The sequence below is a fragment of the Phascolarctos cinereus genome, unplaced genomic scaffold (genome assembly GCF_003287225.1).
Source record: "Phascolarctos cinereus isolate Bilbo 61053 unplaced genomic scaffold, phaCin_HiC Scaffold_2;HRSCAF=192, whole genome shotgun sequence".
In the NCBI taxonomy this organism is placed as follows: domain Eukaryota; kingdom Metazoa; phylum Chordata; class Mammalia; order Diprotodontia; family Phascolarctidae; genus Phascolarctos; species Phascolarctos cinereus.
This window is the reverse complement of record NW_027555625.1, coordinates 240,115,146-240,259,324: the sequence shown is the minus strand read 5'-3', so window position 1 is coordinate 240,259,324 and position 144,179 is coordinate 240,115,146. Positions and strand designations below refer to the sequence as shown.

Below are 144,179 nucleotides of genomic sequence, written 5' to 3'. Positions count from 1 at the left end.
CATGCACTTACCAATTAGGACAGCACAAGTTCCAGAGTGGGACTGCTAAAGGCTGAGTGGGCCAGAAATCCCCTAGAGTATGGTGACATCCAGCTGGAAAGATTTTGGAGCCTCCAAAATGAATTCTCTCATCACTTTAAACAATTTAACATAACTGTCTACACAGAAAGAATGCCTATTATAAGGAAAAGCTGAGGAAGTAGGGGTGGATGGGTTGTCTTCTGAGGGTTTTAAGAAGAGAAAAAGAAGGGAGAATAAAAGGAAGACGTTAGTAAGGAAAGGAAGAAGAAGGGGTGAAACTAGCAGTTTCTTTTTTTCAAAAATTGAGTTTTTATTGATGTTTTCTGATTTTTACATTATCATAGTTATCCCCAGCATTCCTCCCATTTCCCCTCTCAGAGAGACATCTCATATAACAAATAGTATTTTTAAAGACAAAAGAGGAAAAAAAAAAGAAGAGAAAAAAATAAAGCATATTCGGTTAATACATTAAACAAGTTAGAAAACATGTACAATGTGTAACATCTATGGACTTCCCATCCTTGTTAAGGGATGAATTATGGGTGTCTTTTCTCATATATCTTCATTTGAATCAGACTTGTTTTTTAAAATTTTTAGCATCCATTTTTAATTTTTTTGGTGTGTGGTTTTTTTTATTTCCATTTACACTGTTATAGTTATTGTATATGTCATTTTCTTGGCTCCGTTTGCTTCGCTCTGCATCAGTTCATGTAAATCTTTCTATGCTTCTCTGTATTCATCACACACACCTCATTTTTTTGACTACAATAGTATTCCATTATATTCATGTACCACAATTTGTTTAACAATTCCCTGATCAATGGGCATCTACTGTGTTTCCAATGCTTTGCTACCAGAAAAAAAGTGCTGCTGTAAATATTTTGGTATGTGTGGGAACTTTCTTCTTGTTGATGGCTTCCTTGAGGTATAAGTCTAGTAATGAAGTCTCTGGTACAAAGGATATGGACATTTTAGTCACTTTATTTGCATAATTCCAAATTGGTTTCCAAACTGGTTGTACCATTTCAGAGCTCCAACAACATATTAATGTGCCTATCATTCAATAATTCTTCCAACATTGACCATTCCCATTTTTCTGCCATCTTTGCCAATTTCTAGGGTGTGAGGTAAAACCTCAGGATTATTTTCTTTTTCATTTCTTTTATTATCAATGATTTGTACCATATTTTCATTTGGCTGTGAATTCTTTGTAGTTCTTTTGAGAATTGTTCATACTCTCTGAGGGAGCTAGATAGTGCAATGTTAGAGTGTTGGACCTGTACTCAGGAAGATGAGTTCAAATCTGGCCTCAGACACTTCCTAGCTGTGTGACCCTGGGCAAGTCTCTTCACTCTACCTCAATTGCTCATCCGTAAAATGAACTCAGTAAGAAAATGGGAAACCGCTCCAACATCTTTGCCAAGAAAACTCTAAATGGGGTCAATTATGACTGAACAATAACAATTACTATTAGAAAATGGCTATTAGTCATGTATAATAGAAAAATAGATAGATAAGACTTATATTTCTACATGTAAATATAAAATGTGCATATTTTGGATACCAAACCCTCATCATAGAAATTTAATATAAATATTTTTCCCCCATTGCTTCTCTTTTTATCCTAGGTTCATTAATTTTGCTTGTACAGAAGCATTTCTATTTCATGTAATCAAAGTTATCTATTTTTTCTTTTATAATTGCCTCTATCTCTTGTTTGATTAAGAATATATCTGCTACCCATAACTGTGAGAGGTATATGATCTACTTCTCATCTAATTTTTTTATAGTATGTACTTTAATGTTAAGGTACCATTTAGAATGTGTTATGGAATATGATATAAGATGTTGGTCCAAGCCTAATTTCTGCTAGACTGATTTCCAGTTTTCCCAGCAGTTTTTAGCAAATAAGATTTTCCTAGGTAATATATGTTTTCCACTTTATCAAATACTGTATTACTGAGTTCCATTGTTTTTTATTTCCCCTTGTCTAATCTGTTCTGTTCTTCTATTTTTCAACTAATACCAGATGGTTTGAATGATTGCTGCTGTAATTATAATATAGTTTGAGGTCTAGAAGTGTTATTTCTTCTTCATCCTTACTTCTTTTAATATTTGTCCTTTGATATTCTAGATCTTTTTTTTCCCCCAAATTAATGTTATTATTTTATCAAGTTCTATAAAGTCTTCCCTTGGTAATTTGATTGGTATAATTTTAGAAGTGTAAATTAATTTTGGTATATTGTCATTTTTTATTCTCTCGACATGTCCTAGCCTTTAGTATTGAATATGCCTCAAGCTATTTAAGTTGTTCATTATTTCTTTAGGGATCGTTTTGTAATTAATCTATACAAGTCTTTTGTTTGCTTTGAGAGGTTGATTCTTAGATATTTTATTCATTTTGTAGTTATTTGGAATGGGATTTCCCTTTCTATGGGCAGCTAGGGCTTGCAGTGCAGTTCAGGCCTGGAGTCAGGAAGACCTGAGTTCAAATTTAGCCTTAGATACTTACTAGGTGTGTGACCCTGGGAAAGTCACTTCATCCTGTTTGCCTCAGTTTCCTCATCTGTAAAATGAGATGGAGAAGGAAATGGCAAACCACTCCAGTAGCTTCGCTAAGAAAACCCCAAATGGGGTCATGAAGAGTCAGACATGAGTGAAATAACTGAACAACAACAAAATTCCCTTTCTATCATTGCTTCTTTTGTTTTGTTATGACTATATAGAAATGCTGTTTATTTTGTAGCCTGCTGCTTTGTTGAAGAAATTCTTAACTAATTTGTTATTAGTCTAGACCTGAGAGATACTGTGGCATAGTGGATATTTTTTTTTCATTATTTCATCAAATGAAATAATAATTGTAAAAAACACTTAGGACAGTGCCTGGCACATATTAAGTGCTATGTAAATGCTTATTCCCTTCATCTTCCCTTCCTACTCACTCCTAGAGGATAAAGAGACAGTCTTGGAACACAGATTGGCTACAGGAATTGGGCAAGTCACTGAATCTCTCCGTGCCCCAGGCAACTCTGTAAAGTTATAAATTGCATAACAGTTGCTTTAGAAGGAGCTTCCTCACTGGGAATTCCCTGAACCACCAATGAAACCAGTTTGTTTTTATTAATGATTGTATTTTATACGTTCGTAGAACTTTATCATCACAGTGTTTTCACAGTCACTTTAATGATGTAATGGAAAGTATTGAACTTGGAGTCAGAATCCTTCCATTTGAGTACCGTTTCTAGTCTTTATTAGTTATGTGACTCTCAGCCGTCATTCGTTCATCTGAAAAATGTTAATGATAATACTGGCACCATCTATCTCACACAGGTGATGAAAGGTAAATAAATGCATGTTTAATTAGGAAAATACTTTGTGCATTTTAAAGCATTAAAAATGTAAGTTGTTATTGTGTTTGATAATCACAGCAGTACAAGTATTATCCTTATTTTAAAGATGAGATGTAAAACCTTTTTAAAACTCAGGTCTTTTAGTCCAATGCTCTTTCAACTGCTACCCAGTACCCTCCCCTCCTTTTTAACAATACATTTTATTGATACCTTTTGCTTTTATGTAAACAGTAATTTTTTTGTGTCTTGCTCCAGAGTCCAATGGTACAGTATTTCCTTGGTCAGTTATATCATCAAACACTTCTCTACTTCATGCGAGCAGGAAATTTTCCTTAAGTAATAACCAGTATAGACTTAAATAGGACCTTACACATCAAATTCCTCTGCCATCCAAGTTTCAATATGACTAAAAAGATTCCTAAGCTCTGGCCAAAATCTCAAAAGCAATATTTGTGTACCAAAAGATTTTGTTTCAAAAGGAGACTTGTGAAAGCCCCTTAGAGTTAATTGTCCTGGAATTTGACCTGCAGAGCAGTGGCTGCCAACCTTCTTGGAGCTGTTATAACTATTGTTTGTGACAAACTGAAATAAGTAAGCAAAAGCATCTGAGACAAAGATCACATCAGCACTGTAGACCTTGTTCTGTCTTGGTAGTCCCTTACCTGTCTTCCAATATGTTTCATTTTCTCTTCTCTGGGGCATTCATTAGTTTTTCTATTACTAAAATTTAGCTTGATTCTAGTGATCATTTCATTTACAGTTGTATAGTTATTATATAAATTATTCTCTTGGTTCTGCTGGTTTCACCTTCTACCATAAGTTCATACAAATCTTCCCATATTCATAATTTATTACTGAATAATAGTATTCCATTTTTTAAGCTATTCCCCAATCAATGGATACTTACTTTAGTTTGCAATTATTTTCTATGTTCTGTTATGAATCTTTTGGCATTGCTTAGACCTTTATTTCTATCTTTGACTTTCTTATTCAAACGCAGGAGTAGGTTAAAGGGTTTTGTGGCTTAAATTAGGATATGGACTAGTTAGTCCTATTTTTTGCATGCTTCCATGCGGCACAGTTAGACCACTTCAGAGCTCTGCCAACAGTTCATCAGTCTACTTGTCTTCCCATATCTGCCTCCTCCCCAACATTGGCTGTTCACATCTTTTTTCATACTTGCCAATTTGTTTTTGTTTGTTTGTTTTGGCTTTTGTTGTTTTAGGCAGTGGGATTAAGTGGCTTGCCCAGGGTCACACAGCTAGTAAGTGTTATGTGTCTGAGGTTGGATTTGAACTCAGGTCCCCCCCAGTCCAGAGTCGGTGCTCTATCCACTGCGGCACCTAGCTGCCCCCATATTGCCAATTTGAATGGAATAGAATGAAACCTTGGAGTTATTTTCATTTACATTTCTCTCAGCAATAGTTATTTGAGCATATTTTCATATGGTCATTTATAGCTTGCTAATCTTTTCTTGAAAACTATGTTCATATCCTTTTATCTATTGTGGAATGGCTTGGTATTATTTATTAGTCAGTTCCCTGTATATTTTGGATGTGAGGCTTTTATAAATAATATTTGATAGAAATATTTTTTCCTTCTCTACTGTTTTTCTTTTAATTTTATCTTCATTTATTTAATTTCTGCAAAAACTTTTTAATTTTATGTAGTCAGAATTGTCTATTTAATCTTTTCTGATTTCCTCTATTCCTTGATGGCTAATAATTCTTTTCTTCACTATAGTTTTAAAATATACCTGATCTCATCCTCTTCTAATTTTTAAAGAAGTGACATGAGCTTTTATATTCAGGTTGCATATTTTGGATTTATTGTAGCATGTAGTATCCCTGCCTTGGTCCCCTTCCCTTCTTAGCTAAATTATTTATTTAGCAAATCCTTTGCTACACATAGTAGAGAGATGAAGCAATTCATTACCTCGGTAAATGTTCAAAAATTTTAAACCAGTAGAGCTGGAAGGTGTGTGGGAGAAATTAGGGGATTAAGTCCTTGGACCACATTTCCAGAAGTTGTCTGTGCTTCTACATGCTGAAGTGGCCACATTCCAATGGTAAAGTACTCCTTTGTCAGTTAGATCATCAAACACCTCTCTAGTTTAGGTGAGTGGAGGATTTTCCTTAAGTAACCAGTATAGACTTAAGTAGGACCCTACATGTCAAATTCATCTACCACCCAAGTCTCTATATGATAAAAAAAAAAGGTTCCTAAACTCTGGCCAAAAACTCAAAAGTAATATTACATACAAGGAGATTTCATTTCAAAAGGAGACTTGTGAAATCCCCTAACAGTTAATTGTCCTGGAATTTGACCTGCAGAATAGTGACTGCCAACTTCTTGGAGCTGTTATATACTACTATTGTTTGTTTAATTTTAGGACCTTCCTCTTTCCCCTCTTACCCCCCCCCAAAAAAAAAACACAACAAAAAACTGTTACGTAGCATCTTTTTGGTTTTTAATCCGAGAGAACTAAATAGTATTTCAGGATTTTTTGAGAACCTCATAACAAACTTTGGGATAGCTAGAGATACCCTGGCTGTTGTAAAATGAGGGCATTTGGTGTTGCAATATCAACATATAGTTTAAAAATTCAGTTTTCAAAGTGCTTTTATAATATTATGTAACCTTGAAAAATCATTAAGAACTAGAATGGACCTTATAAGTAATCAATTCCCTTATTTTTACAGATGAGGAAATTGAGGCCAAGAGAGGTCAAATCACTTTATCCAAGGACACACAGATAATAAATAGCAAAGCCGGGGTTCAAATTCAAGTCCTCTCCTTCCAAATCTAGAGCTCTTCCCTTGTTATAATTCTTTCCTTGTTGCTATAATTCAGTAAAAATTAATGGTATGGAGAGAGTACTGAACTCAGAGTCAGCAGACTTAGATTCTAGTTCAGGTCTCCCACTAAATTGCCACATAACTTTAGACATATCACTTCTTTCTGGGTCTCAGTTTCTCCAGCTATAAAATGGAAGGGAGTGGACTTTCCTAGATATTCTCCAAAAGTCCCGTCTGTGATTCTCAGTTTCTGTTTCTCTACCTAACTAAAGTTCTGTCTTCTATGGGATCAATGAAGGAATCCTTTTTTTTATTTTTTCAGTTTAGCCTGTTGATTAAGTTACTTTTGCTTTGATTTTTTTTTTGGCTCATAAGTACCTCAGACTAAAATCTACAACATTGGCATTTAAGAGAGTGAGTAGATCTCAATGAAAAAGAAAAGCTTATGGAGTTATTTTTTTTAAATATGACTTAGCACTAAAATTTATTCACCAGCCCTGGGACATGCTGGAGCTAGCTCTTACGGGCTCAGGAGAACTGACTGTTAAATTTTCAGTGTGAGCATTTATGCCTCTGATATTGGCAAATGCTACAAATGAGGGCATGAATATTTTGTTGATTGTTTAGTCTTCAGAAAGCTGAATAATATGTTTTTTACCCAATTAATAGTATTTTTTTCCAATTACATGTAAAGACAGCTTTCAACATTCACTTTTACAAGATTTTGAGTTCCAAATTTTCCAAATTTTTTTTCTCCCTCTCTTCCTCCTCTCTTACCTCTCTCCTGTCTCCCCACCCCAAGACGGCAAACAATCTGATATAGGCTATATGTGTACAAACATATTAAATATATTTCCACATTAGTCATATTGTGAGAGAAGAACCAGAACAAAAGGGGAAAACCATGAAAAAGAAAAAAACAAACAAACAAACAAAAAAGAGAAAATAGTATGCTTTGATCTGCATTCAGATTCCATAGTTCTTCCTTTGGATATGGATAGCATTTTCCATCTTGAGTCTTTTGGGATTGTCTTAGATCATTGCATTGCTGAGAAGAGCTAAGTCAATCAAAGTTGATCATTGTACAATGTTGCTATTGCTGTATAAAATGCTCTCCTGGTTCTGTTCACTTCATTCAGCATCAGTTCATGCAAGTCTTTCCAGGTTTTTCTGAAATCTGCCGGCTCATCATTTCTTCTAGCACAACATTACATTCATATACCACAGCTTGTTCAGTCATTCCCCAACTGATGGGCATCCGCTCAATTTCCAATTGTTTGCCACCACAAAAAGAACTGTACATGTGGGTCCTTTTCCATTTTTTATGATCTCTTTGGGATACAGACCTAGTAGTGGTATTGCTGGATCAAAGGGTATGAAATTTTATAGCCCTTTGGACATAGTTCCAAATTGCTCTCCAGAGTGGTTGGATGAGTTCACAACTCCACCAGTAATGTATTAGTATTCCAATTTTTCCACATCTTCTCCAACATTTATCATTTTGCTTTTTTGTCATATTAGCCAATTGGATAGGTATAAGGTGGTGCCTCAGAGTTGTTTTAATTTTCATTTCTATAATCAATAGTGGTTTAGAGCATTTTTTATATGACTGTAAATAGCTTGGATTTCTTTGTCTGAAAACTGCCTGTTCATATTCTTTGACCATTTATCAACTGGAGGATGACTTGTATTCTTATACATTTGACTCAGTTCTCTGTATGTTTCAGAAATTAGGCCTTTATCAGAAATACTGGTGGAAAAATAGTTTCCCAGCTTTCTGCTTTTCTTCTAATCTTGGTTGCATTGGCTTTGTTTGTGCAAAATCTTTTTAATTTAATGTAATCAAAATTTTGTAAAATGGATAATTTTGATTACATTAAATTAAAAAAAGGTTTACACAAAGAGAATATATTAATAATGCAGATTTAAACTTAAAAGTATGTTTGTTTTTGAGAGCCGGTTGTTGAACATGTATCAGAACATCCTTGCACCAGCTCATTAAGAAGTGATAATGGCATGGAACAAGAAAAGAAGGGAATAGAGCTAGCGACAAAATTAGCCCCCTTTCAACTCTGTGTCTTTGATTTAATGAGAATTTTCCTCTGGTCTTTGTTCTGACTTCTTTACTTCCTCACTTCTTTCAAGGCTCAGCTCAGGTGGTACCTTTTCCAGCATTCCTTCTCAGATTCCCCAGCTACAATGCATTAAGGGTATTTGTGTCCTTGTCCTAGCTCCCCTGCTAGATTAAAACTGCTTTCTTGAAGGCAGGTTTGCATATTGTTAAATTTTTGTCTCCACAGCATCCACATCTTAAATACTTGATGAATGCTGAATTGTATCTTCTACAAGTCCTACTACTATGCCATATTGTGACATGTAGATGATCTTGGGTTCTTGAAGGCTTTGCCACTAGCGTATAATCTCCAGCAAGCTCTACCATGTTGAAAAACTTTAAGAATGATCCTGGCACTTACTAGCTGTGTGACCCTGGGCAAGTCACTTAACCCCAGTTGCCTAAAAAAAAAAAGAATGATCCTGGCAACACACTGAGTTCTGAAGATCATCCAAAGTATGGAGAGATCAAACTTTGGGAAGTTGGCCACTTGCTAATGAGTGGTTTGGCCACGGCAATCTAGGAAAGAAAGGAAAATGCAAAATAATCCTTAATTCTATGTTGCTTCTGCTTTCTGTACAATCAGACCACTGACTTTTTAGAACGAAGATGAAAATTTATTCAAAGCAAGAAGAAAGCATAAAAATGGGGAAAAGACCTGATAGCTAAAAAAAAAACCATTGTATTGATGATAAAATTGAAGAAAAATCTATATTTACAACACTAATCTTTCTCCTGGGTTTCAGTCTTATGTTGGCAGTTGTTTATTAGACATTTAAAACTGGATGTTTAAAAAAATCAGTCAGTCAACCAATCAATAAATATTTATTATGTGCCAGGCACAGTGCTAAATGCTGGGAATGGAAAGAGACAGGCAGTCCCTGCCCGCAAGAAGCTTCTTGTGTAATGGGGGAGACGACAAATAAACACACATATCCAAAGCAAGATATATACAGGATAAACAGGAAATAATTAATAGAGGGAAGGCACTAGAATTAAGAGGAGTTGGAAAAGACTCCCAGCAAAAATTGGGATTTTATTTGGGACTTAAAGGAAGCCAGGAAAATCAGTAAGTGGAGTTAAGGAGGAAGAGCATTCTAGGCATGGGGGACAGATAGAAAAAAAAATGCCAGTAGCTGAAAGATGGAGTATCTTGTTGGTGGAGTAGCCAGGAGGCCAGTGTTAATGGATTAAGAGCTCATGGAAGGGAGAAAGTTGCAAGAAATCTGGGTAGTTAGGGGACTGGAGGCTAGATTATGAAGAGCTTTGTATGCCAAGCAGTGCATTTTGTATTTGATCCTGGAGGCTATAGGGAGCCATTGAAGTTTATTGAGCAGGGAAGTGATGTGGTTAGACATGCGCTTTAGGAAAACCACTTTTGTGGCTGCATGGAGGATGTATTGGAGTGGGAAGAGACTTGAGGTGGGCAGACCCACCAGCAGGCATCTCAAACTGACCTCATCATCTTTCCTCCAAAACCCTTAGCTCTGTCAAACTTTCCTATTTCTGTCAAAGGCATGGCCAGTCCTCAGGTCTCCCAGGTACTTAACTTCAACATTGTCCTTAACTACTCATTCTTTCTCATCCCACATACCCAATCAGTTGCCAAAGTTTGCCATTTTTTTTTACCTCAATTACACCTCATATCCAGCTCCTCTGCAGTTGCACAAACACTGACTTAATTCAGGCTCTTTTTCACTTCTTCCATCTACTGCAATGGCTGCCTAATTGGTATCTTTGACTCAAGTCTCAAGATGTAAACTATTTGAGAACAAGGATTGTTTCTCTTTTTGTTTTTGAATTCCCAGAGCATAGCACAGTGTTTGGCACATAGTAGAAACTTGATTGAAGAAGACACAGACACAGACTAAAATAATTTCATAAGAAAGTTTAGTTAATATGAATCAATTGCCATAGCAAGGAGACCAAAAGAATCTAAAAATTATAAATTTAAGCAAACACTTGACTTACTTGTCAAGTGAAGAGAGATGATAGCCAAAAGCAACATTGTTTTAAAATATAAATTCATTTTAAAAATCTTATTATATTTATTATATGGGATGGCTGTTGGAGAGGGGAATGACGCATAATAATAATACATGGAATACTATGATAATATAAGAAACAGGAAAATCAATAAACATAATTTTTAAAAATTATGACAGATTATTGGTAGTGCTTCATACACAGAGAAGTAGTGGAGAGTAAAACAATTTTCAAGAAAGCTTAGTCATCCTTCATAGTCGTCATGAAGACGGTTAAGGATAAAAATGGAAGGTGATAACAAACAGAAGAAAAATGGAACAGATCTGCAAAGATTTTTAAAAGTAAACTGTTTTCACCATCAAGGATATTAGAACCAAGATACTTAGACTCTAATATCACAGTTCCAAGTGTGCTTATAGATGAGGAAAATGGCAGCAGAAAAGAACAGAGACAGAAAAAGCAGTTGGATTAGATTGATTTTACATAAAGAAGATGGGTAGAGATATTTGAAAGGATGTTACGGAATTGATTTATAAAATATCTGAAGGAGGAGAAGATATCAAAGGCATGGAAAAAGTCCTTGGACCTTATTAATCCTTTAAAAAAAAGTGACAGAGGGGATATCAACAACTACTGACTTATATGCATACTTTCCCTTCTGTATAAAATCTTAAGTAGAGTAATCTATTTATTCATCGAGGATTTGCTCAATAATGTTGTTAATAGGGAACAGAAAGCTTTCAAAAGCAATATTCCATATTGGGCTACAGCTTTACTATTACGTAATTGACAAATATAAGGAGGATAAAAGAACCCACTATATTTTTTGTTTGCTGATTACAAAAGAACATCTTTGTTTGGTAAAGCACAATGCCATCCTTGAAGACTCTCTTCTAACAGGGTGCCTCCTCTCATCCATAAATCAAAATTATTCAATATTTCACAATTGCACAGAATTTGAGAGTTGAAAGGAGCCTCAGCAGCCATGTAGTCTAATCCTTACACAAAAGAATCCTAACTATAACATACCTGAAAGTAGTTGCCTAGCCTTTGCTTAAAGCCTTCCAAGGATGGGGAATCCACCATCTTTCCAGGCAAGTCATTTCACTTTTGGATGGGTCTAATTGTTTGGAAGTTTTTCCTGACATTAAGCCTAAATTGGTTTCTTTATGATTTCTACCTATTGCTCTTGGTTCTACCCTCTGGGGCCAAACATACAAGTCTAATCCTTGCTCCCCATGACAGCCCTTCAAATATTGAAGACAGCTATCATGTCCTGCCTGACTTTTCTCTAGGCTAGACATGCCTACTTTCATTGACTGATTGTCATGTATCATAAACTCATGGTCCTTCTTCATTCTGGTTGCCCTCCTCTGGACACTCTCTGGTTTATTGAAGATATTTTTTCTTTCTTGAAAGATAAAACAACGATGACCTTGTCACATGACCTTCTTATAAACATAAGAAAGACATAAACAAGGGAGATGGCCAAAGTGTTTGCCACTGTCTTCGAGTAGATTGAGCAGAGTACGATCTGAAGAAGTATTTGCCATGTACCATAAGGATGAGGTCTTCTAGTTGCCCCTGTTTACCAATGTCTGCCAGCAACATTTTAGAGTCCTCTGGAAGTTTTGCTTGACTAGTCATAGATGAGATATCATGTAAATGAAGAGTATTTATTGTCTAGTTGGACTGGCAGTATATTGAGCTCATCTCTCTCTGTCTCTGTCTCTGTCTCTGTCTCTCTCTTCCCCCCCTACACATAGACAAACATATATGTATGTATGTATATATACATAAAAATAAACTGGTCACTCTGCAAAAGTGAGAGGTAACCAGTGGACCACCCTTGTGTTCCACTGGTATCCTTGGGATTTATGGGGAAAGCAAGGAAGGACCCTGACACATTGGGTGGACCCCCTGTGGCCAATGATGAGAGCAAGCCCCAGAGGATGGATAAACATGGATGGACTGATTATACTTTGCATATTTGGAAGGAACATTCAATCAATTAGTGCATAACCACTTGCATATTTGTTGAATTGAATTACATTAGCTTGAATTATTTGATTGGCAGGAAATTTTGCAAATAAGTTACTAGTTTGAGAGACCAGCTTTAGGTGTTAAGTATTTACACAAAGTGTCCTAGTAGAGGCAACACTCTCTCCAAGCAGTGAATAAGATTTAGAACTGAAAGTGGCCTTAGAGATTTTCTTTCTAATTCATTTCCCTAGTTGTAGCTATTAATAGGCAGAACTGGAATTTGAACCTATAGCCTTTGATTTTCCTGAGCCATGTGGGACACAGGGCCCCTTGAAAATGTGAGCAAGGATAGGTATGCTGTGTGCAGCTGTAAAGGACTAAATAGTGTAGGTTCCCCATATTTTGTTCCCTAGAAGACAAAGTGAGGATGGATTGGAATAAAGAATAGAGAGAAAGGACAGGGAAAGGCTCTCAAGTAAAAAATCCCACATTCCACTGTTTAGAGAGTACCATACCTCCCTTGGTGGACTGCAGTACCTCCCTGGGGGGATTAAAGGTATCAGGAATTCACAACTTAATGTCTGTTCCTTTAAGATACTGATAATAGTCTTAGCCTCTACTCCTGGGGCTACAGCAAACTGAAGCTTAGCCTGAACTTTGCCCTCAAGAGGTTTCCAATCTCACCAGAAGATAGATAACTGCATATAAAAACATAAATACTAGGTAATTCTAGTATTTGCTCAGTATCAATTGAGAGTAGAGAGAATAAGTGCTAAATACAGGGAAGGACGTAGTGATCAAACTGACTTCCAGAGAAGTTTAGGATTTAATGAGTTGGGGCAGGCAGAAAAAAAAAATTGAGTCAATGTTGTAGGGTAGGGGATTTATAGGGGCAACTAGGTGGTGAAGTGGATACAGTGCTGATCCTGGAGTCAGGAACACTCCTCTTCCCGAGTTCAAATCTGGCCTTTCTAGCTGTGTGACCCTGGACAAGTCACTTAACTGTTTGCCTCAGTTTCCTCATCTGTAAAATGAACTGAAGAAGGAAATGGCAAATCACTCCAGTCTCTGCCAAGAAAATCCAAATGAGGTCATGAAAAGTCAGACACAATTGAAAACAGTTGAACAACAACAGCAAAAGGGTATTTGCATGGAGAGTTTGGGAAGCTGGTTTGATTGGAGATGAGGGTTCTTATAGATAGAGGTTTAGTAGAAAATAAAAGTTGGATGGAGAGTGACTTTCTTAAAGGTAGATTTCAACTGTTATTACCCATAGTAACAGCATGGAGTAATGGATGTGGTGTTACACTTGGAGATGTGAAGACCTGGATTCAAATCATCCCTGTGATGCTGTATGACCATGAGCAGGTGTCTTACCCTCTCACATCCTGTCTCCCCATCTGCAAAATGGAGATAATGCTATTTCTCTCAGAGAATTGTTGTAAGGAAAATACTATTTACATTTGAATTATTATCAGATCTTTGTTCTCTTTTCTTAGTCTGTCAACAAACATTTAGTAAGTACCTGCTATGTGCCAGGCACTGTGCTAAACGCTGGGCATATAAATATGAGGAAAAAAAAGTCCCTGCCCTCAAAGGAGTTTAGCATCCACTGGGGGAAGACAACACACAAAAAGGAAGGTGAGTCTGCCCTTCCTCCTGAAATGGAAGCTGAGGAGCTCATGGCTCCACCCTCCAATCAGAGGGGCCCAGAGTAGTGAGTCCCAAGTCTGATTGGACCTTACAGGATGATATTTCCCAATGAGGAATTTCCTGGGAACAGAGGCAGCTTAAACATATCTATTTCCTTTAACTCTTCTTCCATTTCCTTATCTGGTCTGGTCTGGTCTGCAGTGCCGTCACCATCATGGCAGCCCTAGTCTTTGAACTCCTGTTTGTCAGTGTTTCTCCGTCCGTGCTTTCCCAGAACAGGATTTTCTGTATGTAGTGTGACCATATCAGAGTACAGTGGCACTGTCATCTTCTGTGGTCTGTCTGTGCCAACCTAGGGTTGTCAGTGCCTGAGTTAGGATGGCAGGCTTATTTTTGGGGGCCATAAACTTCATCGTGTTATAGTGTAGTCCATTCTTCACAATCCAGGCCCATATTTTCCAGTCTAGTTCATGTTTCTCCATCTAGGCCTGTCTTCCTTTTCCATCACTATATCCTAGGAACAAAAGGAGGAAGGGAAGAGAATTAGAAAGAGAAATAATAATTCTCATTTAGTTGTACAATTTATATAAAGTGAGATTTACTTCAAGATTCTCAAAGTACTTTCCTTTCTGTGAGGTAGGAAGTATTATCTCCATTTTACAGACAGAGAACTGAAGTATGGAAGGGAATAAGCATTTATATAGCACCTACTATGTGCCAGGCATTATGCTAAGCACTTTGCTAATATTATCTCATATGATTCTCACAACAACCCTGGGAGGTAGGTGCTGTTATTATCCCTATTTTACTAGTTGAGGAAACTGAGGCAGACAGAGGATAAATGACTTGCCCAGGGTCACACAGCTAGTACATCTGAAGCTGAATTTGAATTCAGGTCTTCTTGACTGCAGGTCCAGTGCTCTATCTACTAGGATTGCCTGGATGCCTCTGAAAGCACTGAACTGAATTGAACTGAACAGAACCGAAGCTCAGAGAAATCAATATGTGAAGTCACACAATTAGTAAGTGGACCCTGAATCCAAGTTTCTTGACTCCAAATCCAATTTATTTTCTCCTGTGTTGCATTTTATCTAATTCAGAAAGAATGCAGGAAGGAGATACAGCTACTTGCTTTTAGTTGATGGATCGGCAGTGGAGGGAAAGTAGGATGGGTCCTTATCTTCCTAATCCTCCTTCTCTTGAGTTCTCCCACTTTTTCTTTCTCAGTTTAATTATCAAACAATTCTAATTTAATTAGTGAATCATTCTTCCACTAGTAGGGACTTCTAGAACACATCCCTGGTGAATACTTAGGGCCTTTCAGTTAAGAAATACCACTGGCCTTAAAGAGTTAAGAGACAAGATTTACACAAATGAAGACATTAGAGAACAAGAGAGTATATAACAAAGTGCTAATTCATGTACTAGAGGCAATGAGGCAGAGTAAGTACATTGAACACTGGACTTGAGAGTCAGGAAGATCTGTGTGCAAATATCACAGAGATACGTCACTTAAGTTGTCTTAGCCTCAGTTTCTTCATCTGTAAAATGGAGATAATAACAACACAACTTCCTCAGTGGTGGTTGTGGGAATCAAATGAGATAACATGTAAATTGTTTCACAAACTTACAGCACTACGTAATTGTTAGTTATTATGTTATTATAAATAAATCCACAGAGAAATGAGAGCATATTGTAGACTGGAGCATCACGGACTTTTAGAGTTGGGAGGGATCTTAAAGGGCACCTCAGTTCAACTCCCTTCTTTGAAACATAAGGAAAGTGGAGCTGAAAGAGGTTAATTGGCTTGCACCATATCCCAAGTTGTGAGACTGACTCAAACCCGAATCTATTGAACCATATTTTAGAGCTCTTTATTTCCATCGCAACAGGCTGCATCCCAAGTAAAAAGAAAAAGGTCAAAGGACTTAATAATAATTAAGTCATTAGAAATGACTTAATCCAAAATTCCTCATTTACCGCATAAGGAAACTGAAGGCCACAGAAGTGAGTTGACTTGTCCAAGGTCATAGGATTAGGGGCAGAACCTGGATTTGAGAACAGATCTTTGGACTAGAAGTCTGGGAATCTTCATGGAAGATGTGGTGCTTCTGTCTGGCCTTGCTATGTGTAGGCAGAGAGGAAGGGTTGCTGCCAGTGTGTGCCCTGAAAATATAAATGGTGGCGAGAGCTAAAAAAGCAAGAAAACCTAACATCTCTCTGGCCCCTTCCCCCAAACCAAATTAGGGAGATGGCATTGACCTCCTCTAATGGAGAAGTAACTGTGTGATGAATAGGCCAAATGACTCCCACACCAGCCAGGACCAGCCCCCAGGTCAGCAGATGAACACTTTTTAAAGTAAACACATATTTTCTTCTTTGCTACGTTCAGACCTCCTTAGCAGAAGGTTAAACTCGACCTAATGACAGATTCCTAGAAGTGTTAATTTATCGAGACAGTAATAATCCACACATGATTTATGGTTTGGAGGGATTACTAGACTATTGTGGTGGGTCTGATAGGCATTTATTACCTACTTAACTATTTAAGTATAACAAAAAAAAATACTAGTGGCACAAAAGGTGATGAATGTTTCTGTTAAAACACTCCATTAAGATGATTCATTAACATGACAAAAAAGTGCATGGCCTTTGTCCCACTTAAGGTCTGGAACAGTCTGGGAGACTGAGAGATATTACCTTAGGAAATGCTGTTTTGTGCTAGATGGAGTTAGCATGGATGCTTCAAATCATTTTCTCTGTTCCTCCACGGGCTGCTTTCTCTTTCTCTCTTCCCAATCCCCTCCTTTCCCCACGTATCCAGATCTTTGCTCACTTGAGACATGAACTCATTATCAAGTTCAAATTACTATGATAATACTAGAGAACATATAACTGCTGTCTTTAAAAGAATGCACAAGACTTTTGAAATATTCTGCTTCTTAGAATCAAATTATTTCACTCTTTTTTCCTTGCTATGCCTCAGAACAAGACATCTATAGACTTTGGGCATTTTCGTTGGCCCTGCCCCATTCCTGGAATGGTCTGCTTCCTTATCTGCACCCCTTGGCTTCCCTGGCTTCCTTCAGGTCCCAGCTAAAATCCCACCTTCTGCAGGAAACCTTTCCTGATCTTCCTTAATTCTAGTGCCTTCCCTCTGTTGATTATTTCCAATTTATCCTGTATATAGTTTGTTTGGACATAATTGCTTACGTGTTGTCCTTCTCATTAGAATGGAGGCTTCTTTAGAGGAGGAACTGTCTTTTGCCTCTTTGTGTCTTTAAGCCTTAGCACAGTGCCTGATACACAGTAGGTACATAATAAATGTTTATCAACTGACATTTGTTCCTTTCAAATAGTGTTTTTATGGTCTCAAGGGACTGATTTTATTACAGCATACAAGGCATAGTAACTGGCTCGTAGAAGGTGCTTAGTAAATATTAATGTGTGATTTGAAGAACACAAGAAGCAGCTTCCTGGATGGAACAAGCCCTGGGTTTTCATTTTGGATCTATCACTGTCGATCTGGGTCACCCAGGCAGATTGCTTCATTTCTTTGGTTCGTCTATAGAATGAGGGTTTCAGACTAGGTGTTTTAGGTCCCGCCTAACTCCAGTCTGCCACCGTGTTTGTTGATGTAACCATCACTATGAAGAATCCATGGTTTTCTTCTCTGTCAAATGTAGGGACTGGATCAAACCTTGCTTCCTGCTCTAAATCCTACCATCCTTTCCTGTCTGTCCATCCTTAATTACTACGTACCTTGCCTCTAACTGGGAGTACAATGAATGCAAAATGGGACTAAGACTCAGGAAGACCTAAATTCAATCTTGCCTCAGATACTTACTAGTATATATGTATGACCCAGGTCAAGTCATTTAACCTATCTGTGCCTTGTTTTCCTCATCTATAATATAGGAAAATAATAGGACGAACTTCCCAAGGATTTTGTGAGAATCAAATGAAATAATATTTGTAAAGTGGTTTGCAAACCTTTAAAGTGGTATGTAAATGCTAGTTATTATGATAGTTTACAGTTGAAAAGATGGAGAGAATGGAGAGGTGGTGTAGCATAGAAAAAACACACAACATGGGAGTGAGAAGATCTGAGTTCAAATCTCTGCTCTACTTCGAAGAACTTGTATGCCCCTTGGCAAGTCACTTCATTCCCTCCTGGGAAAAATGAAGGGATTAGATTAGATCTCCTCTGAGGATCCTTCTAGCTCTAAATCCTATGATTCAACAATGCTCTTATTGCCCTTTGCTTAGGTGACCCAGTAGTTATTCTTTCTTCCTAATTTGCAGACAAAATTGTGGCCAACTCAAGAATGCTGTGGGGAAAAGAGGATTTTCTGTTAGTTCAAAAAGCCCATGCACATAACTGCAAAGACCTTGTTTCAGTAAAACAAACAAAGCAATGAAATATTAGTAAAGCTATGCTCCCCTTTTCAGCTTTCCACCTAAGCTCCTAGGCCCTCTTTGTTTTGACCAATCTATCCACATTGAGGGGCAGCCAGGTGGTACAGGGCCTGGAGTCAGAAAGATTCACCTTCTTGAGTTCCAATCTGGCTTCAGACTGTGGAAGCCTTGGCAAGTCACTTAATCTGGTTTGCCTCAGTTTCCTCATCTGTTAAATGAGCCGGAGAAGGAAATGGCAAACCAATCCAGTGTCTTTGCCAAGAAAACCCCAAAAAGGGTCATGAAGAGTCAGACATGAATGAAGATGACTAAACCAAAAATCCAATCCACATTGAGATCTTCTGATCTCTTTGTGGATGTAATGCTGTGATTAAGGAGCCTGGAGACCTCAGTTTCAAGTCACCAAATCAAAAGGCATTTATGAAGAACCTACTGGGCTTAAGCACTGGGAATACAAATGTAAGATGTGTGTGTGTACAGGTGGTGTGCTATATTTTGCCTAGGTAGGTTATGTGTGTCCACATGGGTCTGTCTAGTATAGCTCACAGGGAGGTACAAATGCCTAGTGTCTCCTCTAGTATAGCTCACAAGGAGGCACAAATGTCTAGAGTCTCCTTGCCTGACCCTTCTCCAAGAGAAACCGATTCCTGCCAAGAGGGGAAGCAGGAGAGTAGAGCCAGACACTGGCCACTCATCTATAAAATGTTCTTCTCAGAGAGAGGAGGTATGGGGCTAGAATTTATCTATCTGCTCCTTTAAATATGGTTAGTCTAGGGAGAGTGATTTTTAGGTTCAAGCTGTGCTACTGATCACTATCCCTTAGTGGAGAAGGTGTGCCCAAGTTAAATATCCAAGACTTGACCCCATTTCTACCAAACACCAGTACCAAAATGAACACCACGACAAATAGGGAATAAACTCGTTAATTCTATTATTTTAACCCATCCAAAATAATAGTAAACAGATCAGAGAAAGTATGCACATGAGTATACATATACTAGACAATACATAGAAGAATGACTTCTCCCATTAGGAGAGAGAGAACTCAGCTCAGCCAAATGAGAGAATCTCAGATCTTATCCAAAGGGGAATCCCCTAAAGTCTCTAGCATCATAAGCTGGGGATAGGAATGTGATTGAGCTCACCAGCTCCTGAAGAGAGTATGGAACCACGTGTCTTCTTTCTCAAAGCTGGAAGCCAGAAGACTAGCATTTCTCCTTTCTCAAGCTTTCACCAACTCCACCCCTCAGAGCACTGAGTAATCAATCCCTACCAATGAGGAGAGTCTTATGCATAGGCATTTTGAGTGAGGGGTTACACACAGAAAAAGCAAAAAATGGTCACTCTCAAGGTGTTCACAATGTAATGGAAGAGACAATGTGCAAATAAATATTTACTATATATGTATATGCATATATGTTCAGTCATTTTTCAGTTGTGTCTGACTCTTCATGACCCCATTTGGGGTTTTCTTGGCAAAGATACTGGAATGGTTTGCCCTTTCCTTCTCCAGCTCATTTTACAGATAAGGAAACTGAGGCAAACAGGGTTAAGAAAATAAACCCAGTTGGGAGATTAGAGTGCCTTAGTTGGTGTCACTGGATTACAGAGTTCATGGTGGAAGGTCAAATGTGAGAAGACTGGAAAGAACTAGATTATTATGAAGGGCTATAAAAGCCAAACAAGAGATTTTATATTTGACTCTGGAGGTGATAGGGAGCCACTGGAGTTTACTGAATGGGTGGAGAGAAGGGTGATATGATCAGACCTATGCTCCAGGAAGATCATTTTGTTAGCTGAGTGAAAGGTGGATTGGAGTGGGAGAGACAAGAGATGGGGAAGGTTTCACATGTGCAGGTCCAGAGCAGCCATTAATAATAAGTAACTCAATCTCTCTCACTCTCCTCTGCCCTAGGAAGATAATTAACATCTTGCCCTTCCCTACCACCTCCTGGAAGAGTGGAAAGGAATTATATACTGTACCTAACTCAGAATGATTCCTGCTTCTTGGGAAAAGGGGCTATTTGTTTATAATGGATAGAGTGCCCAACCTGGAGTCAGCAGGACTCATCTTCCTTAGTTCAAATCTGGCCTCAGATACTTACCAGGTGTGTGACCGTGGGCAAGTCACTTCACCCTTTTTGCCTTAGTTCCTCATCTATAAAATGAGCTGAAGAAGGAAATGGCAAACCATTCCAGTATCTTTACCAAGAAAACCTCAAAAGGGATAATGAAGAGTCAGACATGACTGAAAAATGACCCAACATCAATTCTATTAAATTCAGTGAACATCTAATAAGTGGCCTGGTGGGTCAGAACATTTATATATGTAGTTTCTCTCATTAGAATGTAAGTTCCTCTAGGGCAGGGACTAGTTTTGCTTTTTCTTTGTATTCCCAGAATTTATCACAGTGAAATGATTAATTATTCTAGGCTTGGACGATAAGGAGGTGATTAAGACTGAGTCCCTGACCTTGTGCAACCTACAGTCTAAATGAGAAGATACACCAAAGAATAACAGCTTATCCTTCAGGTTCGTTGCCACAGCACAATTGAGTGAGGCTGTGCAAGAATTATTAATCCCCATTTGACGGATGAGGAAACTGAGACTTAGAGCCATAGCTAGTAAACGGAAGAGTTAGGATGTGAGTCCAGACTTTTTACTCTAATAAAAGATAGAACAGAACTGCAAAGGAAAAAAGTCCAGGAACGGAAAGATGCTCTGGGGTCCTATAACTAGTTAGGTTAGTCCTCCTATTGGAAGGATTCCATGCACTTCTCTGCATGTACTAACTGTGATCTGTGGATCACTACCAATAGAAACTGTTCACAGCCTTGTGACCCTGATGACAGATACTTAAATTTACCTTAAACACCCTCTGACAACCCTGTTTTCTATGGTCATTTTATTTGAAAGTTAAATTCTTATTTCTACTTTCTATGTATAGGTGTATCCAGGAGCAACAAGGTGATTTAACTGTCTGGAATTCAAAACCAGAAAACCTTTGAACTTTGAAGCTGTAGCCATCCAGGGAATTGCAGTCAACTGTAGTCATTCATGTTATCAGAAGAGCCCCACTACAAAAATGCCTTTAGTGGGCAGACAGAAAATATGAGAGGTATTTGGTCAGACACTACATTTGCTATTGAACCTGATTCTGGGGCACTTAACCTCCTAGGCACCTTACCTAGTGGGGCCTGGTTCCTTCTAGAGGCCATGGAAATGATTAAGTTTAAAATAATTAAGGTTGCTAAGTGATTTCTCTCCTTGTGCAAATGATAGAAAGGAATGCTGTCATTATTAAAAAGAGAACCAGAATGCTTAGAAGTTTGCGAATCTCACTCCCAATGAATATTCATTCTCATTAAGTTAATTTATTAATTTCATGCTTGGCTGGAAACGCCTTGTCATCACATTCCCCCTGTTGCTACAACACTTGGGACTGGCACAACATCTGGTTCTGCCACATCTGTTTTGGCAGAAAACTCAATATAACTTCTCATGCTGGTAGAGAGTATAGTAGTCTTAGATTTTTTTTCTTGTGGTCAGATGCCAGTTCCTTCACAAAATCCTAAGATCTTAAAATATCACAGAAACTTAGAATACCCATGGGCAAGAGAAAAAAAAAAGAATAATAAACCCTGCTGACCTCACAGGGCTTATGTATAGATCAGGTGAAATGGATGGGAAAAAGCACTATGTAAACATAAAGCACTGTATAAATGTCAGCTGTGTTTGATTATTCATCATTTCCCATAAATGATTCGTTTCAATTCAAGAAAAATGCATTAAATACTTACTAGGTACAGTGGTCTGTGCTAGACATCTAGGGATACAGAGATGAAAATCCTCATCACAGCCATTTGAGGAGGAGGCAAGGCAGGATAAGTATTGTCCTCATTTTATAGATGAGGAAACTGAGGCTTAGAAAGGGGAAGTCACAAGGCCAGTATGATTATGGTAAAGATAGGACTAGAAACCACATATCCTCCCAATCTAGTATTCTTTCTGTTATTCCATGTTGCCTCCTGCCTTGAGCATCCTGGAATGGGAAATCAATCATGAAAGGGCAACACAATCTGAGTGGGTATATAGAAGAGAAAAGTGACAGGGGTATGAATGTATATGTGTTATATGTACACATATGTATTTATACATATAAATATATATACACATATGTACACATATGTATATATGTATATATATGTGTGTGTGTATATATATATATGTATATATATGTATATATATATATATATATATATATATATATATATATATAGCCCCTTAAGTCTTGTTGGGGGGAGGGCAATCCTTCCTATCCCCAGGAATTCTCCTCTTCCACCTTCTACCTAGAAAGGGGTTGGGAGATGAAGAAGGACAACGCTGATGAATTAACACATCTTCGATACACTAAAGATTACTCTGCTTGCTATTGCCATTTTAGTATACAAAAATACCCATATATAACAGGCTATTTCCTACTATTGTGCAGTGAGAGGCAAGAAAGCCAATAATACATTTAATCATAACCCTGTCCAAAGACCATTCCTCTCTGATGAAAGCAGTTGAAAGGAAATTTGATTCGGTGAGGAATTATCCAGATTATGGCTTGTATAACCTTTTCTTATGAATTCAAAACTTATGTCCAAAGAGCCATGATTTCATTCATGTGGGCACTCACTCTGATGACACGGAGTGCATCTCCTCCACCTCTTAGTCAATGGAGTTCATCAATTGCTGTGGCTAAAAACACCTTTGTGACCTGGTAACTGACTTGGGGGTGAGCCACTCTGAGCTTCCAGTCATCCTCAGATGACAGATACATAGTCAATCACAGGGCCTATCCTTAAAGGTGGGCTGGCAGAATCTTAAACAAACAAACAAACAAAAAACCAGTGCTACAAACAGAACATCTTCACACAATTGTAATTAAATCTCTTCTGATTATGAATCACTTTTTGATTGGGTTCAACACAATTTAGAAATTGTGATTGATCTGAACAATAGAGAAGGATTTGATAGTTTGAGAAAAGGGAAAGAAGGCCAGCATAGATAGGGTGTTGAATCTGCTGGAAGTTTCAGGATAAAGTACAGGGCAGGTTTTGCCAAAACAATCTTTTGGTAAAAACAAAACAAAACAATGACAACAAAACACACACACAAAATAGTATTCTAATACTTACTTAGTAATTCTCCCTTTAAAGTTTTTTTCTAGGGCCTCATAGTGGCATTGACTGATTTGGGTTATATCATTATGTCCTGTAGCCTTTTCATTAGCTTTACTCTGATTAAATCTATAGTGATTCTCCTGGGCAGTGGTGGTGGGGGGGGAGGTGGCATCTTTTTCATTTTGTATACTTGCTTCCCCTGCATCTCATTTCTTCCCACATTTAGGGGAACCCTTGTCACTTTGGTATGAAGTTTGATGTTATGCAGATTTCCCATTATTATTATTTAATTCATAACACTTTGTAGACACTAATTATGGAAATTTTAATGATATTTTCCTTTCCTCCCCTCCTTTTTCTTTTTTTAAACAAGAAACAAAATACAACTAATTCTCCATTGTAGTCGGACCACCAAAGCAGAGGAAAGTGTAGTCGGTCCCTTACTCCTGAGAGTTTTTACCCTGTGTGTTCTGCTCTGTTTGTCCTTTTCAAAGGCTTCTCAATGAGAAGCCTTGTGGAGACCTCCACTAGTGGCACTGTTTAGAGAGGGACTCATTAGGAACAGTTTGGTCTGAACAAAAGGGATGCTGTTCCTATTGTCCCAGTTGCAGTTTCAACTTAGTAGCTGGAAAAACTCTCTTAAACCCAACTAACAAACCGCTACTTGCTCAAGTTGTGTAGTCAATCGTAAAAGAGATTCTGGATGAAGATTCAGAACAGATAACTTACAGCTTGAAGGGGGCCTCAGTGAGGCCGTTTCATGTGTCACAAATGTTTCCTATTAAAGACCATAGGATGCTTCACAGTACATGGAACGCTAGCTCTCCCCCCACCAACAATCTAAAGGTGATTATTTTTATTCATCTATGTCCCTAGGGGAAAAACATCTTGCTTTGGGAAAATAATATAGAGATCAAGAGGAAAACATACAGAAATATAATAATAATAGTAATAATGATAATGATGATGGTGGTGGTGGTGGTGATGATGATGATGATAATACTTATCATTAATGTAGCACTTTTAGGTTTCCAAAGTGCTTTATAGTTATTATCCCAACAGGTCACAGGAGGTCATAATAACCTTGGGAGGTAGATGCTATTATTATTATTCCCATTTTATAGATGAGGAAGCTGAGGCAGAGAGGTTAAATGATTTGCCCAGTGTCACATAGCTGGCAAGTGTCTGAGGCAGGATTTGAACTCAGGTTTTCCTGACTCCAGGTCTAGTGCTCTATCCACTGTGCCACCTGGTTGCCAGAGTGGAGACTTTAGGAGTGATTAAAAATGCCTTCCATGTTAACACTTGTGGTTAGTGATTTTCTGCTGCTGAGATACAGGAATATTGCTTCCTGCAAGCAGTGGCATTGTGGTGAACCTCTGGAACCTTTTTTAAACCATGCAGAATTGGGCCAGAGTCTAGTTGTTTATAAATCATTGTGGAAGGGGACCTTTTGTGGCCAACTCTTTGGAATCTTAAATGAGTTTGGCTTCTCTGCTCTCTGGGATTGGGCCATTGACATCTGTATAAAACTCTGATATTTAGCAAAGATGCTATTTTTAGAAATGCTAACTTAAAAAAAATAAACAAACAAAAAACCGCCTATCACTTTTCCCCTTTACTTTTCATCAAGATTTCCATAGAATGAGTAGCTAACATTTTCTTTGGTTATACAGAATACATTACTACCTATGAATCATTTCATTTAAAGCATAATTTCTCTCTGAAACTGAACTAAAGGCTCAATTCTCATTGACTTTGATGGTCTCTATGTTTGGGAAAATGTGTTCTTCTGGGCACTTAAGTAAGAACTGGCCCTAATGCAAACAACTGAAAAATTAAACAGGAAATTCAATTTACTAAGAACAATTGGCTTCAAAGTATGTAGGATTTAAGTGCAAAGGAATTATTAGAATAATAGAATTTTAGAAATGGAAGGAAGTTCAGTGAATCCCCCTCCCTCCACATACCTGACAAATGGGTGTCCAGTTCTGCTTGAAGACCTCTAGTGAAGGAAGGCCCCAAGGGGGCCTAATACATTTTTGGATATCTCTAATTGTTAGGAAGTTTTTCCTGACAACAAGCCAACATTTGAATCTTTGCAAATTCCACTTTTTGCTTCTTTTTTTCTGTCCTCTTGGGCCAAACAGAATAAATCTAATCTCTTCTTCATATGACAGTCCTTTAAATAACTTGAACACAGCCATCATATTCCCTTTGAATTTTCTCCTTTCCAGGCTAAATATTCTCTGTTCCTTTAACCAGTTCTCCTATGACATTAACAATTCTCCTACAGACTCAAAGCCCTTTGCCATCCAGATTGCCCTTCTTTGTATGCTTTATAGCTTATGAATATCCTTTCTAAATCATGGTGCTAAGAACAAAACACAGTATTCCAAATGTGACCTGACCAGAGTAGAATACACATTATCATTTTCTTATTCCTGGAATAAGTTATGCCTTGCAATTAAGTTCAAATCACATTAATTTTTTTAATTCCCACATTATACTTCTGACATATTGAGATTATAATCCATTAAAATGTCCAATTTTTTTTTCATATAATTTTCTGTCTAACCATACCTTCCTTTTCTTGCACCTGTGACAGTGATTTTTTTGAACCCAAATGTAAGACACTAATCACTATTGGATCTTATTGTCTTGGATTTTGCCCAGTATTCTAGCCAGTCAAGGTCTTTTTTAGCTCAGAACTCTGTTAGAGAGAGCTTTGTGTCATCTGCAAATTTGATGAACATATTTTCTGTATCACTATGTAAGTCTTGACTAAAATGTTACATGACACAAGGAGAAACATAGATTCCTAGGAGAGTCCATTGGAGCCCTCCTTCCAACTTGATGTTGAACCATTAATGACTAGCCTTTGAGTCCAGTCATTCAGCAGGTTCTGAATCCATTTAATTGGGTTATTGTCTCATCAAAATCACTCCATCTTTTCTATTAGAATAGTATGAAATACTTTATTAAATGAAATCCATATGCATCATATATTATATATACTATATTATACATTTCCCTAACCTAGTAATCTAGTGATCCTATCAGAAAAGAAAATAGAATTTGTTAGTTTGGCATGAACTGTTCTTGATAGAGCTATTCTATCTTTTTATAATCAACACTTCCTTTTCTATATGTTAATTAGCAACCATTTCAATGATCCATAGTCTAAAAATTTCCCAGAAACCAAAATTAAGCTATTATTTACAAGCCTTATAGTTTATAGTATATGGTATAGTATGAACATAGAGAAACAAAAGCCTAGGGTTTGCAGAATTAGTTCTCTTCTCTTGCCTTCATTAAAAAATAATTGGAAAATTTGCTTTTCTCTAATCTTATGGTAACCTCTCCTGTTCTCTAAGGTCTTTCAAATATTGCTGAGAGTGGTTTAGCAATCCTGTCTGTCAATTCTTTCCATACTCAAGAATGTATTCCTTCCTCCCTCCCTCCTTCCTTCCTTCCTTCCTTCCTTCCTTCCTTCCTTCCTTCCTTCCTTCCTTCCTCTTCCTTCCTTCTTCCTTCTTTCTTTCTTTCTTTCTTTCTTCTTTCTTTCTTTCTTTCTTTCTTTCTTTCTTTCTTTCTTTCTTTCTTTCTTTCTTTCTTTCTTCCTTCCTTCTTCCTTCCTTCCTTCCTTCCTTCCTTCCTTCCTTCCTTCCTTTCTTCTTCTTCTTCTTCTTCTTCTTCTTCTTCTTCTTCTTCTTCTTCTTCTTCTTCTTCTTCTTCTTCTTCTTCTTCTTCTTCTTCTTCTTCTTCTTCTTCTTCTTCTTCCTCATTGTGAGCTATAGCTCTCCTGATACTGATACTTTTACTAAACTGTGCCATGCTCTTATATTCATCATGTGTTACTTGCCTTTACTTCCATCTTTTACTTTTAACAAAATCTAAATTGGTTTGTGAGATTCCTATGCATCTCCTTAGTCTCTCCAGATGGCTCCTTTTTCCTTCTTCATCAGAATTTTTTTCCTTTGTGACTTTAGAATTTTATTCTTGAGGATTTCCAGTCCTTTCAGAGTAGACTTCCTTAGTTGAATATTTGTCTGGGAGATTCTACCTATCCATCCTCTGAACTCTTTGAAATCTCTCCCCAAATCTAGGTTGCATGTTAGACCATGCCTAGTCTCTATCAGAAACTCATGAAGTGACAGGGCAGTTCCCTCAAAGTCCCCACAATTTCCACTTCAGCAATAACTTCCTCCTTGTTAGTGAGAATCAAATAAAAATAGAATTGCTCCTTGGTGTTTCCTTCACTATGTAAAAGATGGAATTATCATCAAGGCAAGTCAAAGAACTATTAACTACTCTGATTTTGGCTGAGAGTGATCTTCGGTAAATGTTTGGTTAATTGAGATCCTTCATCTCAGCTAACAGACATTTACAAAGGGCCTACTCTGTCCTAAGTACTGGAGATACAAAGGTAAAAATTGAACAGTTCTAAGAGGTAAAAGTGAGGAGAGAGGGTATTCCAGGTATGGAAGACAGATGGTGCAAAGACATGGAGAGGAGAAATGGGGTGTCTTGTGTAATCAATGATAAAATTGTCAGTTTGGTTGGACTCTAGAATACATGAAGGGGATGTATTCTAATGTATGATAAGACTGGAAAGGCAGGATAAGGCCAGGTTGTGAAGGCGTGGAAAGGACCATTTAGGTTAACATTTGCTTAGTATCATCATTTTGTTTTTTGTTTTGTTCTGAACTTAAACACCCCCAAAAAGAGCAATTCCATACATACAGCAGAGCACAAAAAGAGGTTTCTTTATGAAACTATGAAATCTCCATTTTGTCCAACTTGCAATAAACAAAATATGTATAATGAAGTCTACATATTGATTTCAATATTGCTTGTCTGTACTTCTTTGTGAACTTCCTCTGTTTTCTTCTGAACATTAAAAAAGTGTTTCAGTGAAAAAGGGAGCTGAGCTTATATTCTATCAGGGGAGACAACATGTGTATATATAAGTATATGTGAAAAAATGAGAGGCAAATTTTGGGGAGGATGAAGGATAGTGACAGCTGGGGGGAATCAAGAAAGGTCCCATTTAGAAAGTGGTGTCTGAGCTGAATTTTGAAGGAAATAAGGTATTCTGAGAAACAGAGGAAAGCATTTCAAGCCTGAGAAATGGCTAGTACCAAAGTATGTAATTTGGAGATAGTATCCTCTGTGAAACAGAAAAGAAGACCAGCATGGCTGAACCACAGAATGTGAGAAGGGGAGCAATGTATAGCAAGGTTGTAAGTGTAGGACAGGCAGGGTATGAAAGGCTTTAGAAGCCAAATAGAAATGTTTGTATTTGATCCTAAAGACAATAGGGAGCTATCAGAGCTTTCTCAGTGGAGGAGTGACATGGTTAGATATGTTGTGCTTTAGCAAAATCCCTGTGATGACTATTTGGAAGGTGGTTTGGAGAGGAGGAAGAATTGAGGCAGGGAAATCAATTAGGAGCTGTTGTAATAGTCTAGGTGAGATTGGACTAAGGTGATGGACATGTGAGTAGAGAGAAGAAAACTGATGGGAAAGATTTTGTCCAAGTAAAAATGACAAGATTTGGCAACTATGTAAAAGATGAGGCAGAGCAGAGTCAAGGATAATGCCAAGGTTGTAAACTTGGGAGATTTGGAGAGTGGTGATGCCTTGACAGAAATAGAGATTGTTGATCTGTTTCCTGAGCGCATCTATTTCCACTATTTTTTCCCCAGGTAGCCTCTAATATACTATTATCAATCAATCAATAAACATGAACTTAAGTTACTATGTGTCAGGCACTATGCTAGCACTGGGGAAAAGGCAAAAACAATCCTTTCCCTCAAGGAGGTTATATTCTAATGGAAGAGACAATATCCAAATAATTAGGTGTGTACAAGCACATATAAAGTAGGACAGTAATCTTGAGGGGAGGACTCAAATAAATGGAACCAGAAAGGCCTCCAGCAGAAGATGACATTTGAGATGAGTCTTGGGGAAGCCAGAGATGCCAAGAGGCAAAGGTGAGGAGAGAGATCATTCCAGGTATGGAGGACAGTCAGTGCAAAGAGATGGAGTGTCCTGTGTGATGTTTAGTCATTTCAACTCTTCATGACCCCATTTAGGGTTTCTTGGCAAAGATATTGGAGTGGTTTGCTGTTTCTTCTCCAGCTCATTTTACAGATGAGGAAACCAAGGCAAACACTGTTAAATGACTTGCCCAGGTTCACACAGCTAGTAAGTGTCTGAGGCCATACATATACATTCCTATTAAACATATTTTCACATTAGTCATGTTGTAAGAATTACAACCAATAGGAGGAACCACCCAAAAGAGGAAACAGAACTCAATAGAAGAAAAAAAAATAGCAAATAGTATGCTTTGATCTGCATTTACACTCCATAGTTCTTTCTTTGGATGTGAACAGCATTTTCCATCCTAAGGCCTCTGGAGATGTCTTAGATCCTTGTAATGCTGAGAAAGGGTCAGTTTAACAATATTAGTCATCACATAACGTGGCTGTTATTGTGTACAAAGTCATCTTGGTTCTGCTCACTTCACTCAGCATCAGACCATATAAGTCTTTCCAGGTTTTTCTGAAGTCAGCCTGTTCATCATTTCTCATAGCACAATAGTATTCCATTACATTCATGTACCACAACTTGCTCAGCCATTCCCCAATTGATGGGCATCCTCTCAATTTCCAATTCTTTGCCACCACAAAAAAAAGCTGCTATAAATATTTTTGTACATATGGGTCCTTTTTCCATTTCTATGATCTCTTTGGGAAATAGCCCTAGAAGTGCTATTGCTGGGTCAAAGGGTATGCACATTTTTATGGCCCTTTGGGCATAGTTCCAAATTGCTCTCCAAAATGGTTGAATCGTTTTGCAACTCCACCAACAATGCATTAGTGCTCCAATTTTCCCACATCTTCTCCAACATTTGTCATTTTCTTGTTTTGTCATCTTGGCCAATCTGGTAGGTGTGATGTGGTACCTCAGAGTTGTTTTGATTTGCATTTTTCTAATCAATAGTGATTTAGAGCATTTTTTCACATGACTATAGATGGCTTTAATTTCTTCACCTGAGAACTGCCTGTTCATATCCTTCCACCATTTATCAATTGGGGAATGACTTGTATTTTTATAAATTTGACTTAATTCTCTATATATTTTAGAAATGAGGCCCTTATCAGAGAGACTAGTTGTAAAAATTCTTTCCCAATTTTCTACCTTCCTTCTAAGCATTGGCTTTATTTGTGCAAAATCTTTTCTATTTAAGGTAATCAAAGTTAACCGTTTTGCTTTTCATAATGTTCTCTATCTCCTGTTTGGTCGTGAAATCTTCTGTTTTCCATAAATCTGATAAGTAAACTATTCCTTGCTCTCCCAGTTTGCTTACAGTATCAGCCTTTATATCTAAATCATTAACCCATTTTGACTTTATTTTGGTATATGGTATGAGATTTTGATCAATGCCTAGTTTCTGCCATATTCTTTTCCCAGCAGTTTTTTTTCAAAGAGTGGGTTCTTATCCCAGAAGCTGGGGTCTGTGTCTTGCATACTTAACCTATTCCACTGATGGACCACTCTATTTCTTAGCCAGTACCAAGCAGTTTTGATGATTGCTGCTTTGTAATACAATTTAAGAACTGGAATGTCTAGGCCACCTTCCCCTGCATTTCTTTTCATTAGTTCCCTTGATATTCTGGAACTTTTGTTCTTCCGAATGAATCTTGTTATTGTTTTTTTCTAACTCTATAAAATAATTTTTGGTAGTTTGATTGGTATGGCACTGAATAAGTAAGTTAGCTTAGGTAGAATTGTCATTTTTATTATATTAGCTCATGAGCAACTGATGTTTTTCCAATTATTTAGATCTGACTTTATTTGTGTGAAAAATGTTTTATAATTGTGTTTATGTGGTTCCTGGGTTTGTTTCTGGAGGTAGACTTCTAGATATTTTGTAATTAATCTGACCATAATCTTGATCATTCCATCTCTACCTATGCTTCACCCCTCCTAAACCCATTCTTCAGTTTCTTTACACTTCCTATTCTTTCACCTCTTAGTACTTTCTCAAGTTATTAACCTTGCTTTAACTGCACTTTCTTCCCTTCCCTTCCATATAAGTTAACCATTCCAACTCTACATTGTTATCTATTCTTGGATCCCTGGCCCCCTTGTCTTATAGGGGCATATGCCTTGCCAAACCCCAGACACCATCTACCTTTTTCACTCCTGCTCACATAATGCAGAATGGAACCAGAGGAAATCGCACAACTGTAATGACTAGATAAGCTATAAAGTTATGTTATCCAACTATAACTGGACTCTCATTGCAGCAACGCAGTTCATTTATTCTTCCCTGATTGATTCCCTATTTAACTCTCCACAGAAGCTATTCCAAAACTCTTCTTTCTTCCAGCCCCCCACATCTATCCCTATCTCCACTTTCTCAGCTGATGACCTCATTTTTACTGGAGAAATTGAAGCTATTTCCCCTGAGCTCCCTCTTCTCTCATTCTCCAAATTCCTTGATATCGTCCTCCTCTTTTTCCTATTTGATCATGAAGTGGCCTTCTTGCCAAGGTGAAACCTTTTACATGTGCCCTTAATCCCTCCATCTTCTCCAACAGATTTTCCACTAAATCACCCTCCCCCAACTCTAATTTTCAACCTTTTCCTATCTACTGATTCCTTCTCTACTGCCTTCAAACATGCCATACTCCATCTTTTAAAAAAAAATCTTCACTAGGCCTTTAAGTTATCTCTATATCTTGCCTTCCTTTTTCATCTGTGTTGTCACTGTTAAGTCATTTTTCAGTTGTGTCCAACTCTCTGTGACCATATTAGAGTTTTCTTGGAGTGGTTTGCCTTTTCCTTCTCAGCTTATTTTACAGATGAGGAATGGAGGCAAACAGGGTTAAGTGACTTGCCCAGGGTCACACCACTAGTAAGTGTCTGTGGCTGGATTTGAACTCAGGAATATGAGTCTTCCTGACTCCAGAAGAGGGCAGTGTGGTGAGAGTATTGGGGAGAGGGTGGCCAACAGTGTCAAATGAAGCAGTAGGACCAAGAAAGATGAGGACTGAGAAAAGACCATCAGATCTGACAATTAAGAAATCACTGGTAACTTTGGAGAGACTAGTTTCAATTGAGTGATGAAGTCAGGAACCAGATTGCAAAGGGTTGAAGTGTGGGTGACAGGAAAGGAAGTGCAGTCAAGTAGTGAAGACAACTTTTTCAAAGACTATGGATGAAAAGGGACAGCTAGGTGCTCAGTAGATAGAGCACCAGGGCCTGGAGTCAGGAAGACTTATCTTCCCTCAAATATTAGTTAGATGACTGGCACTGAACTTCTCTCAGCCTCGGTGAAATCCTATTCTGGCTCTGAATTTACAATCTTTGTAAGTCATCTTTGCTCCATATCATGCACCCTAACTGTAGATGTTCTCGCAGGCTCTGTCCTGGATCATCCTCTCTTGGTGACCTTCTAAGCTTTCCTGGGTTTAACTATTCTCTCCATCCAGAAACTTACAGATATGTTTATCCAACCACAGTCTCTCTTCTGAGCTCCATTCTCAAATCACCAACTGCCTTTTAGATATTTTTATTTGGATGTTTCAAATAAAACTCATTTTAAAATTTAAAATTTTATTTTTTTCCAATTACAATAACTTATTTTCTCTCTCACTTCTCTCCTTTAATTAAAAAAAAAAGATGAAACACTTATAAAGGTATGTATAGTCATATAAAACAAATTCCTGCCCTGGACATCTGTCTAAAAATATATGCTCCATTCTGAGGTGAATAGCATAGTTTATCACTGGTCCTCTGGGGAACTCATTATTGATCCTCCTCCTCAAACATACTCCTCTTCCAAACTTCCAAATTTCTGTCAAAAACAACACCATTCTTCCAGCTAGATGAATAGATAGATAGATAGACAGATAGATAGATAGATAGATAGATAGATAGATAGATAGATAGATAGATAGATAGATAGATAGATATATAGATGGATAGAGGAGGCATTAAGCACTGGGGATGCAAATATGAGCAAGCCAAACAGTCTGTGCTCTCAAAAGAGTTTACATTTTAGTGGGGGTGATGAGGTTTAGGGGTGCTAGGACCCCAATATCATAACACACAGATCCTGCCCAAAAGAATTTGACCCAAGCCTTCTTTCACCCAAAGACAAGGTTTCCGTTATATTGGACAAACTCTTAAGGAGTCTGAACATTAGTAAGCTATTGGCTAGATTATAAGAATCTGAGCAGTGGCTAGATTTTAAGAATTAAAGCATCTTAATGGAGACAAAGTGGACCTTATATACAGAAAGAATGTGGAAGGGGTCTAAGGAAGATCTGAATGGGAGTGGGCAGTAGACTGGAGTGAACAGAACTCCTGGGACCTGAATCTCTTGGCCAAGGGAGAATGGAGCCTAGCTAGGATTAAGGGTGGGAAATGGCCAGGGGCCATAGGGAGATTTGGCCATGTGGGAAAGTCCACGGTTTTTCCTTTCTGGGGTCCAAATCCCAACCCCATCAGGGGAAGACAATATATCAAAGGGTGTTGGAAAGAGAACTGGCAAAGATGGCCAGAAATGTAGGCCTAGACTCTAGCAAGATAATCAGTCCAGTCTCCCAGCTTCATGACCTTCATGCTATCCTCTTGATTCCTCATTCTCATCCCGCATATCCTATCGGTTGCCAAATCTTGTTTCTACCTCCACAGCATATTTAAAATCTATTGCTTTCTCTCTATCCACCTCTTTTCAGACCCTCCTCACCTCTCACTCAGATTATTGTAATGACTTCCTCTTCGGTCTCCTTATCTCAAGTATCTCTCCACTTCCCTCCTTTCTTCTTCACCCAGCTGCTACAGTGATTTTCTCTAAGGGCACAGATTTGATCAGGTCATTTCCCTACTCAATAAACTTCAATAGCTCCCCTGTGCCTCTAAGGTAAAGTATAAGCTTAATCTGTTTAGCTTTTAAAGACCTTTATAACCTGGTCCCAACCTGTCTTTTCAGATTCATTGTACATTACTTCCTCTGTCTCACTCTGTGATCCAATAAAACTGGCTTCTCTCCATTCCTTACTCCCTACACTCGGTTTCTTTGTCCGTGCCTTGGCACTAGCTGTCTCTCATCTATGCCTTAATGCACTCCCTCTTCTCCTTTACCTCACAGAATCCTTCTCTTCCTTCAAAACATAGCTCAAGTACTAACTTCTACAGGAAATCTGTCCTGATCCCTACAGCTACTAGTGCTCTCTGTCAATACCTACTTTGAATTTATCTGTTTTGCCTTTATTTCTTTACATTTACTTCTTATATACTTACACATGTACTTGTCTCTCCTCCATTAGATTAAAAACTCCATGAAAGTAGGGGTTGTTTCATTCTTTGTGATTATGTCTCAGTCACCTAACATAATGCCTAGCATATGGTAGATATTAAAAAAATTTTTTGATGACTGATTCTTGTAACTCTCTGGGACCAAATGAAAGAAATTCTGGTTAAATATTGGTAACGTACATCTTTCATGCTCATATTCTCCCTTTGAAGTCTTATGGCTGCAAATCTTGGAATGCCACACTTCAAGAAGAATTGTTTATTTTTATCCTTCCAAAGATCCATGATTTCATCAGTGTGGCTGCTCCCTCAACCAAAGTAGATAATGGCTCCTCCATGCTTTGGTAGGTAGGTGGTTTCAGAAGTTGCTGTCACCCCGAAGTTTATCACCTGGTTGCCAACCTTTTAGCCTCTCCGAACTTAGCTAGCCTAGTCCTCTAGTATTATCACAGAGATTGTCACAGGTTGTTTACAGCTTGGTAGACATTTTCAGAGTTTATGGACCATTGGTATCACCTTTAAGAAGCAGGGTAACCTATATGTCATCATAAAGCACCAGAGGAGGATTTAAAATTTTTTAACTTCATTTTGTTTACTAAGAAGAATAGCTATTAACTTACAAACAGAGCACTCAGGTGGTTCAAATTTTAATAGTGCTTTACATGTTTTGATTTGGGGAACAATTTCTATTATAATACTTCTGAAACAAACTTTAGATTATTATAGAAATGTTTTTTAAATTTGATGTGGCAAATATGTTGTGATGCTCTTGAATCTGAGGGGAAATATATATATATATATATATATATATATATATATATATAATATACATATTATCAAGGAAAGTAAACTCCTACTGGACATATAACGTGGAAAACATTTATTTTTATATTCTAAGACATTTAAGAGAAGATAAATAGATTGAACTGATTAACTGTTTTATTTGTTGCAGGGTTTTTTTTAATTTTATCTTTGCTGCAAGAAAATCCAGAATTAATCATGTCTATTGAATTTCTCAATTTATATTCATTTCAAAATATAGAATTTAAACCAGAAAGCTGGAAGAAAGGCAGTCAATTGGTTAACCTAAGTATTATTTCAGAGTGGGGTTTTTCCTTGGTTATTATTAACTGGCTCCTGGAGAAATCTGCCCCAGTGGCAAGAATGACTTTCTAGAAAAAAGCCCTCAGAAGAAGACTTCGGTGGAAGCTCAGAAGAAATAAAGCTATAAAAGTCAATGTAAAGATGCATGGTGGGTGTTACACACAAACAGCGTATAGTATTACCAAGGATAAAATGCATGCAAGAAATGTTATGTGAGACATTATTGATAATATTTATGACTGGAAAATGGGCCTGGCATATCTTGGAACAAGAAGGAAAGATAACAGATAGCCTAAAAAGTACATTGATACCCCTAAAACACTAAATAAATTCATATCCTCCAGAGAGTTGGGTAGATCTGTAGTGGAGACATATGGGAAAATATGGAAAGAGTTGTCCAAAGCGCAGAGGGATTGTAGAGTGGGATGCTGTTCATTTGAAAAAGATCAGGGGGTTTTGGTGGCCGGTAAGTTCAGTAGGAGCCAGGAGTTGGTCAAAGCAGCCAAGGAAGCTGATAAAATCTTAGGCTATATTAAGAAAGACATAGGGATATGGAGGGGATAGTTCTAATGTATTATGTCCTGGTCAGATTATAACCATCTTCAGTTCTGGGCATTGCATTTTAGGAAAGGCATTGTTAAGCAGAAAAGTGTCCAGAAGAGGCAAACAGGAAGGAATGTCTATGATGTCTAGGACAGTAAAGAAAAGACTAGAGGGGATGTAATAGCTGTATTCAGATATTTGAATGGCTGTTACCAGAGGGATGGGTAGTATGCTTCTGCTTGGCCTCACAGTACAGAATCTAACATAGGAGGTTGGATAGAAGAGCTTGGATAGGATATCTCATCCCATTCCTGCTGCTTCCCCTAAATGAACAATCTCTAGCTGAATTAATAGAAGCAGAGCGTCCAATAACCAGTGACCAGTGAGGTGATAATCCCATTGTCTTCTGCCCCCATCAGAACCCATTCTTAGTATTGTTTTTATTTCTGGCCACATCATTTTAGGAAGGGCACTGAAAAACTGGCACATGTGCAGAGAAAGGCAGCCAGGATTGCCAGGGGACCCCAAAACTATACCATCCAAAGATCAGTTGGAGGAACTAGATAAGACTTGGGGGCAGGGATTGAAAAGATGGGGAGAGAGACACGATAACTATCTTCAGATCTCTGAAGGGCTGTCACGTGAACAAGAAGTGATCCTTGCTCTATTTGTCCCAGGAGGGAAGAATTAGGACAAAGAATTAAGGCAGAATAGGTAGTATTTACAGAAAAGTCAGAAGTTGGCTAAATGTAACAGCAACAACAAAACAGCTTCCTAATAATTCCTTCCGTCCAATGGTGTCGTGGGCTGCCTCTCTGCGAGGCTGAGTTTCCCATCCATGGAGAGTTTTCAGGCAGAGACTGGGAGTGCGGATGCCTCATTCCATTCCTGACTTTGCCGCTTATTGGGTCATCTTGGGGTTCTGGTGGGCTACAAGGTCAAAGGAGCCAGCAGTATGATATGCAGCCTAGAAAACCCATGTGATCTTTGGCTGAATGGAGAAAGGCAAAAGGAGGCTGCGGTGTATTGGGGTCAGCCCATTTCTGCAGTACGGTACTTGCCCACTGAAGGACGGACACCTTTTAGGGAAGGCACTGATAAGCTAGAGAGTGTTTTGGGAAGCGGCAGAAGGGATTCCTGCTTCAGGCATGGGTTGGGCTGGATGACCTCGGAGGTCTCCAACAGCTTTGTGATTCTGAGCAAGCTATAAGATCTCCAAATTCCCAAAGCCCAAAGCTGTGTATTAATAGGCTTCTGGATGAAAAGGATTGAATCTGCACTGGGTCAACAGCATGACTTCCATGAGTAATGTTCTGTTGTTCTATAAAAATGCTGTCTCAGAGATAGTAATGCTTTTTAAAACCAGTGTGGGATTTGTTCTGTTTGCTGTTTAATGCCAAAAAAAAGAGTTTCCGAAGTGAGAGATGACTGGGAACTGGTAAGCCAAGGGGGAACCGAATATGGCTAAACTCATTGCTTTTTTTTTCCTTCATGAATATCAAAGAACCAAATGTCCGTAAATTACATTTTCTGGTTGTAAATGAGTCTTTTGAACCCACCATAAATCATCCTTTCAGTTCTCAAGACCCACCCCTTTCCCAAAACACCCACAAATCATCCAAATGAACATTTCCTTATAAGAACTATCACTGACCATGTGTGGGTAGGAGAAATGATCAATGAAATCTTTGATTACAGTAGCATTATTTTGGGCCTGCTTTACATGTTGCCCTCAGAGAAAAAAGCACCAGGGTGCATACAACCTACAAAACAATCAAGGAGAAAGTGTAGGTTGATTGCATCCCTAGAATGGCATTTTGCACACTTGGGAAGGTTCATTGGTGCTCTTAGTGACCATTTCAGTTTTTCCTTAGTGTTGTAACCACTGGCATCTTGCTGGTGAACCTTAGACTGAAAATGTGCTAGAAAAGGTTTCAGGCTGACCCAAAATTATTTGTTTGAGATAATCAGAATCAGAGAAGTTTTATTTAAAAAAAAAAGGCAACTCTTTATAATTGTATAACATTTTATTTTCTAGTTTGGTGCCCACAGTATCATTCCATACTGGCTATCCTGGGTTTTCCAAGGCTATGCCAACCTCTGGTAAAAACTACAAAGATTGAAATGCTTTGAGGATGACCCGAGGATCACTCTGGCTCAGTTTGGAGAGTCTCATCCCTCTGAGTTGGCTGGTCACTTACAGGTCAGTCAGTGTTTTGGCTATAGTCGTTCTCCTAAGTTATTGAGAGGTTGCTGTCTGTGTTGGTGGAAGGAGAGCCTGCACGAATGAAATCCTCGAACCTTTAAGAGGAGGTCAGGATAATCCCCAGAGGTATTGGAGAGGTGGAGTGGTCTGGCTATGACCAAGAAGCAAGTTAAAGCTCCAGGCAGTGAAATGATGGTCATCAACCCAGGTCCCCAGATTACTGGTCCACTGCTCTTTCCATGATACAATGGTGTTGCCTGAGTCCATTTGCGGAAAATGTTTGGGCCCCTCTATACTGCCACTTGACTTCCTCATTCCCTGGTTTAAAGATCAGAACATTCCAGGTCATAAGCACTTGGAATGACTAGAATGGTTCTAGGTCCTATTGTGTAAAATATGAAAGAGTATGAACAACATAGGGGAGTTTTCATGTTTCATAGATGTAGCTCACCAATGGTGTGCATATGTACTCATTCATTCAACAGATGTGTTTGTGGGCCTTAAGGTACACAGCATCCTGTGTGAGGTGCTGGTTGAGGCATAGGGGAAAGAGCACAGAGATATGTAAAGTTATGAGGTTGTACCAAATGATCTCCAAGGTCCTTTCCAGCTCTCCAACCTGTGACTAGCCCAGTCCCTACCTTCAAGGAACTGGGAGTACAAGAAGGAGGAATAATAATAATAATAATAATAATAATAATAATATAATAAATATTATTATTATTATTAATAATAATAATAATAGATTGCATTTACATGGTGCCTTAAGGTTTGCAAAGCTTCCAACTAAAATCTCTCCTTTTTACTAGGAGCTTTCCCTCTGTTAGTTATTTCCTACTTATCCTGTATATAACTTGCTTTCTATATATTTATTTGCATGTTGTCTCCCCATTAGACTGTAAACTCCTTGAGGGCAGACCCTGTCTTTTGCCCCTTTTTGTACTTGCTGCACTTAGTGCAGCGGCTTGACACATAGTAATCATTGTTGTTTAATCATTTCTATAGTGTCCAACTCTTCATGACGCCATTTGGGATTTTCTTGGCAAAGATACTAGAGTGGTTTGCCATTTCCTTCTCTAGCTCATTTTACAGAAAAGGAACTGGGCAAACAGGCTTAAGTGACTTGCCCAGGGTCACAAAGCTAGAAAGCGTGTGAGGGTAGATTGCCACTCAGGGAGATGAGTTTTTCTGACTCCAGGCCTGACACTCTTATCCACTGCGCCATCTAGCTGCTGGTCTGACACATAGTAGGAATTTAAATGTTATCGATTGAATCATGCCATTTTATCTTCACAGCAACCCCGAGGAGATAGGTGCTATTATTATCCCCCTTTTACACATGAGGAAATTGAGGTAGACAGAGGTTAAGTGACTTGTCCAGGTTCATACAGCCAGGAGGTGTCTGAGGCTGGATTTGAACTCTGGTCTTCCTGAATCCAGGTGCAGCACTATCTCCTGCACCACCCCAGCTGCCTCTGGATAAGATAGAGAACACATATAATTATCATACAAGGCAGAGAGGTGGTCAGTGCCTCAATAGCATACTTCACTTTCGATTGCTCCATACATGCAGCTAATGACGTGAAATGCTCAAAACCCCAATCAAAAGTTAATGTAAATAACACACAAGGAAAATGGTGATGATGATAACAAACAACACAGTGGCCCCGGGCTGCATTTGTGAGGCCAGAACTTGAAATTGTGGCTTTGTCATCGAATTTCTTTGGAAAAATGTGTGTGTTTTATTTCCATTTGGAATTGTGGTCTGTTCCACGTGTGCGTTAACCTGACAAAAAAACATTTATACTCAACCCCCCCAACTTCCACCCCTAGTATTAAAAAAAAAAACACAACAAAGAAACAATTGGTTTTGGGCTAAGAAAACACCAGGGTGAAGTAGCTCATGTAGGTTGTACTTCAATGAAAGGAAAGATTTCCATGGAAAATAATATTGAATTTCATATATGCTAAAATAATTTGACTTTCCAGAGCAGATCTTCTTTCATTCACAGGTCTCCAGGTCCCACACAAATGCAGAGCCTCATCCCCTGTTTTACATGTGGGGATACTGAGGTACACGCAGGCTAAGTGATCCGTAGGAAGTGCCTCTCACTTTGGAGACAGCCTTTCCTGTGCCGAGGATGAACACTCCATTTCTACTTCTATATGATTTTCTATCATTACAGATGAAAATGAAGCCCCATACCTAGCCTGAGTAATGCACACATCAGCAGCATTCTTTTCTTCTTTTTATTGCCTTAGAGACATATGCTGACTTAGTCAAGATCCCTCCAGTAAGCTGTGACAGATGATGTATGAAATGAAAAATCCTTGTCCAGCACTTGGAGAACAGCAAGAGGGCTGTGAAGCCTCTCTGCTTTGTGGGGGACTGAGGAGACACAACCTAACAGTACCTTACATTACAATCTGTCTTTCATCCAGGAGAACCTAACCCCCAGGTGCAGAGTAGACTAATATGCATATCAGATTGCACCCCTTGGGGATGAAGCATAGGGTGCTTTCACCATCCAGGTTCCATAAGTAGCCACCAAGAGAGAAAGCTTGAGGGGAAACTGAATAGGCCCCAGGAAAGTGACTGGGGTTGCTGCCTAGAATGGGGGTTGGTGGAAGTGTGGAGTACAGAGGAGAGACTGAAATGGACTCTAAGAAAATGTTCCCCAGCCTCATGCCCTGAAGATTTTTTTTTCTTTTCATGAGAAAGGCAGTAAGTTTCATGTAGTGAAAAGAGCACTGGTTTGGGAGTCAGAAGACCTGAGTTTGGGTTTATTTCTAACATTTAAGCTCTGTGACCTTGGGCCAGTAAATTAACCTCTACGTACCTCAAATTTGCCTCCTCTCAGAAGCCTTGCATCCCAAGGTTTGTTTGGTTTTTTAATTTTTGTGAAGGAAATGTTTCTCTAGAAATGTGTTATGGTTTACTGCAGTCAGTTACTAATAAATTATTCTTTGGCATGGCATAAAAAGAAGGAGTTAGAGAAATCAACGATTCTTTTTCTTTAAAGGAGTTTACCAAACTACATCGACAATAATTTAAGAATACGCTGAAGGACCAGGCACTTTTTTTTTCTTTTTGCATCTATTGACATGCCTGATCCTTCTAGTGTTTAAGACCTGCCTCTTCCCTGCATAGAGGTGACTTCCAGCTCTGCGGTTGGTCCCCTCTTTCAAGACCCAACTCAGATGCTGCCTCCTCTGTGCAGCCTTCTTTTACTACTCCTTTCCCCAAGTAAAGTGACCTCTCCCTCCTCAAATGTCTCATAGAACTTTTCTGGGTTCTCTTCTTTATACTCATCTCATTTTCTCCTGTTATCCTTTTTTGCATACTTGTCTCCTTCCCCCTCCCTACCCAGTTATATTGGAAGCTCCTTGAGAACAGAGTCTGTGTAACATGTATATATATTAAACTGTACACATTTAAGTAGATAATCAATTCATGTTTGTTGAATTGATACTCAGTTCACTTTTTAGGACCTCAGTTTCCTTATCTGTAAAGTAAGGGAGCTAGATTATATGACGCCCCCTTCCAATTCTAATTTCTATAACTCTATGATCCTTCCAAGTTGTAAAGTCTTCTGGTAGCAGACTGTGTTTGAAGGATCTAAGTACAGAGAAGCTCATTAGCAGAAATATGGTCATTAGATGATGATTTTCTCCCCTTGATCCCTACCATAGTAATTTAATCTGCATTGAGGTCCCTATTAGTGTAAATAATGAATCTAGGGAAGTGTGTCATTATTTGAACTCACATTGCATGTTTCCATTGGGCTGGAATCCATTACCATATTTTACTTAATTATTAACTATGAATTCAAATTTAAATACATTTATTTCAATAGGATTCATTTGTTATTCACACCGATTAGGGCCTAGCTTCATTTTAAGAACGGAGAGTTTGTGCTCTGTATCAGAGGAGGGATTACCCACAAAGATGAAATCACAGATCTTTTGAAGTACATTTTAGCACATGTTTGTTTTCTTTTCACCCAGATGCTCTGCACTTGTAGGAACTCCTGGGACTCTTTTAAGCTCTTCAAACTCTGACATTCTATGATTCACTGCACTCAGCTCAGTCTTGTCAGCCTATTCCTTTCTATTGAATTGGGAGTCAAGGGACCTGGATTCCAGTCCATCTCTGACAGTCACTGGTTTTGTGACCTTGGGCAAGTCACTTAACTTCTCTGAGCCTCAATTTCCTCATTTGTAAACTGAGGACAATAGTACCCATAATACCTTAGAGTTATTGTGAGGAAAACTCTAGTGCTACATAAACACGAGCTATTATTAGATTTGCTACCTTAAGCAATGCAACCATAATCATTCATCCAAAAAGCATTTATTGAGGGCCTACTGTAATTGCTATGAAATGTTTGGAGAATGATGCACAGAAGACAACTACCACCTGAGTCCTGATGGACCTGAGAGATAAGTCAAATTGAGGGTTGTGGTGTTTAGGAAGGGGACCTTATCTATACAAAGGTCTTAGATAATAACCATGAGTTCATTGACTCTGAAGCTTGCATTAGAAAGGATGGTATGCCTAAGAAAAGAGCTAGTTGACCAGCTGCTTTTCTGGGAAACAGTTGGAAGAGACAAAGTGTATTGGTCACAAACATATTAGAACTAGTTTGCTTATAGTGGAAAGTACACTTTTTGGAGGCTGGGGTTTTATTTCTTGTTCTGCCACTCTGAGCAAGTTACTCAACTTCTCAGTTTTCCTTCTGTTAGATGGGACCCTTCCTACCTCACTGGATTGGTGTGAGAATCATGTGACACAATTAATGCATGTGAAAGTACTTTGAAAGGCACCAAGGTCTATACAAGTGTGGGGGTCCTATTGCTTCGGGGATCTTTTCCTCTATGTTTAGCATTTTAGGCCACTCAGAAAAAGTACTATGTGAATACATAAAAGGCAGTAGAGTTTAAAATTATGCCATAGGTGACTCTTTACCCTACCTTTAAAGCCTTATTTAAATGCCAATTAATTGCTCTCAATTGACAATGACCTTCCTTCCCTTATACTTTACATAGCTTTTGGTCTGTCTAATGTACTTAAGCAATATTATGTATTTAGCTATCTGTATTGATGCTTTATTCTCCCCAATTAGATTCCTTTTGCAGGGACCCTATATTCTCTCAACTTCCATATGGCTACCAATGGCCAGTGTATATCGAATACACTGTAGGTATTCAGTATATCTTGTATTGTATTGTTCCTATTGTCCAGGCCCCTGCTTCAGCTGGAGGTCAGTCATAGTAGTCATATTTGGCCTTCCCAAAGAGAGGCCTACAGGGTGGAGCTACCTCCCCAGGAAAGGAAAGCCCAGAGAAATGTCAGCTTCAACCTGCTCTTCCCCCTCTTCTGCTTCCCACATGTGCATCTACCCATGGCTAGAGTACTAACTAGAAAGAAGTCTCATCTGGGTTCTCCCTGCTCCAGAAGTGGGGGGCAGGGAACCACAAAGGGAAATCACCTCAACTCCCAGACCACCTGTTGAACCTTTGAAGCTCCCATGCCCTTGCAGGAAGGAGAAGTGGTAATTAATTTGCTTTGTTAGGTCCTTTATCCTCTGGCTCTCCTGACCTTGGGCTAACTATCTATGTAGGTCAGGGCAGACTATAAGCAAAAAAAACCCCCAAAATCAAAAACAAAACCAAAACCCAAAAAACAAAAGGCAGCTACTCTTCTTGAAGTGCTTCCCTGGGATCCTCCCCTGGCACTAATGGCAGCAGCTGGTGGGTGGGTGGGGCAGAAGGGTGTCGTTGCTGGCAGCTTTCCGGCCCAGAATGTTTCTTCCCTTGGGCGGGAGTGGAAAGTGTGTGTGGTGGTGGTGGTAGTAGTGGTGCTAGTGGTGGTGGGAGGCGAATGGGAGCTCCTTCTGTGGACAGCAGTTTGAAAGGGGAGGGTGGTTAGAGGAAGACAGTAGGCTCAGGTGGGAGGGTGATGGGGGCATGGTCATATTTCTGCCCCCTTTCCTTTCTTTACAACTGTTGTTACAGAGTTCTGAAAGGCTCCAGGCACAGTTTGAAACCAGCTTCTAAACCACTTAGGTTAATTTAACTGCTTGTGAAGAGCCCACCCTGCTTAGAGCCCGAAGCCTCCAAAACATCTTGAAAAGAAACCCGGTGAGCTCTGGGTCATAACATGGTTTTCTTCTCTAAGCACTTTAGAGTCTGTTTCTCTGTGCGAGTGAGTGAGTGAGTGAGTGTGTGTGTGTGTGTGTGTGTGTGTGTGTGTGTGTGAGAGTGAGAGAGAGAGAGAGAGAGAGAGAGAGAGAGAGAGAGAGAGAGAGAGAGAGAGAGAGAGAGAGCTCTGAGTTTTACTGGCTGCTCCTCCCACTAGATACAACCTCCCGCTGCCTCTGTCTGCAAAGCAACATTCAAACACCACTTTGAGACTTGGTGTGTGTGAGAAGTGAAGAGAGGAGAGCAGAGCTGAGGACATCCCCCCCCCAAGAGTTGAGAGCAAAAAGCAGTGCGCTGGGGAGATTCATGTCTGTCGTCTGTCTTCTTTATGAGGATTTTACAATCTGAGGGGGAACAAAAGCAATATTGAAAAAGTTAGCCATGAGAAATGCTTTGCAGTGGCTATCTGGGGAAGTTGTATAGCAAGTGACCAGGGCTCTAAAGCAGCCTCTCTTTCCCTCTTCCCTCCAAACTTTAGCTGTATTTAATGGTCAAGTATTTATTTGGATCCCCAGGCTAGCCCAGTTGCTCTTTTTCTCCCTGCCTGGAGAGTCCTGTGAAGCAGGAGAGATGCATGTGGTGTGGCTCAAGCCGGGACCCCCCAGCTTCCTGGTCCTCTGGACTCCACTCTTCCTACTGCTGCACTCCATCCTGGCCGACTTCACCCTGGATAATGAGGTGCACTCCAGCTTCATCCACAGGAGGCTCCGCAGCCAAGAGCGTCGGGAGATGCAACGAGAAATCCTCTCCATCCTGGGTTTGCCCCACCGGCCCAGGCCCCACCTCCATGGCAAACAGAACTCAGCCCCCATGTTCATGCTGGATCTCTACAATGCCATGTCAGTGGAAGAGGAGGTCGGCGGAGAGGAGGGCCAGGGTTTCTCTTACCCTTACAAGCCCATCTTCAGCACCCAGGGTCCTCCGCTTGCCAGTTTGCAGGACAGTAACTTTCTCACTGATGCGGATATGGTCATGAGCTTCGTCAATCTGGGTGAGTGGGGTCAATGCTTTTTCCCACAAGGTGGGACAGAGGGTATGGGTGTTCGTTCCAAAGGTGCCCCTATGGGAAAATGATGAGGAGGCTATTTAATGGGCAAAGGAGATCCCCAGTTCTTTGTGGAATCGAGAGGGTGAACTGAAAAGGGGATTTGGGTTTTTGATGGAAATAGCAAGGATTGGCAATAAGAAAGGGCATATAATTTTATTCTATCAGATCGGAGGAAAGAAGACTTTTTTTCCTGAGACCGCTTTGAAATGGCTCAATTTCTCTTTGCTATAAGGAGGACTCATACCCCTTTAATTGTCTTGAGCTCCCCCTCTTCCTCACACACCCTCTTACCAGACACCTTTCTTCCCACCTGAATTCCTCCTCCCCAAAACAGAAAGCGGATGTTTTTCTTTGCCGGGTCTAAGGCGAACGTGGACTGGGAACGTTCCCAGGTAGGGAAACCCAGCGTGTGTGTGCGCGCGCGCGCGCGCGTGTGTGTGTGTGTGTGTGTGTGTGTGTGTGTGTGTGTGTGTGTGTATACACACGTACAGGGAAAGTCTTCTGAAGTCTTTCTCTCTTTCCTGGCTGCTGCACCTCTTGGGGAAGATGTAAAACCGGGAGAGGCAAAGAGCAAGTGAGATTCGGCACAGTTCAAAGCATCAGGCTTTGAGTCATGTGAATGCTCCCAGCTAAGGCAACTGCAAATGGACAGATCCCAGTGGATTGGGGGAAGCTGCCTTAGCCAGATTTAAAGGGCTAAGCTTCTGTTAACCTGCTTTCCTAGTGGCTCGCTCGTTGTCTCTCCCTCTCTCCTTTCCTCTCTCCCCCTCTCCCTCTCCTCTCTGTCCTCTTCTCTCTCCCCCTCTCCCCCCCCCATCTCCTCCGTGATCGAATTGTGGCCATTTCACATACCTTCCTGGCCAAGCTTCTATCGGGGAAGTTCTCTCTACTACCTTATAAAGTTATACCTGCCCTTTCGTTTGGCTTCCTTGCACCCCTTTAACTGGGCTCTCTACAACAGATGGATTTTGTTTGCTTTCTGACAGCAATGCCCCTTCTTGAGTCAGCCAAGTTTGAGTGAAAACATTGCCATTGCAAGCATTCTATTTAAAATATATAATGATAGGTCCCTGGCTTACTGAATCCATTTTAAGCATTTATCACGTGTGGCTCACAAACCACCAAACATAGAGATTGGGTGTCTCCAAATCTCGGAACTGAATCTGGAGGGTAGTTTAGGGAATGGGCCCCACGCTCAGACTCCACCAGGCGTCCACAATGGCAGGAAGGTTTGGGGGCTTGGAGAGATGCCATGGCGTGTGTGTGTGTGTGTGTGTGTGTGTGTGTGTGTGTGTGTGTGTGTGTGTGTGTGTGTGTGTGAAAGAGAGAGAGACAGAGACAGAGAGAGACAGAAAGACCGAGAGCGCAAGCTATGCAGATGGTTGTCCATCCTCTTTCTTTGGCCTCAGGGGTGGAGGCCACCTGCTGGGAGGACCTTGGAAAGGTGGGATCTGCAGTCTACTTAGAATCTCTTTCTCTCAAAACTCATAGCTCTGAGCTTCTTATCTTTGGCAGAAATAATAATACTTATAGTTCAAATGAACATAATACTTGAAATATTAAAGTTAAATGTAAGGTTTACAAACGTGCTTTCCTCGCTTCCTCTCACAGTTCACAGAATCCTATGAAGTAGGAAATATAAAGTTACTTGTCCAGGGTCACACAGTGGGATCAGAGCTGGAGTGTGAATCCAGAGTCTCCTGATGCCCAAGTTCAGGGCTCTTGTCTCTGTACTTTCCCATTGGGTTCTTTTTTTCCTGCTCCTCCACCTGTGGCTCTTTCTCCCCTCCCCCTCCCATTTCATCATATTCAGCCAGACTGTTCTCTCAAACCAGACATTTAAGATGCAAAGTGTAGAGCTGGTGTTCAAATATTTGGTTTCTGAGATAACATTATTATCAGAGTTTCTGTTTTCTGTAACTTTCATTTTACATGTGTAAGCTACTACCATGGCACAGAGAAAACTGGAACAGGCGACTTAAACTAACAGATTTGTGTGTATGTTCAAACATCGAAATAATAATACTAAATCAATACAAACCTTACTAAACCAAAAGTAGAGGCAGAGCATCCTACTCCAGATGAGTTCTGAGGTTTTAGGGAGGCAGCCAGGTTTAATGGAAAGAGCTTGTGATTCACATCCCCATCTCTGACGTTTACTAACTATGCTATCCTGGGTGAGTTATTTAACCACTCTTAGCCTCAGTTTACTCATCTATAAAATGGGAAAGTAATATTTAACTCACAGGGTTGTGAGAAAACATTTTGTAAGCTGTGTGGACTTTCTATGTGAGCTTTTGTTAAAAGCTTAGTTCCCAGGGAACAATTTGTCTTGAAAAATTCATTCTCATTCTTCCCCTCCTCCCATCTTCCCCCCCTCCCCCAACTCCCCTCCAAATCAACTGACCTTCTTAAATTAGACTACCAGCATACATTTTTTTTCTCTAAACTTTCTCTGGGAATATGAATGCCTGGCTATACTCCTTCATCATATGTATAATACTCTGTAACTAGTGCCTTTGGTGGGATGGGGTGGGGAGGGGGAGTAGAAAAAGGAGACAGGAGTACAGTGTGGAAGTCTCTTCAAAGAGTGAGCCAAGTAAATCAGGGAAGTCGAAGCTCTATATTAAAATCCTCACTTGGTCCATTAAGGAGACATTTGTTCAACCCTGACTGGCTTTTGTAGTCAACTCTGAAAGCATGAAAGTGTCCTCCCTGGAGAAGGCTCCATTATATTGAATTACTGTCAGCGTGGTCAGTCATTAGTTACTGGGCAGGCCAACTCCAATCGTCTCTCATAGACAGGTGGAATGATTGCTAACAAGGCACTTTTGAGAGGTTTATCTGTGCTGTTTTGTTCCCTTGTCATGGGTGCATGCCGGGACAAGCTTAAAAAGGACAGAGATCCCAGTGGCTTTCCTCATCACTGTGTGCACACCTTTCAACCCGTTATACTCATGCTGCTTTCATCTTTAAAGGACAAAGACTGACTTGTTTGTGGATGTCCTAATGAATTAGACCAGCTACAAGCTAGAATACACATTCAAACGCTCCTGGCTCCAGTGTGTGTAGTTTTCTGGTACTTCAAGGGCAAATTAGAAGAGATATTGTGGGGGTGGAGTTTTTTTGTTTTTTGTTTTTTCTTTAAAGATGAATGAATGGTTAGATGTATTAAACCTTATCCCACTTTGCTAAGAGGGACAATTCCCACAGATTACTATATTTCAAAGGCAAGATTTTGTTTCTTCTCAGAATCAGAAAAGATGCAAATATCATAAGCCTAAAGAAAATGCTCATCTCTCTGTAGTGTGTGTGTATGGGGGGGGGCAGTGAGTGTATCCTTGTCCTGTTTCGTGCTGGTGGCATCTTAACCTTTTCTATAAGCTGCTACTCTTGGAATTAAGAAACTTGTGTACTTGTGAGGGACAGAATATGGTATATAATGGAAGGGGCAAATTTACCAGAAAGCCAGCAGTGATGGGAATGAAAGTTTCAGAAGTAACCTTCCAACAAAGAGCAGCCTCTACAATAAAGCAGAATGTAATGTTAGACAGTTAATTCACATTCAGATTTTAATGGGCCTGGATATTTGAGTTCAATAGCAAGATTTGTAAACTGGTTTGGATTAACAAGCCCCTGACTTCTCTGTGTAGATTAATTTTGGAATTCAAAACAGGCTACTCACTAGAAAACAGTCCCAGGGCAATGCATGGTTTCTTAACTGAATCCAATTGGAAATCCATCCCACTTCTCATATGGAAAGTCAGGCCACTTCATAATTCTTCTGAAGAACCCCAGGCGTCAGGGATGTGCGATTAGTGTTTATTCCCGGGTGCAGATTATAAAGGAAGTAAATAGTTTCATCTTTGAAGTGAAAGGAGAAAGTTGAAAATTAGTCCTCCTTGGAATCTACACATAAGAGTGGCTTTTGTTAATATAAATCAAGAAACCTGAAGAGCCTCTAAGTTTTTTTTTATTATTATTATTTTATTTTATACCATCTGGCTATCCTTTTTGTTGACAAGTGTTTGGCATAAGGAACTATCCTTTTGCCCTTTAATAACAGGCCCTACCACTGTAGGGTATTAGAAAAAGATTCTGTAACAGTTTAAAAATTTCCTTCAGGGAATACTTTATAAAGTGAGCATGGTCTACAGGCATCTGCAGCTGTAACCTGGCTTGTGTTAAAATTTGGAAGGGGCTGCTCTGCATTCCAGCACACTACAGGCCTTCACTGGTGTGTAGCCAAAGGTTAATATAGATGTCACACAGTTTTTCTGTGGAGAGCCTTAGATATAAGAGTGCACATACAGCTGTGTTTTTAGTAACCCTTTCATAATCACTTCTTTTAAACCTCATTTTCCTCTTCTATAAATCAAAGATTTTTTTTTTTGGAGAATATTTGACCTGGATTTGAACTTATTTGATCTTCCCTGTACTTCCCACTTGAAACAAAGCAGATTAAATCTTGGCCCTCAGTGCCAGTTTAGGATCCCATGATTCATTCAGTCCATACTTTAGGCCCACTGGTCAGATTTTTTTTTTTTTAGTAAAAATGGGACAAGGAACAACAACAAATACAAACAAGGGAAGAGTCAAAAAATATGAAGAAAAACAGTTTTTAAAGATAAAGTGTATTCTTTGCACATAGGCACCCAAATTAATCTTGATAGATGTAGTTCATATAACATTTGCATACAGTTTATAGCCCTATCAGAATTCCTCTTGTCTGCAAGAAAACAATCCCATAACCAAGAAACCAGATTGCCAGAGAGACACTTGAGGGTTGAATTCTGTCTCAGCTGATTTCCCGCTTTGTGTGAATATCATTCTTTAAGGCTATGTTTGTTCCCCTGTGTGATGTGTCTTGGACCTTTCTTATCTCAGCCTGGCTAAACAGTCAACTAGGGTTATTCTCTCTCTCTAGAAAGAGGGAGCCGTTACCACAAGAAACTGGACTCATTAATTTCTTAAAGATAACTAGTAAGGCCTAGTCAGAACTTTTGACAGGCTTCTTTTTGGCAGGACACTGCTGTGTTTTACCTTAATACATTCTGGCAGTGTCACTGGGGTTAAGGCTGACACAAAGATGCGTGGACCCTGTCATGTTATTGTCAGAAGGAATGCAGGGATTAGGCTTAAAAGTGGTGGTGGGTGAGTGGTGCAGCTGTGTACACTTATTATAAAAGATTTAAGTCCCACTGGTAAAATCAATATATTAAATTGCAAGACTCTGTTTTTAATTAGTTTAAATCAAATATGTTGTTAGTACCATTATGCCTTCCTCTTCTCCCAGTGAGTGAGGAAATGCCAATATTTACATAGAAACTGTTAATTTGTGGTGAAAATGATAACACATTTAGCTTTACACATCCAAATTGCTCTAACTTGATAAATACCAGAGCAATGCTGAGTTGACATATGAAGTCATTTGAGCAAAGGCACAATGAGAAGACATATATTAATGATGGTAATCTAGAAGGAAGATTAGATGATGCCCAGCACCCAGAGGAAGAAGGTATATTTGATTCTTGAGGCTGTGCTGCCTTCACAGGTCAAATCACCTATTTTAGGAGTAGTAGAGTGACCCTTAACCTCTGTGCACTGATCCAGTATCAAAATATTAATTGAGATTCACAATTCATTGTTCTGCCTTTCATTTAAAAAAAATCATTTCTTTTAAGAATCACTAAAAAATTAGTGTGCAGCTGTTTTGAGTTGGAACATGGGTTTCAGCTCCAACAGTAGACTGGATCCTTGCACTGAGTAAATCAAGGGCACAGTATTTTATTACTAGGCTTCAAATAGTTTTCTTTCCTAATCTTGGGACTGTTTATAGAGGAAGAGGTTTTCTTTTGCTGCAAATGATCCCCCAATGCAAAACCACTGCCATCACTGTACTGGCTGCTGATTATTAGCAGTTGAATCGATGGTGTTCAGCTGCAGTTGAATTCTGGTTCTTGGAGCAAATAGTATTTGACAAATAATATTTGACAAAAATGTGACTTGATATTTCTTAATACAAAACAGATATTTGGTATCGTTAACCTTCACTGATGAAAAATTGCCAGCATCAAGAGCGGACTAGCAATGCAAATAAACATTGGGTTCCCTTTCTCCCAATAGAAAAAAAAATAGGAGTGTTTATGATTTTGAGGAATATTCCAAGTACATGAAGTTTGACACATACTTATGTAAAATTCAGACTAGCCTAGTAGATTCTGTTCTTTCAGCATTTGTGTCAAGCTACATGTTGAATGCAGTGGAAAGCCTTCCCTGATCCAGATTGAGTGGATTGAATTAATGGCAACTCAGAGAGTACAAGTTTTAGCGTAATTGCTTTATTGTTTTGGAACCAAGATGCTTATAATCTGGTTCCTGTGCAAACATGTTTAACGTGTGTTAATGTGTTTCCAAACCAGACCCTCTCAGCAAAATTCTGCTTTTCATTAATTGACATCGGTAGCACGGTACAGTATTTCAAAGAGCTGGCCAAATATAAACTGTGTTTCCAATTTCCTTACTTTCCTGTGTTTGGAATGCCAATGTTAATTTGTTCCCGTGGAAGAGTGAGGGCTGCCAACCACAGTTTTATATAAATGGCTTTACAGTGCACAGCTCCCAGTGTTCAATGATGCTTAGGAATGTCCTAGACTTCTCATGACACTTTTGGACCTAATGCTCTGTGTGGAAGAGGGATGCTGCTGGTGCTGTTTCACCATAGAGAAAAATATTCATCTTTAGCCGAGTGGGAGAGTGGAAAGAACACGGGAGTTCTCATTCTGGAGGACCTAGGTTTCAAGCCCCATTATAGCTGGTATGACCATGGGCCAAGTCACTTTACTTCCCAGGGCCTCAATTTCTTGATTTGTAAAATAGGGATCATAATAATTGCAATGCCTACTTCCTAGGATGGCTACGAAGAGAGTGCTTTGTAAACCTGGACTAGAAACACTAGAGAAATGCAAATTGCTTGTCGTTGTTTTTTTTAGTTTTCCATTGTTAAGCTGTGAATTTTTATCAGTTTCCTTAGATGTCCTGTGCCGCACATCTGTTTTTTTCTTCCTGTCACACATGATGTGTTCTGTAGGCTCTGAGTGTCATTTGGTAGCTGCAGTTATTTCTAATTTTCTGCTTTGTTGGTAATTCAAAAGTTAACAGTTTTTTATTACTTGAGCTGATAATACTGTGATAAAGTCAAGTTAGGATTTCTGTTTGTCTTTGAGAGCTAAAATAATGCCTGAAGGATAACTGATGAGAAGTGAATTAAGTGCCCTGTCCGAGATATATTGTCATCCTGACCTTTTAAAAGCCGTCAGTCTTATTATATTTTAATTTAACCGTAGTGGGGGGTGGAGGGGGGAGAAAAGTTTTCCTTTCTGGAAGACAATCAAAGTACAAATTGTCCTATCTTCAAATGAAGTTCTGTTAATGAATGCTTCTAGTTTGCCTCTCACAACTTTGCCACTTTATTGCAACAGGTGTGGGATCTACCCTCTGTACCGGTGTGATGCTATAACAACAAACAAAGTGTTGTTTTGGTTCACTGAATTTAGAAGTCTTCTGAGAGTGGAGAGGGAAGGTAAAAAGCGCCTAGCCAAGGAAAGGCACTTCAAATCATGGCTTTGTCACTCAAGTCTTCCCATAAATTACCTTCAGCTATTTCTAAACTGTTTGAAAAATTCAACCCACTGAGTATTAAGTTTCCATCCATCTCTGGGCTCACGTGGTAGTCTTTAACATCTTTATCTTCCTGGAGTGGCTTTCAAGTTAGAACCTTTTGTTGTCTGGTTTAATTAAATTTGGCTGGGAATGAGAACTTTCACTGTTTCCAGAACCTGGGGCCTACATATTCTCATTTTCACAATTTGATTTGGATTGTGATGGCACTTTAAATTCAATATTGGCTTGATAAAAGGAGTTCAGAATCTTGTAAGGTGGGGCTTAGCACGGTGATTCTCAGATTTAGAGAGCCAAAGGCCTTTTGTCATTATACTCCTTACACTTAGGAGAGAAAGGTCTTTTGATACAGTCAGTCATTCTGTACTTGACTCATAGGTACTTGACTTATGGCTGAGGGGGGAAAAATAAAGCCCTTGTTGGTCCATGGGTCTGAATTACAATTACAGACGTTTGGGAACATGACACACATTGCAATGGGATCCTCTTGGTTCAGGAAAACATTGGTCACTCTAATAAGGGGGAATGCTACAGCAAAAGGTTTCATAAGCAAAATTTACTCACCTCCATTCTGTTTTGTACAACTCATATGTCTTTATTTAGGATTTTTTTTCTGTGGGTAAGCAGAATCCTATTTTCACCAATTAAAGTGATCATCTCATTCTTGATATTTAGAAAGCAGCAGTTATTCCATCCAGTTTTAATTTGTACCCAGTGAAAGAAACAGACATGTTAGAATTGGCCTTGGTTTTGAAGGTATAGAATAAGGGAAAAACCCATACTTTTCTAATAGGACCCTAGGTGGCCTTTTTAGTTTTGTGTTGTTTGTACCGACTGAAGTTTTTGGATTTCAGTTGTTTCTTATGCCAGATACATGCTACCTAGCACACTTCATCCTTCTCAAGCACTTTTGGCACCAGAAGTTTTGGGCTATGTTAACTGTTTCTTTTTTTTTTTTTTAAGTTCATGATACATTTGGGCATTTGCCAGCACAAACCCAAGAAGGTTGTCTTTTTTTCTTTTCTGGATATTGACATCCCCCATCACATATGTCCTTCATGTGGGATATGGAGATATTATTAATTTAGCATCATTTGAACATGAGCTCTGGGTTTTGCTGGTAGTAGGCATGGATTTGTATTAATCCATCTACATTTTCTCAGTCAGCACCCTTTATGACAGAGGGCACATATTTGGAAGAACGTTGCCTGGTATTAGGGGACTTTCTGGTCATTGGACAGATCAAGGCTTTCTAATTTGCTGCTTTGTTGGTAATTTATTATTTGATCTGATAATATTGTGTTCAGTTCCTGTAGGGATTGAACTGTGACCTAGGTCCTCATGTGCTAATCAACTGAGCTAATATGTAGTTGTACAAAAGTCCCTTATTTCTATACAATTTTTCCTCACAATCTCCCCATTTTGTCATCTTATTCAACGTTGGTTTTCAGGTCCTTCCACCTTAATTTGTGTCTAGCGCATCAAGCTCAAAGTCAGTGAAGAGATGACTAGGAGATTGTTTGAGCAAACCTCTTCGAGTGTGATCTACATATTTAAAAAGACTGAAAGAGATGCCCTAATAAAACAACCTGTAAAAATGATTTTTTAAAAATAATGATTAACTTTTGCATTGTGTATTAAGGTTAACAAAAAACTTTTCACACATTATCTCATTTGAGTTCCATAACTACACCGTGAGGTAGTTGCTATTGGTATCATATTCTACTATACAGATCAGGAAACTGAAGCTGAGTGGTCAGAAGACTTGCCCATGGTCACACAGGAAGGTTAGAAGATGGGAATTTCCCTTTGGAAGAAGGGAGAGAAATAGTGAGTTTGCACAAGGTCCTTATTTTGGAATCCTCAAAATTACTAGCATTGCAATTTAAAAAGACAAATATGCTAATTGTTTGTTCTGGCTCCTTAAAGACTATGGATTAGTTAGACTGAGTAAATACTGGAATGATCTGAAAGCTATAGAACTCCTCCACACCCCTACTCCAGACTTTATCTCGGTAGTTAAGGTGGCCACTGGGTCCAAGAAATCAACATGGAAAGACCGAAAGACCCTCATTTTTCTAATACGATTATAGGTAGCCTTTGTGTTCCCACTTAACAGAAATCTTGCCAAAGCAACAATTTGGAAATTTTTGAATGCCAGCAGCTACAGTTTGAAAGGAACACACACACACACACACACACACACACACACACACACACACACACACACACACTTAGGAAAAGTAGCATTGTTTAGTATAAAATACTATATTTGAAGTCAGGAGACTAGGATCAAATTCTGGCTTGTGACACTTACTAGCTAAGTGTCCATGAGGATCCTCTCTCAAGCAGAAGTTAATCTCTCTGAACCTCATCTTCCTTATCTGTAAAATGGGAATTATACAATGAGGTAGGTAGTGTTATGTGGAAATAATGTTTTGTAAACCTTAAAGCGCTACTTTTATTGGAGGGAAAGTCCATTTATTAAGCAACTGCTGTGTGCAAAGTGTTGAATTCAGTCTCAGAGAGGTTACAGCTAGATAAGGCATCCTGCACAGAGCTTCCTCTAGCAGAGAGATAAAGCAAATAATAGGTACCAACACTGTTCAATGATAACTACACCTTCAGGCAATCAGTAAGGATTTTTTAACCATTTTTTTTGCCTGAACCTTATGAGGTCACTCTGTTCCTCACTCCTTCCCACAAAAATTCTTTTTTTTTTCTTACTTGAAATTGAACATTCATTGAGAAAAAGACTTTTAAATGGCTGTGGGTCTCATAATCTACATTGAGTAATAAATGTTTATATGATATAGGTTGCTGGTTGACTGTTTCCTTTTGGAGGAAACAATAAAGGCACCTACCTGCATTTTAACTACTTTACCACTGGGCTCTTAATTGCCTTATATCCACTTAATAAATTGAAGGGGAGAAGAACCAAAAATCATCTCTGTTTTCTTGCTGTGGCTCTGGCTGTTTTGTGTCTTGGAAATTCCTTCCAGTTGGGTGCTGGGTTATTTCTCAAATGGGACACTGGGAAATTGAGGTGAAGGCTTTAATATGAACCACACACTCCCTCTTCTTTCTCTCCACCCCTCCCCTTCACATGGGAGTCAGAGGAAAAAGTGGCATTTCAAGGCTGATGGTCTCTGCTTTATTTTCCGGTTGAAGAGAACACAGATTGTAATCAAAATGTGAGCCGTCTCTTGGGAACTTAGTGTTGCTTGGGACTGAGACATTTTGGTGACTAAGAAATGGAGACAGGAATAAATATGAGCCTGCCTTGATGGCAGACCTATTAGCACATCAGAATCTCTGCACTTAACCAAAATTGTTTTTACAGGGTTTTCACCTGAAAATGAGGTAGCAGTGAACAGTGGAGAAATATTTGGATCTGGACCTAGAAGACCTTGGTTTAAATTATAGCTTGCCGCTTATCATCTGTGTGACCTCGGGCAGTTCACTTAAATTTTCTGAGACTCAGTTTCCTTATTTGTCAAATCAAAGTGTTGGGTTAGACGACTTCTAAGATCCTCTGTCTCTAAATCTGTGTTGTCGTTTGGTCATTTCAGTTATGTAAAACTCTTCATGATCCCATTTGGGATTTTCTTGGCAAAGATACTGGAGTAGTTTGCCATTTTCTTCTCCAGCTCATTTTACAGATGAGAAAATTGAGGCAAATTGAGTTAAGTGACTTGCTCAGGTTCATAGAGCTAGTAAGTGTGTGAGGCCAAATTTGAACTCATAAAGATCAGTCTTTCTCACTTTATCAACAGATGCTGTTATTTCCAGTGTGTTCTGTAACCTGGGTGGTCATACAACCTTTGTTCCTCCTAACTGACCTCTGCAAATGTCATAGTATGTCAGGGGTAACCTGGTATAGCAAGTTCCTATGTTAGAGAGAGAAGGAAGCTCTGAGTTTCCAGGTGTGGAAAGGGGCTATTCAATTCGAAGGTAGCCAGGACCAAGCCCGACCTCTTCCTTGGCAAGCAAAATAGAGCAGAAATACACATATCTTTATACATATTAGAAAACCCCAATGCCTCCATCCCACCCCCAGTCATTTAAATTGTGTAATAGGCAATGCTTATGAGGTTTTGCCAAGCAAACATTTTGGTCAATTCTAAGGCTAGCCTATCTGCACGGCTGGTTTCCTTAACTTTTCCACCAGGAAACCTCTGAAGTGCCTCCAGACTTCCTGGCCCAATAAGAAAGTTTGCAGGGGGTAATGACAAGCCCATTTGTGCCAAACTTCATTGGGTTGACCTAGCTGCACCAGAAAAAAATGTTTTGTTTCATGGAAATGACGGCAATTTTTCAGTCCTTGAAACATTTGCGGGCAAAAACAAGTTCCTGGCTGGAGTATTTGCATGGTTAATATTGAAGCAAAGTATCAGTGTTTGGGGCTGAGACAGTTGCCAACAAGTGGTTGTTTGCCAACAGCATTGTCTAAAGTGTAGCAAGATGGAGAGACTGTGTATTTGGAGTCAGAGGACTCAGATGCATGTTCTAACTTTCTCACTTACTGTGTGACTTTGAACAAATCACTTACCTTTTCTGAGCTTCAGTTTCTTCATCTGTAAAATGAGTTTTGGACTAGAGAATTCTCTGAGGTCCCTTCCATGTTAAAAATCAGTGTAGTGTATAGAAAGCTAAGCCTGTAATCAGGAAGATCTGAGTTGAAATCCAGCCTCAGATACCAGCTGTTGATTCTGGGCAAGTCACTTAATCTTGTTAGCCTCAGTTTCCTCATCTGTAAAATGAACTGGAGAAGGAAATGGCCAACCACTCCAGTATCTTTGCCGAGAAAATCCCAACTGAGATCATGAAAAATTGGATTGACTGAACTGAATGAACAACAATAAATGATCAAAGTGCGTGATGCAGTGGATAAAGTGCTGTAGTTGGAGTTGGGAAGACGTGAGTTCAAATTTGGCCTTAGACATTTCCCATGTGACTCTCCACAAGTCATTTTACCTCTCTTAGCCTCAGTTTCTTCACCTGTAAAATGGATATAATAGTACTTTCTTCACAGAGTTATTTTAAAGAACAAATATATAAAATAGTTTTCAAGCATCAAAGCACTATGTAAGTGCCAGTTATTGACATCATCATCATCACCATCATCATCATCATCCTTATAGGGCCCACTGAAAGACCCAGAAGCCCAGTCTCTTGTTATAGCCACTAGAGTCCCCACCTTCAGCTGCCTACTTTTTAAGGCTTTATCAGGAAACCCAAATGGGAAGTATTCTATAACTCCCAGGGTATAGGTCATAAGTATATTTATTGAATTATGGTATCTAACAATAACTCATATTCAAGTATTTTATCCACAAGTACCCTGAAAGGTAATGTGGTACAGATATTATCCCTATTTTACAGACAGGGAAATTGAGGCTCAAAGAGGTGAGGTATCTCAGAACTAGTATGTCTAAATTCCATTGTATCAGAGCTGGGGATTGAACCCAGGTCTTCTGACTCTAAGATGACTTCTCTTCGCATTCCACCATGCTACCTTCCAGTGTATTTTTATATTGAGATAACCTCCTTCAATATGATTACCCCAGATAAAAGGCAAAGGTTACATGTGTTGGAAGTTAGACACAAGGCAAACTAGGTTCATTCTGCAAGATCTTGTTCTACTAGAAAGTTGGCTGTTGTGATTCAAAACTGTCTTTTCTCTGTATTAGCCGAAAGAATGTAAGGCAGCCTAAATGAGGTTGTGTCTACACAAGCAAACTGTTTAAAAAAAAATAGGGGGTGGGGAGGTCATAAACATGTTGATGGTTAGCTGGGATGATAATCAGCTTTTTGGCTGAATTTTATGAGTATTTTTCCTAAATTATTTTGCATATAGATTATGAGTAAAACTATATTAAGACTTAGGTAAGAGAAACTTGATTTCAGTGTCCATTTTTAGGGATTTACCAAAGAGGAATTTCTTCTCTTGGCCATAGGTATAGTCTCTGACCAAATCTGTGTGACTGAACAAGAACAAGAACAAGAACATTTACTAATCAGTAAAGAAAGGGGAAATAACAAATGTTGAAAGGGCTATGGAAAAACTGGCCCATTAATTAATACATTCTTGATGGCATTGTGAATTGGTTAGGCATTCTGGAAAACCATTTGGAACAATGCCCCAGAAGACTGTAACCTATACCTAACCTTTGACTCAGTGATATTAATATCCCTATAGAATACTATTGTGATATTACAAATGATGAAATGTATGGTTTCAGAGAAATTTGGAAGACTGGTATAAACTGATACAATGTGAAGTGAACAGAACCAGGAAAACAATTAAGGTAGTGACAATAACACTGAAGTGACAAATCATGTTTAAATATTTAAAAACTCTGATCAATGATTCTGAATGATGATCAACCAGTATTGATGATGAAGCTTGCTACTCACCTCCTGATAGACAGGTAGGTGATAGACTGGAGATGCAGAATGAGATATGCATTTGTGGACATAGCCAATGTGGGAATTTATTTTGCTTAACTATGAATATTTATTATAAGAGTTTTGTTTTTATTTTTATTTTCCAGTGGAAAGGGGAAGAGGTAAGAGGGAGAGAAAATAGCTTGTTAATTGAAAAAATAAATCAAAGTTCTAAAAAGAGAGCATTCACTCATTCAGTATATCAACAAATATTTAAGTTACTACTATGTGTAAAGAAGTTTTTTAGGTACTATTTTTTTTTTTAGGAACAGATAAAAGAGATTTAGATAAGAGATTTAGGAAGAGATAAAAAAAATTAGATAAGACAATAGTCACTGCCTGGTGGGAAGATTAGAGTCTGGTTGGGGGTGGTAGTGAGGAATGGTAAGACAGCAGCACATCTCACTATAATACATAATATTATGTGATGGTTGAAGCAGCATTATGGGGTGGGTAGAGGTGGCAAGAAGACCCATGTCTATGTCCTTGACATAGACTATCTCTGTGACCTTGGACAAATCACTTAATCTCTCAGTTTCTTTGACAACTCTTCCCCAATAGAATAACTGTTCCTTGAAGTTAGGGTAATTCATTTTTGTCTTTGTATTCCTGGGGCCTAGCACAGTGCCTGACACATAGTGGAGATTTAATCAAGCTTGTTGCTTGATAAGTTACAGGGCAGTTCCCAGCCTGAGGTACCCCATGAAAAGTGTAAAACAAAATGTTACTAGAGGTCCAAAAAAGAGAACATTATTACCAAGTAGGGAATTGAGGAAGGCTTCATCAAAAGAGTGGCATTTGAGCTGGGTTTTAAAACATGGGAAGGAATTAAAGAGGGAGAGGAAAGTCTTTCAGGGGCTGGGGAATACAACTTAAATAAAGGTATAAAGGAAAGGCTGGAAGATCCAAGTTCAAATCTGGCCTCAGATACTTACTTTGTGACCCTGGGTAAGTCTGTTTACCTCAGTTTTCTCATCTGTAAAATGAGCACAATAATAGCACCTATCTCCCAGGGTTTTGTGGGAATCAAATGAGATAATATTTGTAAAGTATTTTACAAACTTAAAAGCCATATATAAATTTGAGCTGTTATTGTTAAATGAGGCAGTTTGCTTAGGCTTGAATGAGATACAGTCATAAGATAATCATCAGCTTGCAGTCTAGTAGGAAAGATATATCTTTGTTGTTGTTGTTATTGTTGTTCAGTTGTTTCAGTCATGTCTGACTCTTCATCACCCCATTTGGGGTTTTCTTGGCAAAGATACTGGAGTGGTCTGCCATTTCCTTCTCCAGCTCATTTTACAGGTGAGGAAACTGAAGCAAACACTGATAAGTGACTTGCCCAGAGTCACACAACTAGTGTCCGAGGCCAGATTTGAACTCACTAAGATGAGTCTTTCTGACTCTAGGCCCAGCACTCCATCTATTGCCCATCTAGCAGCCTAAGACACATATACAAATAATAAAATGAAGAGAACTCATGGTTACATCATGAAGGGAGACTAACCACGTATGCTGATGGAATGAGTTGATGAGTCACCTGCCCCAGATGAACTGCTTCCTTGGATACTGAAAGAACTAGTGGATTTGATTGTTGAGTTATTCTTGATGGTATTTGAAGATTCTGGCAAATAATAGAGGAACCGTAAGGACTGGAGAAGGGCAAAGGTCTCAGTTTTCAATTAAAGGGAAGAGACTAGTCTACAGCCTCCAACAATTCTGATAAAATCTAGGATGGATTATTAAAGAGATGGTAAACATTTAGATAAGTAAGTAATGATGGGGAGTTCAGGAGGACTAGCACTTCTGGTATGAGTCCTTTTCAGGGCTCCTCATCCACCTTTGATGTCCACCTGTCACCCAACTCTCACCTGTGGCTCCAATAAGCTGTAGAATGTGCATATGGAGCAGCCACACCCCAGTAAAACCATCTTGGCATATGGATTAAACCAGGTTGAGGGTAACCAACAGCCTCAAACCTGTTAGTGAGTTAGGGGCGTGTCTACCCCAAGCATGTGAAGACTTTCCTTGGCAGAATGGGTGTATGAGAACAATTTGTTCCAATGGCCATGAAGGTGGCTGAAGTAGTTGCTGTGGAGTTCATAAAGCTTGGTCAGACATTGAAGACACCATGGTCATCTAACCATTGCATCTCAGGCCATTGGACTTAGATTACTCTGGAAGAAGGAGGGAGGCTAACAACTTTGTGCAACTCTGCACAGGGCCTGTGACTGGGAGCTCCTTGAGAACAGAGACTGTTTTTTGCCTCTTTCTACATCCCCTCTTTTGCCTCTTTTGTATCCCCAGAGCTTAGCACAGTATCTGGCACATAGTAGGCACTTATGTTTATTGACCAACTGACTGTATTATTTAATATTTTTACCAATGGCTTGGATAAATACATAGATAGCATGTTTATCAAATTTAGATGATATAACACTTGGATGGATGGCTAACATACTAGATAAGAGTGAAGCTTCAAAAATAATAGAATTAGTTTTAGCCAGGTACAAAAGGTGAATTGCTGAAGGACAAAAAAAAAATTAGGCTTGAAACCCCTAACAATTAGAGTTATACAAAAATTGAGCTGCCTCAGGATGTAGTAGGTACATCATCACTGGAAGTCTTCCCAGTAGAAGCTGGAGGACCAATTATTGGGTATCTTGTATTGGGAATTCTTTTTTCAGGTATGGGTTGGGCTAGATGACTGTGATTCTGTAAAAGTTGTATATCCACTGCAATATTCTAGAATCTGTGAGGGATACTGTACAGAGAAGTTGAAGACATAATATCTGCCTTTATGGATCTCCCAGTATTGTGGAGAAAGAACACAGTAGAAAAATAGGGAGATCCATGAAGGAAGGAATCACATCTTTAATTTTTCGCAAGATGTGTTGTTGTTCAGTTATTTCCAACTCTTCATGACCCCATTGAGGATTTTCTTGGCAAAGATACTGGAGTGGTTTGCCATTTTCTTCTCCAGTTCATTTTACAGATGAGAAACTGAGGCAAGCAGGTTTAAGTGACTTGCCCAGAGTCACACAGCTAGTTAATGTCTGAGACTGGATTTGAACCCTCAAAGATGAGTCTTCCTGACTCCAGGCCTGGCACTGTATTTATTGTGCCACATAAAGTCCCCTGTGTGTGTGTGTGTGTGTGTGTGTGTGTATACATATGTATGTGTGTGTATTTTTTTTCTTCTTTCCTAATGTTGTCCCAAAAAACCAGAGTGGTACAGAGGGAAGAATTTGCAAAATCTTGTAAGTAAGAGTAGTTGGGGTCAAATATCACCTCTGATGATTGCTATCAGTTTGAGTTTGAGCAAGAAATCACTTAATTTCACTGGGCCTCAGTGTCTTTATCTGTAAAATAAGTGGTTTGTGGATTAGGTGGCTTCTGAAGTCCCTTCTAGTTCTAAATTGATGATTCTATCACTTTTCACATTTTAGTCAAAAGCATATTGAAAACGTGAAGATCTGGGTGAAAGGAAATGTTGAGACTTTGAGCTCTGGGCATCCATGGGGGCATATTCTAAATACCACTGAGTAAAAAGATGAGCCAGCTGTGGGTCCCCTGTCCCCGGCCACCAAAGCTACTCTTTGGAGCTTAATCAGCTCTGGATGAAACATCTGGTTTGCAGTCACTGTGCTCATGCTATCCCTAGGAAGTGCAAGACCCAGGGCAAATCACACTGGGTGGCCCCTCTTTTCCAACACGCATCTCCTCATGAAATTAGGTTAAGAGGACCATCACGATAACCTTTAAGGGGGAAAATCACAAAACATGTAATCTGAGGGCAGTTTGTAGAAAGAGCAGTCCCTATCTGCTTCATTATTATGTTCATGAGCACAGATCATGTTATGTGACTCTGTTCTTTCACAGAAATAAAGTCTAGTTTATTTATATATATATATATATATATATATAGTTATTTTATAGATGAGGAACCAGAGGCGTAGAAGGGGAGAGTGACTTTCCCAAAGTCACACAGCTAGTAGTTAAGAGTTGGGACTCAATGCAGGTCATCTGACTGCAAATCCATCATTCTTTTCACTATACAAGTTTTCTCTATTTTTTCCCCTTTTTTTTTTAGCACCCATTGGGAGACTCCTCATTTCTACTCCTCACCAAATGCTTCCCTGAGTCATTACTCAACAGCTTAGTTGAGACATGGCAAGACTCCCCAATGACCATTATTTGAATTATCCTGTTGAGGGCTGATTGTCAAGCCCAGGTGGAGGTTATTGGATATTGTGCTGGATTTGTCCTGACAGCTCAACTATTAATAGGATGCTAGCATGTAGAATGGGGCAGGAGAACCCTTTGCTAAAGAGAATATAGAGAAAGACCCTTTGATTCTTGGTCTTTTCCTTTTTGAACTGTTGAGACTGAAGATATTATGAAGCATCTGTTACAATATGGGGAAACTCAAATAAAAAACAGAATTCACCTCGCCTGTGATAAAATTGTGAAATAAGTTTGTGTTGGGAGGCTTTACTTCGACTTTGATATTTTCTTGTGACCTCCTGACTAATTAAGGTCTTTCATTATGTCTCCTCAGTTTCCTGGTTCAGACCTCTGGTATTCTTCTCTGCCTTCCCATACCATCACCCCCCCCCAAAAAAAAGCCCCAAACTACCCCCCCCACTTTTGCCTAATCAGATTCTGATTTTCAATAATATAGTAATGGGTTATTATAACACATTGACATTTACACCACCCCTCCCAATGCATTTTAATGGGTCCTCTGATAATATTATCTTAAGGGTTGCTATTAATTTTGAGAATTTCATTCCAGTGGGAGGTAGGGTGAAGGAGAGAGATTGGGGACATTTAGGGCCTTGTATCACCTTTCCAAAGCCTTTCTCAAAAGTAGGGTTGATGCTGATGAATTGATTCTAAATCTTTTTTTTGGAGGGGAGGGGTAATATCCTTTGCTGTTGTTCAGTCAGGTCTGAGTCTTCATGACCCCATTTTCTTGGCAAAGATACTTCAGTGGTTGGCCATTTCCTTCTCCAGCTCATTTGACAGATGAGAAAACTGAGGCAAACAGGGTTAAGTGACTTGCCTGGGATCACACAGCTAGTAAGTGTCTAAGGCCGGATTTGAACTCAAGAAGATGAATTATTCTGACTCCAGGCCCAGCACTCCATCCACTGTGCCACCTAACTGCCCAGGCAATATCCTACTATGATAAAAAATTAACAATAACCAACAAATGTGTATAGCAAGATTTGCTAAGCAGTTTCCATTTGTTTATAAGAGAAATAGCATGGTACAGCAGAATGGAGGTGAGTAAATTTTGCTTGCAAAACCTTGAGTAAGTCACTTAACTTCCCTGGCCTTTAGTTTCCTTCTCTGTAAAATGAAAGAGAAGGATTAGATGGCCTTTGAGGTCCCTTCCAGTTCTCTCTGTATGATTCTTTGTTCTTATTGGAACCTCACAACAACCTTGTGAAGTAGGTGCTACTGTTGTCCCTATTTTACAGATGCTGAAATTGAGAGAAGTTAAGTGACTTCACACAACTAGTCAATATGTGAGGCAGGGTTCAAACTCCAAGTCCAGTACTCTAACCATTACACTATCTAGAATGCCAGTTCCTTGAGAGCTGTGATAATTTCATTTTTTTTCTGTGATTCCCAACACCAAGCACAGTACCTGGCACATGTTAGGTGCCTGATAAATACCCATTTATGAAAAATTGGGAGGGAGCGTAGTTGTGAAATTCTCACAATAACATTAATTTTAACTCACCCTAATTTAAATATATGGCATACAACATTCAAAGACTGGATAGTTGGTTTCTTGAAAGCAAATAGATAAGGTGTTAACCAATTGGGGAAAAAATGAGCACCTGCTCTTTAAATGCCATAGGATCATAGATTTGCAGTGAGAAGGAACCTTAGAATTCATTTAGTCAACCCTCTCATTTTACATACAAGAAAACTGATGTTCCTAAGGTCACAACTTAGGTTGTTAAGTATCAGGGCTGGAATTTAAATCCAGGTCCTGGTTAAGGATCCAGTGTCCATTCCTTTGTATGAAGCAGGAAACCTGGTCTCCTTTTCTGGTTTCACTGTGTCCTCACAAGCAAGGCGATGAGTATTTCCTTATTTATTGGTCTATCAATTCTGAGTATAATACAGGGATATTTAAAAAAAGTCATTATAGTTGTAAAAAGGTTTGAGTTTTTTGGTTTTTTGTTGTTTTTGGAGAAAAGAGGCCTTGTAAATTCAAAATATCTTGACTGAGGGAAGGAATTGTTTCATTTCTGTTTTTCCTGTCTATATTTCATTGGTAGAAAGTTGTTTTTATGTTATGTCCATCATTAGACCCCTGAGCTCCTTGAAAGCAAATGTCTTTTGCTATTTTGGGAGGTATCTCCAATGCTAAGCATAGTACCTGGCACTTAGTAGGTGCTTAATAAATGCTTCTAGACTTGACAGCACTAAAGACCTTAAGCCAGAGGTGTCAAACTCTCAGCAAAACTCCCAGTATGGCCTGAAGATTGGGATGTAATTGTGGAACGTTTAGCAAAAGAAATAAAAAGATGGTATAATATAGATACAATAATACAAGAGATACAAAAATACAATAAAACATAGATAACATAGGGGGTGTTCTCAGTCGATATGTGGCCCACAGCAATCCATTTCTATTTGAGTTTCACACTACTGCCTTAAGCAATTAAACTCCCAGAAGCAGGAGGGTCATCAGAGGTTATTTAGCCCAGTTTATAGCTGAATAGAAATTAGAATCTCCCTCCACCCACCCTTTTATCATCTTCAATAAGTGGTCATCCTGTTTCTCCTTGGAGTTTGGTGAGTAAAAGTTCTAAGCCTAGGTCTTTTAATATGCTAAAATTAGGGTTTGTGGCTGAAAAACCAGTAAGAGGTGGTATTATTCATTCCAATTTTCTGATTTATGAATTGGAGATTCATCTTCTATGAACCTACCCCTTCCCCTACAAACAGAAGTGCCTAGCATAATATTGTACATAGTAGGTGTTTGGTAAAGATCTGTTAGATTAATTAATGGTGAACTTTCTCTCCTGTATAAATTGAAAGGGTTAATTGTTATGAAAATTAGACAGGGGGCTATTTTGTATAAGTTAAGTGACTTGCCCAATTAAAATTAATTTACTATTACATTCAATTCAACAGGGGCCCTTCTTGCGCTAACGATTTCTTTAATGAAGTGCCCATGTTCAGTGCACCCGTAATAGATAGAGATAGATGTACAAGGATCTCAAAGACATGATTTTCTCCTAACAATCCTAGTAATAATGACTTGTGCCCCCTCATCTAATAGATGGAGATTGAAAATAATTACCTGAGTAGGATCAATGTCAAATTAACTTCATTTTTTAACAAAATTGAGAAGCTTAGTTTATGTCTCAGAAGTGAAGCTTGTGAGATCATGCACCTATTTAAAAAAAAACTCCACTTTATGGCTTATAAATTTAGGGCAGCTTTTTTGTTTGTTTGTTTTTCTTAACTGAAATTTCCTTAACAACAACAACAATAAAATACAAAAGAAGCAATCCAAGTTTAGGGTAGATATGATAGTCTGGAAAAATTTGAAAACAGAATGAATTCAAGACTTCTCAACAAAGATACCGTTTCAGCCAAACCTACCTACCCCTGAAGTGTCTATTCTACATTAGTGCAAATGTGTGCACATTCCATTTACAGAAACAAAGCATTTAGAGATTCTATCAAGTGATCTCTCCTGTTTTAAGTGCTGCCAATAGATGAACAATGTCCTCATATGCTTTTAAAAGACTTTTATTTTGAATGAGAGATGCAAATCTGTGGCATTAAGGAAAAGCAGAACAATCCTTTATTTAACTGCACCTGTACCCTCCTGCCTAATGAGTTTAGGCTGATGGAATCCAGACCTCAGGAAGGATTATAAATTCTCATTTACTTCTAAAATGCCTTAAACCAGCTGTGCCACTCTAGAATCCAGTTCTCCCTGGCCGATTTGGTAAATGATTTTAAATCTCCTCTTGCAGTGGCCCAAGTCCTTGGGCCTTAGCTCTTCAGAGAGGCCAGAACCGAACCTCAATTTCATGCCACTTCCTGGAATGCTGTTCCCTTGCTAGTATACAGCAAACTGACCTTCACCCTAGCATGAGGACAAGAAGAAAAGTCAGAAGAAGCTTCTGTGATAAGGAGTCAAGTTTTCCAGGGTCTCTCAAAATATTAGGAGCTTACAAAGGCCTTTGGATGGTGTGTCCCTCTCAGAGCAATAGCTATGGTATGAAATCTGTGAGAAAAGTTATTTTTATATTTATGCAAGAGTTCTATTTCAGCAGGTTCACAGTTTGGGACTCATGGGTAAGCATTCAAACATTTGTTGATCTTGGACTGTCTCCTAAAAGGTACAACCAATGAGATGCCAAAAGTTCTTTATTATTATATAGGAAGGCTGCCTCTCCTATGAGGAAGCCTCAAACATTGACCTTAATAAAAGGCTACAACTTCACACATATGAGTGTATTGCTTGCCTTCTTTTTTTATTTTGTCTGGGGGGTGGGAGAGAAGGCAAGTGACTTGCCCAGGGTCACACAGCTAGTTAAGTGTCAAGTGTTTGAGGTCAGATTTGAACTCAGGTCCTCCTGACTCCAGGGCCAGTGCTCTATCCATTGCACCACCTAGCTGCCCCTATTGCTTGCATTCTCAATGGGTTGGAGAGGAATTAGAGGGAGGGAGAGAATTTGGAACTGAAAATTAAAAAAAAAAGGATAGTGCTATAGCAAAGTTTCTTCCTAAGTGTCAAAAAAAAAAAGTTAAAGGCAAAAACAAAAGAAAAACCCTAGGAAGCAGAAAGTGATTGGCATGACAGAGTGAGAAAAAGTAACTGTTACAGTGGGTTCTTTCACAATTCACATGTAGACTTAAAGCAAAAAGGTAACTCCTGTGGGGTGGGGGTGAGAAGAAGGTATTTTAGTCTATATTTATCATGTGGGCAGGGAATCTTAATATCTGGTTATACAAACTGCAATTCCATTTCATGTTATTTGTATAAGGAATGCAGGACTGGGAGTTAGGGGATCTGGGTTCAGGTTCTGATTGCCATTTGCTAGCTGGGTGGTGTGTAGCAAGTTGTTTAACATTTCTGAGCCTCGGGAGTCAAGATGGCAGAGTAAAAGCAGTGACTTGCTTGAGCTCTCCCCTAAACTCCTCCAAATACCTGTAAAAAATGGTTCTAAACAAATTCTAGAGCAGCAGAACCCACAATAAGACAGAGTGAAACAAATGTCCAGCCCAAGACAACCTGGATGGTTGATTGGAAAGGTCTATTGCACCAGGCTGAGAGAGGAGTACAGTTCAGCATGGATGTGCAGGCAAAGACCAGGCCTCAGTGAACCTGGAACAGGCCTCAGGGGACTGCATCATGGGCAGCTGTGGTGGTTTCCAGACTTCTCAACCCACAAATGTGAAAGACAACTTAGAAGGTCAGTAGGAAAGGTCTTTGACCTCAGTGAGAGAGAAGCTTGGTCCCAGCCCCAGTCCTAGTGCAGCCCTGGGACAGCGGCTGCTTCCAGAGCTCTGGGCCCACAGACTGAAAGGGAATCGAGTGGCTGGTCAGAGGGAGATTGCAGTGATCTCTTTGCTGGTGCTGAAACAGGAATCTCTTGCTTTGTCACTGCTTGGATCTGGGTCACAGTTCTAGGTGGTAGTCCTGGGGCAAGTAGGAGTGCTGGCATGGTGGAGCTTGTAGTGGCAGTCAAGAGAGAATCCTCTTCACAGTTCCAAGGCAGAAAAGAGTGCTTGTGGTCACTCATAGACAAGAGCACAGGCCAGCAGAGGAGTAAACACCTTGATCACACCACCTTGGAAGAATGGAAAATTTACAGGTCCCTAGAAAATAGCTGCACAAAACCCTTGAAACTTGGCACAGTACATTCTCCACGCTGGAAGCATATCCCCTACCTTAACAAAGAGTTTATAACTCAAGTAATTGGCTGGCATCATGAGAAAATTGAGCAAAAAAAAAAAAAAGTCAGACCATAGAATCTTAGTTTGGTGACAAAGAAGATCAAAACATACAAGAGAAGAAAACAACAAAGTCAAAGCTCCTACATCTAAAGCCTCCAAGAAAAATATGAATTCGTCCCAGGCCATGGAAGAGCTCAGAAAGGATTTTGAGAAGCAAGTAAGAGAAGTAGAGGAAAAATTGGGAAGAGAAATGAGAGTGATGCAAGAAAATCATGAAAAACAAGTCAACAGCTTGCTAAAGGAGACCCAAAAAAATACTGAAGAAAACACCTTAAAAAATAGCCTAACCCAAATGGCAAAAGAGGTTCAAAAAGACAATGAGGAGAAGAATGCCTTAAAAAGCAGAATTGGCCACATGGGAAAAGAAGTTCAAAAGCTCACTGAAGAAATACTTCCTTAAAAATTAGAATGGAGCAAATGGCAGCTAGTGACTTTATGAAAAATCAAGACATTGTAAAACAAAAAAGAGTGAAAAAATAGAAGACAGTGTGAAATATCTCATTAGAAAAACAGCTGACCTGGAAAATAGATCCAGGAGAGAGAATTTAAAAATTATTAGACTATCAAAAAAAAAAAAAAAGCCTAGACATCATCTTTCAAGAAATTATCAAGGAAAACTGCCCTGATATTCTAGAACCAGAGGGTGAAATAGAAATGGAAAGAATCCACTGATCACCTCCTGAAAGAGATCCCCAAAAGAAAACTCCTAGGAATATTGTAGCCAAATTCCAGAGTTCCCAGGTCAAGGAGAAAATATTGCAAGCAGCCAGATAGAAATAATTCAAGTATTGTAGAAATACAATCGGGATAACACAAGATTTAGCAACTTCTACATTAAGGGACTGGAGGGTTTGGAATATAATATTCTGGAAGTCAAAAGAGATAGGATTACAGCCAAGAATCACCTATCCAGTAAAACTGAGTACAGTCCTTCAGGGGAAAAATGGTCATTCAGTGAAATGGAGGACTTTCAAGCATTCTTGATGAAAGGACCAGAGCTGAATAGAAAATTTGACTTTCAAATACAAGACTCAAGAGAAGCATGAAGAGGTAAATAGGAAAGAGAAATCATAAGGGACTTATTAAGGTTGAACTATTTACATTCCTACATGGAAAGATGATATTTGTAACTCTTGAGACCTTTGTCAGTATTAGGGTAGTTGGAGGGAAAAAAATTATGTGTATGAGTATGTATATGTATGTGTGTGTGTGTGTGTGTGTGTGTGTGTGTGTAGACAGATAGAGAGAGATAGATAGATGGCACAGGGTGAGTTGAAGATGAATGGGTAATATTTGGAAAATAAAATTAAAGGGTGAGAGAGGATTATACTTGGAGAAGGAGAAAGGGAGAGGTAAAATGGGATAAATTATCTCACTTAAAACAGACAAGAAAAGGCTTTTACAGTGGAGGGAAAGTGGGGGAAGGTGAGAGGGAATGAGTGAATCTTATTCTCATTGGATTTGGCTTAAGGAGGGAATACCATACACATTCAATTGGGTATGGAAATCTATTTTACCCTACAGGAAAACAGGGGGGAAAGGGATAAGAAAAGGGGGATGATAAAGGGGAAGGCAGATTGGGGGAGGGGGTAATCAGAATCAAACACTTCTGAGGAGGAACAGGGTCAAAATAGAGAATAGAGTAAACGGGATGGGATAGGATGAAGGGAAATATAATTAGTTTTCCACAACATGACTACTATGGAAGTGTTTTGCATGACTACACATGTATAACCTGTATTGAGTTGCTTTGCCTTCTCAGTGAGGATGGGTGGGGAGGGAGGAAGGGAGAAAATTTGGAACACAAAGTTTTAAAAAGAAATGTTAAAAATTGTTTTCACATGCAACTGGGAAATAAGATATATAGGCAATGGGGTATAGAAATCTATCCTGTCCTATAGGAAAATAGAAGAAGTGAGTAAGAGAAGTGGGGGAGGTAGAAGGGAGGGCAGATAGGGGAAGGGGTATTTAGAATGCACATTGTCTTGGGGTGGGGGGAGGGACGAGATGGAGAGAAAATTTGAAACTCAAGATCTTGTGGAAGTGAAAGTTGAAAACTAAAAATAGATAAATTAAGACCTAAAAAAAATTTCTGTGCCTCAATTTCCTCCTTCATATAATTGAGAAGATAATATTCACATGGCCTGTCTCAAAGAGTTGTTTGTTAATTGCTATAGAAGTGTGAGCTATGGTCTACCCACAACCTTCTTGAATTATAAAGACACAGCATAGGAGAGGGAGGTTGGTCAAAAGATGGTTTTGGCAGAGCAAAGGGACGTTATAGTAGGATGATGCCAAGGTGTTAGTCTGTGTTCTACCTATGCGTATGGGAGAAGAGTTTTGGAACATGGATTTAGGGCATTCCTCTAAAAGTCTGGTAAGCATGGCTTCTTGTCATTAGAGAAAAATACTGTGCTGTTCTTAATGACTGTATCTGGCCTGTGACATTATGTTTTGAAAAATGAATTCTCTTTTGCAAGCCTTATGATGGCCAGGTGTGAACAAGTTTTTATTAATGTTGGAAAGGGACAGTAGAGAAGTTTAAATATTACATATTTAAAAGGAATAGCAAGTTGTACAAACTAGATTTGCAGTTTCATGTACAATCATCTTTTTTTAATTATACTATGCTGTGGAAATTCTTGTTTTATTTATTCTATAAATTAAAAATAAAATGAATAAAACTAAAAAAAAGAGGTAGTAGGGAACTTCCATTTATTTGCTGAAAAAGACTCAATTCTTAAAATAAACATAGTGATAGGGAGGAGACCTGTGATTTTACTGATCATGAGAAACTCCTCCATGAGGAAACTCCCTTCACTAATTCAAATTGCTTCCTTCTCTGTAACTTACAATCTTAGAGAGTTGCCTGGAACATTGAGAGGTTAAGTGACTTGTCCATGGTCACACAGACTTTATATGCCAGGAGCAGGACTTGAATTCAGGTCTTCCTGGCTATGAAGCTGGCTCTGTATCCACTATACCATGATGGCTCCATAAGCATGCTATTAAAAAAAAAGTTATATCACTGGTAGGACTCTGTAGGCTGAATAATCTAAAACCACAGATAATCCAAAAGTCATTTCTGTATTTAAAATATTATAACTAGGGTAGGTTTGCATTTCTAATGATCATAAGATGTTGGCTTTGAAGGGGGCCCTTTATGGCATGTGATGCAATCTTTCCATTTTACAGGCAAGGACCCTAAGGGTAAGAGAAGTGAAATGACTTGACCAAGGCAATGCAGAGCCAGGACTAAAATGGAGTTTCTTGTTCCTAGACTAGTGTCCTTCCCACCAAATGACAACTGTGCTATGTGACGTATACTAGTCAGTTTGTATCATTTAAATAAATTCACCTAGAGCTGGGTCAGGAGGTCCCCTAGAAGCATACAAGGTGGCAGAAGAAGCTAGCTTGAGATGAAAACTCTACCAGGGGATAACAGGGTTGGGTTAGATGATCTCTCACTTCTCTTCTAGTTCTGACATTCTATGGTCCAATGAGTCTATAATCACAAGAACTCCCCCAATACACCCTTCCCCCCCAATCACCATGTCTTGCACATATATATTCCAGCATCTTTTTGAGACTAGGAACCTTCATTTGCCAGCATTTGAATTTCTCCTACAAACAATTTGCCTGAGCACTAGAGATAATTAAACCCATCTTTCCAACTACTCCTCCCACCCTCACCACTACACACACATTTTCCCCATCCCTTTGGTTCATTCGGCTCACAATGATAACATTGTTCAGAACAGGGGAGCACGCGTGTTGACACTGAAATGTTTTAATCTTGTGGTACAGTATTCCATTCCTTCTTCTCCCCCTTTTCCCCCTTCCATCTGTTCAGAAGAAAGAATAGGGGTGACAAAGGAATGGCCAACTCTGATGGCTGACGAGCTGGACCAGTAGAGCTCTCCAGGCTCCATTGAGGCGGCCTCTCCCATTCCTGGAGCATGGCACAGATGTGCTATGCACCATTGCTATTAGCACAGTGGAATGCCTAACAAGGAATCAGTGTTTCAGAAGACTCACCAGAGAGCCCTCAGTTTGGTGGTGCTCCAGGTGGTCCTGTTGGCAGCTGAGACATTTGGTAGAAAGATGAAAAGCTGAAGCAATAATTAAGGAGAAAATATTATCAGTGGAAGGGTTTGTCTTGTTCCCTCTCCTCTTCCCCCAGTTGCCAAAGTTCTATGCCCAGTTTCCCATTAGGAGATAGGCATGGCCAGATTGGATAGAAGTAGGGTTAGATTAAAATAACCTAAAGTTATTGGCCTTTTTTTTTTCTTAAGGGGATGATTCTGATGCCTGTAGAGGCCAGTCAGCAACTGAGGCCTTCTTTCTTGGCCACTTGGGGAATTTGCCAAGTCTCTACAGATATAACATGATAGTTGGGGAGTATTTCTGGTGGGAGTTCTTGAACCCCAAAGTCTTCCAGCCAGTGTAGACTTTCTCCTAGCTCTGTTTTGGGGCGGGACAAAGGGTCAAGGGCTTCTCTAAACAACTTGAACAGCCATTTTTCAGAATAACTGGATAATAAAAGTCAATCAGAAACCGTAGTTTTGTCCAAGTTCTGTATTAGTGGTGTTATTAAAAGACCATTTTCATGTCCGTTACTCCCCTAAAGTAGTACATTTGCTGTGTTTCCAGAACTTCCAATTTATTGCATGCCTTCGGCTGCTTTTTTCCAAGATCCCTAATCTCACCATGTAAATCTTTTGGTCGAGGGGGTTGAATGAATGAAAACCAATCATTGAATTTCACATTCCCAAAGTCCTGCAGCAATAAATTCACCCCAATAGTAGTCCCAGTAACTCTTTCTGTCAAATCCAACAAGGAAGTATATGCCTGAGAACACCCTATTCCCAGATGAGTGCATCCATGTGAAATGGGAGCCCTGGGGGAAATAGAACAGGGGAAGGGGGGTGGGGCAAGGGACTAGGGTATCTGTGTCCTAAGAATTTTCACAGTTAAACAGTCAAAGTTCTGTGAAGACACTATGTGCAGTCTTCCAGATAGATGGCCCAAGGAACTTTATGGCCCACTGGGCTGAATTTCCAGTTCACACAGCCTCATCAATACCAAGAGGAAATGGAAATGTTTGTTCAATTTCTGCAACAAGTAGTGAGAAGGACAAAGGGAGATGGCAGGGGTATAGCTGAGTTTGAGAGCAAAGTGACCTGACTTCTTAATGCTGGCATTCCTAATTTGTGGCTATCATCTTGGGGAAAATCACTTTCCTTGTGTACAGTAGTTTCTCTTTCTACAAAATGAGGTTTAAAACAACACTTGCCCCCCAGCACAAGGAGATGCTATTGAAAAAAGTGAGGAGGCTGTATCTCAAGTATCTTACAGTGTTGGAAGAAAGAAGTTTAAGAACCCACAAGTCTGAAAGGAGTACATTTAGGGAAATAAAATTGCTTATTTTTCATCTATCAGCTTTTCAGAATCCTAGCCAGCAGGGCACTTTCAAATAGCAAATGAAGGCCATGGGGAAGAATTTTGTCTTCACAATCAATCCATCCCTTAAGGCACGTTCACTTCTCTTTCTATTTCATGGAAGTTGTGAACCAAGGGATTCATTCCATTAGTGGAATTCTTGTTAGTTCTGTCTTTACATATGTTTGTGATATTGAGGGGAAATAAATGTAAGCACCTTCATAGATGAGAACACTACATATTCTCCAAAAGTAACATATGTACTCAGTCATTTTTCCAGTCATTTTCCAGGGGACAGACAATGGGGACAGTCTGAGGTGAGCCATTGAACTTTCTCATTTTTCCCCTTCTCATAGCAAACAGCAACATTTGATAATTGAATGAATGAATAAAATGTGAATTAAGTACTATTATGTGTAAAGCACTATACTTTGGGAGTAGCCACACTCTCTAAGACACCAGACCAGCTTCCAACCCAGCCCCCACTGCCATCATTAAGGGGAGAAATTATTGTGGAGGGAGAGCCCTCCTTTCTCATCACCACCAGAAACAACTGCTGACCAGCTGCCCCTAACAGGCATAGAGGAAGGAGCCTGCTAGAAGTAGAAGAAAGGAAATAGATGGGGATCATACCTGGGACCTAGTCCCTGCTTCTGTCACTAACTTACATGTTCAGTTTGGACCAGTCACTTAAATTTCCTAGGTTATAAGCTGATATACTAGCCCTAACTACCCCCAATGGATATCATAAAGATCAGAGAAGATACAAATCAGCTGTCATTTAAAGTGAAAATGTCACCATGCATGTGGTTCAGTTCCTTAAAAGAGCGCACGCACACACACACACACACGCACACGCACACACACACACACACACACACACACACACACACACGCCACCAGCATTTAACTCAGTGTTTGCAGCTGGTATAAAAGTTGAGTAATTCTCGATACTTTTACACCCTTTATCCCCTTTTTGGACTCTGCAACTATTGCTTTAGAAAAAGAGGAGGACAAGGTCTGCATGGGCCCGAGGGCCATTTTGTATTTTTAGCTGTTTTGTGAGTGGTGAGGGCCAAGATACTCAGTACCTAGCAGCTGTCTTCCTGTGTAAGCCTCTCTGTACTTGCATAAGCTAGCTAGTCCTCAATCTCTGGGAGTATTGGAAGCCTCTTCAGCTTGATGGATCCTGCTAAAGTCTATGATGTGCTACTTTGATAACTCAAAGTCACCTGGAGGACTTTACATGACCTCTTCTGGAAGAATATGTGGAAAAATTCTTTGCAAAGAGTGCTATTATGCTAATGACAGCATAGGTGATGTTTGAAATTATTCAATATGATTAGTCCAATTAATAGTGATTTTTTTTTAAAGATCAGAAATAATCTCCAGAACAGGAATTCTTAAACTGGGATCTGGATTTCAGGACTTCTATGAATTTGGATGGGAAAACAATTTTATCTTTATTTAAACTAACCTCTAATTGAAATTTAATGTTTCTTTCAAATATGAAACAACAACAAACCAGTATTGTGAGAAGGGGGCCATAGTTTTCACCCGATAACCAAAGGGCTCCGCAACAGACACACACACACACACACACACATACACATGGTTAAGAACCTCTGCCAGAAGCCAAGCATCCCATTTAAAGACTGATTATTATTGACCTCTATCCATCAGCTCTTCTGCCCCAAGTCCACTGGTGGTCATAATAATGGAACAAGTACGATTTGGGCTCTGTTCGTGATGGAGACTATAGTCCATTCCTAACAATGATTGATGTGGACTTAGGTACCATGGTAACTCATCTACCATAGGTATATAATGACAGTAACAATGAGGTAGAAAGACTTTGATGTGTAATTATTGTAATCCACTTTATACTCACTACAGAGAAATCCGAGTTGATGGGTTATATTTCTAGATGTTCAAAAATCCTCTAGAAAAACGTATATAGTGAAAATAGAAGATACTATAGGAAGGATCCCCTTCATCAGTGCTCCTAGAAAAGTTTTGCCTAAAAAATATTACTATTGGCCTACATCAGTTTTTAAAACACAGTTGTGGTCATGGAGGGAAAAACTTAAAAATATTTTTGCCTGTTCCCACTTTACTGTTCACTTTATGAGGGAAGGTGGGGGGAAGACCAGTCAGAGTCAGTGATGTATGTGTAGTGGTTAGGGCATTGAACTTAGAATCAGCATAATCTGATTCATATCCCACTTCAGTTGCTTACTAGCTGTTTGATCCTGGGCAAGTTGTTTAATTGCTCTGTGCCTCAGTTTCTCCATTTATAAAATGATAGGTGTTGGAATTACTTGGAGTCATAGAACATAGAATCTGCATTTTTGTTTTCACCTGACCAATACTGGGATTGTTGAGTTTGATATGGTTTTGTGTGCCTAGAATTGACCTCGGTGACAGTCAGTCACAGGGCCACAGACCCTGTCAGAACAGGGTTGTCTTATGGAATGCATTATCCTTTGACTTATCTTTTGGTCTCAGGAATCTGGGTCCTTAAAAAGATTAAAGATTAAAGTCCTTTGCAAATCCCTGCCAGCCCTTCTAGGGGGTTGGGGCTGGAATGTTGGGAGAGAAACAAAGCTTATAGAATTCCGACCCCATATCCTCCATCAGTGAACTTTCATTTATTTATGTGTTCCTTTATCAGGTGGGGTGGAATACAAAAATGTCTCATGAACTTGTGCATAACATAAAAATTATGGGAAGAAGAACGTTTTTGGAGTCAAGAAACAAAAGTTAAGGAAAATAAGAAGAGGTTTTGTCCTAAAACTTTATGGATAGACAGTTTGGGCAGTGATGATCAAATTATCTTCTTGATATGGAAATAACCCTCAGCATGGAATTTATGCACAGTCTGTAATATTTAAACAATATTTAAATAAGTAAACAAAATAACCCTCAGCATGGAATTTATGCACAGTCTGTAATATTTAAACAATATTTAAATAAGTAAACAAAATAACCCTCAGCATGGAATTTATGCATATTCTAGGGGAACATCAAAGTGGAAACCTTTTCCGAGGTAACTTTTGGTCTTTAAATCATGTATTTGAAATGCATAGCTATTTCATTAAAAATCAGCAGTTGGCGCGCTTTTCTCGTCCTCTTATTTCCCCAAAGCCCTTTATGCAGTTCTCGGGACCTCAGCTCTAGAGTTCTGTGAAATGACAGAATGCTGGTGACTGCTTTGGATTAAATGATGAAAGCTGACTTTTATGTTAAAGACCCAAGGCTATCCATTTTGTTGTCAGTGTTGTTTTTTAAGAGCATGAGGATGAAGAGGGTTGAGTTGGTGCATGGGATGGAGTGCCAGAATTGGAATCAGGAAGACCTGAGTTCATTATGAGCTTGTATAGTTACTAGTTGTATGTGATCATAGGCAAGTGACTTAACCTCTCTTAGCCTCGGTTTCCACATCTGTAAAATGGGAATAATAATAGCATCTGCCTCACAGATTTTATGAGTATCAAGTGAACTAAAGTACGTAAAGCATGTTGCACGCCTTTTAAAATCACTGAATGGGGGTGACTTATGAATTAATTAAAAATCTAGTGTTTGGAATGTATTTATTTAGCCCTTGGGGCTAAAACATCTTCCCACACATTACAGATGAAAAGGACATATGGGTCATCTACTCTACCCCCTAATTTTATAGCAGAGGAAACCAAGACCCAGAACAAAGAAATAAGTTACCCAAGGTCACATAGGAAGTAAACAGCAGAGCTGGGATTTGAACCCAGGTCTTCTAACTGAAATGTCCTTTCTAACCCTTCTTGACTTGCCTTAATAATAATTTGATCCTTCAAAAGGTGGAGGAATCAACAAGGGGAAATTCTGTTCTGGATCTGATTCTTCTTGATGGACAGGAACTTGTTACTGGGATGAAAATAATGGAAAGCCTGTGGGCCAAGAGACCACTCCTTATTAGAGTTTAAGACCAAGAAGAAAAAGGTACTGGGCATAGTCTGGCATGTAGCCTGAATTTGGGAAGAACAGTTTTCAGAGGGTTCAAAGGAAGAATAAGGATGCTCCCATGGACTAAAATTCTACAGAGGAACTCAATCAAGGACAGAAGGGAAACCCTCAATAATGGAATTCCAAAGATGAATGGAAACAATTGCAAAGAGAAGGGAAAATAGAAATTTGTTTGAAGAGATCCCAGATGATAGAAGAGGCAGGTACCCACGGATAAAAAACAACTATGACATGGCCCTAGGAAAGTCATAATAAAGCTCAGAAGGAATTGAAGCTGGAGAGGGAACCTCAAGATAACAGGATGTATTTTTTTTTAAAACTATATTGAGATGGAGCACCGGCACTGGAGTCAGGAGGACCTGAGTTCAAATCTGGCCTCAGACACATAACACTTACTAGCTGAGTGACTCTGGGCAAGTCACTTAACCCCTATTGCCTTGCAAAAACAAAACAAAACAAAACAAAAAAACTATACTGAGAAAGAGAAAATGAAAAAAGGGATGGGATATTTATTTCAGATGAATGGACAATGATAACTGACAACTGAAAGCGGGTAGTGCTACTCTTTTCTCATTTTGTTTCTGTTTTCTCTTTCAAGTAGAATACATACCTCCTATATGCCAGACACTGTACCCTTGAGGGGCTTGAATTCAATCAGGGAGACAACATATACATGTATGGAATCAATAACTTAAGTCAACAGACATTTATTAAATACCTACTATATGCTAGGACCTGTGCTAAACACAAGGGAAACAAAAAAGGCAAAAGCAGTTCCTGCCCTCAAGGAGCTCATAATCAAATGGAAGAGATGACTCGTACAAACAAGATACATACAGAATCATAGACAATCCTGTATACAGGATGAATATAATTATGTACAAACAAGATAAATTGGAGTTAATATTGGAGGGAAGTCACTAGCATTAAGGAAGACTGAGAGAGACTTGAAAGATTCCAGGGAATCCAGGAGGTAGAAGGACAGCATTCCAGGCATGAGAGATGGCAAGTCAAGATGCACCATGGTGGGAGCTAGAGGGTCGTGTCTGATGACCAGCCAGGAGGCCAGTATCATTGGATCGCAGAGTATGTGGAAAGGAGTAAGATGTAGTAAAAAAGGGACAGATTATGAAGGGCCTAGAAGCAACAGAGGATTTTATATTTGATTTTGGAGGTAAATGGAGTTTATTGAATGGGGGGAGGGGAGTTGTGCCATTGTCAGACCTATACTTTAGGAAGATGGCTTTGATAGCTGGGTGGAGGGTGGACTAGAGAGAGGAGAGACTTAAGGCAGAGAGACCAATGGAATACCTCAATAATGGAGGCTTGCATCAAAGTAATGGCAGTGTTAAAGAAGGGAGGGAAACGTATGGGAGAGATGTGGCAAAGGTAGAATTGACAAGCCTTGACAACAGATTGGATATGGGCATGTGCAGAATAAATACAAAATAAATATAAGGTAGGTTTGGGAGGGAGAGCACAAGCAGTTTGCGCTCACGCACAAAACAAACAAAAGCCAAACAGGAACCCAAGATAAGTATGGAGACAATGAGAGAAAACCAAGTTGCCTTTGATAAATTTGAGTCATCAGACCCATCTGAACATCCTCAGCTACTGAAAAAGATCCTCAAATATGGTTGATGAGCCACTATCAGTGATGTTTGAGGGACAATGGAAAATGGGAGAAATACCACAAAACTAGAGAAGGAAAATGTCTTAATTTTCACAAAAGGGAAGGGAATATGGTATGTGAACTATAGACCAGTGAGCTTGACTCCACTTCCTGGGAAAATTCTGAAATGGATCATTAAATTAATGGCAGCTGAAGAAGCTCTAGAAAGGGAAGCAAGGATTATGAGGAGCCAGCCTGGTTTCCTTAAGACTAGGTCATGCTAGACTATCTTTTTTTTTTTTTGGCATGGTTACTTAGCTCTCAGAACAGTTAAGTGCTGTAGTTATTTATTATTTAGATTTTAGAAAAACTTTTAACAAAGCTTATACCATTCTTGTGGAAAAGATAGAGGGTAGTGGGTTTGATGATAAAAAGAATTGGGTTATCAGTGAATTCAGACCTGGTTGGATGGCTAGATTGCATACAGTAGTCCTTATGGTTCATTGAAGACTTGGCAGGAGGGCTCCAGTGTAGTACCCCACTTGACTCTGTGCTGTTGAATATACTTATTGATGACTTGAATGAAGGCATAGATGGCATGTTCATGAAAGTTAAAAATGATTCCATGTTGGAAGGGGTAGTTAATATGTTGGATAACAGAGTTAGAATCCAAGAGGATCTTCTTGGTACAGGGGTGGGAAACCCGTGGCCTCAAGGCCACCGGTCTCCCTTCTTGCCCTGGGGTTAGAATATCAGGCTGATTCATGCAGTAAGATGAAATTCAAGAGGCGTAAATATAAAGTATTACTAAGGTTCCAAAAATCAACTTCCTAAGTATAGGATAGACAGTACTATAGTTTGCCTGAAAAAGAGCTAAAGGGTTTAATGAACTGTATGCTCAATATGCATGAAGAGTGTGATGGGGTAACCAGAGAAGCTACTATGATCTTGGGCTGCATTGATTGCTTGTTGTTTGTCCTTCCTTCTCAAAGAGGACCAATGACATCCTGGGGTGATGTCTTGACTTGCACATGAATTAGATTTAAATGAGGCAGAGCCTTACTCTCTCCTCCAGAATCATGGACATCCAGTGGTAAGACAAATGTCAGGATGACTGGTTATGGCCCAGGATGCAGTGGGTATAGCTTCCACCATAAGAAGGTGTTAATCCCTTGATAATAATCCCTGGTCAGAACATATCTGTGGTACTGTGTTCACTTAAAGATAACACAGTTGAATAAAGCTACTGTTAAACTATAGAGCATTTAGAATAGAGAGCAACCAGGTTGGTGAGGGACACTGAAGCTGTACTTTATAAGGATTAAAGGAAAAGGGGATGTAAAGAGAAGACTTTGGCAAGGGGGCGTGGGTGGGGCATAACAGCGTAATCATATGTAGTGGGAGTTGATTGGGCACCTCAGATCAGTTGATTTTCTAACTCTTCCCACCCCACCTCACCTTTAGTTGATGCAATCACAGAAAGAACAGACAACAGAGACAACAAGGTATTACTGTCTCAAAAGTACAAAGGAAGGTTTTTAACTTTGTCACTCTTTTATGAGGTGTGAAGAAATCCTTCTTGATGGATTAGAGGGCAGAGAGCCATTGGTTCTGAAAGATGTTTGAGGCCCAGACCCCTTGTGGTCCTTTAATAAAAAAAAAAATGATGACATGTGCTCCAAGCCATGGGTAGAGGCAGGAAGTAGTGCTGAGGAATGTGAACTCTAGTAGTAGGAACCACCTGTAAAGAAGAACCCAGCTTTTTTGAGGGAATTATTCTTCAGCCCTGAGGGTGGGGAGGCAGAGATTTCCTCTTCCCTCCCTACCTCAGTCATGGCTACTTTCCTGGTAGGAGACACAAAATCCAGCAGAGAAAAGAAAAATAAGAGTGGAGGTAGGAGACAACCTTGAGGAGTGTGACCCCTGGCAGCAGAGAAGCGAGCCAGCTATGGATTTGACAGAGGATAATTCTATCAGGCAGCAATCCATCTGCTAGGAGGAACAGGCCCAGGGAGCCCAGCTCACCACTATATCTAGCAGAGAGGCTAGGCTGGGGGGTGGGGAGGAACAGTATGAGTATACCACAAGAAGGGAAAGGGCCTCAGGGTCCTACCATGTGGGAGGCATGAGTTGCCTTGATCATGTATTTCCTACATGTATGCTTCTCCTCCAGTGTACTTTAAATATGTGCCCACTCCTCCTATTGAGTGTGTATTTGTGGGGTAGTGTGCCCCGGGCTTATGGGGATAATGTTTTTTAGCTACTGTTCTTACTATTGCCATCTCAGAAAATACTTTTGCTTTGAGCTGATTGTATCTACTTACTGACCATTAAAAGTTAAGTGCACCAGTGAGGCTCCTTTAGAAGTATGGACCCACAAAGTATTTTGAATCTGGGGTAAGTAATCACCTACAAGGGACCCAACCTGTGATTTCTGAGTGCCAAATTGGGGAGTAACTCCATAGTGGATGCTACACATGCATTTGAAGGTCTGCCAAGAGGAGGGATTTTTGTTGTTCAGTCCGACTCTTTGTGATTAGTCTTGCTTTTTTGACTAGAGAGAGAAGAACCAGTGGTAATGGTAGAAGGTGCTTAGGCTAGACATGAAGAAAAACTTCCTTTAGTTATTAGGAAGGTTTTCTTTGCATTGAGCTAAAGTCAATATCTCTGCTACTTAAATTTATTAGTTCTGTTTTTCCCTGTGGGGCCAAGAAGAACAAGAATATTCCCTTTTGCCTGAGAAGCAGCATGTTATGATGGAAAGGGCACTCAGGCTTTGGAGTCAGAAGACCCAGGTTCAAATCTTGGCCCTGTCATTTCTTACCTACATGACCTCAAGTAGGTCACAAATTCTCAGAGCATAAGTTGCCTTACTTGAAAATGAGGAGGTTGAACAATATGATGTTTATGGTCCTCTTGAGCTCTAAATTTCCCATCTAATGACTCCATATGATATTTCTTCAAATATGTAAAGCTATGTACTCCCCCCTCCAAGTCTTTTCTTTTTCTTCCTCAACATCCACTGTACGTTCAACCAATCCTTTTCTATCAGGTTCCCTGGTTCTCTCAATATCCTTGTTGTCTTCCTCTGGATGTTTTCCTAATCAGCAACTAGAACAGCACAATTCTGCAGAAGTGGAGTATAAAAGAGAGGATGCTGGATCTGGGGTCAGAAGACCTGGACTAAACCCCAGTGATTCCCTTTACTATTTTAGTGACTTTGGGCAAGTTAACAGGTTTCTATTTTCTCTTCTGTAAAATTAGGGGTTTGGACCAGATGACTTCCAAGCTTCCTTCCATCTCTAATCTATGTTTACGTGATCCTCAAATCCATAGCCAGTCTGTTCCCAAGGCCTGTGGATGTCACCTTTGCAGCACCTCTCAAATATGCCCGTTACTGTCCTCTCATACTACTACCACTCTCATCACCTCACACCTGGGCTATTGTAATAGCCTGCTGGTGAGTCTGCCTGCCTCAAGTTTCTCTACTCCAATCCATCCTCCATTCAGCTACTAAAGTGATTCTCCTAAATCATGGGTCTGATCGAGTCATCCCCATCCCTACTCAAAAATTCCAGTGGCTTCCTAATTGCCTCCAGGATCAAATTCAAAATGCTCTGTTTGGCATTCAAAGCCCTTCAAAACCTAGCCCCCTTCTACTTTTCCAGTCTTTTCACTTTAATCACTACTACATACTCTTCAATCCAATGACACTAGAGCCTCCTGGCTATTCCACAAACGAGACACTCCATCTCTCAGTGCCTGGCTAGCTTCAGCTCTACCTACTGACCTCCCTGGCTTCTTTTGAGTCCCAACTAAAATCCCAGCTTCTACAGGAAGCCTCCTCCAACCCCTCTTAATTCTAGTGCCTTCCCTCTGCTAATTATTTCATATTTTTCTTAGATATAGCTTGCTTTGTATATGCTTGTTGTCTCCCCCATTAGACTGTAAACTTCTTGAGGGCAGGGACTGTGTTTTGCCTTTTTTTATATTCCCTAGTACTTAGCACCATATCTGGCACATATCTGGCACCTACTGTGCTTAATAAATATTGATTGACCAGAGGAGAGTGCCATGAACTATTACCTTTCTTCTTGTGGATTCTGTATTTCTTTTAATATAGCCTAAGACTGAATTAGCTTTTTTTTCCCCCCGATACCATATTACACTATTGACTTGCAGTGCTTACAGCACACTAATAACCCAAGATCTTTTTCACAGGAACTATTGTATAGGCAGTTTTTCCTGCCCTGCACCTGTGCAGTAGATTTAAAACACACACACACACACACACACACACACACACACATACACACACACACACACACACACGCACTCTCTCTCTCTCTCTCTCTCTCTCTCTCTCTCTCTCAAATGCAGGACTTTACATTCCACTATTTAATTTCATCTCATTAAATCATCACTCTAGTCTACTAGATTGAGTCTAGCATTTAACATGCCTGTTATCTCACTCAGCTTCATGCCATCTGTATATCCTATAAGTTTGCTATCTATGCCTTCTTCCAAATTATTGCTAAAAATGTTGATTAGCCCAGGACCAAGGACAGATTCCTGATGTACACCATTAACAACCTTCATCTAACTTGACGTCAAGCCATTAATGACTCATCTATTTTGGGGGTCTCGACTCAGCCAGTTTTGAAACTACCTTATGGACCTTGCAGGGAGTGCGGGGCACAGAGTTACTAAAAGGGGTCTTTGAATCCATATTCATATCAAGCATTGTCACTTTGACCTGTGCTTGATTCCTTTTGTATATGGCTTTGTATAGAATGTCTTGCACATACATGTATAACTGTTCTTAAAATATATGTAGCTATTGCTGGGATTAATAAGATACAAATTCACTTAAAAGTAAAGCTGAATTCCCAGTACTTTTTAGATGTTATGCATTTTCTCACTCTGAGTATAGTAATATCATAGTACTATCATTTTGGGGTGGGAGTGTTTATGAAATGTTTTTATATTAAAAAAGACAACAGCCAACACTAATTCAGCCTACCTCTCTCTATCTGATTGACAAGAAAAGTGTGAGACTTTATCAAACGCTTCTGCTGAAGTCCAGGTGTACTTACAATGTGGCATTCCTTTGAACTACTAGTAACTACTAGTAACCCTGTCAATTCAACCCCTATTTGCAAGCCACTGTGCACAAAAAGGGAAATAAGGTTAATTTGTCATGACCTGGTCTTGGATAGTAGTAAGAATGCTAGATCTGGATTGAGGAAGACCTGGATTCAAATTGTGCCCCACACATACTTACTAGCTATATAACCCTGGGCAAGTCACTTGTTTGCCTTATTTTCCTCATCTGTAAAATAAGGATAATAATACCACTTATTTCCCAAGATCAAATGAAATAATGTTTGTAAAGTACTGTACAAACCTTAAGTGCTACATAAATGCTAATAGTCATGCTGTCTCTTAGTAGCCTTTTATGCATACCTCATTCCCCCATGAAACAAAATAAAGCATCACCTCTTTTAAGGACACAAGAACAAGCATAGTTTGTCAGGACCAATACTGTTCGGATGTGTTCATGAAACCTAATTAAGAGAGCAGCCAAGAGTTAAATACAGATTAGCTGGGAGGCTTACTAGTAAAACATGTTGTACCATTAGAACTTTAGTGATCTGGCAAACACAGCTAAGACTCTAGTGTATGTTTCAATTTGAAGAATCAATGGAAATGTTTGCAAAAACATTTTTTAAATCAATCCTGTCATACTGAGATAGTATTTTTAAAAGCACTTAACACAGTGCCTGGCCCATAGTAGGCATGATATAAATGCTTGTTCTTTTGCCCTCCCTTCGTGTGCTTTTTTTCCCCCATGGGCATCTTTGCTCTTTGTCTTTCACTTGTCTGTTATTTTACCTTCTGGGCTATAAAAACTACCGTTAGAGAACATTTCTCATATTCCTGCTTTCCTGTGCTTTGTCAGAAATCTTAACTAATAAATCAACATTTGGCATCTTCTGAATGGTGACTAGATTTAAATACTCAAGCGGCAGTTGCTACTCTACCCTAGTGTCCTGAGGAACACAGCTTATGCATGGGAGGTTTGTGTGTTATCTCTCTAGCATACTTGGAGAAACAGTTATGGACAGGTCCTGAGCATCTCTGTGGCTGGTGCCTGTTAAGGAGAGGCTGGAGGGATCGAGAATCTTCTGGCTCGTAAACCCTCAAAGCCCTGTCCTTCCTCTTCCCCCAGGTATAGGGGAATAGCAGCAGATGTTGACATGACCAGCTAGAATAGGTCCAAAATTGTCATCATGGCTTGTTATATCAGCAGCTGCCCCACCCATGTTAGGTCATTGAGGCCCAGAAAGAACCGATGCAGGCTGGGTCTGTTTGATTCCTGAAACCTGATCTGGTTTCAAGTGTCTATCCCCCACATGGAACAGATTTCCCCCTCCCCCTTCTCTCCTTCTTTAAAAAGCCAACTCCCCCCCCTCCATCCCCCCACTCCAGGCAGTTAATCAGACTCCATGGCACATTGTCAAAAGGCTAGCTTACACCCACAGAAGCTGGGGAAATTCAGACCTAAGGGCTCAAGCTCCATGGCGTGCTTACCTCATGCTGTTGTGTTTAAGGTATTGCTAGGGTCACCAAACAGTGCATGATCTTAACTCACCACATGTGCTACAGTTTTGCTTTGAAACTATTTGCTGCCCTTTCCTGGGGCCCCGCCTCCACCCCCCCCAGCCCGTTTCTCTTTGTCTCTAATTATAAATGATACATTTTACTATCTTGATCTAATATGTGGATTCTGGGTCAGTATTTCTCATAAATTAGGTCTGAAAAGATTTGTTACTTCTGGGTCAGGAGATACAGCCAGAGTGTAAAGGGAAAGGGGAGGAACTGTAAACAGGGAGAAGAATGGTTCCTTGAGATTCCTTTGAGTTCCGTTCTCCCACATGTTACCAGGATTTCAACAGCTGCAGTACATTCAGAGAAGCATGTGTGTTAATATCAAAGATCACATTTCCAAAGGGCCTCTCAGAATTCATGGGTATATCCACTTACATAGACTCAGAGTAATTAAATGAGCAATTACTTTATCTGTGCTGCATGCACAAATGAGCGGCCTGGTTTGGGTGGATTTTTTTTAAAAAGAAATCTTTTCAAACTATGGTTTTAAATGTTTTCAGAAACCTTAGGAATTCTTTTTTCTTGGGGACCAGCCTATCTCTTATCATACAACCTGATGATTCTGGTCCTAGAGCAAAGTTTAACCTAATCTTAGAGTTTTCAGAATTCATTGGGCTGAAAAATGTCCGCTTCCCTTTCATCCCATTCTTAATTTCCTTCACCCTTCCACCCCAAGTGTGTCCTAATTGATCTCTCTGGGCCTTAGTTTCCTCAGCTGTAAAATGAGAAAATTGGGCTAGGGTCTAAGGTCCCTGCCAGCAGTATTGTTCTATTATTCTGAAGATCTCCGAGGTCTGTCACAAATGCCTTCCTTTTAGCCTTGTCCTGCACAATTCCCCTGCCTAGGGAAACTCTGCCTAGCCAAATGAGTACTGCTATTCCCTCTGTCTCTTTTTAGAAGTTAACATGTTCACTCTTGCTGAATACACACCCCTTTTGTGTGTAGTTCACCCAGCTCTGACACATCTTGTAATTCAATTATCCAGAGTGAACTTGAACACCTGAACATTCTGCTTTCTGTAGAAAGGATTCTTTTTCTCTTTCTAATTCTCTCTCTCTGGCTGATTGCCTAATTTCTTTGAAAGTTTGGGCATCTGGCACAATATGATTTTAAATAGTAATGTTTGCCTTGGGGATAAATATAAATTCTCAGCCTCCCCAGAAAAATATTGTGATGGGGCCTTCTTCAGCCAGCCCCCCACCCCCTTTTTCCCCCAGAAGCATCCTTGCTATGTTTCTGTCCTCTCTTTGTGCTCAATCCAAGTGTTTGCAAGGTGTTGAATGAATAGTGGTGAATGTGGGCCGATAGCACTCATAGGATCCTAGGGTTCAGAGCTAGAGACCTGAGAGGTCATTGCATCCAAACCTCTCATTCTAAAGATGAATAAACTGAGACTTAGAAAAGGAAAGTGATTTGTCCAAGGTTACACAGGAAAATTGTAGGAGAGTGAATTCAAGGCTAGAGCCTTTGACCCCAAATCCAATATTCTTTCCTAACTATATCATCCTGTAGAGTCCAAAGTAAAACTGTCACTGGTACAGGCAGGAGAAGAAACAGGAGTTAAATCTAGCTCTCCAATTCAGAAAGTGGTAAAGAAGTGGGAGAAATATAACCAATTGCTTCTTGCTCCCATCTTACTTCCTATTTATCTAAAGTGAAATGACAGGGAGAATGTAGGAAGTACCTGCTGGAAGATTTACAAATGGAAAGTCAGTTACCCTTTCTCCCCCCCCCCCTTTTTTTTTCCAGTGGAGCATGACAAAGAGTTTTTCCACCAACGCTATCATCATCGGGAATTCAGGTTTGATCTCTCCAGGATCCCAGAGGGAGAAGCTGTGACTGCTGCTGAATTTAGGATATACAAGGATTACATCCGAGAACGCTTTGATAATGAAACTTTCCGGATCAGCGTCTACCAGGTGCTTCAGGAGCACACAGGGAGGTGAGGTTCTGAATGGGAGAAGGTTTACGCTTTGGCAGACATTATGGGGGCCCGTTGAAGAGGATGGTGACAGGTAGAGTATTGTGTGTGTGGTTGCAAAGTTAGCACCATAAATGCCACTGCTATTGGACAAAATTTGCAGCGGAGACTTATTTATTTAGAACTATTGGGAAGAAGGCCATGTTGACATTCATTAAATTCTCAAATTGCATTCAGACAGTTTACCTGTCTACTCTGTACCCAATATTATTCTGTGTTACTGGGGATGTGCTATGGAGGACATACAGAACAGAGTTTGGTGAATTAACAAAGGCATTTGCCATTCACCATAAAATACAAAAATTCTTTTGCATTTCAAGAGCTGAAATTGCCAGAAATAAAAGAGGTAGTCACCAGTCTTAGAGTTGGAAGTAGTCTCCATGGCCATTTGATCCAAGGTGTCTCGTCCAAAAACTTAATTTCTTACAAACATACCTTGAAAAGATACTAATTTTGAGACCAGATTCTCTTGAAATTGTAGATAGGATCCTAAAAAGCCATAAGGAGATACCATTTCTAGCTTTTTATTCATAAAGTTACAGAAATATACTGGTATTATTTGCAAATTTCAAATTAGGAGAGTTTGAATTAATATGGTCTTACAGCATAAAACATGGCAATTGGCTTTAGAGAGTTGGGGGGATATGTTATAAAGGAGCCATTCCCACCATCAGCATCTCTACAGGAGGACAGAGGTGTCTGATCCTAAAAACCCTTCCTGATTTAAGAAGGGAGAGTTACTTTCCCCATGGCCAAACTTTTTGATCCTTTTGGAAAAATTGATTCAGGGCTAGAGTGGAAAAATACTGTAGAACTGACCAGATTGACATCATCATAAAGAGACCTCAGACATTTCTTTGGAGGTATGATTTCTAGAACTGTGGTTCTCTCTGATGCAGGCTGAAGCCCTTGCTCTCACTCCCACTTACAGAATATCTTAATTGCAGTACTTTATTAGCAAAGGCATTTGGGTACCCTAATTAACCCATACAGATCACATCTTAGTCTTCCCATTGATTTACTGTTTTGCGTGTGCAAAATTACAAGATGAGCCATTAAAACCATTCCAAGCAATTATTAACATATTCTCTACTCTCTGACAAATCCCTCAGAGTCCTTGAACAAGACCATATGTTTGATTTTTCTCATCTAGGCTGATTAATTGGGACTACAATAACCTCAAAGACCATTTATCAATAACACTCAATCAGTTCTGTTGCATGATGCCTTGCTTACACCATTAGCCCACTGGCAGTCATAAAAGCTTGTTGTCATTATGTTCACAAAACCTGCTTCAAAAATATTGGTCAAGAAGTTAATCTCAGGAATTTGACTAGCCTGTGTGAATACTGGGTCAAGCTCAACTCAGCTGTTCTGCGTATCCAGTCACTATGAGATAGACAGCGTTCAGTCTTTCTCTGTGTTCTCAGGGTACAGGCCCAAGTCATAAGAGAGTTTTGCTTTTGGTGTGGTTTGTTTTTAATTGCTTGGGTGTTTTTCTTTCTTTTCTTTTTCTTTCCTTCCTTGCTTCCTTTCTCTCTTTCTTCCTCTCCTCCTCCTCCTCCTTCTTCTTCTCCTTCTTCTTCTTCTTCTTCTTCTTCTTCTTCTTCTTCTTCTCCTTCTTCTCCTTCTTCTCCTTCTCCTTCTTCTTCTTCTTCTTCTTCTCATTCTTCTCCTTCTCCTTCTCCTTCTCCTTCTTCTTCTTCTCCTTCTTCTCCTTCTTCTTCTCCTTCTTCTTCTCCTTCTTCTTCTTCTTCTCTCTTCTTCTTCTTCTTCTTCTTCTTCTTCTTCTTCTTCTTCTTCTTCTTCTTCTTCTTCTTCATTTTTAAATAATGCAGCAGATCTTCATGCCAGGAAATCCATTTTCTTTCTTCACCCTCTCCCTGCACTTTCTCTTAACTTCTTGTTGACTTCTTGTGATTTCTTTTACTCTCTGTGCTAATTATCAAAGCTCTGTGGGTTTTAGTTCCATCCTGAATCACTTTGTCTACCTATTTGATCCTGCTAAGGAGTCATCAGCAGACTGAATTTATAACCCAGGACACTAAGGCCCTGAGTCACTCTTGTTTGAAGATGAATTTGGTGTCATGTGTGGCATTTCCTTGGCAAGAGGAGGCAGGAGCCAGGCATAACATGCTGCACGTTGATGTGCAGTTCTGTTCCAAGATTACTTGGGTATGAGAAGTGCTCCTTTGGGACCCATTCCTTTGCCTGAGATTCCTGCCTCTGAGCTTTACAAGCTTAAGGCCTTCAAAGGTAAATCTGCCTGGGTCTTGGAGAAAGGAATTGCTCGCAAGTGATTTTCCAGGAGTGATCTTTTTCTGAAGCCAAATAATCTTCTTTTTTGATACCTCGTTAGATGCTGCATCTCTGAGTGAAGATAATGAGGGACTGCAAGCCAATCTCCCTGCTCCCTTAGCCTTCCCCTCTGCTCCTACCCAATTGGGCTGTACCCCTAAACTTTTCAATTATAACTGAGTCTCAATTAGTATGGATAATGAATCTTGTGACATGATCGTATTATTTATTCACCTTCTTGCCACATGTTTCCTTTGGACTGGAACCAATGACCATACTTTACGTAATCGCAACTTCAAATAATATGAATTCAAATACATACAATCACTTCAGGAGGAATTAATTGTTTGGACTAATTGGGACCTGACAAAACCACCTCAGCTCCCCAAACTCCTAACCTTTGTGTAAAAGGGTTTTATATTTCCCTGCCCCCAACAATTGGCCCGAAAACATGCTAGGACCCAACCGTTTTTGTCATCTGTGCAGCGTAGGTTATTCGGTGAAGGTGACTCCTAACAACAGAGTCTGTGACCATGAAAACCTCAGCCCTCTTTCTTGCATTGCTCTCCTTGTCTGATTGTTCCGGCTCTCTTGTGCCTTTCTGCGTTAGCCAGGGGCGCAGTCCTGCTCGTTAGCCGCAGAAGGCACGCAGTGTGCTGACTGAGGTTTCATGACTGGGCTGCACAGCTGTAGAAGAGCTGGAGCATCTGGTTCTCTGGCTAACCTTTGTATACGCTTCACGAAAGCCTTGGGGATGCTTTGGGATTAACCGGCTTTGGATCTGGCTGCATTGTCTCTTCCCTCATGGGGGTCACTTTCCTTTCACTCCTCTTGATCTTCTGTCCAGATAAAATTCCGATAATAAGTCCTTGTGGATGCGGTCCAGGCCTAGCGCTTTTGTGCTGCTCATTAAGGTGAGGACACAGACTCAGACAGGCTGGACCAGACAAGACCAGGCTGGAGTGGGAGGGAGAAGGGTCTTGGTGAAACTGTAGTGTAAATTAGGAATGAGAACTCTGGGCCATTGGCAGCAGTCCTGGCCTTATGGTCGGGGAGAGGGGAAAGAGGGGAGGCAGAAGTTCAATCAGGGAAGCAAACTGTAGAATGGGTGAGGAATGGAAAATGACGGGGGTTGGGGGGAAACTGGACCATATACTGAACATGATTGTCCTAAATCCAGATACTGCAGATTGAGAAAAAGTCAATTGGGATCATAGACTTAAAACTGGTGGGGACCTTAGAGATCATGGAGTCCATCCCTATCAGAGGATCACAGAATTCAAGCTAGAAGGGACCTTAGAGACCATTTTTATTTTATGGGTGAGAGAACTGAGGCTTTAAAAGGCTGAGTGACTTTTCCAAAGTCATACAGCTAGCATGTGTCTCAGGTCCAAGCCCAATGCTCTAACCCTCTGGCTACCTTTATCTTTTTTTCCAGATGAAGAAACTGAGGTCCAGAGAGATCAAAGAGCACATAGGGTATAAGAAGGTGTTTGGACTCTAGGCTCTCTGGAGTCTCAGGAACCTGGGAGTTTATTCCTTTGCTGAGTCTTGATTTTTCTAGATCAAGGTGACTATTTCAGAACCAGAATTGGGGTGGAGAGACAAGTGTAGGTGTTATTAGAAAAGAGAAACACAAAACCCAGTCAGATGCTATTAACCTTTAAATTCCCTGTGTTGGGAACTGCCTATCCTTTCATCCCTAAAGCTTCTTAAGCATTTTACAGGCTCTCCTTGACTTGCCTGTAGCTCCATCTGGGTAGAACGTGGCATTTCCTTCATAGCCTCACTCCAAAAGTCTCATAGGGGCAGGATATTTGATCCAGCTGAAAGGGCAGGACATCTGGGCAGCAGACACGACCCCGGTGACACTGCAGAATCCACTAGTAAGTGTTCCCTTGGTCCAAGGATGAAGTCGAGCAACAACTGGGCCTGCCGAAGGCCAAATGATCCTTGGCATTTGGATGAAAAAGTTGCCATGTTTGCTCCAAAGAACCAGGTCCTTTCCCTTAGACTCCCACCTAAGTCAGGGTGAGTTCAGAGTAAAGTCATGAGGAGTGGAGCTTGCTACTGCCTCTGGTCTCAGCTTTCAGAACACAAGTCAAATTTAGAAAATAAATTTTTTCTGACATTCTAGCAAACTAGCGTGTCTCCAATATACACTAGAAATAAGGAAGGGAAAGAATAGAAACTAAAATTGGCTGACCTCTCCCTTCAGCCTAACAGTAAGTAATAGGAATGAAGGATTAGAGATGAAACAAAAGTCCTCTGTCTCAGGAGATAATGACAGAGAAGCTTACACCACCCAGGGTGTAACTAACCATACTGACAGCTGCCTTCCCCAGGGGCACCGAGCTACTGGCCCAGGAAGTAGAGGGGTTGGGCTGGATTGATTTGTTTTATTCCTTGTACAGATCTACTCAAGTGCCAGCATTCTACCTCCCCCACCCCTACCCCCAGGTAAATGAGATGGGCAAACCAAGGGACTCTTCCACAGAGGCAGGAAGCAGCTACCAACCTTCACTGTTGAGCTGCAAATCAATACAGCCATCTCCCTTTTAGCTTGAAAATAAGAGTGTTTATGCAAGTAAACATATAACATATTTATATAATGTTATATATATAACGTAGGTTTCTGTAGGATATGTATTTGTTTAAACCTATAAGCTCTAACCAAGTTAGAGAGCTCAGCTGAACCCGTCTCTCACCCATACTTCCAAATAGAATAGGGTAAGGGAGAAGACAATGTAATGTCCATCTTGAAGCTTTAAATTGGAATGTATATGGCCCTCACCTATGATGACATTCTAGGCTGAAATATCTTCTACAGCAGAGGTTTTTAACCTGAAGTCCATGAACTTGCTTTAAAATATATATTTTGATAATTGTATTTCAATATAATTTGTTTGCTTTGTAATCCTATGTATTTGATTTTATTATGCATTTAAAAGTATTCTTCTGAGAAGAAGTCCATAGACTTAGGGTTAAGAACCCTAGTCTATAACATAAAAAATGCTTAACTGCCAAATCTAATGGTCTTTTCTCAGTCCCCTTCTTCTTGACCTCAGCAACTTTCCACGTGGTTGATCACCTCTTCTTGTATACTTTCTCCTCTCTGGATTTTAGTAATATTATACTCTTGGTTCCCTTCCTACCTGAAAGACAGCTCCTTCTTGGGTTCCCTTGTTGGATCTTTCTCTGTTAGGTCCATTAACAGTGGGTTTATCCCCAAAGATTTTTTTTCTAGATCTTCTTTTCTTTTCTCTCTGTGCTCTCTCGGTTGGGGATCTTATCCCATCTGTTGGGTTCAATGATCATCTTTCTATAGATGAGTCCCAGTTCCATATATCTAGCTAGTCTCTCTTCTGTGTTCCAGTCTTACATTAGCAACTACTGGAAATTTTGAGACAAATGCTTTCAAAGTCTCTTACACTCCCCATGTCCAAAACAGAATTCATTTGCTTTCCCACCAAACCTACCCCTCTTCTAAACTTCCACATTTTTGTTGGGAGCACTACTATCCTATCCTCCTCTTCATCCAGGTTTGGATCCCCAGCTCCTCACTCTCATTCACCCTACATAGCTGAGCAGTTGCTAAATTTATTGATTTCCATTTCCAAATATTTCTTGTGTACGTTCTCTTCTTTCTACTTCTAGAGCCACCACCCTAATTCAGGACATCATCACCTTTCTCTTAGACTATCCAAATGGTTTTCTCGTTGGTCTGATCCATCCTCCACACAACCTCCAAAATGATTTTCCTGAAGCACTAGTCTCACTGTTTCACCTTCCTACTAAATAAATTCTCATGGCTTTCTTATGGCCCCTAGAATTAAATATAAAGTACTTTGGCATTTAAAGCTCTTCACAGTCCGGCCCCTTTTTTATCTTTCTTATATTCTAAGACATTGTTTCCCTACATACACTATATGGTCCAGCCATACTGGTCTCCTTGCTATTCCACACATAGGGTGCTCTATTTCCCATGTGGGTTTTTTTTTTTTGTACATTCTGTCCCCTGTGGTTGAAATGCCTCCTTCTTCACCTTCTCTTCCCAAACCTCCTGGCTTCCTTCAAGCCCCAGGTTACATGCCACTTCTACAGGTGACCTTTCCCATCTTCCTAGCTTCTAGGGCCTGCCCTTTGAAGGTTACCCTGTATTTATTTTGTTTTTATTTGTTTCTACCTATATATGTACATTTTGTCTCCTTATTAGAACATAAGCTCCTTGGGGACAGGTGGGGGGAGTGTTTTTGCCTTTTTCTTTGTATCACTAAAACCTAGCAGAATGCCTGGCTCATAGGAAACTCTTAACAAATGCTTGTTGATCAATAGACCAGGAATTCTCCGGGAAGCCAGGCCAATGCTGTTCCTCCCTCCCCAGCCTGGAAAAGTACAAATATAGACTTGTAGAACTTTAGAGTTGGAAGGGACTTTAGAGATTATCTCAGCCAACCACCTCATTTTATACAAGAGGAAACAGTGCAGGTCCTCCCAACCCTAGGCTTTCTGGTACATGTTCCGTTATCTTTTTTTTTTTTTTTTGAGGTGGGGGAAGTGAATCTCAGACTTTTCAATAATAACTTAGTGAGTACTTGCTGTGTGTGAGGCAATCAGACCAGTGGAGGCAGGTGATAACAATGAAATAAAATGCAGCCCTGGCCTTTAGGAATTTAGTGGGAGAGCTGAAACTTACAGGACAACTCACGTTTCTATACAATTTTAAAGTTTACAATGTGCTTTTCTCACAGTTAAGACCTAAAAGGAAGGTAATGTGAGTATTATTCCTCTAATTTTATAGATGAAGAAAGTAAAGAAAAAAAGAAAAGTATAGATGAAGAAAGTAAAAGACAAGAGAAAGCCACCCCTCCCCTACCCCCCAAGGACACTCAGCTAGAAAGTGTCAGAGCCAGAATTTGAACTTGTCTCTTCCTGATCCCTAAATGCAGCACTCTTTCCTTGCTACCGCATTGCCTCTAGGAAAAGAACTTACATTGTGAGGCTCACAGGTGCTAAATGAGTCAGTCTTAGGGCAAAGCCTCTGTGAGTTCAGTGGAAGGGAAGGCGATTTTCAGCTAAAAGGGTCAAGGAAGACCTCACAGGGAAGGTAGGCACTGAGCTGAGCCTTGAAGAATGAATGACTCAAGGCTTTGAACAGGTGGGAGGAGGGCTGAGGTAGTTCTAGTGAATTGTCAGAGACAGGAAGGGGCATGGTGTGTTGGTGAGGGTGAATAGGCTGACTGCCCCAAGTGATTTATTTTGAGCTGGTTTTGCTGCCCCATCAGTAAGTACCTCCTGACCCCATTTTGGGGTAAATGTAGTGAGGGGAGAAAAGCTGAGCTGTCTGGGTGAGATCACTCCTTATGTTTGTATGGTGCTGTCTCTTCCCTTAGTACAATGGCACCCAGGGGACTGGGAGGAGGCTAAGAGAAGGTGGGGAGAATGAGTACAGAACACACATGTGGTGGCAAATGTGAAAAAGAACCCTTTGAGGACTTTTATCCTTCCATGTAGAATGCACTGAGGCCAAGAAATAATATGGATCCAAATGAATTGGGACATTTCCTGTGGATTCAAATTGGCTTAGTCCACCTGGAGGTGGTATTTTAGGCATTTTTCATATCTGCTAATGGAAAAGAAAATTTCAGTTAATTCACTTCAAGTGCCTACTCTGAACAAGGAACTGCTGTGTTGGGGATACAAAGATTTGAAAAAAAAAAAGAAAAAAGAAATTGTAAAGGGAAGAGAAATTTCTTCTATTTACTGAAGGGTGTATCTGTCTCCTTTGCCCCAATTATTCCCCATTGGCTTTGACTTCCAGAGGGTATCTGTGAGAATGATGGTTCAGAGATCCCATCTAACTCCCACAAAAAGCCTGGTCTAGTCTAGAATTCCGGACTTGTTGGATCTAGCTTTGGTTCCGATACTCACCGGCTGCATGAAAGCAACTTCCCTTTTCTGGGCCTTGATGGCCTCTTCTGTAAAATGAAGGTGGCTGTTCAATTAGATGAACTCTTGTAGTGTCCTTTCCAGCTCTGACATTCTATTCTTCCAGTGCCTCAGCTTTCCTCGTGGGTGTGTGGGAATCAATTTACCAACCTTTGACCTCCATCCTATTTGCCTTCTCCCCTAGGGCTTCTAGTTTTCAGTTCTACTCTTAGACTTTCCCTACCCCTCCCATTAGCATTAGGACATTTTAAAAGACCAAGAAGAGAACACATTTCAGAGTAACCAGCCAGCTATCACAGAGGAGCTAGTGTGACATTTGGAACGCTCAAGAGGACCCCATCAAAAGGGCAGGCTTACTTACTTTCCTTGAAGGCTCCAAGCTTCAGTAACTCCTCTTCTTAGGGGGTGGGGGGTGGGTGGGGAAGAACAACCTGTGGAGTGCCTCATTAGAACTCAAGCTGAACTGAAAGCATCTTTATGTCACTTGAGAAACTTTGCTCATCACTGGCACTAGGGAGTGGAGTGGAGAGGCACTTGTTCTGTAATTCAGCAGACCCATTCTGCTCCATCTAGCTGGGCCCTGAGGGATAGGCATGCTGGAGAGGTATATGTGTCCATGTAGAGGAGATGGGGAAAACCCCTTTTCTTACACTTCCCCCTCTCCCCCCCAGCCTCAGCTTCCTCATCTGTAAAATGATTGCTAAGCTCTCTTCCATAATATTCTTTGAAACTTGGTCTTGATGATGCCATGTAGATAGAGGGATCTGTGTCCCTCTGGATCTCAGACCCCTCTGTAAAATGAGGGGGTTTGGACTAGATGACCTCTAGGTCCCTTTTGGCTCTAAATCTACTTAGGCTGTGAATTCTGATGATAGTGCCACCCTTTTGTTTCTCATTTAGGATTTGTTTTCAGAGTGGTTTTGCAGAGATATCCCTGTCTTGGTGTGCCTTTCTTCCCAGGAATTTATTTGTATCTGTGTAAGGTAGCTGATTTGAAGAGTTTCTTGCCGAAAAAGAAGAAAATGGAAGCCTTAAAGTCTCTCCAAGAACTCAAGCCTCAGAAATGTCCTTTATTTAGCATCGAACCACTTGTATTGTGAGAAAACAGAGATGTTAATCTCTGGAAATATCAGTCAGGAATATGACATTTGGATCTAGGGAAATCTTTGCAATATATACCACATTTACCATTTCCTTACCTAAGTCTATTCATATCAGATTCTCTTATTTGATCACAGAATTTCAAAATATCCAATCTGGAAGACCTTCTAAAGATTCTAGTCCAACTTATTCATTTTAAATAGGAGGAAACAGGTCGGGGAGTGACTTGCCCAAGGTCACATAGAGCATGAGGGTGAGAACTGCAGACCTATGAGGTAGGTGAGGTGAGTAAGGGAGGGCAGCTCAGGTGCTCAGTTTTTCAGATGAGGAAACTGAGGTGTTCTTATCTTGTGTCACACAGCTGTAAATTAGGACCAGAGGCAGGGGTGGATCCATGAACTTAAGGTCCCCTGACTCTTGCCTGGTATTTTATTTTCCGATGTCTCATTCAGGAAGAAAAATTGTTCAAGTCTGAGGGCCTTATCCTATCTCCTGTGTCATTCATTGATGGTGGCATAGCCCTTAGGGCTTTCAGCTGTCTGGTACAGCAGGTCTTCTAATATGTAGCTGGTTCTTTCAGAACTGAAACTGGAGACTAGTTTTAAAAAGCTTTATTCGATGTCTAACTGAGCCCAATTTCCAAAAAGTGAAAATTACCCATAATTATAATACTTTTCAATTCCATGGAGGTTTTCCTCTGATTGTTATAATTATATTTGCTGTTTGAGTGCCAACAGGACACACAATAGCAGACTGGGCTCTCATGCACGCTGGGGGAGAATTATCCTGTATTTATTTGATATCTGCAATCAGAATGTCCCCTTTATTTATTTTATAACAAATCTTGGTAGAATTTACTTTTATGTTAAAGGCTTGTGGTCTATCCATCTTGATCCAGAATTTAATTCTGAAAGCATTTCGAACTTAGAATTCAAGTTGTCTATAGAAGGCTATTTTTCCAAATGCATTAACATCTGCATTTCATATCAGAGCCCTGTAATTGGTTCAACTTTTTGGCAGGAGGCAAAGAGAATTAATATTTTTCAGTTTCCTCATAAGCAGTCATCTGTAGCAGAGCACTGTGCAGATCTTACATATACCAACATGTGCAAGGGCTATCAATAAAGATTATCACTAAATCTAGACTGACCAAGAGTGTTTGTGTTTGACTCACTTAGCAAAATTGTGCTGATATTTCAAATTAAGGTCAGGAATAGGGTTCTTGAGCTTGATGAGGGGCAAAGGACCTTAAAAAAAAAAGTCCCTTTCCATTCCCTCAGTCAACACCCTAGTCCAGGCCCTTATTACCTCATGCCTGGACTATTACAATAGTCTCCTCGCTGGTTTCCCCCACCTCTAGTCACTCCCTTCTCTGTACTGCCAGATTAATTGCTTTTAAATATTGCTTTGGTCATGTCACTCCTTTCCTCAAAAGCCTTCAATGGCTCCCCATTGCCCATAGGATTAGAGTTTAGAGTCAGATGAGGCTGTCCGTGGCCTGACCCCAACTTCCCTGATCACCCCCACCTCCAGTAGTACCTCTTAGAATGTCTGTAGCACTGATTGTGACCTGGATGTTGTGTGAGGGTGGAGGAAGAAGTGGGGAACTCTCAAATAGTAATGGGAGGTGTCCTGGTATAATGGGAGAAAGAAATAGACTGGGAAACAAGAGACATATGTTCTAGTCATGACTTTCCTACTAATTAGCTGTTTGACTTTGGGCAGATTACTTCACTTCTCTGGGATTCAGGTTAAAATAAGGGGGTGGAAAAATAGTCCCTTCCAACTACAAAATTCTCAATTTATTAAATCATGTAAAAAAAGAACAGGTGGCAAAAAAAAGAATTTCTTTAGAACGTTAATGTGGTTGGAATCTAGCTGTAGCACAGCTTGGTACATGATTTCAGAAATACCCTGGGCCAAGTTATGTCCCTGTGGACGTAACTTCATCTAGTCGAGGGATTCTTAACTTTTGTTTGTGTCACGGACCCCTTTGCAGTCTGGTGAAGCCGACAGACCCCCTTCTTAATGTTTTCAAATACATGTAATAAAATACATAGGGTTGTAAAGGAAATACAGGGTTAGTGAAAATAAAGATGTAATTTTTTTCCTCATCCAAGTTCGTGGACCTCCTTTAATCTATCCATGGACTCATTTAAGGGTCTGTGGACTCCATGCTAAGAACCCCTTCATCTGTTAACAGACTGAGGCCTCTAGGTGGTATGCAGTGTATAGAGTGCTAGGCTTGGAGTCAGGAAGACTTGAGTTCAAATTCAGCCTTAGACACTTACTAGCTATGTGACTCTGGGCCAGTCACTTGACTTCTGCCTGTATCAGTTTCCTCAACTGTAAAATGGGTCTAATAATAACACTTACTTCTCAGGGTTGTTGTGAGGATTAAATAAGGTAATGTTTGTAAAGCTCTTAGCATAGTGCCTGGCAGATAGTAGGCACTTAATAAATGCTTATTCCTTCCCCCTTTACCCCTAACAGCTTGTAAAACAGGTGTTAGAAATGACCAACCACAATTCCAGAAGACTCATGATGAAACATGTTACCCATCTCCCATGTTCAGAAAGAAAGGTGATGGACTCAGAGTGCTGATTGAGACTTTCTTTTTCTTGGACATGGCCAATTCAGGAATTTGTTTTCGTTGACCATACCTGTCTGTAACAGGTTTAGTTTTCTTGCTTTCTTAGTAGGAGTGGAGGAAGTGGGGATGGGGAGCAGAGGTGAGAGGAAGAGAATTTAGAGCTGAAAATAAAATTGAATTTTCAAAAAAAACCAAACCAAAACACACCTTAAACCTTTCTGTGGACGCTACTGTTCCAATAAAATTCCATGGTGTTTTCACTGACTCTATCCTGAACTTTCTTTTTGTATCTCCCACACCTTAGGAGTAAACTAGCTGGCATTCTCACCTGCCAACTCATTTCAGTATTAGTCTTCCTAGACTGCCTAATGGAAGCTCGGTGGCTGCCAGGTCACAGGTACTGAATAAATGAATGATAGATGAATGAATGGTCATCGATGGGTAGGAATATCCTTTATTTCTTCCTCGTTCTTTTACCTTTTGCTCTTCTGCCAGACCCCATCCCACTTCCTATCCCACAAATAAATGGCCAAAATCCATTCTCTGCTCTTCCTCTTTCTGCACCAGAACCTACCTCCCAGGGTTAGTTATTGTGAAGATCAAATGAGATAATATTTGTGAAGTGCTTAGCATATAATCGGTTCTATATAAATAGTTATTCCTTCCCTCCCCTCCCCCTTTCCTCAACTAATTTCAGACCTTGTTGGCCTCTCCCATTCTCAGTTCAAACATTTATTAGTATCAGTATGTGTGTAGCATTATGTTGTATTCCATCCCTTCCTTATCTAAGAGTCCCATTCTCTGGCTTCTGTTATTGTTGTAACAATTTGGAATTAATCCTCCCCCCTCCCACCTTGTCCATTTGTGTGTTTGCATCTGAGGATCTCACTTGACTTGCACTCATTTCCTTCAAGTTATATAATTCTTAAATTTGGTGTGGCATTAAAAAAAAAGTCAGAAAATGATGCTTAAAATTGTCTGTGCATCTATCTCATTGTGTTTATTCCCTTAGAGCACATTTGAAAGATTCTAAACTTACTTCACTTCTATTTTGGTCAAGAACTGGAGTCACTAGAGGAAAGGGGGCGATGAGGGAACAAAAAATGTGAGGAGGAAACAGTCTCGAAGTCCACATTTCCCTATCCACCCACCTCTGCAAATGCCCAAAGTGGACAGCTGATCAGCTAGTAATTTTCTTCTGTGGCATTTCAGAGGCTTCCTGGTTCCACCCGCAGGGCCAAGTGTTTTTTTTTTTTGGGGGGGGAATCCCGCAGCAGATCTTTAAATTTCACCACAAATATGTCCCAGAGTACAGAAATCAGCAGCTTGGCTCACCTCTGGTTATCAGATTTCTTGTATGGACTGAGGCTTAGATTGAGTAGAGTAGGAAGGGACTCTGGTTTTACAGAAATTGTATGGCCTGAATTCTGGAATCTTAAATCAGGCAAAGAGGTCAGATTCAAAAACCATATTCAAGTCTGCTGTCTTTTCTCCAGCTGCCTGTTCCTGCTGCCTGCTCAGCTCCCACTCCTCCTGTTTTCCCCTGACTTCTCCAACCTTTCTCTTTGTGGCCACATGTGTTGGCCAGCATCTTGCCTCTATTGAAAGGAAGAGAAGAGAAAAGAAAGAAAATGGAGAGGCTGAGGAGAGCTAAAAAACGGGGAAATTCTTGGACACTTCAGGGATAGCTCCAACTTACTTGGCCGTTACTAACTCCCATGGCAGTCTGCTGCATGATTGTAGGATGGGACTGTATGACACATTCTGAGGAAGAGCTGCCAAGGATTCCAGGAGATGTTTTCTGTGTGTGGTTTAGGGCAGAGTTTACCAGCTTAGCATGTTAGTACACATGAGTGCCTTGTGAAGGCCCCACTGGCATGGGCAGCAAATGGGGCTTTCCCCATGACTCTGGCTCTGGCTCTTCCACCTCTTCACCCCACAGGCTGGAGCCAGGACCACGCCTGTCAATCTCTCCCTCCACCAGAATCCAGCTGAAGGTCGCCTCAGATTTCCAGTGTAGATAGCCTTCAGGTACCTTTGGGAACACTCTGACTTCCTTTCACTTTACCTACCCCTTATACCAATCAAGTCGTGAATATTGATGGATTCCATCCCCTTTCCTCCCTTTTATTTGTCTCAGTTGTTGCAGTCAAATGCATGCTTTTTTAAAAGGCCTACGTAGGTGCTTTTCCCTCTATTCTTTTTTCTTAACTCCCTTGTTTTGGTCAGCTTACCAGGGGTGGGGAACCTGTGTCCTTGAGGCCACATGCAGCCTTTTGACTGAGTCCAAATTTTACAGAACAAATCCTTTTATTAAATGAGGATTTGTTCCGTGAAGTTTAGATTCAGTCAAAGGGTCACGCTTGAGGACCTAGAGGGCCACATGTGGCCTCAAGGACACAGGTTCCCCCACCCCTGACTAGGCTATAGGTTACTATATGAGACTTTAGGAAGGATGGGCACATCTGCTTCCATGCAAAATATCTTGATACGTTCCTAGTTCTCTGATGAAAAGGATACTAGGACCTTCTTCATGCTCCTGAATGCCTCTTTGGGGTAGAATAGACCATTTTGTTTGTACCCTCCCCCCTCTTACCGTGTTTTTCCAGTTCCTGTGTTCTCTTAGGCTTCAGGAATAATACTGGCATGTTAGGTCATAATTTTAGCTGTTAAGTATTGCTTGCCAGAGCGGGATCATAGGAATCAGGGCTAGTTCACATGGTTAGGTGTGTATATGTCTTAGTTAACAGTGATCTAGACATCTCTGTTTCTTTGGAGTTGTCTTGCTACTTAAATAGATTATTTACTAATTGGAAATCTTTAAAAGTATTTTAATTTTCCAGATACCTAAGAAACTTGGGCTAAATCAAAATTCAGTTGAGGACCAGGTTTATGGGTATGCTTAAGATACTGGTGTGCCTATGTAATTGTGTTACTGGGGTCAACAGATATCATTTAGTTATTCATTGCCTATGTAGATAGTGCTAAGCTGACCAGTAAAGGTCTTCAGAATTAAAAATGGGCTGAGCTATGAAAATACAGATTTAAGCTGACCAGTAAAGATCTTCAGAATTAAAAATGGGCTGAGCTATGAAAATGCAGATTTAAAGAAGGCACCTGATAATTTAATGAAGGAATACATACTGAACAAAATGAAATCATCTCACATCTATAGAGGGTTCTTTTTGACCTGTAGGAGTCAGAGGGCATGAAGATGAATCCCACATCCTATTCATATGATTCTAGGCAAATCATTTAACCTCTCCAGGCCTCGATGTTCTCATTTGTAAAATGAGAGGGTACATGATGGTGTGGAAGGTCTCTTCTAGCTTTGTAACAGCTGTCGTAAGGAAGGCCCTCCTGCAGCTAATTTGTCCGTTAGCTTCGAGGAGGGGGTCGTTGTGTAGGAAAACACCTGAAGAGCATCTGGACTGGGGGAGGAAGGAAGGAACCCTGGCTATTTTGTGGATGGAACATTGCCGTTCATGCTGGCTTTTCCACCTTCCTCTAAATGACTTAATTTTAGTTTTCCTGGCTTCTTGCTGCTTTAAAGGGGATATGCTTTAAAAGCCTCAGACCTGCATGACTCTCTTTTTCCTTATGTCTCCAGGAAGGTGGGCACTATTTTGGTATCCTGGTGAGTGTGAGAGGGTGGGGGAGGAGAAAAGGGGAGGTAGAGTAGGGCATTCCCTGAAATCTCCGGGGAAACCTAGATCCAGCAAAACCATTCATTTAGCTTGTCCGGTGGTGGCGTGGAGGAGACATGGAAAAAGCAATGAGCTAGGAGTCAGGTGGCCCAAGTTCTAGCCCAGGCTGTTGCTGCTAACACAGCCAGCAGGACTTCAAATCACTCTTCCCTCTTTGGGCTTCAGTTTTCCCACATGGCAAATAAGAAGGTTAGGTTCAGTTCTTGTAAAAGGATCATAGATTTTAGCACTTGAAAGGGCCTTAGAGACCATCTAGTCTAACGACATCATTTCGCAGATGAGAATGAGGCCCAAAGAAATTAAGTGAATTGTCCAAGGCCATGCAATGCAGGTAGTAGTAGCAGGGCCTAGGATTAGAAATCAAAGGTCCTGCCTAGACCTGACATTCTCAGATTCTGAGCTGGACTAAGGGGGAGGTGGAAAAGGGGTGGGGGTGACTTGGCTTTCCTACCATCAGTCTACCTTATTGAAAAGCTGACTGGAGCTGACAGTGGATCTGAATAAGTATCTTAGTCTGTGTGGGTGGGACAATGAACACCTTCTGAACTAGTCTTTGATCTTTCACTGCGGGTTTCCCCTCCAGGCCTATTGTTTGCAAGTTTGCTGTAACTACAGGCTGTCCAATGGATTCCAGTTTCCCAGACTGACTCAGCCCCAGCAACCATGTGTCGTGTTGTCTGGTTGAGTTCCCCAGATTGCATCATGTTAGCTTAGGGAATTGAAAGCAATGCTACTGCAGCAACATGTAGAACTTTAAAAATGTTTATTTTCCATCTGCAGCCAGCCCACCAAGAAGCAAAATGTCATAGAAGGGGAAAGTGGCTCTGGGGTAGAGACATCAGGGATAAGGTGAGAGAAAGAGGCTGCTGTAGTCTCTCTGCTAGAACCTGGAGACTTTGCCTTGGTTCAGAAGGGGGAAAACTAGTAATCCCAGGCTTTTTTTTTTTTAATTTTAGCAATTGAATAGTATGCTGTTGAGCCTCCATTTAGAATCCCAGAGTCTCTGGGGACCTTACTGGCCCTCAAGCACATCCCATTGCCTGGTGACCTGGACTTAGGGACGCGAGCTCTGGCCTCAAGATCAAAGTTGTCATCAGCAGCACTATAGTGCCTCGATCGCATGGCATTGCCATGCTTCTGACATTGTCCCCTGATCACATACATACATGCAATGCACTAACGTGGTGTTCTGTAGTTGGGGATGGTGACATCCATGGATTTCTACCCTTCTGATTATATGAACAACTAACTATAGCTATATAGCTATAGGGATCAACCTTCTTGGATCTATGAGTGTACTAAGCCAAGACACTACCCATGGAAAGGACACTGGATTTGGAACTAGAGGTCCCAGTTCTAATCTCATTTCTATCACTTACTGTGTGACCTTGGGCTACTAACTAACTAAATCTCTCATGGTCTCGGCTTTCTAGTGGGTGGTATCAAAAGTTGGACTAGAGGACTTCTGAAGTCCCTAACATCTCTAAATCAGTGCTCCTGTGGTCCATGATCCTGGATGTAGCTTTCCTTGCATGTTGTGGATGAGAGGCATTTTAGTCTGAGTACAAAGAGCCCTGGACCAGGAGACCTAGGTTCTAATCTCAGCTCTGCTACTTTATAGTTGTGTGACCACAAGGCAAGTCCCTTTTCCTCTCTGAGACTCAGTTTCCTTAGCTATAAACTGAAGGAGTTGGATAGTAACCTTCAGCTCTAAATTTCTGATCCTACACTTTGCTTCCCTTCAAGCATACAATGACAAAATGTCTCCTAAACACGACACTATCTCCCATCTCTGGGCTATCTCACTGGCTATCTCCCGTATGTGAAATGTATTCCTTCCTCCCCTCTACCTCCTAGGTTCTCTAGCTTCCTTCTAGGCTCAGTTCCTGTCCTGCTTTCTACAGGAGGCCTTTCTTAATTCTGTTGTTTGCCTTTTACCATCTGCTTGTGCTTTTTCCTCAATATTTTGAAAGTACTTCTCTAAGTGTTGCCTCAGTTCCTGGAGGGCAGGACTGTCTTACTTTTCTTGTTGGACCCTTGATGCCTATTATGGTTCCTATTACCTATTAGGTTTTTAATAAATGCTTGTTGGTTGATTGTCATAGCCTTAAGTAGTCCAGGGCCTCAAAGAGTGGGTCTTGATGCTAAGTAAGGTAGTGTTGGAATGTCCCCCAGTGAAGGACAGGTAGGGGTCACTTGAGAGTCATCAGAGGTAGTTTCTTGGGAAGTTTGGCCCTTGGGAAACAGCAGGTTCCTGGCAGTGGAATGTTTTGTAATTTGGGTTCTCAGGAGCTCCTTGCCTCTTTGACTGCAGAGTATTTGGGAGGATCCCTTATTGCTCAGACCTCAGCAGGAATAATGGGGACCTTTTCCAGGTGACCATGGGAAATTTGGTTTAACAACAATAAACAGACCATCAAGCAAAAACCCTTCACTTGACCCCAACATCTTCAAGCTATTGTCTTTATCTCTTCCTTTTTTGTGGCCCAGCTCCTAGAAAAAAAAGCTGTCTAAGCTCTTTGGCTCCATTTCCTTTCTTCTCACTTCTCAGCGTTCTACAATCTGGCTTCCAATCATATTACTCAGCTGAAAATGCTTTCTTCAAAGTTACCAATGATGTCTTAACTATTTAATGGTCTTTTCTCAATCCACATCTTTCTTGACTCCTTTGTAGCAATTGACACGGATGTCCAGCTCTATCCTGCCTGGATTTTTGTAACACTGCTTCCTTGGTTCTGCTCTCGTAGTCTGCTCTTTCCTTTGAAGAGTCATTTTTGGTTTATCATTCACGTCCTGCCCTTTAACTGTGGGTGGCCCCCAAGGCTCAGTTCTGGGTCTTCTTTTCTCTCTCTTTACTACTTTTTGGTGATCTCGTCAGCTCCTGCAGATTCATTTATCTTCTTTATTCCTTTGATTCCCAGATCCATGTATCCAGGCCTCCACTGTCTTCCAAACTCCATATTTGTATCACCAACTGCCTATTGAACATTTTCATCTGGATGTCTCATAAACATCTCAAACTCAGAATGTCCCAAAATAGAACTCAATATTTCCTCCCTCAACTCTATCCCTCTTCCTAACTTCCTTATTTCTGTTGAGAGTGCCACCGTCTTCCAGTCACTCAGATTTACAGCCTTGGATTTGAACTCAGCCCCTCCCTCTCCCTTCCCCCATGTCCATTCAGTTTCTAAATCTTGCTGCTTCCATCTCTAACATTTCTCATATCTGTCTTTTTTCAACTCACGTGGCCACCACCCTATGTTTAGGCCCTCATCACTTCTTGCCTTGGGCTATTGCAATAGCCTCCTAAATGGTCTCCCTCCCTCAAGTGTTTCTCCCCACTGCAATCTATTTCCCACATAGTTACTAAAGTGATTTTACCTACTCGGTAAACTCCAGTGGCTCCCTGTTTTTTCTAGGATCACTACAAACTCTTCTCTTTGGCTTTAAAGCCCTTTATAACCTTGCCCAAACTTACCCTTTTCATTTTTAAAAATAGTATTTTATTTTTTCCAATTACATGTAAAGATAATTTTTTAACATTCATTTAAAAAATTTTTGAGTTCCAAATTTTCTCTCTCCCTCTCCTCCCCTCTCCCTAAAAGTTAAGAATTTTAAATAGGTTGTATATGTACAATCATGTAAGACAGACTTAACCTTTTCAGCTTTATTATGTACCATTGGCTTTAGCCTGTCTTTATGATCCAGCTGAACTGGCCTCCTTGCTGTCCCCCACACGTGACACTCTCTCCAGCCTTTGTTCTGGATGGTCCTGATATACCAGGACGGGCTCAGTACTTAACTCTGCATCTTGGAATCCCTGGTTTCTCTCCAAGGGCGACTTGTGTCATTTTCTACACGCAGCCGTTCTTGATCCCCTATCTGCTAGTGCAGTTTCCCTACACCTCCAATCTATCTTATGTTTATTTTGTAATATATGTATATACGTACAAATTGTCTCCCCAATTAAATGGAAACTTCTCAAGAGGAGAGACAGTTTCATTTCTGTCTTTGTATTCTTTGTGCCTGGCATAAATTATAGTAAGGGCTTAATAGCGATTATTGATTGCTATATTTAATTAACTATATCTGTTTCTCCCTGGCCTCCCCAACAAGGTGAATGGAAAATAATTTTGTGACCATTGACATTATAGACAGTTTTCATTGTGTCATTTTCTTGTTCAAAAGCCCTTGTGGTTTAAGACTAAAATCATAAGTCTTTCAAGTCTTTCAAGGCCCTCCAGAACATGGTTTTTCCAACATTGGCTCCTACTCTCAATACATGCTTTCTAATCATAGGATCATAGATTTAGAGCTAAGGTACTCTTACATATGTGTTTATATCTATATATGCATATCTATGCATACGTGTATTTAAATTTTATTGATGCTTTTTGTTTTTACATATCATTTCCAGATATATCCACCCAAACACATACCTCTCTAATGATTCTTACGTTGTTAGAAAAGAAAAGAAAAAGAAAAAGAGTTAAGCAGCCACCTCTGACAATGTACGTGACACTTTGCAACCAGCCTTCCACTTCTCTAGTGAATGGAGAGAGGTATATTTTCTCATCTATTCATCAGAGGCAAGATTGAACATCGCAGTTACATTGAGTCAACTTAATTTTATTCTTACCAACACCCTCATTTTCCAGATTAAGAAACCGAGGTCCAGAGAGGTTAACTAATTTGCCCAAAATATCACTGATAATTAATAGCCCATTTGGGAATTCAAACCAAGGTCCTCGGATTTCCATCTAGCCCCCTTTCCATTGTACCACACTGCAGCTGTATCATTTCAGCCTGGCTAGTTTTCTCTAGGGTCCTGGACACTGTTTTGATCTACCTCTTTTCCTTTAGCTGCTGCTCTCCCAAGAGTGAAAGAGAAGACACCAGAAAAGGACACTCCCTTAAAAGGCTTTCCAGCCTTTTAAACTCTGCAATGGGCTGTGCTTATCTGTTTTTGTACCTTGTCTCTTGCTGATCTTGCCAGGAAACCTTCCCAACCCCCACCTACCCCTTCCTCACCCTTCTCTGCCTATCTAAATCCTGTTCAACATTGAAGGCCCAGTTCCACCTCAGCCCTATCACACCTCCAAAGATTCCTGCTCCTCCAATCTCTCCCATTCCCTAAACTGTTAGTGCACTTAAACGTCTTACTTCTCATTTTGGCCCTTAGTTCCTGCCTAGCTTGTTGAAATGTCTGGTGTCCTCAAATACATCGTATACCCAGGAGACAATCTTATGCTCCTTGAGGACTTTTCCATGTGCCTACAATAGAACCTTACATATAGTAAGGGAGTTGAGTCCTGTGGAATACAGGCAGGAATGTGCTGGAGCCAGATAAAACTTGATTGCTAAATTCTCAGTTTGAGCATGGAGACTTTGGAAATTTGGAGCACATGCTACAAATCAGGACTTAATTTATTGTTTTGTTGACTGTGATGGAGAAAATGTTAATAATGCAAATTAAACTCGTAAGTGTATTATGGGCACGTTTTATTGTTGTTGTTACTGTTTTCCAGAGAGCCAGTTGCACAATATTTACCAGCCCACCCCTGAATGCAGGAACCACCAAATTCAATTCCATTCCTTTTCTACACCCATACTTGTGCTGGAAAGGACATTCGAGGAAGCCAAGGGCCAGAAAGGTTAAACGATTTCCGTGGTCACACAGGTAGTAAGCACCAGCCCTGGGACTGGAATCCAGGTCTTCTGACCCAACCCAGTTATCTTTCAGTACTTGAGCATAGGGCAGATGGGGGAAAAAGGCAGTTGAGAAACTTGGATTTATTTCTTTGTTGTTTTTTTAATAAAACTGTTTAATAATGTCTATAGTGTATAAAGAACTGGTTCTAGGTACTGAAGGAAATATAAAGTCTAGAGAAGCCCCTGCCCACATGATGCTTGCAGTCTAGGGGTTAAAACACCATCATAATTAGCTTGTTAATAATAATAGTAATGATGATGATGATAGAGAACATTTACATAGCACTGTGCTAAGCTATTTACAATTATGATCTCATTTGATCCTCACAACGACCTTGGGAAGTAGGTGCTATCCCTGTTTTACAGATGAGGAAACTAAGACAAACAATGTTAAGTGACTTGCCCAGAGTCACACAGCTAGTAAGTATCTGAGGCATGATTTGTACTCAGGCCTTCTTGACTCTTGGCTAAGTGCTACTATTAGGCAAAAGCCAGAACTAGGAATTCTTGTATTTGGGACAAATTTAGTTGGGGGTGGGGGTGATTTAAGATGGGTAGTGTAGTACAAAGGATTGTCCTCCCTAGGTGTTCAGCAAGGTGTTAAGAAAAGACAACATTTAGGGACAGCTAGGTTGTGCGGTGGATAGAGCACCGGCCCTGAAGTCAGGAGGACCTGAGTTCAAATCTGGCCTCAGACCAAACACTTGACACTTATTAGCTGTGTGACCCTAGGCAAGTCACTTAACCCCAATTGCCTAAAAAAAAAGAAAGAAAGAAAGAAAGAAAGAAGAAATGACAGCATTCCCCTAGTGGGTCTGGTCTATACTGCCATAGCAGAGCCAATATTCCCTCACTCTTTTCTGCCCCAGTCAGATATAGTTGTGCCAGGAGTGGGGGCAGGCTGCTTCCCTGTAGCACAGAGTAGGAGGGAAAAAAAAAAGAAAGGGGTAAAATTAGGGAAGGTAGGTCCATGGTGGCCCAGGACTAAGTGAAGGACTTGGACACATCAAGTCCAAGGACTTGATGGACATTACACTGCCTCAGGGAGGAAGAGTTTCCCTTTTCTATGTCAGTGTCCTGGGGCAAAGCCTGGATTAACTTGTCCTAGTTAGTTTCTGATGTAGCACTGGAGATATTCTGTATACATATGAGGTCTGGAGAAAAAGATCATGGAGATGGGCATCGTGAGGAAGGGGAAGGAGATCAAAGTTTATGTTGATAAGAGGATTTGGCATGGTAATCATTGGACAATAGGTTTTGTAGTATGCAGTGTGGAGTAGACTTCTTACTTGTTTCTCCACATAGCTCTTTGATACTTTCTGCTTACCTGATGATGCTAGAGGTTGGGGACTTGTTAATGTTCATCCCTCGTTTACAAAGAGGACCAATGAAGTCATGGAATGATGTCTTGACTTGTGCATGAATTGGATTTAAGCAAGACAGAGTTGCATAAAGTTGTCAGCCTCACTCTTTCTCCTAGGGTCATTGAAGTCCAGTGGCAATAAGTCAGGACAACTGGTAGTAGTCCAGGATGCAGTAGATGACCTTGGCATATTTGATGTCTGACTTAGCTCTAAGAACAAATTGGAACAAATTGTTCTCATCCACCCATTCTGCCAGGAGAGAGGGGCATATGGCATATTCAGGGAGGACAAGCCCTCTGGTATGAGGACTTGCTGAGCCCTTTTTAGGACTGTTCCTACACCTTTGGTGTCTACCTGGCACTCAATTCTCTCTTGCAACTCCACAAAGCTGTAGCATGTGCAGTGGCCACCTCCAGTAAACCATCTCTGCAGATGGACTAAACCAGGTTGAGGGTAACCAACAGGCCTCAAACCTTTCATTGAGTTAGGGGGATGTCTACCACAAGAATGTGAAGATTCCCACCCTTTTGGGGGCTTAATCTCAGAATGAGAGATTTTGCCTCTCCCTCCTAAACTCTGTGCTCATTGCCAATCTTTTAACTGCCCTGGCCCTCTCAAACACATTACAAAAAAAAAAAAATTGTACACACTTTCCTTCCTTTGAAGGCCAGAGAAAACTGAAAGAAAAAAAAAAAGCTAAAAAACTCCCTAGTCCCCAAACGCTCATTGATTCACAGATGAGTCAACAAATCTGGCCCTCACTTTCATGGTTTGTAATAAAAGAATGTTTAACACCATTTTGGCAAGGCATTCCCTGTTTAAAAGACATAGCTCTGCTCCCCAAGTTGTCATTGTTCTATGGTCCAAATGGGCTTGTCCAGGGATCTCACATTTTCCCATTTTCCTGTAAAAGTTTCCAGCAAAGTCATCACCCAAGTGTAACTCCTGCGTTCTGGCAAAAGATACTGTCCCCATAGAAAACTACAACATGTCCATTAATATTTTTCAGAACTTTATTCAATTACCACTTTGGTATGACAAGCACTTGTTACATGCCCACTATGTGCAGAATGTTGTACAAGGTACTAGGGGCTAGGGTGGGGGGAAGGTGAGGAATGAGGCAAAGTTTCAGAACACATGGGCCTTCACCTCATGGAGCTTTTAGTCTAGTGGAAAATATGACAGGTATACACATTACTATCTGATCGCATACAGGGGAGAGAGAGGTAATCACCAATATGCTGTATTGTTTATTGGATAGAGCACTGGACTGGGAGTCAGGAAGACCTAAGTTCAAATCCCACCACAAGACTTTTACTGTGTGATACTAAACAAGTCCCTCAGCCTTTCTGGGATTCAGTTTCTTCATTTGTAAAATGAGGAGAGTGGATTTGATGACCTCTAAGGTCCCTTTTACCACTAAATCTATGATCTATGATCTCCAATAGATTGACCTATCATCCCCCCTTGCTTGCTTATCTTTAATCTCTTCATGTCTACTGTCTGCTTCTCTACTTACTGCTCACAGACATGCACATGTCTCACCTATCCTCAAAAACCCTCACTTAATCAATCTATCCCATTAGCTATTATCCCATCTCTCTTCTCCCTTTTGTAGCCAAGCTCCTTGAAAAGGCCACTTACAATAGCTTCATCTATTTCCTATTCCTTCACTCTCTTCTTAACTCTCTGTAGCCTGGCTTCTAGCTTTATCATTCAACCAAAACAGCTCTCTCTCAAAGTTACCAATGGTCTAGTCTTTTCTCAGTCCTCATCCTTCTTGACCTCTCCATCACTCTCTTCTCCTTGATAACTCTCTTCTCTCTAGGTTTTCCTGGTTCTGCCCCAACCTGTCTGACAACTTCTTCTCAGTCTCCTTTTGCTGGATCTTCATTCAGATTACACCCACTAACTATGGGTATACTCCAGGATTATATTCTGGGCCCTCTCTCCCACTATACTATTTCACTTGGTGATCTCACCAGCTTCTGTACATTTAAGCTGGTGGTTCTCAAATCTACTTATCCAACCCTAACCTCTTTCCTAGCCTTCAGATTAGGAAATACCATCTCCAACTGCCCTGAATTAGATGTCCCATGGATACTTTAAACTTACAGGTCCAAAACTAAACTCATTATTCCCCTTTCCCCCCAGACTTTCCCCTCTTCCTAACTTCCACATTACCGTTGAGGGCACCACCATCCTTCCAGTCCCTCAAACTTGCAACCTAGGCATCATCCTCAACTCATCACTCTCACCACCCCCTCTCTTCCCCATGTCCAATTTGTTGCCAAGGCCTATTGAATATATCTTTATAACCTCTCTTGCATATGACCCCTTCTCTCCTCTGACACTGCCACAGCCCTGGTACAATTCCTTATTACCTCACTCTTGTACTATTTCAATGGTCTGCTGGTTGGTTTCCTTGCCAGAAGTCTCTCCTCACTCCAGTCCATCCTCCACTTAACTATCAATAATCTTCCTGAAGTAAGGATCTGACCATGTTACTCCCACCCAACCCTCACTCAATAAACTCCAGTGGTTCCCTATCACCTCCAGGATCAAACATCCCCTCCTCCCCTCACCTTTCTAGGCTTCTTACACTACCCTCCCACCCCTACCTCCATCTGTTCCCCCTCTCCCCTTCATGGGCCTCTTTGCTGCTCTTCAACAAGAAATTCCAACTCCCAGTTCCAGGAATTTTTACCAAGCCTGGGATTCTCCATCTTTATTTCCACCTTCTTATTTTCTGGTTTCCTTCAAGTCTCAGCTATAATCCCATCTTCCACAAGAAACCTTTCCTAATCCTTCCTAATTCTAGTGCCTTCCTTCTATTGATTATTTCCAGTTTATCTGGAATATAGCATGTTTGTACATAGTTATTTGCATGTTGTCTCTTTCATTACACTGTGAGCTCCTTGGAACAGGGACTGTTTTTTTACCTTTCTTTGTATTCCTAGCACTTAGCATAGTGCCTGACTCATAGTAAGTAATTAATAAATGTTTCCTGATTGATCCTGAGAACTATGGGGGATGTGAAGGGAGAGAGACCAGAGAAGGTTTAATGGAAGAGATTTCATCTGAGTTGGGCCTTAAAGGATAGATAGGAATTCAATATACAGAGAATAAGGAGAAGGCTACATTCCAGGAATAAGGAAAAGCATGAACACAGGTACAGAGGTGGAAAATACAAGATGTGTAGTAGACAGGGAGTAATCCAGTTTATATAGAACACAGAGTACATATTAGGGGGAAATAGTGTGAAATAAGGTTAAAAATTAGGCTGGTAACAGATCATAGAGATCCTTGAATGCCAGGATGAGGAGCTTGGCATTTAGGTAATAGGGAGCCAGTAGAAGACCTTGAGAACAAAAGTGATATAATCAGTTTTGTGCCCAAGGTAAGCTAATTTGGTCAAAGATGGGGAGTAAAAATTTTTCTTACAACAGTTAATTATTTGAGCTGCTGGATGGTCATTCACTTTCTGGACTTCATATATTCCACTCCTTCCCTTCCCAAAAATGTCATTTAAGTAAAATCAGAGATAGAAATTCATAGTCATAGAAACTTAAATATTCAAGTACATGAGAGGGATAGTTATTATACTCAATTGCCCTGAATGTAACCACCTGCTGGAGAGTACAGGGAAAGGTAAGGATTAAACACCACAGAGTCACCCTTTAGATGTGAACGTCAAATGCCACAGAAAGGGCACACGAAAGGTTTTTAGGTCTTTGTATCCTTATGCTTCTGGACATCATTTAGTTTTGTTTTACCTTTCCCCTTAATTCCAGAATAAAGCTTTTTCATCCTGAAAGACTCGTTGAATTAAAAGGAGTTTTTTCCTGAGAGAATAAGGGGGAGAAATTAAAAATATCTTGAGTGTTTGGTGAACACTGACAGCAGCAGCAAACATAAGGAAGAGTCCCTGATGGGAATCAGCTTTGGCAATATGACTGGTAGAAATTTCACTCAGACATTTCTTTGTACCCTGTATATTAATATTGACTATGTGTGGATCTCAAAGCACTTTAAGATGTTTTTTTCCACAGTAGACTTAGCTGACAAAGAAATTGTGGTGTTTATACACACACACACACACACACACACACACACACACATACATATATATATATATACTCATTTTTACTGTAGGTAAAGTGAAGCTAGAAGAGATGAAATAACATTAGAAGAACAGTCAGAGCAATGAGAGGAGAGCTTGGTACCTGGACTCCCAGCCCTTATATTATTAGTGGACTTGTCACGTTTCATTTTTGTGTCTACAATGCCTATCAGAATGTCTTCACAGGCAGCTCGGCATGGTGAAGGGATCACTGGATTTGGAGTCACAAGACTGGCTCCAACCCCAGCTCTGATACTTCCTAGGCTGTGTGACCCTTTACTGTGTGATCCCTTTGCTGCTCTGATTCCTAGTTCCTTCTGCATAATGGAAATGGTAATGCTTCCAATATATAACCTCAGTAGTTTGTGAGAAGGAGCTTCAGAAAGGCCTGTATAAATTCGAGCTGTTATTTTTATTATTGCACACAATATGCAGTTAATTGTTGCATGGCCTTTATTCAGTGAACATAATAATACCAAGGGGTATTTTTTACAAAGTATTTTCTTGGGTGCCTGTTTCTGCATCTATTTCCTTTCCCTTTCATTATCAGATGAGATAATATTTGTAAAACTAAGTTTATCACAGTGCCTGGCAAGTAGTAGGTACTTAATATATGCATATTCCGTTCCTTTCAACGCCTCCTCTTCTCTCCTTATGGTGAAGAAAAAAGGCCCCTGAAACTTTCATTAAAGTGCCAGTTACTGACTCTCTTACGTGTCTTGTTTTGGAGAATTTTCTTTCCCTGTTTTCTTCTACACTCCCTTATAGCTCCTTTCTATGGCATGGTTGTACATTTTTTGCTCAGTGATCAAACTGTTCCTTAATGACCTCTCCCCCAGGTGACTCATAGCCCTGTGTTCTTTTTCTTTTAGGGATTCCGATTTGTTTCTGCTTGACAGTCGAACTCTCTGGGCTACGGAGGAGGGTTGGCTGGTATTTGACATTACAGCCACGAGTAATCACTGGGTGGTGAACCCACAGCACAACCTCGGCCTGCAGCTGTCAGTGGAGAGTCTAGATGGTGAGTACCAAGGCCTGTTGTCAGCAGTGAGAACCCGAGTGTGCGTCGAAGAGCTCTAGCCCAGACTAGTTTTAGCACAGCCAATAATCATCTACTTAAGTGGGATATTTTGAATGCTTTATGCTTGAGTTTCATTAAGAGGCAAGATTTTTTCCCCCCAAACAGCTGCAGCATTTTGAGTAGGAATAGAAAGCAATTTCCCCCTCTTTTTTCTAGATTAAATAAAAGAATAGAGATTTAAATAATCACTGGTTTATGCAAGAAGAGCCTTGCTTTTGACCCTTGATTTTTTAACTTGAGATGAGGGATGAGTTAGGGAAGCAGAGGATGGAGAAGAGTGGACCAGGAGAAAGCTCCTGAAGAACATCTAGAAAGGTGCATGCCTTTCTATCCACCTCTTTCTCCTAACGTGGCAGTCTTAGCTAAAGGCATTCCATTTGCAGGGGTTCTTAACCTAGGGTCTATAAACTTCTTTAAAAAATGTTTTTTATAACCATATTTCAACATAATTGGTTTCCTTTGTAATACAACAGATTTTGTTCTATGCATTTAAAAACATTATTCTGAGAAGGGGTCCATAGGCTTCATTAGAAGGCCAGAGGGGACCATGGCACAAAATAGGTTTAAAACCCCTGATCTTTATTTATTTATTTATTTATTTAAAGCCCCCGGTTTTTAAAGGGACAAAAAATGGCCAAGTACTTGCCAAAATACTAATACTGACCAAAGCAATCTAAAATCTCACTCACAAGGATTTATTGACTGTTTGCCCCCAGCCCCACCACAAATCTGACAGAGTGAACAGCTTTCTGCAGTATTCATCTCCTCTCTCCCAACCCCTTCTCCTCCCTCCCCCCAAATAAGAGTACTGGCACTTAGTCTTAAGGAATCAATGTTGTCTCTACTTCCTTTGGAAAAAAGTAGAGTGAGAAGGCCTTCTGGTAGAATCCCTGTAAACACTTCGCCTTGAGCTGATGAGGCAAACCAGTTGTGAGTAGGATGTAGGTGGGGTTGGTTGCATCAGTCACTCCTCCCAAGAAAATGTATTTCTAATTAAGCTGGGATGGTTCCCAGGCTTGCTGATGAATGTGTATGTTTTCTCCCTTTCTGTTCTGCAGTGCTACAGGGCTTGATACTGTGGTGCTGCTCAGCAGTGGTTATCCTGAATGAGGTCCCCAGGATGATGGTGGCTAGGGCTATAGGAGAGACTGAGGGCTTGGAGGGGTTAGGAAGCAGGCCCACTTTGCTGCCAGATACTACTTCTGAGTAGCTTTTCAAGTTCACTGATTCTTCTTGTCTGTGCCCCTCCCATTTAGGAGCCCAATGAAAGGGTAACATGGCCTTTTGGATCAAACTGGGGGGCAACTGAGGGTAATTTATCTGGGGTGGGGGAGAGGAATGTTGGGCTTGGTTCTTGGAACTGCAGCTACTTATTGTTGCTGAATGTTTAATTGGGCCAATAGCATTTTGGATATTCCATTTTTTTTCCTCTATCAAGTCTCAGTTCTGAAGGAGGGATGTGTGTGTGTGGGGGGGGAAGGGGGTTTGGAAAGTACCTAGTTCTCCATAAATGTAAAGCCATCTGACCCAGTCATGTATTGGACAGAAGGGAGCCCCTGTGAAGTTCTGGGATTATTCTCCTGCAGATCATTTTGAGTAAGTTCTCCTAGCTGAGGATGATCAAGAAAAATCCTTGTGTGGAGGAAATAGTAGCATCTCAAATATATGGTATATTCCCTCCCCAAAAAAAGCAACAACAAAGAACCAAACCCCTAAACCCACCCCACAACAAAAAACAAAAACCAGTGCTTGTCCTTCTGAGTATAAACCATAAGCAGTAGTCTTTGACTTTTGGGAGATGAATCTGAAGCACAGACGGATTATCATTCAAGCATCAAACAGCCCAGCTGGAAGGAAAACCACCCACCTTGTCATCGGAGGCATATTCTATTGGATGGTGTCTTCACTTCTGCTGCATTTCTGGAAGAGGACATACCACAGGGGCTTACTCATCAGCTTCCTGGATGCCCCACTGAGATCTCTTCACTGTGGTCATGTATAACCCCCTTGTAGGCTGGGACCTGGACCCATAGGAAGAAATAAGTTCCTTTCCTGGCCCAGATTAGCTCTTAGGTTTCATCAGTTCAAGTGATTTGTGAGAGATAAGCCTGCATGCTTTCCTTATCAGAGGACTCACTCCTTTGATGCCCTAGAGATCAGCAATAGGCCCTTTGAATGCTTGGACACAGAGACCTGGCTCAATTCAGCTCCTGCTCAGGCTGTTTAGTGCTCAAACTCAGGAGAGCCAGGGCAGAGCTGGTTAGACCAGAGACAATCAATCCACTCAGGTCCTAGAGGTTTTGTTCTCTGCCAAGCCACTAAAGGTGGGGGTGGGGATGAAGAAAGAAGTGGCTCATCATCCTTGTATCTGCTATAAATTCTGTTTTCTTTAAAAAAAAAAAAAAGGATTTGACAAGAGACTGGTGGACCCAGTACCTGTCTGAATTAGGCCACTTGGAACTTCTCAGACTGATGGGCATTGGGTTTTTCTGCCTTCTCCTATGGGATGGGCAGAGAGACTGAATGAGATGCCACCCAAATGGACCTGATCCAAATGGCTGTTGCTCCTTCCTGGGCTTCTGCCATTCTGGGTGGATCCTTGCCCTATTCTCTGGCTAAAGGCATAGCAGATACGCTACCAGCTATGTGCGGGTACAGGTTTGGCTGGCCAGGGGAAACCCTGATCCCAAAGCTTGTATTGGAATTCAGAATGGGTAAAGAGAGAGGAGATGTTTCTTATGCTCATTTTTTAGATGCTAGCTCTAAGAAGCCTCAGTTTACCCCAAAGTACAAAATGAGAGAACTAGAACTGACATAGCTTAAAGCATTCAGCTTATTTTGTGTGTGTGTGTGAAAGGAGAAAGAATCCATTTTTATTGACATCCAGACAGATTAGCTACTTTTCCCAAGACTGTGTCTGGAATCAGAGAACCTGGGTTCAAATGCCACTCTGATACATGTTACCTGTGTGATTCTGGGCATGTCATTTGACTCCCTTGGCCTCTGTTTTGTTATCTACAAAATGGAAAGTTAGACTAGAAAGTTAGGCCTCTGAGGTCCCTTCCAGCTCCACGTCTATGATGCTATGATTCCATGACATAGCAAGTCCACGTACCCATCCATATGGGAAGGTGGGAATAGGGCATGGATTCTCTGATTGCTCTATCAGACATGATGGCTTATGTATTCATGATGCACAGAGCACATCTCTTGTAGCATACACTGTGAAATTGGGAAATCCAAATGACCAACATGTATCAGAGAGGAAACACAGTCCATGTGTTATGTGTATGGTTGGAATACTGTATCATCTCCTGAATGATGCTATTATTAAAGAGGGAATGTATTTCTTTCCTTTTGGAAGAGAATGCAACTATAAGAAACTAGTTCTCCCTTTCCTCTCCCTTAATAATTGGAATAATGGAATGAACAAATCAATCAGTCAGTCAACAAGTATTTATCAAGCATTTATTTATTATGCATTAATTAATAACATACTAACAAGCATTAATGATTAAGTATTTAGTGAAAGCTATATATTCTTATTCTTGGACTAGTGACATTTTTTTTCCTTCTTGTGTAATAGGTTGCTTTGGGTAGATACACAGAGCACCCAAATAGCAGCAGCCTTGTGTATAGCCATAAAATTAATTCAAGTTACTGCTTCTTATGACCAAGAAAAGAGGCTCATAATTAGGTTGGTATGAAAATCTGGGAATCTTTTAGCACAGAGCTTAAGGAATAAGGCAATATTCCCTTCCCTGTTGTGCTGGGAATACTTACCCTTGAAACCTTCCTGGGGATTTATAACCACTCAGTTCTTGAAATCAAATCACTGGCAACTAGACTATTGTGTACAGCTCTGCCTTGCCAAAATGGTAGAAAGGGGCAGCAAATATCTGTGTGCCGGGCCTGGTGCTGGTTACCAAGGGAGGATGCAAGAGAAGAAATGGAAAGCTGGTCCTTGGTTTAAGTTTGGCACGGATCAACCAGTTAGCACATAGAGCTCATCCTTCCTTCATCCTTCTTTAGGTCTCTGGACTAATTTTGTAGTGTGGTAGGAAAAGTGCTGGGTGTGGAAGAAGAGGACCTAGTTTAAAATCCTGACTGCTACTTATTCCCTATTGTGACCACAGATAAGTTATTTAACATCTAAGGGCCTTAGTTTCCCTATTTGTAAAATGTCGGAGTGGATAGTATTAGATGACATCTAAGATTTCTTTCCATTCCAAATCTATGGTTCTGTGATCTAGGAGTTTATTAGGTATAAAAGGGGTATTCCCTCTTTGCTGCCCTCCTTTATTTCTTGTCTGAAGAAAAGTACCCAGAAGCTAATCTCTACTCCACCAAAACAATACAACAAGAACAGCAAACAAACAAACGATAATTCTGGGATCTATCTTTCCTGGAATGTCAGTGCCTAGATAATAAGACTCCTGACTTTCTGAGACTAAGAACATGCAGGGCTTGATTCCTTCCGTCTATGAGGAAGCTGGATGTTGAAGCTAGTCATGCTATGTCCCGAGACGATGAAATCAGCATAGTTTGTTTGAACCAAAGTTCTTGATTCAGATTAGAACCTTCTTAAATTTATTGAAAACAAACTCCTGTTTCCTAAAATCAGGTTGGTTATGGATATTTGTCTTGGAGAATGGGAGTCCAGTGGAAATAGCATTAAATTTGGAGGTAGAGGTTGGGGATTTGAATCCTCCCTCTTCTGATTGCTATCTGTATGATCTTGGGTGAGTCACTTCCTCTCTATGACCCTACTAGTTTCCTCATGTGTAAAATGAAGAGGTTGGACTCTATAACCTCTAAGGTCCCTCCTAGTTCTAAATCCTATGGTCTAGGGTTATTGTTTTGATCTAGAGATGAAGAAAATTCTAGAATGGAGTCTTTATATTTTGACTTTCATTTACAAAACTTTTAAGCCCTTAACAGGTTGTCCCTTCATTTATATAGTCAGAATTTCCCTTTGCATTCTTCTGATTTTGATGCTGTGGCAATGCGAACCTGGACCTGCACTCTGTGGAGAAGAATCCAAAGATCGAAGGGAGGTACCTAGCTCCAAAATGATGAGAATGTTGTGTATAGTGGCCCTGAGTGGATCTCTTTTAAAAGATGGATTGGACTTGAGATCAGATCAAGACCACCATTAGTAGACCACCTGACAGCTGTGCCAGAGAGGCAGGCAACTGGGGGAAGGCAAAAAGGAGGGAGAGACGGAGAGGAAGGGAGGCTGGCATGACAGAGATTTCAGGTGGGGGTCACTTTGCCTATGACACTTTGCCTATGATTAGATGACCCTCCCCCCTGACTCTTGTGTCTGGAATTTAGGATTAGCAATGTGGGTACTCCCTGGGAGAGATGGCTGTGCCAGAATGTACAAGAAATTTCCTCAGAAACAAAGCATAATCAATGATCTTGCTGGACTCTGGGTCTTGGGACAGTCCCTCAGAGATCTCTGAGGGAATGCTGGTAATCTTTGGCCTCCAGATTTTGTCTTTCCTCCCACATATGACTGTGATGTTGGTGGGGACAAATAAATATTAGCTCTTTGTTTTCATTTCCTTCAGGAGAGTAAAGTGGTAAATTGGGGTGGGAATGGTAGACACAATAGCTGTTTGAGTCTTGGTACTATGTTTTACTAATCTTTCTCTTTCATGTAGCAAATGTATTCGAAATTCTAATATGAATACATTAAGAAAATTTGGGTTATGCAAAGTGAGGAAGATGATGAGAGTCTTAATAGAAAATTAGGAATCAGGTATGAGTGCCAAGCCATAGTTGGAGATTTTCCTCCAAAGAATTCCAGGTAGGGGTCTATTGGACCAAAAAAATAATATGTCTCTGAATTATTATAGGCAAATGTTTATTTTATATTTTAAAATCCTAGACTTCACCTGGAGCAGAGGTTCTTAACCTTTTTATGTTGCCATTTACTTCTCTGACATTTTGAGTGAAGCCTATGGGCCCCTGCTCAGAATACTGTTTTTAAACGCATGAAATAAGATACATAAGATTACAATGACATTGAAATACAGTTTTCAAAATTAAAAAACAACAACAATAACTAGTTCATGGACCCCAAGCCTAGAAGAACCTGGATCGAACTGTGAATACCTATCTGCAGCCACAGCATCTATCTGCAGCTGGGAGACAAGGGACCCCTTAGGACACCCGCTTACCAAGCAGGTGGGGCGTAGCATAGTCTAATCCTACCTATTTTTGCATGGGTGAATAAAAACCATCATTCTGTGTCATTGCTTGGAAGTCTTTTGTTGTTGTTGTTGTTAGGAAAAAGAAAAAGGAATGAAGGAACAACTTGAAGCCCGATAACTCATCTGAGAGAACAGTTCTTTTCAACCCACATTCTTCAGTTCCTTTTATCTTCTGAACTGGCCTCTTCCTTAGTGGGCAGCATCTCTGTCAGTGTTGATTCCTGTCAAAAATCACATCGGCAGTTCGCTACAGCTTTGCTCTCCACTGTCTGCCATATTCATTGTGCAAAATCTCTTTGTAGACCAAACATTTGATCTGCTTCCGGAAGGTTATTTCCAGTAAAGAGCCTTGTACCTATCTTCATTGCTGTGAAATAGCATTAACTCTGCTCCCTCGTAATCACCCCAGCTTGGAATTCAAAAATAGGAATTAAGGCACTTAAAGAAGAATTTGTTATTCTTAAGTTTGGTTAAGCTGAAGCAAGTGAGTAGAGAAACAGTGGAGTGATTCATTAGCTGGAGGCATTCTCCCAAACGAAGCCCAGTAATAGGCTCTACTGACAGTACCTATGAGCAGCAGCTGACTGCTTGAGCCTCCTTAGTCCATTTCTTATTGCTTCATATCCTGTTTGTCTCCTTTGTGAAGACAAAGGAGAAAATGAAATGGGTCTTAAAGATAGAGACAGTGCTGGACGATCCAAGAGCTCAACGTACGTGATGGACCAAAATTTCTATTGCTGAATTAGAGGTAGGGAAGATGTGTTTAAAATGGAACTCCTTTCTGGTTTGACATTTTAGTCCATACTTACAGGAAGACATTGAGATAAATGATTGTAATGAATAATTTCCGCTGTTATGTTCATGAGGAATATCCCTGAAGGCATGGGGGTTGTTTGAGGTACCACCCATAGGGAACAAGAAAATGGTATCCTGAGAAAAGCCACCCTCCTGGGGTTGAACCCATCATCCTCTTTCCTAAGGACCTTTATATATTCCCTCAGTGCCTATGAATGAGTACCTCCTCCTTAAGATCTCTGTTTAGCCTTCTTATAGACCATGCATCCTGTTTTCATAAATGCTATTCATATTTTCCGAGAGAGCTAGTCACTGTCTTGTGTACTTGTCTCCCTACATGCACACTACTATATGTACATTATGCTTTGGGCAGCTAGAAAAAGTTAATAATAATAGCTAATAGCTAGCATTTAGACAATGGTTTTAGGTTTGGAAAGAGCTACATATTGCATTTGATTTGATACTCACAAAAATCCTCTGAATTTTGGTACTATTATTATCCCTACTTTACAGATAAGAAAACTGAGGCTCAGAGAAGTTAAATGAATTGCCAAGAGTTACACCACTAGTGAAGTATCTGAGGCAGGATTTGAATTCAGGTCTTCCTGACCCTAAATACAGTCAGTATTCTATCCATTGTCCATCCAAGTTTACCCATTCCATCCACCTAAAGGTAATAAATAATGTCTTTTCTTAGCTGTCTCATTAAATTGAAGATGGTTTTGAATACCACTGTGTTGGTCGTATGTAAATTTGTAGCCCCCTACAGTGCTTCTCACAGTTCTCTTGAATGTAGTAGGTGTTTGATAAAAGAGATCCCTAAAGCCCATGCCAACCTGTCTTGTGACTTTCTACAATTTGTCAATACAAGAAAAGAGGGGAAGATCATTGGCCATGTTAAGAGTGACACAAATTGTATAGGAAACGACAGGGGCAGGGATGGATATACATGACACATCTACCTTACCATGTCAGTTGTGGCTCTGGTCCCAAGGGGTTATTCTCTAACTGGTTTTTTAGCCCTCTGGTGACTTTTTTCCTCCAGCAACTGTTCACTGACTGAAAATATGTCCCTCTCTCCTAGATGGACATGGCCAACAATGATTTCTTATCTTGGTTGGCATTGTTTGACCCAAGGAGAAAGACCTACTGTTCAAAGGTGTGGTTAGTTTTTTTCAGGATTCAGAAATGCTCCTTCTAGGATTAGGAGAAGATTTTATCCTCAACAGACTGAGTATGATGTGCAAGTGACGATTCCTAGTGCTTCCTCTGCTCTGCCTCAGAAGTCCTGAGATCTCCCTCATCTTCAAACGTGTCGGTGGGAAGGACTTGAGCCCTCATTCGCTCATCACACTTCCACAGCCTAGAGGCATGGGGTTTTTCCAGACTTGAGGACTGTTCTTGACAGCTACACAATAACCAAACTACCTCCAGATCAGACCTGTAGATGGAAACTGTTTGCAAATTTCAAATTTAATATATCTGGAACAGTGTCAAGGTTTCATGCAAGGCATTTTTATTTTGACTTAATAACCTTCCAGGGGGAATTTACAGTTCCTAGGGGCTACATTTTATGGTTTCTTTTATAGAATCACTTCAAATTATAGGTTGGTGAACTTAAAGAAACCCCTCTAAAGAATGCAGAAAAATCTAATGTTGAGTGGATTTAAGGTAAAATAATTATGGATGGGGGAGTTTTATTTTAAACACAGGTTTTAAAGAAGTCTCTTGTGCTGATCTGTTATTTTAGGGGATGGGATTTGTCCAGTTTCTAAGTCTGATGTATTAGATTCCAAGCAAAGTTAATTACATATATGCAATGATCACTGCATTTTCTTTACAAAGTCCTTTTACTGTTGTAACCAGGCCTGGTTATTTGGCAACTTCTTATTGTGTTGGCATGGCTGCGGATTTGATCCTGTCTTCCCCTGGTGATCCTTCTCTGTGTATATTTGATATCCCTTCAGGACAAAGCATCAATCCCAAGATGGCAGGTCTGGTTGGAAGACATGGTCCCCAGAACAAGCAGCCGTTCATGGTAGCATTCTTCAAGGCCACAGAAGTACATCTTCGTAGTGTCCGGTCTACAGGAAGCAAGCAACGCAGCCAAAACAGATCAAAGACACCTAAGAACCAGGAAGCTTTGAGGATGTCCAATATTGCAGGTATACAGATGGGGAAAGGGCACTAGTAATAGTCAAAGAAATTATCATTAACTCCTCCCACCTCCCCCCCCCAAAAAAAACTCTCTAAAGTGCTGGACAGGAAGCTAAGGAATGATGTTGTAGACGGATGGAGGAAGCAGGCTGAAATTACTCTGTGTTGTGAGGGATTCAGTTTAGGCATACGGTTAAAAAAGACTTTTATAAGGGTAAGTTGATGAGAGACTTAAGAATATTAGGATGTAGGGCCATAGCTTTAAAAAATAAGACAGTCTTTATTTTTGGATGATGGCTTAGGTATATGTCATTGTGGGGTCAGGACTCCATGCATTTGGCCTAAATGACCTCCTGTAGTTCACTTCAGCTGATGAGATGCTATAAATGTGATATCATTCCTGTTTCTTTCAGTGGTAATTGTGTGATTTCTCTGTTAAGTGACTTTGAAAAACTTTCCCAGGTCCTTAGAAAGGCATTAAAAAAAATTCTTCGTCTTTGTTAATAGTGGGCCATGATCCATCTTATCAGTTAAAAATAGCATGCATTTGTAGAAATACAAAAATGGAATGGCAAATAGAGTTGATATTGCTGTCCCAAAGAGACCTCATAGATCAGTTAGTCCAATCGTCTTCATGATATGGTCATAGGATTTAGAGCTGTAAATGACCCTGGAGATCATCTAACTATTCACAGAGCCACCACTCTTGTACAGGCCCTCAGCAACTCTCATTTGGAGTATTGAAAGAGCCTTCTAATTGGTCTCCTTGCCTCACATTGCTCCCCATCCAGTCTATCCTCCACTCATCTGCCAAAGTGATTTTCCCGAAGCACGATTCTGACCAGGTCTCCAAACCACTCCCCCTCCCCCCAACTCAATAAACTCCATTGGCCCTCTTCCGGATCAAATATAAAATCCTCTGGTATTTAAAGCCCTTCATAGTCAGGCCCCTTTCTACCTTTCCAGTCATCTGACACTTTTCAACTCTACAATTCAGACATGTTATCCTACTTGCTATTCCTCGTACATGATACTCCATGTCCTGGCTCCATGTTTTTGTACCGTCTGCCCCTATTCCAGAGAACTGGAATGTTCTGTCTCCTCCCCTCAGCCTAGTAGCTTCTTGAAAGATTTAGCTCAAATGCTATTTTCTTCAGGAGTCTTCTCCAACCCTCCTCCCTCCCAACTGCTGCTAGCTTCTCCTCTCTGAGATTACTTTGCATTTATACTGTATATATCTTGTGTATACCAAGTTCTTTTAATTCTTTCTTCCTCACTAGAATGTGAGTTCATTAAGAACAAGGGACCTTGTTTTAGCCTTTCTTTTTATACCCTCCTGTGCTTAGGCCAGTGCCTGGCATAGAATAAGCACTGAAATTCTTGTTGATTGCTCAATCTGGTCTAGCCCGCTCATTTTATAAATGAAGAGATTGAAATTCAGAATTGGGAGGTAACTTGCCCAAGATCTCACAGATATAATGGCTGGGTTGGGACTAGAACTCAGATCTTCAGACTCTTATCCTAAGGATCTTTCCATTATACCCTGGCTGCTTCCCTCCCTGAAGTCAGTTCTGTTTAACTTGATTTAAATGTTTATCTGGTGATAAGGTAGGGAAGCATCTGAGGCTGTAATTAACATCTGCTTGTGCTGGAGGTCTGAGCTGAACTGACCAAAAACCTTCCCCCAAGAGCCCTCTCTGGCCGAGTATCAGGCCTTGTGGAAAATATAAGGCAGAGCTCGAGAAGGAAGAGGACACATGTGCTTCTTATAAACCCATGGTCTAGGAGGCTGTGAGACCATGGAAAGGAAGTAACAATTGAATTTGAGCTGGAATTAACCAAATCCTGTTAGTGACATCCTTTGGGCAATTATTTAATGCTGTGATTTTTTAAAGTTATGGCATTTATTTAAAAATATATTGTCTTTTGTTTTTATGTCCCATTTCTTTTCAGGTGTACCTCCCTTCCTCCCCTGCCCCTCATGCCCAGTCATTGAATCCTCTCTTTTAACACAGAAAAAAGAACAGTTAAGCAAAAGCAACCGCCAAACACAGCAGTGACTAAGATATCTGACAGGATATGCAACACTCCACATCTCCACAGAACAGTGGGAAATGAGTTTCATTATCTGTTCTCTGGAGCTCTCATTGGTCATTAGAATTAATCAGTTAAAGTAGGTCTTTTCTTTTCGTTTACATTATAGCCATCATTGTATATGTTGTTCTCTTAGTTCAGTTTACTTCCTTTTACATCAGGACAAGCAAATCTTCCCATGCTTCTCTGGATCCCTCATATTCATCATTTCCCAGCATGCTATTACATTCAGATACGACAATCATTCAGCCACTTCTGAATTGATGGGTACCTACTTTGTTCCCAGGTTTGCTACCACATAAAGTGCTGCTAATAATATCTTGGTGTATATATAGGGTATTTCCTTTTCTCTTTGACCTCCTTAATCTATATGGGAAGTAATGAGATCTCTGAGTCAAAGGTTATGAAGAGTTTAGTGACTTTTCCCTAATTCCAAATTGGTTTTCAGAATGGTTATGTCAAGTAACTTGAATTCATCAGTGGCATCTGGGTTCTCTCTTATTGTCTCCTTATTTATCTTAAGCATCTGTTAGCTTTTTTTGGTGTCATTTCCAGTACAAAAATTATTCCCCTTGGCAGAGAACGTAAGAATTGAGCAGCTTTTCTTTCTTTCTGTTGTCATCTATTCTTGTTCTGTCCACCTCCAGCAGCTCTCCAGTCCACCCTTGGACCCTCCCTTTTCTCCCAATACAACTGAAAAAGAATATCTTTCCCGTTTTTGTTGTCTTTATCTAGCTTCAGCTTATTCTGTGCTTTAGCACTTTTGATATCAGTTTTACAGTATTATGCTCTTAGACTTATTCTTTGTTACTTGTCCTTGCTTGTTCATTAAGTGACTACAGTACCTGACACAGTGGGCATTTCTAGATGCTTGTTGTTTGAGGGATTGATAGCTTCTATCTTCTGTACATATCTTTTTCATAATCTAAGTTGGTTAGGAAATTTTCTGTGTATCCACAAGTGTTTTCATATCCTCCCATTTTTTTCCCTTCCATGGGAATTGCTTCCCTTTATGTCTTCAGGATTTCTTTCTTTAGAATTTCCCATTCCTCCCAAACTGACTTTCTCTGTAGAATTGTAGTCTGTGAGTTTCTACCTATCCTTCCTCAAAACCCCTCAAAGTTTTCTACCTATTGTAGCCCCTTGTGTGTTTCTCCCTGCTAGTGAGAATCAGGTTCAGAATAGAATTTCCTTTTGTTGTTTCTTCAATTTTTTTTTTCTCTTTTGGTGAGGCAATCAAGGTTAAGTGATTTGCCCAGGGTCACACAGCTAGTTAAGTGTCAAATGTTGGAGGCTGAATTTGCACTCAGGTTCTCCTGACTCCAGGGCCAGTGCTTTATCCATTGTGCCACCTAGCTGTCCCTGTTTCCTCCATTTTTTAAAGAATGAAATTCTTTCTTTTTTAAAGGCAAATCCTGAAGTTATTTGCTGCTCTGTTTTTAGCAGAGAGAACTTTAGGACACATCTAGATAATTAAAGTTCTCCCCCCTCCCCCACCATGATTACAATAATATCATCGTGTGTGTGTGTGTGTGTGTGTGTGTGTGTGTGTGTGTGTGTGTGTGTGTGCGTGCACTTGCGTGCGCTCCTGTGCACGCCAGGCTTGTGATCACTTTCCTGAGTGCATCTGTTTCCTCTTTCTGTTTAGGTGGGCTGTAGTATATTCTAATAGGAAACTCACTTCTACTTCTCTCCTCTGTTGATTTTTACCTAAATTCTTTCCACAATGTTTCTCCCCTCTGGTTCCAGGATTTCCTCACTTCAGTATGCCTTCTTAATATACAATGGCACTCTACCCCACTTTTATCTCTCTTCCACCCTGAGACCTTTGTGTTCAAATTTGTCTCCTGACATTTGTATCTCCTGCTTGCTTAAACTTTGGGCTTTTGTATATAGATATTAGAGACCATGGGTTTTACTCCTGGTTTCTTGGATTTTGTCTTTTACATACTTATGGGTGCCTCAGCTGCCATTTCTCTTCCTTCATTTCAGCTGAATTTAAATATAAACAATACAGTTATCTTTTAACACTGGGAAACTAAGCCTTTTTCATGCAGTCTTGCTCAAGGATAATGATTTATGGTTAGTCATTGTAAACTTAACCAGAGGCTGATTACACAGGTTTCAGATTAGCCAGGTTTCTTGCTTCCACCTTCCTCTTAGGCATCTCCACCAGAAGAAAAACATGAATCTTGAACTAGTCATCTTGACTTTTTATCTGCTTGGACCAGGAATTTGAGGGAAAAGATAAAGGAAACAAATCTAAAGGTCTTTGGATTTTCATCATCTGAGTATCCTCCATTACTGGTAGAGAATTTGGAAGTTTCATTTTCCTAGATCATCCAAGTCCCACATGTGCCCCACCCCTCAGCCTTATAGAATACCTAGCTAATTGGATGTCTTGGTAACTTATGGCCAGTGTCCTTGGTTGGCCTGAACAAATGAATAACGTCTTTCTGTTCCTCAGGTGGTACCCTGTGAGGCTATCGGTGATGACTTTCATTTGGAAAGTCCTTAATGCATCTCTATTGCTCTTTGTTGGCCTGAACAAATGAATAACATCTTTCTGTTCCTCAGGTGGTACCCTGTGAGGCTATCAGTGGTGACTTTCATTTGGAAAGTCCTTAATGCATCTCTATTGCTCTTTGTTGGCCTGAACAAATGAATAACATCTTTCTGTTCCTCAGGTGGTACCCTGTGAGGCTATCAGTGGTGACTTTCATTTGGAAAGTCCTTAATGCATCTCTATTGCTCTTCGTTGGCTAAGGTCCCTAAGGAGATGCTCTGGTCTTGATAGTATGTGCCTGGTATCTTAAGTAGCATTGCAGCACTCAGCCAACCATTACCCTAAGCTGTCCTAAGCCCAACTAGGATGTGTCACAGGGCTCTACCCTAAGCTGAAATAATCAGTTTGGTTTAAGCTAAAGCTACCACCACCAACTTGCCTACAAGCAACCCTTTTCTGGTATAAATCTGATTCTTAGAACTTTGCTGAGTTTGCAGCTGATTGATTAAGAACCCGTAGTCCTGGGATGAGGGAAGGAAGGACTCCTTTGTTTCTCTATCCAGCATCAGACTACTCTATGGGGGCAGTGGAGTCTATGCAGGGGAGGAAGATACGGTCCATTTGATTCCCAGTGGTTTCACCAGGTGAGGACAGATTCAATTCAGTGATGAAGTGCCTGCTGTGTGAGAGGCAGTGTTGTGTTGTGGATTTTTGCCCATCTTGGAGTCAGGAAGGCTTGGGTTCAAGTTGTTCCTCTGATACAAACTATCTCTTTGGCTGCAAATAAGTCACTTCAGCTCTCTAAGACCTTTAAGTTACAGTAATTGCTAATCTACATTGGTGGTTAGAGCTTCTGTGGCTAATAGTTGCTGTACCTAAGAGGTCCCGGTATCAATGAAATCACACATCTGGACAAAGGAGGAGGAGGAAGCCCAAGGCATTGTGTATCGAGGATACAAAGACATGATGTTATTTAGTCTGTGCCCTCAGTGAGCTCACGTCCTACCCTTGCCCAATACCTAAGTTTTACAGACAGAGTTTAAGAAGGTCTGGGATTCTGGAGTTGCCTAGAAGCGGTTAGGAATATTAGAAAGGACCCTGGGTTTTGATTCAGGGGGCCTGGAGTCAAAACCTTGTGAAGCTTCTTACTATGTGTGAAAGTACTACATGTGCAAGTCACTTATTCTCTGGGTTTTAGTTACGTCATCTGTAAAATGAGGGGTTTTGACTAGACAATGTCTAAGGTCCCTTTTAGCTCTAAATCCTGTAGTTCTGGGCATATGGGAGCACCTAGTGATCAAGGAAGAGGATAGGATCAGATTTCTGATTGTTATTGCGTTTTTATCACTTAATGACTGTCTTTATTTCTTCTTTCCTCCTACCTTCTCTTCCCTTCCCTTCCATGTTCAAAAGGATCACCAATCCATTTCCCATTAGAAATGAACATGCCCCTTTCCTTCTTTAAATCGTCCCCTAGATGGGATATCAGTTATCAGTGTTGGCTTAAATGTCCATTTGAATGATTTGGGGAGGGTCATTCTTCTGAGCTTCAGCACTGTTTGTCTTAAGTCCTTGTAACCTATCAGCAAAATTCCTGGCAACCCAGAAGGCTTGAATCACATAGCCAAGGGAAGTCTCAAGGCCTTTCACCCAACCTCCCATATCAAGTTAGCTCTCTGTCCTCCTTGGTTTTTCTCTCTCTGGAATGTTAGAGTAATTGACTCCATAGCCCCTTCAGAATTCTGCCAGCACATTCTGAAGGGGATTCATTCTGGGGGAAACAAGAACAGTAATTCCATTCCCCCTCACTCCCTCCATGGGATGGAACTAGTTTCTCTGCAAGTTGGCTGGCTACACAAAGCAACCTCCTTCTGAAAGAGATTATACTGAGAGAGGCTTCTGCAGACTGCTGCTGGAAGCCAGATGGGGGTTTGATTATTTTGATTGAATCCGTTCCCAATTTCACCACATACATATATACACACACACATACATACATATGTACATATATAAATACATGCATACATATGTATATGGTGCAATGAATGAATGAACTGAAATTCACATGAGGATCTGACAGGTGTTTTAAAGAATGTGTGTGGAAAGGGTGGTAATGGTATGTAAGTGCCTCCTTTCCTGGAACCTTCCTGCCAAACTGTGTCAGCAGTGAGAGCTGGAGACTTTTAGTTCATGGGTCCCTAAAGACTGAATTTTCATTTGGGGAAATGGGTACTACTCCACTATCCAGTTATTAAAAATATTCCTGTGACTAGGTGTTTGTGTCATGGATGTGGCAATATAGTTGATATTGGAGTGTGTATTTTATTTTTGCCTCCTTTCCTGATTCAGAAAACAGTAGCAGTGACCAGAGGCAAGCCTGCAAGAAACACGAACTCTATGTCAGCTTCCGAGATCTGGGCTGGCAGGTAAGTCCATCAGCGCTGAGTGATCGTGGGACCACAGGTAGCATTCTTGTGACTTCCGTAGGGAGGAATCATATTCTACTGTTGAGTTGTACGGCCTGTGTCCCCTGGCTTCGGCTTACACCATGGATGGGCCGTGACTCTGACTGATATATGAATGTGGCCACAGAGAAAAAAAATATTGAGTCTAGAGTCCGCTTGAGAGAAGTGGCTTCCGTTCACTGGGGTGGGAAGTGTTATCTTTTGCTAGAGGAGGTCCTTGTGGACCACGTGGGTTGCTGGCTGTTGATGTAACAGCAGAAGCGATGCTGAGTTACCCAACGTTAAGTACCCCTATTTATGAGGGACTGCTAAAGGTATCAAGGAAAAGATAGATTGTGATGCCTGCTCTCCTGGAGCTTCTAATCTAATGGGGGAGTCGGAACAAGTACACAGGAAATATACACAGCACTCGCTAATAGAGATATGTGACCACAGCATAGCACTTAGGCCTCCCTAGAGCTGTCCTCACGTTCTCTGCCTCAGGGTCACGTGACCTGATGTGACGAGGTATAAAAGAAGGTGGTGATGAGAAAGCTTGCTCCCTTGAGAAAGGACCAAGACTTTACTGAATTCCATGTTAGAGTGAAATGCCAAGGGGTTTGCTGATCGATGGAACCTTACAGTAATAACAATGATGAGGATGATAATAATAATAGCTAGCATTTGTTAATTGTGCTTTAAGTGTGTCAGGTGATTTAGAAGACATTTCATTTATGTAGAATCATGTGATGCTAGGTGGTGCAGTGGATAGAGTGCCAGGCCTGGAGTCAGGAAGACTCATTTTCCTAAGTTGAAATCTGGCCTCAGACACTTACTAGCTGTGTGACCCTGGGCAAGTCACTTAATGCCATTTACCTCAGTTTCTTCATCTGTAAAATGAGCTGGAGAAGGAAATGGCAAACCACTCCAGTATCTTTCCCAAGAAAACCACAAATGAGGTCACGAAGAGTTGGACGTGACTGAAATGACTTAACAACAACGCAGTTTCATTTGGTCCTTAAAACAACTCTGAAAGGCATGTGCTAGAGGTATTATGCAATAACATATGCAGAAGTGCTTCGCAAACCTTAAAGTTCTACATGAATGTTAGCTATTATTATTATCCTCATTTTACATATGAGGAAACTGACGCTGACCAAAATTGTGACTTGCCCAGCATTACAAGCTGTGAAGTAGATAAAGAAGCATTTGAATCCAAGTCCAGTGCTTTATTCCACCACCTAGAAGTCCCACTTGTGCACTAGTGCTGGAGAGAGGTTCCTAGAATGGTGGAAGTCACATGAGGATAAACACACTGTTCTGGTGGATGAAACAGCTTGAATCCCATTCTGTGTCCAACCCCCATCTTCTGTGATTTCCCCTATATTCAGCATCTCTCCTTCACTGATACAGAATGCCCCACTATGATGCCCTTGGAATTTATCTTCCCAATTAGATTATAAGAAAGGCAAAGGACAGTCTCTCCTGCTTCCTATGTATCCCCCATTATGACTAGCAAATGTAAGGTACATATCATTGCAATGTTTCCCTCTGTCTTCATCTTCCTTGTGGGTTATTAAACAAGTAACTCATGACCTGTCTATTTTTTCCAGGACTGGATAATTGCCCCTGAAGGTTATGCAGCCTACTATTGTGAAGGAGAGTGTGCTTTTCCCTTGAATTCTTACATGAATGCCACAAACCATGCTATTGTTCAGACACTGGTAGGTTCTTTCTGTCTTTGTCACCATAAGCTTGCTTGCTTTTGAAGTTTTATGACCGAGTAAGCCCAACTGGCTGAGAATCAGGCTTCAGTTTTGCATTAGGAAGATGCCTTGTCCCTGGCTTTTTGTTTTTTTGGGGGTTTTTTTGGCGAGGCAATTGGAATTAAGTTTGTCTCTTGTTTTGAAGTGTTGGAAATAATGGCCTGTTCTCCTTTGGGTAAATGCAGAGTCAGAGTCAGAGTTAGAACAAAACTGTGCCTGGGGCTAATTGTTCTTCGTTGTATGTATTAAGAAGGAGCTAAATTTAGGTAGACTCTTGGAAGGTGACCCTCTGCTGGTCTAAATTTTCAGAGAATTGATTGATGGCCATGTCCTTGTCAAAGTGCCTCAGTGACTCCACTTGCAATGCTGTGCCCATGTAGTCAATCTCTTATGTCTGCTGCCCTAGCCTTGGAACTCTTGTCCTTGAAGGTTCAAAGGGAAGTGATAAATGGCCACACTCCATCTCTGCTTGTAGAGACTGGGGTCTTTGTTTTGACTAAGCTGGTGGAGAGATGTCTGAACAATATTCATTCATTCAACAAACATTCATTAAGTATCTACTGGGTTCAGGCCACTGTGTGAACCACTGGGATAGAGATAGAGTTTTGGTAATTCTGTGAGTTCTTAGACTTTTGAAATTACAGTTTAGGAAAAAGATAAGACACAAACTTAAATAACAAAACATCAATAAGAAATATTATAGTATGTAATATTATGTGTGACAGACAGCATAGTGTAATAGGAAGGGCCTTGGATTTCAAGGAAGGGGACCTGGATTTGTATTCTGGCTTTGCAATTTATTACCTATTTTGAATTATTCATTTAAGCCTCTGTCAGCCTTCTTATCCTCATCTTTTAAAATCAGAAATTTGGACTTGAGTATCTCTAAGGTTATTTGCAGCTGAAGATTTAATTCTATCATACCTTATGTCAAATGATAAACATATTAATTCTATAAAAAACATATTAGAGAGGAACAAAACAAAGTATTTTGTGTGTGACTGAGGTGGAGTGGGGAAGTAGGTTATCAGAACTGAATAGACTGAGGAACTAAGTTAGAATGTTGGAGAGAATTATAGCTCCCCAGCATGAGGACAAGAGTTGGGGTATAGAAGGAGATGGTGGATCAGTCCATGAACTCACTGAGAAAGGAAGGAAAATGTCTTAGGGACTGGTAGATTATGGTCATCAGGATCTGGATTAGGTGACAAATGGGTATCATAAGCCTCAAGAGAGGAGAGAAAGAAAAGCAGAGAGAGCTAAAAACACTGACTTTCTAAGGGAGGGGGATGGAGAGTAGGTCAACTTTGAACATAAAGTTCACAGAGGGGAGTGATTTGAGATAATGTCAGAAAGGTATAGTGGTATTGGATTTTGGAAAGCCTTGAATCCCAGGCAAAGGAGTTGTAACCTTACTCAGCAAGCAGTAAGGAGCCACTGAAGAGTTATAGAATCATATCTAAGAAATATTATTCTGGCTGTATTTGAGGGATGTATTGGAAGGGTAGAGAGTTGATATGGGAAGACTCTTGAGCAGATTAATGCAGTACTTCTGGAGGGTGACTTTCAAATTAGGGGAAGAGAGAACCCATTGTTCCAAGTGAGTGGGTGAGTTAAAGCTGGGGGTGAGGGGGCAAAGGCTTCAAGTTCAACCACGGAGTTCATGCCAGTGGACAGCATCTGCTAGGAGACTCGGGTTTTGAGTTGCATTCCCAGCCCTCACTGGGAGATAGATACAGAGAGTGCGTGCAGGCTTGTGTGTAGCCCAAGCTGATGTGCTCAGTAGTTGCTAAGACTCACTGCTATTTCAGAAATGAAAATGATGTCGGTTGCTTATTGCATACTTAACCTCATACCAGGAGCATGGGAAGCCAAAGACCATCTCTAGGAGCTCAGTCTAACTGGAGACATGTTACAGACACATGAAACAATAGCAAGAAATGCAAAAAATGTTATATCATTTAAGTATTGAGTCATGAGGCTCAGGGAAGAGGATGATTCAGCCCAATAGACATTTATTAAACACCTCTGGTAGGCAAAACACCCTGACAGCACAGGGAGGGATACAAAGTTAAGGTATGGTCCCTATCCTTGTTGAGCTGTGAGTCCAGTAAGGGGATGTGATACATACATAAATATCCTATATTGTTTTGAATGTTAGTTAAAGTGCATGAGCAATACAGATTAACTATGTGAGGCATGAGGGAACAATGATCATTTCAAAGTGGCGGTGGGAGAGGATCAGAGAAGACTTCATGGGAGAGGTGACAGTTAGGATGGACTTAAAAGGATCTATAGGAATTTAATAGGTGTAAGGATTGAAGAAGGACTTCTCTATAAAGGGAACAGTATTCAACAAAGACAGGAAAGCTTAGGTTGTGTTTAGGGGGACAGTGAGTAGTCTAATGTGGCTAGGGCATAGAGTCTATGGAAGGGTTGAACTTCAGTTGGAAACATTTGTGGGAGTCCAAATGCCAAACTAAGGAACTTGAATTCTCTCCTGCTTAAAAGCCTCCAATGAGTCCCTGTTATTTACAGAGTAAAGTCTTGGCCATATCTGTACATTAGTAAGATGATTTTAACAGTGATGTGGAGGAAGAATTTGAAAGGGGAGAGAGTAGATGAAGGAAGACCTGTTAGGAAGTTGACGAAACAGTCCCAACTGGTTGAAATAGGGCCTCTAGTAGAATTCTGACAATAGAAACAGAGAAGATGGGGGAGCATATGAAAATGATTTCTGAGGTAGGAGATATATGATTTGGTAACTGACTGGAGGAAAGGTAAGGGAGAAGAATGAGTCAAAGACAACATGAAGGTTTCAACATAAAGAACTATGGTGGTGAAGGGTGACTTCATGGACAAGATGGGACTTGGGCTGGGCCTTGAATAATAAGAGCTAAGTTTTATGTAGTACTTTAAAGTCTGCAAAATGCTTTACATATATTATCTCCTTTGAACTTAACAACAACGCTGGGAGGTAAGTGCTGTTGTTTTCCTTATTTTATACAAGTGGAAACTAAAGTTGAAAGAGGTTAAATATTCTGTCCAGGGTCACACAGCTAGTAAGTGTCTGAGGCAGGAACTACACTTGGGTCTTTCTGATTCTAGTATTCAATCTGCTATGAAGGAGTGTGTTCTATAGTGAAAGCATGGAAGCAGGAGAGAGTATCTCGTGTTATTGGAAGACCATTTTGTGGTCCTTATTTGATAGCAATGGGAGTTGTTTGGATAATTAGAATGAGATGAGATTGCAAAGGGTCTGCAAAGCCAGTCTCAGGAATTCAGTCTTGATTGGCGTAGGAAAATGGGAGCCATTGAATATTCTTGAGCAGGAGAGTGATATGATAAAAGTGGTGTTTAGATAAAATCTGTCTGCTAGTAGTGTTTATTCAGCATTTGAGACCTCCCTAGTGTCTAATATAGCCCCTTATACATATTAAAGTGCTTAGTAAAGATTTGCTAGACTAAAATGACTTCTCTGAATGACCACTTGTTGCTAAAATTGCTAGGTGGGTCAAGTTTTTCTTTTAATACCTTACTTTAATACTTCCTGTATTGCCAGCTTTCCTGCTTTCTTCTCCCTCCTAAGCCTGACCTTATCATTGGTCTAAAGGGGAACCCAAATCAGGGACAGTAGATAAATTAGTATAAAGCCATTCACACTGATAAAAAATAAAATCTGTTTATGTCCTTTGGAAGAGGAGTAGTATCTCATCAGGTAGGAAAAAACCCAGGGTTAGTGGTCCAAAGCTTATGCACAAGACTTTGGCAGTAACTTAACAGTAGAACTATTTGTAGCTTATGCTCCACTTCTTTAGGACATCATTCTCAAAGTGATATAGTTGGAAGGGACTGGGAAGGTCATCTAATGCTATCCCTCATCCAATACAACAATCTTGACAGTCAACCAGTCTGGGCTTGAACATTTCCAGTGACTAGGAAGTTATTACCTTACAAGTCAGCCTTTTCCTTTGTTCTACGACTTGAAAAGGATGTTTCTCCTCCTAATGAACCAAAATCTGCCTCTTTACAAAAAAGTCTACCTACTAGTTCTAGTTCTGACTTCTGGAGCCACACAGAAGACTTTTGGCAACGTTAGCCATCCAGATGAATTAAACAGCTCTTGTCTCTTTCCCCCTGCCCCTTAGTCTTCCCCTGAAGAAGTCCTGACTAGCTTTGGTTTCTTCAATTTTTTTCTTTTACATGACATGACTTCTAGACCTTTAGTTGTCCCATTTGCTTTCCTGTGGATATGTTCCCATTTGTAAATTTTCCTCTTTAAGTGTGGGACCCAGAATTCTAACCTCAGTACGCTAGATGTGGTTGGACCAGAAAGGAATATGGCCTTTCTTGTTCTGGATGTTCTCCAGAGATGGGTATCCCATATTTTTCAATGCAGAGAAACAGGATAAACAAAAATGTTTTGTTTTATATGTAAATGATGCCTGTAGGAGAGAAGAATCAAAAATATATCCAAGAGGAAATCACTTTACCCTACTTTTTCTTTCTCTTCCTTTCTAGGTACATTTTATAAACCCAGAGACCGTGCCGAAGCCTTGCTGTGCTCCAACCCAACTCAATGCCATCTCCGTTCTCTACTTTGATGATAGCTCCAATGTCATTCTAAAAAAATACAGGAACATGGTTGTTCGGGCCTGTGGTTGTCATTAGGTTTGCATCAGTTTAGCCTCAGGTTTCAGATCTTCTTGTGCTGCAGAAGGAACTCCGTTCTGGATCATTTGGCAAAGAGCTGGGGCCTTCCACAACATGTCCTTTTAAAAGGAGCCACACCGTGCTGCCATTTTCAAGGGTGTGGTGTTTGCGTGTGTGTGTGTGTGTATGTGTGTGTGTACACTCGCGTGTGCATGTGTATAAAAGGTGCAGGGATGATTGAGCAAAATCTCAAGAGCAAGATGCTGCAAGTTGGCACAAGAAAAACAAAGCAGAAACAGTCTTACCGAAAACCTGGCCATGACGATTGGCTTCTAAGTCTCAATCCGAAGATTACTCACTCTCTGCGGGTAATTATGAACACCCCTTCATCGAGGCCACCCAGCAGGGTAGGGGTGTGTATGTCTGTGTGTGTGCGCGTGTGCACGTCTATATGTGCTTAGTAAGAATGACTTGGAAGTTCCTGAAATAAAAGTCACAATAAAACGAATGAATGAAAAATGGTTAGGATGTTAGATACATTTCCTAAACAATTTATCCCAATTCCTTTATTTACCCCAACTTCATAAACAGAAGCTGTGGCTGGGTATCAGAGGGCCCTGAAATCCCAGAAAGGTCTCGGCATTTGACTCACAAGAACAGAAAGCATGTATGGGTTTATTCACTCAAAACACAAGTAGGTAGAAGGGAAAATAAATTTCCACTCTGGGGGATGTGTTGACGTTGATTGGAGAAGGAAAAATCCAAAGTAAATAAACTCCAAAGGACGTGTTCACTCTCTGTATTTGTGTTGTGTGTGCCAGAGATTAAATAGGCATGTTAAATACCGGCAGAAATCTGATTTGCTATTGTGGGGGAAAACTGTCTAAATCTGAAACCAAGGGGGGCCAGGGAGACAAGTGGCAAATCACTTCCGTAATTCTGAACTTTGGGTGTTACACAGGCTATGCAATGTCTGAACTAACAAAATCAGGAGTTCTGAGAAGCCACTACTGGGTCCGGGTCCCTATAGCACTGGTCTCTGAGCTGCCTTTTTGAGTTATCAAGTTTTTGAGATTTAGAAAATTGTTTCAGAATTTGGGGTCCAGTAAAGGCCCTTGTGAGTGTCATGTATCTCGGACCTCAGAGAAGGACTTCCATTATGTGTTGTATGCAAATTACCTAAACATGAGGTTCTAATGACAGACATTATGAACCCATATCTGCAAAGCACTTGATTTGAAAATGTCTCAGATGTTTGAATATAGTTAGTTTATGCTTAAAACAATCTCTAGCCTGTAAATTAGATTCAAAGTTAACCTGCCAGGCTTCCCTTTGCATTTGAGGATGGAATGGCATACCCATTAAACATGGCTTTGTGAGTGTGGTATGCTATCCTGAAGTCAGAAACTCAAGGCCATGCTTTCATTAATCAGTCTTTGCCTGTTTCTTCTGATTAGTTTCTTGATGCTAAGGGACCAAGGGGGAGGGAGGGTGACTCGGTGCCTTTTTAAACCTTCCAAGTGATGATTCAAATCTGTACCATGCGCCTTATTAAAACTGTTTTGAGCCAACTTGCAAAATATTAAGACTTTATCCAATGGTTCCTATATCCCAAGTAGCGAGCACAAAGGACAAGTTTATCACGGATTGAGTCATATGGGGATATTGAAAAATAAATACTTATTTCAAGGGTGAAAAAATTTTTTGTGCATCCCTCAGCTAAATTGGCTTCCAGGAATATTGGGCTTCCTGTCGCCTGCTGCTTCCCAGTAGGTCAGACTGTGATACTTCATCAGCTGGGGGCAGAATATTCTGTTTAGGCTGAGCTGAGGACTTTAGGGTCATAGTCTGTTGGCTCGAGGCATAAGCAATCCCATAGTCACTACTGTCTCAGTCCTTTACCCAGACCAGGCTCCTGTGGCTGCTGGGTCAGCTTACTTGTGTGTTTGTACATTTTAAGTGTAAATAGTTGTCACGACAGAAAAATTATTTATTTCCATCCCAGTTTCCTCTTTAATCACTTGTTCAGGAAAATGATTTTCATCTCTTTAAACACTTTTTGTTTCCTTATTTAAGAAAATATTTATTTTAACAGTTGGACAGATATGTACACTTCTGTTTTTTTTCCTCTCCTTCCAATAGAGCAGTCCTTAGAGAAATTTTGTACAAAAATAGAAAAATAAAGCATTTTGACTTTTTACTGCAAAAAAGCTTGGTTTGTGATCATTTTCCCCCTAAACCTGGCCTGTGGGGTTAGGAGGTAGGTGATGTGGAAGAGAGTGGTATCGTTCACCAAATAACATGGTGACCTTAATCCTTTTTGTGTAATATATCCTTTTGTCAGTCTGAAGAAGCCTACAGACCCCTTCTCAGAATGTTTTAAAATACATTTCATGAAATACATAGGATTACAAAGGAAACCATATGTCAAAATAATTATGAAAATAATTTTAAAAAATCTGTGACCAAAATAAGGTGTGGTGCCAGGACCACTGGATTGAATCAGAAGATTCAAATCATGGATTTCCCATTTGGGCAAGTCATTCAGCCTCAGCTTTCTCATTTGTAAAACGGGAATTATGATATTTGCAGATACCTGCCTGATGAATTTTTGAGGCTCCAATATTTGAACTCTTCCTATAAAATGCTATATCAATACACTGCTGATACACTGCTCACTTCTGCCAGTAGGCTCTGCCTAAAAGTGAATGTCAGTCTCTGATGCAGCTGTTTTGGGTCTCGGTGCAGGAGAGACTGAACAACATGAAATGAAACAACAAAAAATTCCGAATGTTTGGTAGGTTCAACAGCAAAGATCCTTGATTGAATTACAGTACAGCTGTCAGCAGCTGTTTCAAAGAAGTAGGAGGTAAATAAATTCTGTATATGGCTGACATAGTCCAGAGATTTAGTCATCCAAATAAAATTACAGAGGCACAAGAAAGGAAACAACAACAACAACAACAACAACAACAATAACAGTTCTGAAGCAACCATTGCCAAAGAGCTGATATTTTCTAATGTGGATCATTAGAACATATTTTAGAGATGCTGCTGGTGGAAAGCTTTCCCTCTGCGTGGACACAACAGGCATTTCCATGGAGGCAACTAAAAAGTCCTTGTCTAAATAGAGAATTAAGACAACACCATAACTCCAGGCATAGAATAATATTGGAGGTTTCCAGAGGCTTTGAAGGGCAAGTTGAAGTCCCCTGACTGATGTTAACAAAATCCCTGACCTGAAGAGGTAGGTAATGGTTACTGGGTTGAAGGACTCTCTCTGGCAAGAGTGAACCAACCATCCTCCCCTGACAAGTTCCAGCCATTTAGATTCAGGATTGATTTCCCCCATTTGTTTATCCGTAGAATCAACGAGGCCTTGTTTGTGGTTTTTCCTGAAGAACAGGCCTCTCTGACCTGCCTTCGTCACACGTATTCCTTGAACCACTTTGCTCTTTGTTCATATTCTATCATCTCTCCCCTCCCTTCCTCCCCAACTTGGAATGATCTCACATTTCCCTTGCCTCTATCTAGCTTCTTCCCCAACTCCTCCAATATATACTAATCTCTTTCTTTTGGGTATTGCCTAGTTTACATTTAATTATTCTCCAGTTATTTTTGCCCGTTGAGTTTTATTTCCTCTAACAGAGGTGTCAGACACATAGCAGGACCACTAACTTGTACGTAAGGATCCCTGTACCTGCATATTGACTTAGTTTTTAATATGATGCTATCTATGTTTTATTGTATTTTTATTTATTTTGTGGAATATTTCCAGATTACATTTAATCTGGTTCAGGGACACTAGGGAGTATTGCAGGCCACACGT

General features: G+C 40.3%; 1 protein-coding gene across 1 annotated transcript; it reads left to right on the top strand.

The window, feature by feature from the left end:
* Window positions 1–45,049: 45,049 nt before the first annotated feature.
* On the top strand, window positions 45,050–141,143 carry BMP7 (bone morphogenetic protein 7). Its single transcript, XM_020981441.2, has 7 exons — window positions 45,050–45,881; window positions 89,555–89,747; window positions 117,506–117,654; window positions 126,698–126,895; window positions 133,837–133,913; window positions 135,545–135,655; window positions 140,219–141,143. Exons 1-7 carry the CDS (start codon window positions 45,461–45,463, stop codon window positions 140,366–140,368), a joined length of 1,299 nt encoding a protein of 432 aa, XP_020837100.1. The 5' UTR covers window positions 45,050–45,460; the 3' UTR covers window positions 140,369–141,143.
* The last annotated feature ends 3,036 nt before the right edge of the window (window positions 141,144–144,179 follow it).

Excerpts from the sequence above, each read along its gene's own strand:
- BMP7 (XM_020981441.2), top strand. The coding sequence starts at position 45,461 with ATGCATGTGGTGTGGCTCAAGCCGGGACCCCCCAGCTTCCTGGTCCTC. Across the intron at positions 89,748-117,505 it reads CTTCAGGAGCACACAGGGAG|GGATTCCGATTTGTTTCTGC; the intron begins GTGAGGTTCTGA and ends TTTTTCTTTTAG. Across the intron at positions 117,655-126,697 it reads GTCAGTGGAGAGTCTAGATG|GACAAAGCATCAATCCCAAG; the intron begins GTGAGTACCAAG and ends ATATCCCTTCAG.